Genomic DNA, 121,113 nt, shown 5'->3' with positions numbered 1-121,113 from the left:
CTCTCCCTGGCCTCAGTGAGTTTCCTCTCATGCATGTACAGATTAGTACTCAGCCAAAGACTTGAGGAGGTATCTCTGCAGACCTCTGGAGCTCTCTCTCAGTGAAGTTCCCTCCTCTCCAACACTCTTCCCACAAATTCTAGCTGACTAGACTTTCTTAAACTGATCTATCACTTCAATACAATAAGATCACCAGAGTCAGCTTTGGATACCCCTCCCTGTACCGTGACTTGGAAACTACCTCCAGGATGAAAATTGGTATAATCTTAAACCTTACCTCATTTATCTTCTCTAAGGGTTTATGGTCCTGCACTATCTTTTTTCCAGTATCTTTAAATAGTTGTTCCATATATTTTCTTTGATTTTCTAGTTATTTATGATGCAAAGGCAATTCCTGTAGCAGTTCATTCTTATGGGAGGGAGTAGAAGTCTTAATACACTTTGAAAACAAGTCAGCCTTGGGGCACCTGGGTGGTTCAGTCAGTCAAGCACGTGACCCTTGATCTCAGGGTTGTGAGTTTGAGACCCATGTTGGGTATGGAGATTACTTGAAAATAAAAATCATAGGGGCGCCTGGGTGGCGCAGTCGGTTAAGCGTCCGACTTCAGCCAGGTCACGATCTCGCGGTCCGTGAGTTCGAGCCCCGCGTCGGGCTCTGGGCTGATGGCTCAGAGCCTGGAGCCTGTTTCCGATTCTGTGTCTCCCTCTCTCTCTGCCCCTCCCCCGTTCATGCTCTGTCTCTCTCTGTCCCACAAATAAATAAACGTTGAAAAAAATTTAAAAAAAAAATAATAATAATAATTTAAAAAAATCATAAAAAAAAAAAGTCCGCCTTCACTTTCTGTGGTCTGCATTCATCTTAAGAGAAATCTGGTTGTCAAAGCTCTAGTTGATGATTTCATGTACTTTTCTTGACTCCTTCTTCAGTTCAGAGTCTATGTGCAATGCAAGAATCCAGAAGCTCTGATCCAGTTTGGTGTCCTTAGTTTTTTCCTCTCACCTTCAAAAACAGCCCCTCAATTCAGATAATTTCTCCCAGCTATACTCCTTCCTATCCAACATTCTAAACTCTCCTGACTTTATTTTAATGTCTCTAGTTCCCATCCCAGGCCATGTTCCTAGTCTCTACTTCTCAGATCAATTCTTTCAAACTGATACACTTTTGACCTATTTTCCTAGCCTAAGTTCTTTCCTTACTGCTTGTTTCAAATGCTACACATTACATTACAAGTGACGTAAAATCCAACTCAAATTAACTTTCATGAAACAAGGTGTTTATTGACTGGTTGAAGTCTGGTGGTGGGTCAGGATTCTGAGTCAGTTGATTCAGTGGTTAAAAGATGTCCCCACACTTTTATTTCCAACTTCACTGAGGTATAATTGACAAATAAAAATTGTATATATTTAATTGTATTAATTGTATATATAATTATATATAATTGTATATATGTATATATTGTGAAATGATTACCACACTCAAGCTAATTCACCCATCAGTCTCCTCATATAGTTACCATTTGTTTTTGGGTGTTGGTGTGGTGACAACATTTAAGATCTACTCTTGCTCTTTCTTTGTTTTCTCTTGCATGATATCAACTTTAATTCTAAGGCCAACCTCACTCATTGTAACAATATGGCTGCAGTACTTCCAGGCTTCTTATCTGAACAAAACAGCCCAGAAGATGAGAAAGATAAAGATTCTTTCTCAGATGTTACTAGAAAATATTTTTTCCAGTATCTTTGGCTCAAATCAGCCCGTGTCACTTCTGAACCTAAATCTTGACCAGGTGACAGAATAATGTTGCTGCATATGCAGCCCCTTCCCTAGAGATAGGAGTGAAGTCAAATTCCCACAAATACATGGGTTGGGTCAAAGAGTAGAGAGCCAAATGAAAATAAGGTGACCAAGAGGAGGAACAGATGTTGAAGACTACACCCTGAACTTTGCTCCTCAGAGCTCCCTTGGCTCCATGTTCTGAAATTCAATAACCATATTCAAGCCTCTCTCATACAACTTCAGAGCCTGACCCCAGCCCCAGGAAGCACTGATAGCCATCGCTTACTCGGCAGGGAAGTTTTAGAATAAATAATATCCTGGAAATAAATTTATTTTGTGACTTTATTTCTCTAATGAAACTATATATATCTTCAGTGTACTATATATCCTCACTGAGCTGAAGTAATTTCAAATACTTAAACCAGTACTTGAGTATCTTACTTACTCTAGCTCTGCCTCTTAATAGGTGTGTGACCCTAGGTAATTTACTGGTCTTCTATGTGACTCATTTATCTCATTTGTAAAATGGGAATAATAATTGTACTTACTTACAGAATTTCAGAATAAAATTAGCTTAAATGTATTAATACACATAAAACACTTGAAATGTGCCTCAATATAGGAAACATTCAATAAATCTTTATTATTTCTTTGTTATTTCATATTATTATTTTTAGTAGTAGTAATACTATTAGTATTGGTATTTCAATATGTGACAATATACAGGTCTATTCATGATGTGATTCAATTATAGACAATTAATCTTCCTATATTTATCCCGCAAGCATATCATCCCTTTATCATCTCAAAACATATACATAATACTGTCCCAAACCATCCAGGCCAATTTTGTCTCCCTAGAAACTTGTAAGTTAAAATAAATTATGTTGATGTGGACAACACATAATAGGGCTTTTTTGGTTAAACAAAATGATCTATAAGAATTATCAAAAATTAATTTTGATATTACAGAAAATGAATAATAAAATATATGAGTGGTACATTCCAAGCATGTCATGATGATGGGAAAACCTTCACACGCTTCTAGTATTTGAGGTAAATATTCCTGAAAAGGGGGGTTTCCAATAAACTGAGATGATAGAAAAAAGGCAGTTTGATGAGTAATCAGGGCAGTGAGATAAGCCAAACTGGGACAAAGATGGTAAGCCAAGGTAACAAATATTTAAACTGTTTGGTTTTTGGGGGCGCCTGGGTGGCTCAATCGGTTGGGCATCCGGCTTCGGCTCAGGTCATGTTCTCACAGTTCGTGGTTCAAGTCCCGAGTCAGGCTCTGTGCTGACAGCTCAGAGCCTGGAGCTTGCTTCCAATTCTGTGTCTCCCTCTCTCTGGCCCTCCCCCGCTCACACTCTGTCTCATTCTCTCAAAAATCAACATTAAAAAAAAATTTTTTTAACTGTTTGGTTGTTTTGGTGTTTTTTTTTTTAAGAAAGGAAAAAGGAAAGGGAAAGAAGGGAAAAGGGAGAGAAAGGCAATAAAAAAACATCTAGCGGGGAAAGATCTGGGTTTGTTTCCTGAAACTGCCACTTACCAGCTATACACTCTTAGGCAAATAACCATCCTGATTCAATTTATTCATCTTTAAAATAAGAGAAATAATAGTACCTACGTACTATTGTCTTTCATCATTCTAGCATTTTAACATGAAAAAGAGCACATTTTATAACCTATGGAATCTTAGAATCAATGAAATGTGGTAATACTATGATGATCATTAAATAAGATTATGCATGTAAAGCACCTAGCACAGTGTCAGGGCAATCTCCTTAACTTCTCTGGCTACACTTGTATTCATTTTCATAAATTAGAAAACCTAAAGTTATTCCACCTAAAAAAAGTGGTTTTCCCAGTGTATAAAATAAATTCTGAAGAATATAAAAATGTCTACTAATCATAAATAAAATTAAATCAACAAGAACTAAGGAACCAAACTCTAAAATTGACTGTCAAGAGAAAAAACAATCTAATTCCATTTGAAATAAATAATATAACCTCAAAAAGCAAAAAGAAAGAAACCAAAGAACTAGGACTATATGTCCTCAATCTAAAGACAAAATGTATTGAAAAAGAAAAAAAAAATAATCCAAGTAACTTCAGAATGAAGTAACTAATCTAGATCACTGGCCAAATCTAGATCACTGCCTGCTTTTTACACATAAAGTTTTATTGGAATACAGCCATGTCCTTTTGCTACTTATTTTTTATGGCTGAATCCCCACCACAGTGTCAGAGTTTAGTAGTTGTGGCAGAGATTATATGGCCCACAATGCCTAAAATGATTATTATCTGGCCCTCTACAGAAAAAGTTTGTTGACCCCTGTTTTAGAACACAATTGTGATGGTTAATTTTATATGTCAACTTGACTGACAAGGAGGTGCTCAGACTAAACTGTTTCTGGGCATGTCTGTAAGAGTATTTCTAGATGAGATTAGCATTTGAGTCCATGGACTCAGTAAAGTAGATTGCCCTTCTCATCATTCAAACTCTTGATGGCCTGAATAGAACAAAAGGCAAAGAAAAAGGAATTATCCCCTTTTTTCCTGCATCATTGTTTAGCTGGTACATCTCAGCTTCTCTGGCCTTTAGACTGGGATTTACACCACTGGCTCCCCTGGTTCTTGGTCCCTCAGACTTAAACTGAATTACACCACTGGCTTTCCTGGGTCTCCAGCTTGTATATGACAGACCATAGAACTATTCAGCTTCCATTACTGCATCAGATAATTCTTCATAATATATATGAACCTGTTTCTCTAGGAAACTCTGACTAATACAATACATAGACTGTATACTTAAGGATTAAGATAAAAAGATCAACAATCTTGAACTCTATTTAGTAGTTTTCATCATAGTGATACGAAGATAATAATTCTGAAACTATATTTTATGTATTATAGAAGTGACCAAGTGAGTAAATATTGAAGTTATTGGGAACCATAGTTCTCACTGTTGGAAAAGAACGATATAAATATGGAATGAGATAATGCTTAGATGAGCCATCAACCTAGCTGCCATCAACCTAGATCCATCTGCAGAGATCCAAAAAGTGATAAGTCCCTAATAGCAATTAACATACCACTGCCTAGATCTTGGTTTCTAAATATCATTCCCATATTAAATGAACCAGAACTCTTTAGAGAAATGGCAGATTCCTCAGCAGAGGCAAAAAAATAAGATGAGACTGGAACATCTCATTGTGCAATAAAGTTAAAATTGCTCAAAAATTGATGGGACATGTTAAAATAACCAAGAAGCCCGCTTAAAAAATGTTCTCACAGGAAAATCTTGGAAATTTTTTAAATCAAAAATAATATCTGGAGAAATAACTGATTCTAAGGGCTAGAGAGGGAAATTACAAAATTAGTCTGGACCATTTTTATTTGAGTATAGTTGACACACAATGTTACATTAGTTTCAGGTATACAACTTAGTGATTTGACAAGTTTATACATTACACTATGTTCACCACAAGTATAACTACCATCTGCCCCATTACATTACTATTACAGTATCATTGACTATATTCCTTATAGTCTGCTTTTTATTCCTGTGACTTACCTATTCCATAACTGGAGGCCTGTCTCCCACTCCCCTTCACCCATTTTGCCCAACCTCCCACTCCCCTCCCCTTTGGCAAGCATCAGTTTATTCTCTGTATTTATTAAGTCTGTTTTCTGTTTTTTATTCATTTTTTAGATTCAATTTATGAATGGAATCATATGGTATTTGTCCTTCTTAGTCTGACTTATTCCACTCAGCATAATACCCTCTAGGTCTCAATCTCATCCTTTTTTATGGCTGTTTAATATTCCATGGTGTGTGTGTATGTGTGTGTGTGTGTGTGTGTACACCACATTTTTCTTTTTTTAAAAATTTTTTTAATGTTTATTTTTGAGAAAGAGAGAGAGAGAGAGAGAGAGAGAGAGAGAGACAGAACACGAGCAGGGAAGGGGTAGAGAAAGAGGGAGACACAGAATCCGAAGCAGGCTCCAGGCTCCAAACCATCAGCACAGAGCCCGACGTGGGGCTTAAACTCACGAACTGTGAGATCACGGCCTGGGCCGAAGTCGGACGCTTAACCAACTGAGCCACCCAGGCACCCCAACACCACATTTTTCTTTTCTATTCATCTACTAATGGATACTTAGGTTGCTTCCATGTCTTGGCTATTATAAATAATGCTGCAATAAACATAGGAGTGCATATATCTTTTTTAGTTAGTGTTGTTGTTTTCCCTAGCTAAATACCCAATTATGTAATTATATGTATACTGGATCATATAGTATTTCTGTCTTTAATTTTTTGAGGAACCTCCTTACTGTTTTCCAAGTGGCTGCACCAATTTATATTCCCACCAACAGTGAATGAGAGTTCCTTTTCTCTACATGCTCACCAACACTTGTTTCTTGTGTTTTTGAGTTTAGCCATTCTAACAGGTGTGATGTGACAGCTCATTGTGGTTTTTATTTGCATTTCTCTGATGATGAATAGAGTTTGGGCATCTTTTCATGCATCTGTTGGCTATCTGTATGTGTTCTTTAGAAAAATGTCTATTCAGGTCCTCTATCCATTTTTTAATTGGATTGTTTGTTTTTGCAGTGTTGAGTTGTTTTTGTGATGCCCTGAAAGTAAGAAACTGCTGAGCCAGAAGGGAACATGTAAAAAAAGACTCAGAAGCCAAACTGAAAGAAGTATAAATGGCTGAAACAGGAATAATTTGAACTTCAAAATTAATAACATAGTATTGAATTATACCCCAAAGTATAAAATAAGTAGGCATGAGTTAATACTGATATAAATGATTTAATAAATAAATATATGGGAGCAAAGGAACAAATTTTCATTACACATGAACTCTAAACAATATATGTAGATATCCCCCACTTTAAGAAGTAGAACTTAATTTAAATCCCTTTGAGTGGGGTGGTGCCTGGATGGCTCAGTCAGTTAAATGTCTAACTCTTGATTTTGGCTCAGGTCATAATCTCATGATCTCGTGAGATCAAACCCCACCTCAGGCTCCACACTGACAGCACTGACCCTGCTTGGGATTCCCTCTCTCCCTCTCTCTCTGCTTCCTTCCTGCTCATACTCGTGCTCTCTTAAAATAAATAAACATTAAAAAATAAAAAATAAAAAAATAAATCCCTCTGAGTGTGGGATACCTTCAAAAGAATAGTGTCTGGCTTCCAAAAAATAAAGAAAGGGGAAAACAGAGATATCTGGCAGATACTATCTTAACCAAGTGATCAAAGTTAAAATCATCAGTGATAAGGCAAGTTAATATCATGTACCACCTAATATAATGCAATGAGAAGAATATCCCTGTGGTATTCTTCCCCAAAACCCATAACCCCAGTCTAATAATGAGAAAATATTAAACATACCCAAAGTGAGGTACATCTCACATCTACAAAGTACCTGACCAGTAATCTTCAAAACTGTCGAGGTTATGAAAACAATGAAAGACTGAGAAACTATCACAGATCCAAGGAAACTAAGGAACCATATAGGCTAAATGAACTGTGGTATTCCAGGATGAATTCTGGAACAGAAAAAGAATATTATTGAAAAAACTCATGAAAGGCAAATAAAGTCTCTAATCTAGCTAATAGCATATTCCAAAGTTAAGTTTTTTAATTTTGATAAATATATCATGTTCACATAAGATGTTAACATGAGGGGAAACTGTGAGAGGGGTATATAGGAATTCTCCCTATACTAACTTTTCTATTTTTCTATATACTTAAATTATTCCAAAATAAAAAGTTTATTTTAAAAAATGATAAACAATGATAACCCACTTAAGAAAATAAGAATGAAAGAGTACATACTGATAGTGAGTATAAGTGAATGAACAAATGAATAGGAAAAAAGAAAAAGCTCTTTATAACTGCAGAATATCAATTAATAAATGTAAAAAGAATGGCAAAGTTAAGAAATTCCATTTTACAATCATCATAAAAATAATAAATTCAGGCAAGAATCAGAAAAGGATGTTATAACTATTGAGAGAGACTTTAAGGAGAAAAAGATACACAATATCAGAGAAACGCATATCAGTTACTAATTTCAAAGGTAAAAATGATTAATATTACCAATAATAGGACAACTGACATCAGGTACCTCCTGATATGATGCACTAAGGTAGACACAATGTCGCTTATATAATTTTCCTATCAAAAATTCATAATCTAGATTTACTTATGAGGAAACAACAGTCAAACCCAACTGAGAGTCTGTAAAACAACTGGCAGGTAGGGGTGTCTGAGGGGCTCAGTTAGGTTAAGCATCTGAATCTTGATTTTGGCTCAGGTCATGATCTCATGGTTGTGGGATCAAGCCCAGCCTGGAATTCTCTCTCTCCCTCTCTCTCTGTCCCTTCCCTGCTCACATGTGCATGTGCTCTCACTCCCTCAAAATAAATAAATAAACTTAAAAACAAAATCAGCAGGTATGTTCCAAAAATAACAACATGAAAGAAAAAGAAGGATTAAGGAACTATTACAGGAAACTATAGAATTATAACAACAAGGTGTAGTGCATAATCATGGATTGGTTCCTGGGTTGTAAAGAAAAAAATGTTACACTGTCAGTGATTCAAGGCAATAAACCATTCAATCTACATCAATTTTTAATTGAATCAGTTCTACCATACATGATTCAGAAAACAGAACCAGACAATCATGCTGAAAAATTAGTATGACTTCTGCTTTTAGGAATTAACACTAAAGAAATAAAGATATTTCAAATAGTTAACAATGTGAGCATATTTATTATAGCATTATTTATAAGAGCCAATATTTTGAAAATAATCTAAATGCCCGTATTGTAACATGTTTTAGGTTGCAAATGACCAAGAACTCAACTTAAAAGGGTTTAAACAGAAAGAAACGTTATTTGTTGGCTCTTATAACTGAAAAATCTCCAAGAGAAGATTTTAGGGGTATCTTCAGGTTTCATTAATGTCACCAACACTCATCCTTTGATGCTGCTTCATTTTTTTTTTCTGAAGGTCAGTTTCATCTTCTAACTGGTCCACTTAATGGTTATTATTTGAATACACCAAACAGAGTATGAAAATCTTATTCCCAGAAGTTCTGACAAATGTCTTCTTAAATCATACTAGCTCTAACATGGCTACATGTCCACCCTGAACCTGATCATATGGCTTTGCTAGAGTAATCTCACCCATAACATATGGCTAAAAATTACATAGTGGGAGTTTACCAAAGAAATGCAGAATACAATTACTACTAAGAGGGAGAATTGATACTAGGCAACAGACACAGGTATCTCCCATGATGTCCAGGATTAAGCCACTGCTCAAATATAGTATGATACATCCATTAAAATTAGGTTGAAGAAGATTATTTTTTTTACATGGAAAGATTTCCACAATATATTGTTAAGATAGGAGAAAGCACTAACTAAAAGAATAAAATTATTTACAACATATTAATAGTGGAGTTTATAAATCCTCTGAACTTAGAAGCAAAATTCTGTGTGAATAAGCCATTTAGTATGGATATGCTTCATAGTAATTATCTGGTTCTCAAAGGGTTATAGTTCCCAAAAAAGGAAAGAATGAATGACGAGGGTGCCCTTGCAATTTTGAAGAGGTGGAAACTGAGGTTCAGAGGGATTAAATGCCTTCCTCAATGTCACAACAATCTGCTAATATCAGAACAAGGCAAGATTCCAGTCTTCTGATCCCTGAACAAATGCTCTTTCCATGTTGCCACGCTGCCTTAACTTAGCTCACTGGGCAGTATGGTCCAGGTTGCAACTTCTTTCAAATTAAAATTTTGTTAAAAGTTGAGAACTGGATAAGCTTTTCTATTTTCAAATGTATCACAGAAGTTCATAATGTGAAAGGAAGAAACTAAAAAAAGCAATTTTTCTCAAATATGGATCCACTGACCTCTTAGAAATGTGCACCATACGGGGCGCCTGGGTGGCGTAGTCGGTTAAGCGTCCGACTTCAGCCAGGTCACGATCTCGCGGTCCGTGAGTTCGAGCCCCGCCTCAGGCTCTGGGCTGATGGCTCAGAGCCTGGAGCCTGTTTCCGATTCTGTGTCTCCTTCTCTCTTTGACCCTCCCCTGCTCGTGCTCTGTCTCTCTCTGTCCCAAAAATAAATAAACGTTGAAAAAAAAAAATTAAAAAAAAAAAAAAAAAAAGAAATGTGCACCATAGACTTATTCCCAAAAGTCAACAAGTTCCTTATAGCAATATGTTTATGTCTGATTTATAATAATCTAAAATTAATATTTCAAATCTATATTGATACTCCTAGTAGAATACAAACTCTCTGAGGGCTGAGCTTTTTTTTTTCTTTTTTATTCACTATTTATCCCCAGTGCCTAAAACAGGGTCTGAAACATATAAGTATCTGACACGTGAATTACTAATGAACAAATCAACTCATAACTAATTTCTGCCACATAAATCCATTACACATGTTTGTGTCATGTTCACACTGGCACTAAGGTGTCCTGTTTCTATTGTTAAAAGCTAAAGACAGGCTCCTGGGTGGCTCAGTCAGTTGAGCATCTGACTTTGGCTCAGGTCATGATCTCACAGTTCGTGGGTTCGAGCCCAGTGTCGGGCTCTGTGCTGACAGCTCAGAGCCTGGAGCCTGCTTTGGATTCTTGTGTCTCCCTCTCTCTCTGCCCTTCCCCTGCTCACACTCTGTCTCTATCTCTGTCTCTCTCTCAAAAATAAAGATTAAAAAAAATTTTTTTAAAAAGCTAAAGAGAAAAAGAGAAAGGGAGATTAAGTAAGTAAATGATATGCTTGCACTTACTTGAGACCAAATAATATCTCAGTTTGCTGTACAAATGAATAAAAGAAATTGGTTAAACAGTTGAGTCATGACTGGGCACTATTAATTAGATATGCCAAATTAAAACAAACTTACCCCATAACAGACAGTATCAAACACAACTTTCAACAGATGATTTGGTTTCAGCAAACAACATCATCCAATGTATTAAATTAAAATTTTTGCTTGTTTATGCTTAATTTATTGATTCCCTTCAATTTTGTAGAAGCTACAAACATAAGAAATGCATGCCTAATTTTAGATTCTTAAACTTTTACATACTTCACAATTATTTAAGTCAGTATCATAAATCTAAAATACTTCTTCCTCTAAAAGTTGTCTTTATATTACTCAAGTTTTAAAACCTATAAAGTAGTATATGTGTGGATCAAAAATTAGGAATTAAAAAAGGTAGGAATTCAAATCCGTTTCATAAAAGCCTTATTATATAACCCTGAGTTCTAATACCACTGTGGCTCCGTTTTCATTCGTAAAGGTGAGAATAACTTGAAAAGTATTCAGCAGAATAATTTTATTAATCATAAATTTTAAGAATCTGAAATAATCTGGAAAAGTAATATCCAGTCCAACATTCATTTTACAAATGAGGAAGCTCAGAAGAATTAGAGTGACTTGTCCAACATCAACTAATAAGTCATGGTAGGAATGGGCTGAGAACCTAGATCTAATCATTACATCTACTGAAAAATGCCAAGCATTGTAAAAATACCTCTTAATCACAATGATGCTTTAACTCAACAGCCTATTGTTCTTAAATTGATTCCTGGGCACTGTTCTTGTTACATTCCTTAAGTACAAAGAAAAGCAGCATACTGTTCTGGATTTATACAATCAGATTTGAGGGCTGACATTATTGTAATTGCTTGGTCCTTGAGTCAACTGGCAGTGCATCAACCATTAAAATCAAAAGTATGTTAAAAAGCAGGAAGATCCTGGCAATGTATAAATGCACTTACAAAGAAAAGTCAAATTTGAACCTATCAACCTTGGCAGTTTTCCTTTAAGAGAGCCCAGAAAGCCACAGTGGCCATGGAAATTAAAACTGTGTCTTAAATGAATGAGATGCTGAAAATATGAGAAGCTAAGGAAAGAATAATAAGCACTTGAAGCCTCTATACACCAATCAGGGTTTTTAAGATACATTTGGGATTCCATGTAATAGATGAAGCATTGGAGTGAATAATAAGACCAAACTATAAGAATAATTCTGTACTCCTTATCCTAGACTCAGACCAATCAGTGTGATAGTGCACAATTTATATTTAAATGTAAATTTCAAAACTAATTATGATTTCCAAATAGCAGATGGTAATTCAGTTAGAAACACAATCAAAAGAAAGATTCATTTAGTTTGCTTAAAAGGTTTTAGCAAACAGGATGAAAAACAAAGTTCATACTGGTCATGGGTTTCAGAAAGTACACTGGAAGCTGTGGACATCCCATGGATATTATAATCAGTTCCATTTAATCAAGATCCTAACTGAACCAGAACCTTCTGATTTCTCGCTGAAGCTGTTCTGAAAACTTGCAGAAAACCCAGCACCAACCCATTCCCACAGGGGTTTCTCTTTAGGAACAATTCAGCCAGTAGATGCGCTGGTTTTCTTTGCCAGGCATCTTAGGCCTATCCTTATAGGCTACCACATACTATATCGTATATCCTAGATTTGCTGAAATGATCTCAATCCCAATTTTTGTATCCCATTATCAGAATCATGAGTCCCAATATTTGGCTAAAGAAATATGATCTCCATGACTTGGCATAAAAGTGAATCAACAAGGCCCCATTAAGGGGACTCTCAAATCTTTGAAGCAGGCCTAGAATTTAATATTAATTTTTTTTAAATGTTTATTTTTCAGAGAGAGAGATAGAGTGCAAGCAGGGAAGGGGCACAGAGAGAGGGAGACACAGAATCTGAGGCAGGCTCCAGACTCTGAGCTGTCAGCACAGAGCCGAACACAGGGCTGAAGTCAAACGCCTAACTGACTGAGTCACTCAGGTGTCCCTAGAATTTAATATTAAAATTTTTTTTTCAACGTTTTATTTATTTTTGGGACAGAGAGAGACAGAGCATGAACGGGGGAGGGGCAGAGAGAGAGGGAGACACAGAATCCGAAACAGGCTCCAGGCTCTGAGCCATCAGCCCAGAGCCCGACGCGGGGCTCGAACTCAGGGACCGCGAGATCGTGACCTGGCTGAAGTCGGACGCTTAACCGACTGCGCCACCCAGGCGCCCCTAGAATTTAATATTAAAGATGAGTTCCTGGTTACCATCATGTGAAAGCCAGTTTCTTACTGGCTTTTCTCTCTCTCAAACATTTTTTCAGATTTATAAATAAATAAATAAATAAATAAATAAATAAATAAATAAATAAATAATATAGACACTAAAAAACAATAGAACAGATCAATGAAAGCAGGAACTCGTTCTCAAAAAGATCAACAAAATTGATAAACTTCTAGCAAGACTCATGAAAACAAAAAAAGAAAGAGACAGGACTCGAATAAAATCAGAACTGTAAGAGGAGAAATAACAACCAATATCACAGAAATACAAAGGATTGTAAGAGAGTATCACAAAAAATCATATGCCAACAGATTGGGATACCCTGAAAGAAATGGATAAATTCCTAGAAACATATAACCTACCAAAACTAAAGCAGGAAGAAATAGAAAATTTGAACAGACTCATTACCAACAATAAAATTGAGTTAGTTGGATGCATGGGTGGCCAGTCAGTTAAGCATCCAACTTCAGCTCAGGTCGTGATTTCATGGTTTGTGAGTTCGAACCTGGATCAGGCTCTCTGCTGTCAGCACGGACCCTGCTTTGGATCCTATGTCCCCTTCTCTCTGCCCTTCCCCTGCACTCGCTCACGCTCTCTCTCCCTCTCTCTCAAAAATAAACAAACATTAAAAGATTGAATTAGTAATCAAAAAACTTCCCGGGGCGCCTGGGTGGCGCAGTCGGTTAAGCGTCCGACTTCAGCCAGGTCACGATCTCGCGGTCTGTGAGTTCGAGCCCCGCGTCAGGCTCTGGGCTGATGGCTCAGAGCCTGGAGCCTGTTTCCGATTCTGTGTCTCCTTCTCTCTCTGCCCCTCCCCCGTTCATGCTCTGTCTCTCTCTGTCCCAAAAATAAATAAACGTTGAAAAAAAAAAATTAAAAAAAAAAAAAAACTTCCCAAAAGCAAAAGTCCAGAACCTGATGGCCTCACAGGCAAATTCTACCAGACATTTAAAGAAGAGTTAGGGGCGCCTGGGTGGCGCAGTCGGTTAAGCGTCCGACTTCAGCCAGGTCACGATCTCGCGGTCCGTGAGTTCGAGCCCCGCGTCAGGCTCTGGGCTGATGGCTCGGAGCCTGGAGCCTGTTTCCGATTCTGTGTCTCCCTCTCTCTCTGCCCCTCCCCCGTTCATGCTCTGTCTCTGTCTGTCCCAAAAATAAATAAAAAACGTTGAAAAAAAAATTGAAAAAAGGAAAAAAAAAATAAAGAAGAGTTAAAACCTATTCTTCTCAAACCATTCAAAAAAAACAGAAGAGGAAGAAAAATTTCCAAATTCATTCTATGAGGCCAGCATGACCCTGATACCAAAATGTGATATAGACACCACAAAAAAAAGAGAACCACAGGCCAAGTATCTCTAATGAACATAGAGGCAAAAATCCTCAACAAAATACTAGCAAACCTGATTCAACAACATATTTTAAAGACATCTCACACAATCAAGTGGGATTTATTCCTAGGATTCAAGAGTGGCTCAGTATTCATAAATCAATCAATATGATACATCACATCAATAAGCAAAAGGATAAGAACTATATGATCTGTTCAAAAAATGCAGAAAAAGCATTTCACAAAGTACAACATATATTCACAATAAAAACCGTCAACAAGGTAGGTATAGAGGGTACATACCTCAACATAATAAAAGCCATGTATGAAAAACCCACAGCTAACCTCATACTTGATGAGGAAAAACAGAGCTTTTCCCCTAACATCAGGAACAAGACAAGGATGTCCACTCACACTCTCTGATTCAACATAGTACTGGAAGTCCTAGCCACAGCAATCAGAAAAGAGAAAGGAATAAAAGCCATCCAAATTTGTAAGGAAGAAGTAGAAGTTTCACTATTTGCAGACAACATGATAATATATATAGAAAACTTGAAAGATTCCACCCAGAAACTGCTAAACTAATAAATGAATTCAGTGAAGTCACAGGATACAAAATAAATGTCCATAAATATGTTACACTTATATACGAATATTGTAAGCACCAGAGAGAGAAATTAAGAAAACAATCCCATTTACAACCGCACCAAAAATAATAAAATACCTAGAAGAAAACTTAAAGAGGTAAAAGACCTGTACTCAGAAAACTATAAAACACTGATGAAAGAAATTGAATCAGACACAAACAAATGGAAAGACATTTCATGTTCACAGATTGAAAGAACGAATATTGTTAAAATGTCTATACTACCCAAAGCAATATACACATTTAATGCTATCCCTATCGAAATACCAACAGCATTTTTCACACAATAAGAACAAACAATCCTAAAATTTACATGGAACCACAAAAGAACCCAAACACTCGGAGAAATATTGAGGAAGAAAAATGAGGTATCACATTTCTTACATCAAGTTATATTACAAAGCTGTAGTAATCAAAATAGTATGGCAATGGCACAAAAAAAGACACACGGATCAATGGAATAGAATAGAAAACCCAAAAATAAACTCACAGTTATATGATCAATTAACCTTTAATAAAGGAAAGAGGAATATCCAATGAGAAAAAGACAGTCTCTTCAACAAATGGTGTTGGGAAAATTGGACAGCTATGTGCAAAAAAAGAATGAAATTGGACCACTCCTCACTATACACAAAAATGAACTCAAAATGGATTAAACACCTAAAGGTCACACCTGAAAACATAAAAATCCTAGAAGAGAATACAGGCAGTAATTTCTCTGACATCAGCCTTAGTAACTTCTTTCTAGATATGTCTTCTGAGGCAAGGGAAACAAAAGCAAAAATAAACTATTGGGACTATATCAAAAGAAAAGCTTCAGCAAAGTGAAGGAATCAACTAAACTAAAAGGCAACCTCAGGAATGGGAGAAGATATTTGCAAATAACATATCAGATAAAGCGTTAGTAAAAAAAATATAGAGAGAATTGATATAACTCAACACCCAAAAAACAAACAATCCAATTAAAAATGGGCAGAAGATTGGGGTGCCTTAGTGGCACAGTCGGTTAAGCGTCCGACTTGAGCCCAGGTCATGATCTCACACCTCGTAAGTTCAAGCCCCACACTGGGCTCTCTGCTGACAGCTCAGAGCCTGGAGCCTGCTTTGGGTTCTGTGTCTCCCTCTCTCTTTGCCCCTCCCCCACTTGCATTCTCTCTCTCTCTCAAAAATAAACACTTTTCAAAAATGGGCAGAAAACAATAGACATTTCTCCAAAGAAAACATACAGATAGCCAACAGACACATAAAAAGATCCTCAACATCACTCATCATCAGGAAATGTAAATCAAAACTACAATGAGATATCACTTCACACCTATCAGAATGGATAAAATCAACAACACAAGAAACAACAAGTGTTGATGAGGATGTGGAGAAAAAGGAACATTCATGCACTGTCAGTGGGAATGCAAAGTGGTGCAGCACTGTAGAAAACAGTATGTAGGTTCCTCCAAAATTTAGAAATACCTACCATCCACTACTAATACCATTACATTATTTACTCAAAAAAAATACAAGAACACTAATTCAAAGGGATACATGGACCCCTATGTTTATTGCAGCATTATTTGCAATAGTCAAATTATGGAAGCAGTCCAAGTGTCCATCAATAGATGAGTAAAGAAGATGTGGTATACATATGTGATGGAATATTATTTAGCCACAAAAAGAATGAAATCTTGGCATTTGCAATGACATGAATGGAGCTACAGAGTATAATGCTAAGTGAAATATCAGTCAGTAAAAGACAAATATCATGTGATTTCACTCATATGTGAATTTATGGAAAAAAACAAATGAACAAAAGAGAGAGAAAAAACAAAGAACAGACTCTTAACTACAGAGAACAAACTGATGGTTACCAGAGGGGAGATGGGTTGGGGGATGAGTGCAACAGATGAAAGAGATAAAGAGTACACTTATCATGATGAGTACTGAGTGATATACAGAATTGGTGAATCACTGTATTGTATACCTGAAACTAATATAACACTGTGTATTAACTAACTGGAGTGAGTGAATGAATGAATGAATGAATGAATAAATAAATAAATAAATAAAGACTTGTGATTAGTTGGAAATATTGAGATGATTGGTTCTGTAAGGGAAGCTTTTTCACTAGCAGGAAAGTAAAGGAATGCTCTGGTATTCAATTGTCACTCACCCATCCAGGAGTGGATAGTGACACCACAATTCAAGTATTCTCTTGGGAAGCTGATTTTGAATTTTTCTTTCTTTTTTATTTTTAAAGTTTACATGCCTTCCTCAGAGGAAAAGCACACCTCTCTTTGATCTCAGTGATATCATGAGACTAAGATGCTGCTATGGACTGAAATGTGTCCCTCCAAATTTATGTTGTCGTCCTAACCCTCACTATGACTGCATTTGGAGATAGGACCTTTAAAGAGGTAATTAAGGGGGCATCTGAGTAGTTTAGTCCAACTTTGGTTCAGGTTATGATCTCACAGTTCATAGGTTCAAGCCCCGTGTCAGGTTCTGTGCTGACAACTCAGAGCCTGGAGCCTGCTTTGGATTCTGTGACCCCTCTCTCTTTGTCTCCCCCTCCCTCCCTCTCTCTCTCTCTCTCTCTCTCTCTCTCTCTCACCGTCTCTCAAAATTAAATACATATTTTTTAAAATTTTAACAAAAAATAAAGAGGTAATTAAGGATAAATGAGGTCACACAGGTGGGGCCGTCATCCAATAAAACTGGCATCACTATAAAAAAAGGAGAAACATCAGGGGTCTCTATGCATACCCAGAGAAAAGGCCATGTGAGGATACACCAAAAAGGCGGCCATCTGCAACGAGGAGGAAAAATCAAACCTGCTGACACCCTGGTCTTGGACTTCCAGGTTTCCAAACAGTGAGAAATAAATTTCTGCTGTTTAAACTACCCATTCCAGGGTATTTTGTTATGGCATATCTAGAAGACTAATGTGGATACCAAATCCTTAATATAACTTCTCCTACTAGACGGTGCCTGAAACTTCACCTTAGGTACTCCTCTTAAATTATTTAAAGAGCACACAGCTAAGGACCAAGTACATGACATTTGGGACACTAAAAATTAGATAGAAACGTACAGTCTTATGAACTCAACACGTTAAGAAAGACTCCAAGATAATCACATCTGGGAAGAAAGGACATCCCAGAAAGAAGAGAGCCAGAAAAGAGTGTCCTAGATTCTGTCTATAATCTCTGCTCAAATCTCTGGCTAACTCTTGAACCATGTTTGCACAGGGCAAATTGCAATCAGCCTAGATAAGGCTAGAGGAGCTAAAATGAAACTTCAGCTATTGCTCTCTTATAGAAAAGACCAAATTTTCAGTTTGAGCTGAGCCAAACTGACAAAACAAATCAGTATCTTCAAAAAAAATAACAAGTGACATTACTGCAAATGGCAGAATGGAGAACCCCAAACCTTCATCCTTCTTAAAGCAATCAACAAGCTGACAAAAAAAAAAAAGTCAGAATCAACTTTTTCTGAACTCTGGATATAATAAAAGACTTAAAACATCCAGAAGAACACATAATAAAGAAAGAAACTACTGAGTTTTGGTAAGAGAGGACTGTAGCATTTATTTACCTAAAATCCCCACCCCACCCAGATCAGGTGGCAACCATGAAGATAGTGGCCCAGATTCCTGATTCAGCTTTCTGGTGACAAAGGTGAACAATATGAACCTTGTCCTTAAAGAACTGTAGTTGTGTTTTTGTTCTATCTGATAGCTCACTGAGGTGTCACCTCAGGGGCTTCTCTACTCCCTCTTTACACCCACATAATTTAGAGCTTTCTCAGGCCTGAAGAGTGGTGGGAATATAAAATTATGCAGTTCTTTTGGAGAAGAGGTTAGGATTTACTCAAAAATGTAAGCAGAGAATTAACATGTAACCCAATAATTCCAATCCTAGGTACATACCCAAAAGAATTGAAAATAGGTGTTCAAATAAAAACTTGTACATTAATGATTCTAGCAGTTCTATTCACAATAGCCATAAGATAGAAACAACCCAAATGTCCATCAACTGGTGAGTGGATAAACAAAATGTGGCATATCCATATAATGGAATATTATACAGCCATAAAAAGGAGTGAAATACTCATAGACATACTACAACATGGATTAACCATGAAAACATAATGCTAAGTGAAAGAAGCTAGACACAAAAGACTACATACTCATTATTTGACTTACATGAAAAACAGAGTCGGCAAATCCATAAGAAAGAATGCAGATTAGTGATTTCCAGAGGATGGGGGCAGGGGAGAATGAGAAGTGAGTAACCAACTGACACAGGTTCCCTTCTAGAAGATGAAAATGTTCTGAAACTAGATAGTGGTGACAGTTAATATTATGAATACACTAAATGCCAGTAAATTGTAAACTTTTAAATGGTTAAGGGCACCTGGGTGGTTCAGTCAGTTAAGCGGCCAACTCTTAGTTTTGGCTCAGGTCATGATCTCATGGTTTGTGAATTCAAGCCCCAAGTCAGGCTCCGTCCTGACAGCATGAAGCCTACTTAGGATTCTCTCTCCTACTTTCTCTCTGCTCCCCATCCCCACATCACATGCTTTCTCTCTCAAAACAAATAAACTTTAAAAATAAATAAACAAATAAATAAAATGGTTAAAATGTTGGGTTTTATGTTTTATGAATTTTATGAATTTATTAGAATAAATGAATTAAGTAATGTTGTAAGATACAAAACCATTACACAAAAATCTGTTGTATTTCTATACACTAATAACAGACTATCAGAAATGAGAAATTTGAAAAACAATCCATTTAGAATTGCATCAAAAAGAATAAAATACCTAGAAATAAATTTAAGTAAGGAAGTGAAAGACTTGTGTAGTGAAAACTATGAGACATTAATGTAAGAAATTGAAGATACAAAAAATGGAAAAATAATTTTTGATCATGGATTATAATAATAAATACTTTTTAAATGTCCATACTACCCAAAGCAATCCACAGACTCAACGCAATCCTTATCAACATTCCAATGGTATTTTTCACAGAAATAGAAAAAACAATCTTAAAATTTGTATGGAGCCACAAAAGGCCCCAAATTCCCAAAGCAATCTTGAGAAAAATGAACAAAGCTAGAGATGTCACACTCCCTGGTTTCAAACTCTATTACAGAGCTATAATAATTAAAACAGTATAATTACTGGCATAAAAGCAGACAGATTAATCAACAGAATAGTGAGCCCAGAAATAAACACATGTATATTTGGTCAATACAATTACAAGAAAGGATCCAAGAATATATAATGGAGAAAGGGCAGATCAATAAACAGTGCTGGGAAAACTAGACAGTCCCATGCAAAAGAATGAAACTGGACTTTCATATACCATACACAAAAATTAACTCAAATGGGTTAAAGATATGAATGTAACACCTGAAATTATAAAAGTTCTAGAAGAAAACATAGATGGTAAGCTTCTTTTTTTTAATAGTTTTTAAAGTTTATTTATTTATTTTGAGAGAGACAGTGAGTACATGAACAGGGAGGGGCAGAGAGAGAGAAAGAGAGAGAGGTAATCCCAAGCAGGTTCTGCAGGGACAGCACAAAGCCCAACAGGGTGCTCAAACTCACAAAACTGTGAGATGATGACCTGAACTGAAATCAAGATTTGGATGCTTAACCAACTGAGCCACCCAGGTACCCCAGGTGGTAAGCTTCTTAACATAAATTTTGGCAATGATTTTTTGAATCCGACACCAAAAATAAAAACAAAAGCAAAAATTAGCAAGTAGGACTATATCAAACTAAAAAGCTTCTGCACAACATAGGAAAATAATCAACAAGACAAAAAGGTAACCTACTGGATGGGAAAAGATATTTGCAAATCATATATCTTGTAAGGGGTTAATATTCAAAATATATAAAGAACGGTAACAACCCAATAGTGAAAACAAATAATTCTATTTAAAAATGGGGAGAAGATCTGAATAGACATTTTTCCAAAGACATACAAATGGCCAACAAGCACATGAAAAGATGCTCAACATCATTAATCTTCCAGAAAATGAAAATCAAAACCACAATGAGATATCACCTCACACCTGTCAGAATGGCTAGTATCAAAAAGATAAGAAATAACAAGTTTTGGTGAAGATATGGAGAAAAGAGAAAACTTGCGCACTCTTAGCGGGACTGAAAATTGATACAGCCACTGTGGAAAACAGTTTGGAGGTTTCTCACAAAATTAAAAATATAATTATCAGGGTACTTGGGTGGCTCAGTTGATTAAGCATCTGACTTTTGATTTCAACTCAGGTCATGATCTCACAGTTTGTGGATTCAAGCCCTGCATTGGGCTCTGCACTGACAGCACAGAGCCTGCTTGGGATTCTCTCCCTCTCCCTCTCTCTCTGCCCTTCCCCTGTTCATCCTCTCTCTCTCTCTCAAAATAAATAAGTAAACATTAAAAAAATAGAATTATCATACGATCCAGCAATTCCACTTCCAGGTATTTACAGGAATATATATGAAAAATGAAAACACCAATTTGAAAAGATAATAGGTATCCCTATGCCCACTGCAGCACTCTTTCCAACAGAAAAGATATGGAAACAATCTAAGTGTCCAATGATAGATGAATGGATAATAAAATTGTGGTATATATACCATGGAATATTATTCAGCCTTAACAAGGAATGAATCTTTTTCATTTGCAACAATATGGATGAACCTCAAGACTTGAGGATTTTATGCTAAGTGAAATAAGTTAGAGAAAACCAAATACTGCATAATCTTTTATTTGCCATCTTTAAAAAACAAAAAAAACAAGATCATAGATACAGAAAAACATATTAGTAGTTGCCAGAGGCAGAGAGAGGGTAAGAGAAAAGGGCGAAGAGGGTCATAAGTAAAAAAAAAAAAAAAAAGTTTTTAATTAAAAAATAATTTTGGGGCGCCTGGGTGGCGCAGTCGGTTAAGCGTCCGACTTCAGCCAGGTCACGATCTTGCGGTCCGTGAGTTCGAGCCCCGCGTCAGGCTCTGGGCTGATGGCTCAGAGCCTGGAGCCTGTTTCGGATTCTGTGTCTCCCTCTCTCTCTGCCCCTCCCCCGTTCATGCTCTGTCTCTCTCTGTCCCAAAAATAAATAAACGTTGAAAAAAATTTTTTTTAAATAAATAAATAAAAAATAATTTAAACAAAATTTTTTTAACATAATAAAATTCAGTCTCCATAGTCTCCAGTATTTTTCACAATGTCCAGGATACAATACAAAATCACTTAACATATCAAAAAATAGAATAAACATTATTTATACTCAAACAGAAGGACAGGAAAGTGTGACCTCAGGATACTCTGGACATTAAAATTAGCAGACAATGATTTTTCTTAAGTTTATTTCTTTATTTTGAGAGAGAGGGAGAGAACACCAGCAGGAAAACTTCTGCTCTGTGAAAGCCGCTGGTAAAAGAGTGAAAAGATAAGTCCAAGACTTAGAGAAAATATCAACAAAATATATATTGGAAAGAAGACTCTTATCTAACACATACCAAGAATTCTTAAAACTGAACAATAAAAAAAATAATAATAAAAATAGGGAGATTCATGAGATTCTTTGATGGACTATACCCCACTTACAGTGCCACCATTCTGTCACTGAAATTGTTCTCAAGAAACTGAATGATCCGTTGGAAAAAGCCAGGGCTGTTAATATGGGTGTTGCTGTGGGCTTGTCATATATGGGCTGTTTATTACATTAAGGTATATCTCCTCTATACCCAGTTTGAGTTTTTACCATGAAAGGATACTGAATTCTATCAAATGCTTTTCCTACATCTATGGAGATACTTATATGACTTTTATCCTTCATTCTGTTAATGTGTATCACACTTGATTTATAGATGTTGAACTATCCTTGCATCTCAGGGATAAATCCTTCATGAAGATGGGATATAATCCTTTTAATGTGCTGTTGAATTCAGTTTGCTAGTATTTTGTGGATGCTGCCCCATAATGATGTTTTCTCAATCTTAATATTCAGGGTCCTCCAACACAATGGATGGTCCTCACACAGAGTTCCCAGTCAATCTTCATTTTCCTTCATTTCCAAACCAAGAATAGGCAGATAAAAATCATCATATATTTAAGCAAAATCTACAGCATGGAAGAAAAAAATCATGGGAAGCAGAGAAAGAAACTGTCCTTTTAGGAAAAAGCAAGAATTAAGAGGAACAAAAAAAACCATTTTAAAAGTATGCCCTGATTGAAGTAGTCTTTGGAGAGCCACATATTTCAAACTTATCTCTTGTTTGATACACTGGGATTGTGAAACTTTGGAACAATAAACCAAGATTTGGAGTGGATAAAAGCTACGCTCTTCTTGCATTCTGATCAAAAGTTTATGGCCGGTAGACCCTTAGGAACATTGTCATATATCCTTAGAGATACAAGTACTCTAAAGATTGCTGTTATGTTCAAATCGAAACTAAGATATTAAAGGGGCACCTGGCTGGCTCAGTCAGTGCAGCATGTGTCTCTGGATCTGAGGGTCATGAACTCAAGCCCCACATTGGGCAGAGAGACTACAAAAACAAAACAAAAAAACCACTAAAATATTAAAAAATTTTGATGAGGGGAGGCTTGGTGGCTCAGTCAGTTAAGCATCCGACTTCAGCTCAGATCACAATCTCACTGCTCTTGGGTTCAAGCCCTGCGTCGGGCTCTGGGCTGACAGCTAGGAGCCTGGAGCCTGCTTCATATTCTGTGTCCATTTCTCTGCCCCTCCCCTGCTTGCGCTGTCTCTCTCTATATATATATATCCCTGTCTCTCTCTCTCAAATATAAAATAAAACATAACAAAAATTTTTCTCATTAAAAAATTTAGATGAAGTGTTTGATTGTTATAAAAGAAAAATTAACAGAGGAACCTGGGTGGCTCAGTCAGTTAAGCATCCAACTCTTGATTTCAGCTCATGTCATGATCTCATAGTTAGTGGGTTCAAGCCCTGCATCAGGCTCTGTGCTCTCAGGAGATTCTCTCTTCCCTCTCTTCCTCTCTCTGCCCCTGCTCCACTCACACACATGTGTGCGTGCTCTCTCTCTCTCTCAAAATAAATAAATGTTTTTGAAAAAACAAAAATTAACTCTTTAAAAAAGAGTCAATTAACAATTGACTCAAAATGAAGTAAACAAACTGAATGGAATAAACTGAAGTGGCAAAGTTCTACATCCCAGTTTTTACCAATGCATGAGAGGGAGAGAGAAGGAAAAAAGAAACCAGGCCCAAAGAGCTTTACTTGTTAATCTTCTATAAAGTCAACAGGTAACAATTATTAAGTTATTTAAATTTTACAGCCTTCATAAAAAGATAGAAAACTTCCAGGGCACCTGAGTGGCTCAGTTGGTAGAGCGTCCGACTTCAGCTCAGGTCATGATCTTGGGGTTTGTGAGTTCGAGCCCAGCACCCTGTGCTGACAGCTCAGAGCCTGGAGCCTGCTTTGGATTCTGTGTCTTAGTCTCTCTCTGCCCCTTCCCCACTTGTGCTCTGTCTCTCTCTGTCTGTCAAAAATAATAAATGTAAAAAAAAAAGAAAAGGAAAAAAAAATTCCCAAGCAAAAATAATATATTAGCAAGTTTGAATTCAAAATTTGATTAAGAAGATAATATGTCATGATTAAGTAAATATTACCCACAGATGTCAGCAAAACTGGCAGGATAAGAAACTCTGAAAGTTCAATCCTCCATAAAATCAATGAAAAAACTTGCAAAAATTGTCAGAATTTATTTAGTCAAGAAAAACTATTAGATATTGGTTAGAAGAGTGAGTTTTGTGGCATTTTAACTTACCCTACTCCCATCTCCTGCTTCCTAGCTATTCAGCAGCTTTGAAAAAACAACAATCCACATTTAGGTACTGGAGAGAGCAAAACAGACCTAGAGCTCTTTCAGAGGCTCAGTTCCAAAAAGGAGTCAGTATTTGATCTGTCTTGTTCCTATAAGGCCCTACTCAAAAGATCTGTCGTTATCAATAAGCAAGAAGGAAATGCCTCATCATATCCAAGGGATTTGCAATAACATTAATTGCTAATTCCCCATCAGAAACCATGGAGGCCAGAAGGAAGTGGGAAGACATATTCAAAGTGCTAAAAAAAATTTAAACTATCAACCAAGAATTCTATATCCAGCAAAATTAACCCCCAAAAATGAAGGAGAAATTAAGACATTCCCAGATAATAAAAAAAGTAAGATAGTTCTTCTCTAGCAGATCTGCCCTACAATTAATACCAAAGGAACTTTTTCAGACTGAAATAAAAGGATACTAGACAGTGACAAAATAAAGAGCACCAATAAATGTAACTACATAGGTAAATATAAAAAATGGTATAAATGTGTTTTTTGTTTTTATTTTCCATCAAATATAAATGACAGCTGCATAATTCAATAATTATAAATCTACTTTGGCAGGCAAATAAAATTATAAAGATGTAATTTGTGACATAACAGCATATGAGGGTGGGTGGAATGGATCTACAGAGGAGCAAAGTTTTGTACACTGCGAAATTAAGTTGGTGTTAACTGAAACCAGATTGTTATAAATTAAGAGGTTAATGGTAATCCCTAAAGCAATCTAAGATACATAGCAAAAGAACTGACAACTGATATTTTCTATAGTAGAAAACATCTGCTCTTTCCTTGTGGCCACCCAGTTGCGTGGAGGCAGAGGCTCAGGTGCAGTCAAGATTCAGCTCCACATGGGTGCCTGGGTGGCTCAGTCAGTTAAGTGTCCAAATTCAGCTCAGGTTGTGATCTCACAGTTTGTGAGTTTGAGCCTCGCATTGGGCTCCATGCTGACAGCTCAGAGCGTGGAGCCTGCTTTGGATTCTGTGTCTCCCTCTCTCTGCCCCTCCCCTGCTCATGCTCTGTCTCTCTCTCTCTCAAAAATAAGCATTAAAAAAAAAGTTGTTGTTGTTGTTTTTTTAAAGATTCAGCTCCACCCATAATCTGCCACCATGGCTGAGGAAGGCATTGCTGTTGGAGGTGTAAATACTGAGTTGCTGAAGACCACTCTCATCCATGATGAGAGTACATGGCCTAGTACCTGGAATTCGCAAAGCTGCCAAAAGCTTAGTAAGCACCAAGCCCATCTTTGTGTGCTTGCATCCAACTGTGATGAGCCTATGTATGCCAAGTTGGTGGAGGCCCTTTGTGCTGAACACCAAATCAACCTGATTAAGGCTGATGACAACAAGAAGCTAGGGGAATGGGTAGGCCTCAGTAAAATTGACAAAGAAGGAAAACCCTGTAAAGCAGTTGTGTAGTGGCTAAGGACTATGGTAAAGAGTTCAGGCCAAGGATGTCATTGAAGAATACTTCAAATGCAAGAAATGAACAAATAGAAAACTTGGTTCTTATTCCAAGAAAAGAAGGAAGGAAAGAAAGAAAGAAAGAAAGAAAGAAAGAAAGAAAGAAAGAAAGAAAAGAAAAAAGAAAAAGAGAGAAAGAAAAGATCTATTTAACACAAAAGAAAGGAGTAATGGAGAACTGGAGGATCAAAAAAAAAAAAAGACATAAGATATGTTAAAAACAGCAAAATATGTAATTCCTACCTTATTAGTAATTGTATTAAATGTAAACAGATTAAATTCTCCAGTTAAAAGGGAGATATTAATGAACAAAGAAACATGATGAAGCTATATGCTTTATACAATAGACACACTTCAAATTCGAAAACACAAATAGGTTAAAAGAAAATGGAAAAAGATATACCACGGAAAAGAAATGAAAAGAGCTAGAGTAGTGATATAAACATCAGACAAAACAGAATTTAAGACAAAAATTGTTACTAGAGGGGCACCTGGGTGGCTCAGTTGGTTAAGCATCCTACTCAGCTTCAGCCTAGGTCATGATCTTACAGTTCATGGCTTCAAGCCCCACATTGGGCTCTGGACTGACTCTGTGCCTGCCTCTCTTTCTGCCCCTCCCCCATTCACATGCACGTGCTCTCTCTCTCAAAAATAAAAAATTGTAATAATTTTGTATTATTATAATTTTTGTATATAATAATTTATTATTGTAAATAATAAAAAAATTCAAAAAATTGTAGTAGAGATAAAGAATGACATTTTATAATGATAAAAAATGTGAACCAAGAAGATATAACATTTATAAACATATATGCATCTAACAGAGCTTCAAAATGCGGGAATAAAAAACTGACAGAATTAAAGAAAGAAATAGTTAATTCAACAACACTAATTGGAAATTTCAATATCCTCATTTTCAATTATGGACAGAATAGCTAGACAGAAGATCAGTAAGGAAATAGAAGCTTTAAACAACACTATAAACCAACTACACCTAACAGACATCTACAGAATGCTCTGTAACAGAAAAATACATATGCCACTCAAGTGCACATGGAATATTCTCTAAAACAGATGATATTTTAGGACATAAAACAATTCTTATTAATTTGGGAACTGAAATCATGCAAAGTGTATTCTCTGATGACAATGGAGTGAAACTAGAAATCAATAACAGAAGGAAATTGGGGAAATTAAACAAAACATTCCAAAATAACCAATGGGTCAAAAGAAATCAGAAAGGAAATTAGAAAATACTGTGAGATTAATGAAAACAAAAATACAACTTCTAACAATGTGGAACTGAGTCAAAGCATGGCTGAGACGAAACTTTATAGCTGTAAATGCCTACTAATAGAAAGAAGCTAGGGGCATCTGGGTGGCTCCAGTTGAGCATCTGACTCTTGGTTCCTGCTCAGGTCATGGGTCCTGGAATTGAGCTCTGTGTTGAGCTCTGCACTGAGCCTGGAGCCTGCTTAAGATTCTCTGTCCCTCCCTCAGGCCCCTCTTCCCTGCTTGTATGGTCTCGGAGAAGGAGAAGGAGAAGGAGAAGGAGAAGGAGGAGGAGGAGAAGGAGGAGGAGAAGAAAATATTTTTTTAAATAAAATAAATAAAAATTAAAAAAGAAGTTTAATTCTGCATATCTCTACACCCTTCCCTTCAGTGACTACACTCGATAATTTAAAAATCGCATTTATAACATTTAAAAGCCTTCTCTAATACATGGCCCATTTCCTGGCTACTGTATTTCCGTGTAAACAGTAATATTTTCATCACTCACATATAAGACTGGAAACTCTGTCCCCTTCCTACCTTTGTCCCACCTGATCTTCACCAGAAGGGCGGAACAGGATTCTCTCTCTCATCCTACCCCATGCTCACACCAAATGAAAAGAAGATGATTTACCATAACAATAAATTAACTGCAACAGGAAAGGTTTGTTTGTTTGACAGGTCTCCAGTGTGGAGATGGTGAAGATCCAGGGCAAGCCAGAGCCTGGTAGGGGGAGGGGTAAATGGAAAGAAGACAGGAGAACAAGAGGGAAACAGACTTCCTAGTGCCCCAGGTAGTGAATTCTCAACTGTCTGAAAGGTGACCTGAGGAAAGAAGTTCACAGAAATCATTCAACTCCAAATTTATCCTTGATTCTGTCTAATGAATGCTGTCTGGTATTTGAGACTGAGCCCATATGTCTTTCTAACTATGGCAGTTAATTTATTACAAACTATATTTCAGTGTATGGAGAATGAATGATTCTGTTCTTAATTCCATTTTTCTTTTCATTTGCTTAACAGTCACTAAGCCCCTCCCCTACAAGCTAATCCTACTCTGCTGACAGATTCCTTTCAGTGATATCATTGCTTCACTATTCTTTTTTTCCTTTTATAAAACCCTTCAACTTTGAATGATCTAAGCATCTCAACTAAAGGATATGTCAAAAATAAAGAAATGCAAGCATAAATGAATTGTGTCATTAAAACAATAGAATTTGGGGAGCACCTGGCCGGCTCAGTGAGTGAAGCAAGTGACTCCCAACCTCAAGGTTGTGAGTTCAAGCCCCACATTGGGTGTAGAGATTACTTAAAAATAAAATCTTTAGGGGCATCTGGATGGCTCAGTCAGTTGAGCATCTAACTCTTGATTTTGGCTCAAGCCATGATCCCAGGGTCATGAGATCAACCCCCTCATCAGGCTCTGTGCTGAGCATGGAGCCTGCTTAAGATTCTCTCTCTCTCTCTCTCTCTCTCTCTCTCTCTCTCTCTCTCTCTGTCTCTCTCAGCAACCCCCCCCCCTCGGCTTGTACTCTCTCTAAAATAAAATCTTAAAAAATAGAACTTTTTATAATTTATATAGAATCACTATTTTTAACAATATCCTTGTTCTAAGGATATTGATCTCACCTCTAGGCTAATGACTGCCAAATTTGATTTTTCCATACCAAATTCTAACTCATACTCCATAATTCAGTTGCCTATTGAACTTTCATCAGATGTCTCATTGTCACAGCACCAAAATACTTAAATGGCACTTGATTCCCACAGAGTTCCCAGTAACAAATCCTCTCATGGTCCTTCTGTATCTCACTTGTTCCTGGCAATTAGGACAGCTTTGCTGGTGCCCTCATTTCAATAAGCCCATCATTAAGGCAACAACTTCAGCTTCTGCCTAAAGTTTCTCTCTCCACAAGGCTCAGGCTCAATCTAAAGTACCAAGGTCTCCTCCTCCCCATTTCCAGTCACATCTGATGAGGGAGCATAAAGCAAGCTGAGGACAAAACACAAGCTAGCAACCTCCCACCCCCAGGTGGGATTTTTGTGACATTCCCCAGGTACTCCTGGTAGCCCAAGAACAAAGGAAAGGACAGAAAACAAGTGGTTAAACTGACAGAGTCTCCATCAGTTTACAAATATCTTATCAACAGCCTTACCTCCAGGAACTCCCTACTATCTTAATGAGAATGCTTTGCTAGAGGTAAAACAACCCTAGCTTGACAATAGCTAGGCCTCCAGTAATCTGTGAGTCTTCTTTAGCATATGGAAATCCCTTAAGAAACTTCCTCTTAAAAATGAAAGACTGGGACTTCATCAAGATAAAAAGCTTCAGCACAGGGAAGGAAACAATCAGCAAAACTAAAAGGCACCAAAAGAATGGGAAAAGATATTTGCAAATGATGTATCAGATAGATAAAGGGTTAGTATCCAATATCTATAAAGAACTTCTCAAACTCAATACCTAACAACAAAAACAACAACAAAAATCCAGTGAAGAAATGGGCAAAAGACATGACTTTTCCAAGAAAGAAATCCAGATGGTTAACAGACACATGAAAAAAATGCACAACATCACTCATCATCAGGAAATACAAATCACAACCACCATGAGATACCACCTCACTGCCCTATGACCCAACAATTGCACTACTAGGTATTTATCCAAAGGATACATAAATGCTGATTTGAAGGGACACATGCAACCCAATGTTTATAGGAGCACTATCGACAATAGCCAAAGTATGGAAATAGCCCAAATGTCCATCAACTGATGAATGGATAAAAAAGATGTGGTATATACAATGGAAAATTACTCAGCACTCAAAAAGAATGAAATCTTGCCATTTGCAACAATGTCGATGAAACTAGAGTGTATTATGGTAAGCAAAATAAATCAGTCAAAAAATGACAAATATCATATGACTTCACTCATAAGATACAAAACAGATGAAAATAAGGGAAGGGAAGCAAAAATAATATAAAAACAGAGAGGGAGGCAAACCATAAGTGACTCCTAAATATAGAGAACAAACTGAGGGCTGCTGGTGGGGTGTTAAGCAGGGGGAAGGGCTAAAGGGTGAGGGGCATTAAGGAGGACACTAGTTGGGATGAGCACTGGGTGTTACATGTAAGTGATGAATTACTAAGTTCTATTCTTGAAAAATATATATATTTTTTTTTCTAAAAAAAAAAAAAAAAAGGAACTTCTCTTGACTTACTTCCCCCAACTCCACAGTATATAAGCAGTCACTCTTCACAACCATCCAGTGCAGATCTTACTGCCCATGGGTCCTGTCCCATGCTTTAATAAAATCACCTTTTTGCACCAAAGATATCTCAATAATTCTTTCTTGGACATTGGCTCTGGACCCCCAACACTCCAAAACCCCGACAACATCCAACCACAATCCTTATGCAATTAAACCCTGTGACAGTTTATCTCACAGGCCTACATATAAATCTGTTTTAGACTTATAGTAATATCACTGTAAACTAGTCTGTTCTCTCTTTTCTCTCTACTCCCTCCTCTCTCTCTTTCTCTCTTTTCCTCTTCTTTCCTCCCTCTTTCTCAACTAAATTCAAAATGTTACATCAGCTTGTCCATTCCATTTATAATCTATGTTATAAGAGCTCCCAAGGAAAATTAGATACATGAGACTATATGAAAACTATATGAAGAGATCTCTTCAACTATGTTCCTCTTCATTGGAAGTAAATGGAATAACCATGATTTGTGCTTTCAAGCAAGGTATGCAAGATTTTCTATGTCCATTCCCAGCAGATGAACAATATTTTTGCAACAAAGGAAAAAAATGCAATTTCTTCATATTCTTTGTTAAGATCCTTTATTTATTTATAGTCAGATCTTGCTAGTTTTTTTATATTGCTATAAAGAACAAGGAGTCTTTGGATTTCAGTGATGGTGGCCAAAGTAATTCAGATCATCCTCTGAAAAAAGGCAAACTGGAAAGAAGAGATAACATACATAAAACATTGACTTGGATAAGTCAGGACAGCTAACAAGATTAAAGAATAATTTATCTGAAATATTAGAGAAGTCAGAGATTCAGAGAGTTTAGCCAAACATTGGCATCTTTTGCCTTGACTGGTGGCATTTGCCAATTTTGGGTGAGGTGACTGAGATACTATAGAGCGTTTTTTGACAGGTTTATGCAGCAAGGATGACAAAATTGATTCCAGGCTTCCCAATGATAAGAGCTCCAGTAAACCATCCATCTTTGTATTAGCACTCCCAAAGAGTATTCTCTGTTGAGTCCAGAGAACCAGAATGAAACCCAGCTTCAAGTTAGTTATCTGAGTGGTTTAGAAAATATTAGTTGGATTAAAGTAATTACATAAGTAGGTGTTTGTAGACATTTGGAAAAGGGAGAAAAAAATCCCTTATGGAAAATGTAACATTTCTCAAGTTCCAACTAATTTCTACAAACAAGTTTTAAATGAAATATCTGGCAGAAAACGAAGTATAAGCAAATACAAAAGAAGTCAGGACAACAAACAAGAATAAGTATAAACAACAAACAGCTCTAGATTTGATCATACATGAACTTAAAATAGCTATGCTTTTTTTTTCATTGAAGAGATTAAAAATTTTGTCAGTGAGCTAAAACTATACCCAGTGACCAGAAAGTTTATAAAGAGCCAAACAGAAATTCTAAAATTGAAAAGGAACCAAAATTAGGAACCCATCTGCTGTGTTTAGCAGCATATTAAACTTAGCTAATGAGGGAATCTATAAACTGAAAGATCAGGAAAAAAAAAAACAAAACCTTTAATAAGGAAGCACAGAAATAGAAAAGGATGCACAAAACAGAATTCAGAGTTTGGTGGTTTTAAGAAATATCCATAATATATCTTATATATTCCATATATCCACAATATATCTTAAGATATATCCACAATATATATTTGACATTCGTCCTCTCAAAAGTTAAGTTTAATTCCTCTCCTCTAGACTGTGGGCTGGACTTAATAATTTACTTCTAACAAATGGAATATGGTGGAAGTAACAGTGTAGAACTTCCAAAATTAGGTCATAGAAGGCATTACAATCTCTTCCTTGCATTCTCTCTCATTTCACTTAATCTGGGGATAGCCAGATACCCTATCATGAGACATGCAACAGCCTTATGAAATATAGTATCCACGTGGTGAGGAAATGTGGCTTCCTTTCAAGAGCCATGTGAGCAAGCCATTTTGAAAGAGTTCCCTTTAGCCACATACAAACCTTTAGATGAGTATGGCTCTAACCAACATCTCAACTGCAACCTCATGAGAGAGCCTGAGCCAGAATGATGATTGCTCTATAATTCTTGATCTAAAGAAACTGCATTATAACTAATGTTTGTTGCTTTAAGCTATAAATTTTGGGGTGGTTTGTTATTCAGTCATGGATAACAAATTCACAGAATAAAAGAAAACAGATGCAGTAAGAATTTTTTACACGTTATCTAACTGAGGTTTCAGAAAAAGAGAAAACTGAAAACAGGGTAAAAATAATACCTGAGAAAATATGACTGAGAATTTTTCAAACCGAAAACAAAAATCCATAGGTTCGTGAAGAAGAACTATTCCCAAGAAATGTAAATTAAAAAAAAATCCACATCTGGGGCACCCGGGTGGCTCAGTCGGTTGAGCGTCCAACTTCGGCTCAGGTCATGATCTCGCAGTCTGTGAGTTCGAGCCCCACATCGGGCTCTGTGCTGACAGCTCAGAGCTTAGAGCCTGCTTCTGATTCTGTGTCTCCCTCTTTCTCTGCCCCTCCCCTACTCATGCTCTGTCTCTGTCTCAGAAATAAATAAACATTAAAAAAAAACCCACATGTAGGTGTATTATAATTAAATTGCTGAGGGAAAAAAAGATAAAGATAAAAACTTAAAAGCACACCCCTCCAAAAAATGATAGAGGTACAAAACTATACTGAGAGACCTTTCTTCTCACCAGAATACAATGGGAACCACAGCTAATGAAATGGCTTATTTAAAGTTATAAAAGAAATTAGCTATTAATCTACAGCTATATAGAGAATATACCCTTTAATAAACAAAACAAAGATATTTCTGAGTAAACAAAAATTGTAGGTCACCAACAGGCCTGCAATAAAGAACTACTGGAAGTATTTCTTCAGGTGGAGGGAATATGATCACAGACAGAGGCATGGAAATGAAGAAAAGAAAAACAAAAATAATAAAGAACAACAGAGATGATAACTACAGGGGTAAATCTTAGTGAATACTGACTGTATAAAATAAAAATAAGGTTTTCAGCATTTAAAATGCATGTATAATTAAAATATATGAAAATAACACAGAAGGCAGAAAGGGGAAAAAGTCTTAAGAAATCACAGAAGTATTAATGTATATTAGATTCTAGTAAGTCGAAAAGCCATGTTATACTATTAAGAGTAGCCACCACAATAACAGTAAAAGAGTGTGTAACTAACAAGTAATGGAAGAGCAGAAACAGAGTTCAAAAAACAAAACACTTGACTAATCCAAAAGAGGATAAGAAAGAAACACTGCAGTTAAATTCTCTGCTCAGGGTCTCACATGGCTGAAACCAAGTTGTCAACTCAGGCTGCAATCTCACCTGAGGCTTAGGGGCCTCTTCCCAACTCAGTGCAGTTATTGACAGAATTCAGTTCTTGCAGGTGTAAACTAAGGACTCATTTTCTTATTGGCTGTCAGCTCCTAGAAGTTGTTCTCAGCTCCCAGAAGCCACCTTCAGGTCCTAGCCACAGGCCTTTTGAAACATGACGGCTTACTTCTTCAAAGCAAGTGGGAGAATCTCCTTCCAGTCTGCTATGACAGTTTCTTACATAAAGTAATATAACCACAGGAATGACTATCAAATCACCTTTGCCATATTATGTAATCTAATCAAGAGCAATGAGTCCACCATGTCCACAGGTCCAGCCCACACCCACAGGGATAAATCATACTATGGATGAACACCAGTGCCTCGGAATCTTGGGAACTATCTTAGAATTTGACTTACCACAGTGTGGACTGTGGGGAGGGAGAGAATACAAAGGAATGGGAAAACCTTGAATGGGTAGAGAGTAACTGGAAAAGGGAATAAAACGGATTGAGGAGTGATGGCAAGGGGAAAAAGAGCTGAGCAAACAGCATTGAGGGGAACTGGGAGCGCTTAGAGCTTTGTCTGTCAATAGATTTTGTGTGAGGCAGACAGTAAGAAAGAGACAATAAGGACACAAGACCTTAAAGAAATTCTTCTATTACGTCTTAGTCCCTCTTAAAATATTTTCTTCAGAGACCGCCGAAAATATCTTAATTTCTTTCAACAAATTGTATGTGCAGTTATTTTTGTTTGTTTTTATGTTCTGCTTCACTGTTGCTCCTATCAGTGCAAATATGTGCTCAGAATGAACTTCAACATGAGCCAACGTTGTTTTGATTATCCTGGAAAGATCAGGCTTAGGATGCAAACAGACCTTAAATAAAATCTCTAGTCCTTCACGTACTGGCTAAGTTATGTTTTTAAACCAAGAGCCGCTTATTAAGCACTATGTGCCTATGCTAACTGATGTTGCTTACTTTAGCTGATGATCAAGATATTGCCTCTAGTGGACTGTTTTATCTCCTATAACCTGGTTAAGTGACAGCTGTGATCACCAGCTTATCCAGAGTGACAATGAAATAACTAAATGTTGTTAATTGCTTCATTAACTTCCTTACGGATAAATTGCTTACAGATAAATTCCCTAATGTCCTTATGGTTACATGCATTAAAAAGGGTATCTATAACTGTCTCAAGTACATAATAAATGTCAGCTTCTACTATGATAGTTTTTATTATTTCTTGCATCCTGGTAAACCAAATAGCATATATTATTATTAAGTCATGATCTGAAAAACAGAAGAGTGAAATTAAAACATGTCAGGAGGAAAGATCATACTAAGATCATGCTTCCCAGCCTAGACTGCAAAAGCACCACAGAGGCTGAGGTTTTCATCTGTCTCACCATAGATTTTTTCTCAGAGCTCTGCTCTGAGTGTTCAGTGAGTACAGTAAGTGCTCAATGAGTACAATATTTAATAAATGAAAACAATATTCAATGTCTGAATACCAGTTGTATTTGTGGTGCACAATGGCCTTATTGAGGGATCCAGGTTCGGATACAGGTTCAAAGTAGAGGTAGAAGACTTACCTGTCAGAAAGTGAAGGGCTTGGTAGGGCTTAGGAGAGTGGAAAATAAATTATGTTCTTGATAGAAGATACTGTAAGTAATAAGTTCATTCATTTTACAAATATCCTTTGAGCACTTTCTATATGATAATAGATATGATAATAGATCTTGTAAGGAGTAAAGTATATGAGACATGATTTCAACTCACAAGAATCTTCAATTCAATAGAGAAAATACTTGTATACCAATAATTTCTATACAAGGCTAGATGAGGTAAGCGGCATGTGTAAAACAAAATTGTACAGTTTAGAGAAAAGAGATCACTTTAGACCATGGACTAGCTCAGTGCCATGACCCAAATTCATCCTGTGGGTTGTTTTTGTCAAGGTCCACAAGCTAAAAAGGTAGTTTTCACATTTTGATAGAAGAATAAATAGATTACATATGGCCTGGACAGCCTAAATTTTACTATCTGTTACTTTACATAAAGTTTATGGACACCTGTTCACAATGAACAAAGAAGAATAAACAAAAGAAAGCTTCACCGCAGGCACACTGGATCTGGGCCTTTAACTGATGGACAGAGATATGGGATGGGGAAAGGGCACTTGGAACAGAGAGAATCGCTTGAATAAAAACCCAGGGGCAGTGGACTTGAGTGCACATCTGGAGAATAATGGTGACAAATCCTATTTGGCAGGACTATGAGGTTTATGAAGGGAGAAGTGGAAGAGTCTGGAATGATTGTGTGGTGGGTGGGCTAAAGAAGTTGACCATGCAGTCACCAAGGACATCACAGTTGCCAGGAAGAATTTCATGGGGTTTTTGCAATGGCTTCTCTTCAAGGACTCTAGAAGATGATTTGTTTCACAGTAGAGCACTATAGCAATGAGATGCTTATGACAATTAGCCAGGAACGAATCCCATGCTTCATTCTGGCCACCAAATAACTTACGAATGCAACACGTATCCCCTTAACTTCAGCCTACATCAAACTGAAACTCCCAAACGGGTGCCTAAAGACACCTTGTTTTATTACATCTCATCTCCTCCACCATCTACCTCCCTGAAAATGTGATTTAAAATGGGACTTCAGACAGACCCTCCAGTGTAGCTTTTGTTTCACATGACACTATGTTATTAATTCATGACACTATATTATTAATAATATTCACCAACAAGTCGCAGACCCACTATTTCACCCTCATTTAGTGGCAATCTCCTGCAATCAAATAATTGTGCTTGTCTGTCTGGCCCGGGCACAAGATGCACTTACACAGATCTGCTGGTCAGTTCCATTTGCTGACAGCTCAGCAGGGAGGGCTCAATTTACTCAATGCATAAAGCTACTACATACACGTGGAACCCTGGCTGGGGAAGGGGGAAAAAGAACTGAGAAACACAACAGAAAAAGACATGCAAAGATGGAATGAAATGGAGGGTTGATTGGGAAATCTCCATTTGGAAAAAGGCACCTAGGCTACCCCAATTTCCAAGTCCCCTGAAATTCTGAGTGCTTCAATTTTCCTTCCTCACAGACTGAGAGCAGAGTCTTTATCTACAAATACATGCCCCCTAAGGCTGTCACCCTGGTCAAATACATTTCATTTTTCTGACTGGCCCTCCACTCATGCTCTGGACCAAATAAGGAGAACAGTTCTGGTAATTAAAAAGTAAATCAGGAAGTCAGACTAAGATGCAGTAAGGAAAAAATGAAACAGCTTGAGAAAAGGGAAGCAAAAATCACAGGAGACATAGTTATAAATTATTTTATAATAGCCACAGGGCAGGGCAGGCTCAGCTGACTGAATGCAGATGAGGCTGACTGGAGTAAACAGTGTCTGGACCTTGGGCCCTCCTTTCTGGCTTCATAGCAACCCCTCCACTTCCCCATTACCCTAGGTCTTTGAATGGTTCCTACCTGGGCAGTCTTTGGTCCCACTTGTTCTAAATCTCTTCTTTCTTCCTTTCTTTCTGTACTCCAATTAAAGTATTCCTCTTACTAGTTATAACCCCAAAAGTATCTCTTAAAATACTTCACAGAGGAGCTGTTGATCACAGCTCAGTATTCATATCCAAACAGGGAACAACAAGATGAATTCCCAATGGTAGATTGTCAGGTCATGGCAGGATCAGTGGAGGAAAGGAGGGCAGGAATAGGATAAGTGGAGGTGGAATGAAGAAGGAAAGGAAGAAAATATATACTGAGCACCGTTTAGTTTTACATATAGCATTATGTGAGCAGCTGCCTACATAAGATTCCCTAGGCTAAATGGTTGTTAGTCAGGAACTTAAGACTCCATTAATCCAGATCTGAGATAATTCCTAAAAAATAGTGGTCAGGAAAGACAGGAAAAGGTAACTCTGTGACCCTCTCATTTCATGATCCTAACATTACATACACCTGGAGTGTGGACAATAAGGGTGGGCAGTTACTGAACTGTGTCAGCGCTTTAGAAGTCAGTCAACCATTCCGAGGCCCTGTATAAAGCAAAGCTGTTGGGGAAAAAATGGTCTCTACACTTTCTTCTCGTTCTTAAATTATATAATTTAATTTCATCAAAATTATTAGATTCAGTTAAAATAATTGAATTAAAATATTAATTAACTATATGGTTAAAATATGTAATTCAATGAATTTTGTCAAATTTCCCCCTCTATAAGGTCATTCCTACAGCAGATAAACATACTTTTATTTCTTCCATCTTAAAAAAACAAAAACCCCTCATTACACTACTTCTCCCTCTGGGAACTGTCCTCTTTCTCCAATTCCTTTCTCAGCAAAATTCTTTGAAAGAGATGTCTTATAATCCCTATCTCTATTCTTCTGTCCCCATCACAGCACAGAAGCTCTTCTCATATCACCAGTGATCTCTAGTAGTCAATTCTCAGTTGTTGTTTCATTTGACTATTAGCAGCATTTTACACACTTCTCCACTCAACACTTTCTTCATTTGACTTCCAGGACACCACACTCACCTGGTTTCTGGTCACCCTTTAGAGTCTAACTTTCCGGTTCTTCCTCATCTCCCTGAATTCCAAACATAGAGGATCCACAAAACAGCCCTTATTCCTCTTCTTTCTCTCTCCACTTAGGCAATCAATGATTTCATCTGTTCCTTGGCCTTGAAGACTATCTCTGGGCTGATGACTCCCAGACCTCTCTCTTGACATCAGACTTATACATCCAAAAGCCTATGTGAAAACATTCTTTATATACCTAATTGATATCTAAATTCAAATTTAACATGAAAAAAGTTCCCCAGCTTGTTCTTCCTGAAGTCTTTCTGGTCCCATCCAGTGGCAACTCAATCCTTCCAGCTGCTCAAGCCTACACTTTTGGAGTCACTGTTGACTCCTTTCTTTTTCTCACACACTACATTTCCTCCATCAGCAAAATCTATCAGTTCTTTCTTCAAAACATAAGCAGGAGTCCAGCCCTCCTTTCCATTTCCACTGCTACCATCATCTCCTACTTGAATTATTTCAGTAGCTTCTTAGAACAGTCACCACCCATGTTAGAGACAGACAGAAAGCATAGCCAAATGGAGTAACTGGGGAGAATTTAATAAAGGAACTATTTACAAAGGTATCAACAGGATTAAGAGAAACTCAAAATGATGGCCAAAGTGTCTGCATCTAATAAGGCCACTGGGGCCTTATTAGTAGTAGTAGTCACTACTACTCTTAGACTTGAAGGAGCAAGGAGTGGGAATAACACACATATGTTCACATGCAAACACACACATATGACAGAAACTGTATTCTTCAGTGAACAAACTCAGTTAGCCTGTGGCAACCACTAGGTATGAAGATGGAGAAATGAACATCATTAACTGACTGTCCTCCTACCCTCTCATCTTCTGATCATGGACATAAATGAACCCCAAGCCAGAATACAAGAGAGCTTCCTAACTTCGTGCATTCCTCTGGGATATAGAGCAGAATGGAAAATGACAGAGAAGGGATCTGTAGGGAAAAACAATATATCTGGCAAAATATCCTCATCTGCAAAACAGAAATAAGTATTATTGTCATGAAGTAAAGTGAAATAATCTACATAAAGAATATAGCACAATGTCTAGCACATAGGTTTTAGGGAAAAACAATCTTATTTGCCTGGTATCATATTTCCAAGTGTGGAATTTTATGGAGCTATGCTTTCCATACTTCCTATCATGACCAATTAATGGGCTGTAAACTTCATGGGTTTTCCAAGCATTTTTTTCTAAGAAACAGAAATGACCAGCATACATCTCATGAAGTAAGGATAAATATTGTCTCAAAAACATTCATTTCAATTAAATTCAATTTAAATACACATAAAATTCAAACTCAAAATAATACCTAGGACTCAGAATGTTTTTTCTCCTTCCATTTGGGAGCTACTGAAGCCTTGGCTATCTCACCCCTCACTTATCTCATGACCACTACTTCCTTGAACTGCTCTTTTGTAACCTAGGATTTTGCTAGCAAAACATCTTTGGCTCAGATGAAATTCAAAGAGGTATTGCCCTGGCTTGGGTACCCCAACTGGTAAGCTACACTGGAAGACATATTATTTTAGTATTTAAAGATGGAGTTGTTCAAATTCTTGAACTCTGCGATCCAAAAGGCCTCACAATTTTGCAGAAAGGAAGAAAATTTCAAATGAAGATATTCATTTGAAATGGTTTTTCAAATCCTATATTGCTTGTGTCACTGTTTTACCTTATGAACATGATGGAGAAATTCTAGCTACAGGGAATAAACAGCAAACTGTCTTCTTTGAGGTAGAAAAAGATTATAAGCTAATCGATTATGTTACTATTCTTGGACCTGTTTGCCAGTTAATATGGTCTTTGACCTCCCATCCTGAAAGTACTTTACTGATTATCTGTGAAACGGCTATGCTCTTGAAACTCTATTTCCAACCATTAAGGAGGAAGGGGAAGATAGTGATGTAGTTTCCTACGAAATCAAAGACATGTGCATAAAATGTTTCCATTCCTCAGGTGTCAAATCTAAGATTCTGTGATTAACAGAAACAGAAAAGAGAAATAAATAAAAGGAGCCAGAAGAGAAAGAAATGAAAGAGAGGAGGAAACAGACAGCAGCAGAGATGAGAGAAGATGGAGAAAAGGATTTCCAGGGCAAAAAGGAGGAAGAGAAACCATTACCTGAAATCTTTATTCCATCAATTCCCTGTCACATCCTCTATGGATTTTACTCTGAGCCAGGGAAGTTCTAGGCTTTTTTGGGAGGGTATGATTCTGGTTTTCTATATCATTGTGAGTTCCCCCCATATGACAAAAGTAGTGATATCACAGAAAAGAAAGATGAACTTGTTGATTTTCATCTTCTTGAAGATACAGAGGATAATACCATCCAAACTATCACTTTCAGCATTAACCAAGATATGATGTTTTTTGGAATGCAAATGCAATGCAAATTGCTCAAAACAGAGCAATTCAAGTCTATATCCTAAATCAGAAAAATCCTTCATTGACAACTATGGTGGACTACTGGCACTTCAATATGCATGACAATATGCATGGATGGATTAAAGGCATCTATCCTAGCTTGATGACCATTTCCTGGTGACTACTGGAATAGATAATAATATTTTTGCTTTCACCATTTTTTCTGAATTTGAGCTAAAGAAAGCCATCAAAGCCCAAGTGCTGTTGCTCAGGTTTGGAACTGAAGCAGAGCCAATTACAGAAGATATTGAAGATCCCAAAGCCTACGGTATTGAGAACACCGGAAGAAAAAGAGAACATGATAAGTTAATGAAAGAAGTGAAAGAAATAAAGGTGGGAAGAAAGAACAACTCAAAGCTTTGAGGAAAAAAATTTGGAAACTCCTAGAAATGAATGAATAATTACCAAAGCGAGGCATCTAAGTGGCTCAGTCATTTGAGCATCTGACTCTTGATTTTGGCCCAGGTCATGATCTTAGGGTCATGGGATTGAGCCCCGTGTCAGGCTCTGCACTAAGCACGGAGCCTGCCTAACATTCTTTCTCTCTCTCCTTCTCTCTCGCAAACAAACAAACAAAATTAAAAAAAAAATTACCAAAGCATACACAATTTAAATGAACAGATTTTGATCTAGATTCCAAAATTCATGCCAAGATTGACAGCTTATAAAATTCAACAAGTGGGAAAGGAATTTGCTTCGGAAGAAGAGAAACATCAACTTGGCTTCATGAAGCTACAGAACAGATTTCATGATTCATTGTAAAGTGATACTATTGGGGAGCCTGGGTGGCTCAGCTGATTAAGCATCCGACCTCAGCTCAGGTTGGGATCTTGCAGTTTGTGGGTTTAAGCCCCACATCGGGCTCTATGCTTACAACTCGAAGCCCGGAGCCTGCTTCAGATTCTGTCTCCTTTCTCTCTGCCCTTCCATGTTTGCACTCTGTCTCTCTCTCTCTCTCTCAAAAATGAATAAACATTAAAAAAAAAATTAAGAAAAAAAAGCAAGTGATACTATTGTGGTTCATGCCATACAAAGTGATCACAAGTATCTTCCTATAGGTTTGTGAAGCCCTCTAAGTACTCCAAGTCCAAATGAGTAAGTCAATCAAAGAGAAGAACAAGTAAATTGGAGAGGTTTGAAAAAGGGAGCTGGAAGAAAGGGTGGCCAGAAACATATAGGTGGGATTATTAGTGTGCTGGAAGAATCGATTACAGAAAAAAGGAAGAAATGTCGGCATAAAACCCTAAGTGAAATTATAGTGGAAGATCAAATTGAGAAAAGGAGGAAATATATAAAAACTGAAAGGGCCCAATTTAAGATTCAGCAGTGAAAAAAAGAATGGAAGAAACCATACAACAGTAAATCTTATGATGACTATGACGATCCCAAAGATGCTCAAACCATCAAAGAGGCCCAGTTGTAACACGGCAGACTTCAATCTGAAGACAGCCTCAGACTATAAGATACCTGAGCACATGAGAATAAACACTGTCAAGAAGAAAGAGAAACTGGGACACCCAGACTCCATGGCCCATTCAAAGAAAATGCACATGAACAAGTGCATCCTCTCTCTTCAAGACCTTAAAGTGGCTGTCATCAAAGAAATACAGTGCCTGGTACAAGAACTGAAGAGCATTCAGTCGATTCTTCCCCACATATCCCAGCATATTCCTAGTCCCCAAATGCCCCAGATACACCCAGGAGAAGTTCCAGAAAAGAGATTTCAATATGATGAGGAAATGTTCCTAGTTTTAAGCAACAGTAAATGAAGAGTCAAGATGAAAAGGCTCCCTGAAGTGGAACAGGCAGCATCTGCAGGCCCAGGTGGAGGATTCCAGGTACAGGAAAACTTAACAAAGAATGTTGGGAGAGGTATAAACAGCTTATCCAAAAAGAGAGAGATGGTAAAACTATAAGCAGAATAGAAGAAATAGTTTGTCAACTAACGATCGGAAAGTTTGGCGGTATGATATACCTAGAAGTCCTTCAGACGGTTTCTGTGAATACAACGCTTGGAGAGCTAAAGATCAAGAAACTTTGAAAGGAATTACTGAATGCAAAAGAAGATGTGGTAGGAAAAGCTTGCTCAAGTGTGATGGGAGCTGATGACAAAGACCAAGGAACACACTGAAAGGCTTCATCAGATGAATGATTTATGTATCGAAAAGAAGGAACTTGAATCTCGGTTGAATACCTAAAGAACCACCAGGGCACTGCCTTCCAGGGCCCTAGGAAAGCAGACATTGTGGCAAAAGAAAAGGTCACAGAACTGATCCAAGTCCAGGCAGAAAGGATTTGGGTCTTAAAGGAAGAGGTTTCTTTTACTTCAGAAAGGTGGTCTCATCCTCTCACCCATTCAGCCTCCACAAGAGAATAAGATGAAGCCCGTATGCATTGTCTCTAAGTATGCCTTTTTCTCAAATCCATCCAGGATTTCTGACATAGAACTGACCAGAAGTTGTTTCCTTGTCTCCTGCAACAATCCTATTATTTTAAAGTAAACTTATCTAAAAGTCTAAGACCAGATCCAGTCATACAGTTTTAATAATTTTTCTTCAACTTGGTTACCTTAGAACTGACTGAAGCACTTAACATCTATTTCCTATTGAACTGAATCATTTTTGATCCGTTTGGAACCCAGCGGATTGAATATGGAGTCTCAGAAGGCTGTACCTCAAAATTGCAAGAAAGCATCTGTAATACATCGTGTCTTAGTAAGTTTGTCTCTTGGTTATCGGAATTTTTAGCCATTGGCAAGACAAACTATCATTCAGCAATCTGTGAGAAAACTTGCTTTTTTCCAATGCTTGGAAAATAAACTCTGAAGTCAAGTGTTCTCTGAGAGGACAAAAAGTAAAAGCACAAACTATTCTGCCAACATTATCTTAGAATAAGAAATGCAAATTAGAATTCAGACATTGTTAACTTCACAGAGCAGTTATTTAAGGGTTCAGGATGCAGGAAACACAGAGCAGTTTGCTTTGGACTGGCAGAAATCAGGAGACTACCCAGTTTCCTGAATCACCTCTGGTTTCAGCAAATTACTCAGCTCTGAATGGAGTAGTGTGTTTTACAAAATGGTCAATAAGGAGGCTTTTCTCTGAAGATGTTTGCAGCTCTACCAGTATTCTAGGTATTTCCATAGTTTCTCATGTCCTATGCCATTTTCTTTCAGGTTCTAGTAGAGTCGTTTACTGTTTTTGATATAGATCCAGAAGAAATGGTAGGTTACATTGCCCTGAGAGATCATCTCTAACAATCACTTTTGATTGTGCATAACATTTTTTTTAAGTTTATTTATTTATTTTGAGAGACAGAGAGAGAGAGAGAGAGGGAGAGAGAGAAGGGGGGAGCATGAGTGAGCGAGCATGAGTGGGGGAGGGGCAGAAAGAGAGGGGGAGAGAGAATCCCAAGTAGCCTCCTCGCTGACAGAGCCAATGCAAAGCTCGATCTAAGAACCATAAGATCAAAAAAAAAAAAAAAAAAAGACAAAAAAACAAAAAAACAAAAAACAAAAACCATAAGATCATGACCTCAGCCAAAATCAAGAATCAGATGCTTAAGTGACTGAGTCACCCAGGCGCCCCATGATTGTGCATAACATTTTAACTAATTTGAAAGTGTCCTTTTTGTTTGGAGGTTAAGTGCTCATGGGAATTCATGGCTGTACCCACTTATGGTCCCACTGATATTTGGATTCCTATTAGTAATAGAACAGAGCAATTTAGATTCAGAGCTCTAATATTGGTCCATATTAATGAGCTACTCCACTGAGCTGTCCCAGAGTATAAACTGATTGCTGAGAAGGAAAGGTGAAGAAGCTAATATTGCATCAATGCAGAAAGTGACTCAGCAATGTCAAGTCTTCCTAACCTGATGAGGTTGCTGATCTATGCCCCAAATTAGATAGGACTTGTTTCTTCTCATAGATTTTTTTCATATTCCTAATTAAGAGGTCTGAATAGTTGAGACCTATTACCATAAGTCTCTGGTATAGGAGCTTCTATACTGGAGAACATCCTTTACCTGCTTTTTCTGTTGTATGCCCTAAACTATGTGTGCCTTTCAAGCATTTTAAAAAATGTGTCAGTCATTAAAATAAACAAATAAACAAATAAATAGATACATACATACACACACACATTAAATTCAGTGCGTATTTGTGTGTGCATGTGTGTGTGTGTTCAAGTATGTATTTGTATGTATTCTCTGTAATGTAAAATGTATCTCTTACTAAGAGATCATAGTCTCAAAGTATTTGAAAGGCACAATGCAAGAACACTTTATCCACTCTCATCTCTCACTTATTCTTCCCCAAGAAGTTACTTACCTGAATAGCAAATTTGGGAAAAAAAATTGACCAGAGTCCTTTCTCATTCTCTTGTCCCTACAAGCTCCCTCTTTTGTCTTCTCTTACTCTCTGTAGTAGACAAAATAATGGCCCCCAAGATATCAGGTCCTAAAATCAGGAACCTGTAAACAATACCTTATATGGCAACATCTCTGCAGCTATGAATAAGGATTTTGAGATGCAGATATTATCCTCGATTATAGGATTGGGCCCTAAATGCAACTGTTGCATCCTTTAAAAGGGAGGAAGAGGAGATTCTATACATAAAGTCAATCTGAAGACAGAGTAGAGAGAGATTTCAAGATACTGACCTTCCCTGAAGATCGAAGTGATGCAGTCACAAGTCAAGGAATGCTGGCGGTCATTAGAAGTTAGAAGAAGCAAGGAATGATTATCCATTCTTCAGTTGCTGGAAATTTCAAAAGATTAATTTTAAAGGTTCTTTCCATGCCCTTAGTGTGAAAAGATTACCAGACTTATATCTATGAGTGAGGTGAGATATCCTGAGAATTGGGAAGGCTCTGCACATCAACTTGTACTTCAACATGCCTCATAATAATAATGGCCAATACACTGAGTAATAATTACATGCAGAACATACCATGTACATAATTCGGTGAGGTGTGCATCATTACCCTTGTTTTACAAATGAGAAAACTCAGAGTCACAAATAACTTATCCAAAGTCCTACAACTAATGACAGAACTAGGTTGTACATCTACTTTGATTTGCCTCCAAAAACAGAGCCCTGTCCACTTCAACTTCAAGTGTCTCTCTAACACAGAGACCTATCCTTGGTTTCCTGAGACTGGGCTTCTGTATGTTAACCTGTTCCTCAAGCAAGCTGTATGCTGCAGTTTGTACATACAAAAATATACATAATAAGAAATTCTTTACATATTACATAACAAGAAATTTTGTTCACAAGAAATGACATTACAAAAATATCAGGGTTAGAAAAATGCTTAAAGATCCAAATAGCGAATCTTTTTACAGAAAGGGAAAACAAGGCCAACAAATTTGCATACATGTCTAATATGCAACCAGCTAATCAAAGCAAATTTCCTTGCAATGTAAGCAAATTTTTAATACTTTGTAAGTTCTAAGTGGAAAGTAACTCCAAACTTACTTGATCATCCAAACACTGTAAAACTTCGATTAATGTCTCCGTTACTTTTCTCTTCCCAAGCATATATGTAGGGCTATATGAAGCTGATGCCTTGTAATGGCAAAACCACCCCTACTTTTTGAGGGGTTGTGGGGGTTTGGGGATCCCATGATCAGAATACTAACTGTATTTAAAGTGGTAATCCCACTTCACAAAACAAACCCCAAATATTCCCACAAGGTCCCATCAAGTCACAAATTAAAATTCTTTTAAATATGAGAATGCTACCGAGCACCCCTGAAACACAGTGTGGTTTGTTATTTTAGTTTTCTGGGACATATTCTCGTTTGCTGTACTGGCTTGCTACATATTTATTTGGCTTCAGGTGGAACTGTTACTGCACATTTAAGAATATTCATTACCCTCGACAATCATAAACGAAATAAACGGTGAATGCATGTGCTGAGAAGGGAGGAAAAACGTTCTGAGTAAGGCTACACAGTATTTGTTCACGCCCTGTTGCACCAATACCTTTCCCCACAGGAATTTCCAAATACCTCCGGCCAGGTAGCAAAGGGCAAAACACAGAAAAGCCCCAGCTTTGAGCCCAGTAAGGAGGCCATCCGCCCACCCATCAGCCAATCTGAAGCCGTATTCCGCACCTGCCCACTGCTTGAGCGACCTTTCCCCTACGGCCCGCTGCGATCCCCTTTTACGACAGTTTTCCGGCCTAATTTGCGGCCGCTACTGCCGTATTTCTTGGGCACCTGTGTCTAAGCGGTTTGTGCCTGCTCGTGTCCGCGTCGCTCTCTGGTAGGGGCGTGAAATTTTGTGGCTGCGGCATTTGGTCTGGAATGAACCGCGCTCTCGGTGGAGGCCGGGGAGCCGAGCCAGAGCCATGGTGAGTGCGGTTTTCTGGTCCCCTGGGCGATCTCGGGCCCAGGCCACAATCTCAACTCGTGACCTGGGAGGAGGGGAGCCGAGGTTGTCTCCCCAGTGAGACTCTGAAGATGTAGGGCCCCGAAGAGTCGCACCCTCTAGGACACAGAGCTGCTGGCACAGCTCTCTAGGGCCTTTGTGTTCTACTATGGCCTTTGTGCAGGGTGCTGCAGTCCCTGGTCCATTGTCTCCGAGGCTGAGAGATTAGTGGAAACGCGTTTGATTAGATCTGCCCTTCCGCAAACATCCTAACAGTACCTTCTCTACTTTGCTCTTTTTCCTTGGCTCTTGCCGATACATCTCTTCTCGGTTCCTGAACACATTTGGGCGTCGGTTCTGTGGTCGAGAGACGCCCCAGTACCGAAGGCACTCTGAAAAGCGAGTCTAGTGAAGTCCACATTTGACGTTGAGATGCGTTATCAGAATTCTACAGTGACCTTAAACAGTTCTTTCTCTAGCAGAAATTTTATTTCCATTATTCTTGATTGAACTTGAATGTGGCCTCATTTGCCCGGAGATGCAAAAGACGTTTTCAAAGGGAGGGAAATCATTCTTTTCACTGCTGTAAAGGTAAATATGCAAGTCGGCTCGCCCTTCCCTTTCACAGTGAAAATCCAGTATCTCTACAATGAATTGGACATAAAAGTCCTTTTAAAGGGCCATTGGGTAGGATATTTTCATCCTAAAAGTTGTTTCTCCCTTTGAAATAAAACTTGTGATGAGGTGGAATGGGAGAATGGGTACCATAGGGAAGGGTGATAATTAAAAGAAGTAAATATTTACTCTGCTTCCCCTTACCAGGCCAGTACAGTGGTAGCAGTTGGACTGACCATTGCTGCTGCAGGATTTGCAGGTTTGTTTATGGTTTGGAAGTGGAAATGAAGCAGGGAAAGTTGGAGACTTTTTAATTATTTTGTTGCTTTTGTTTTTAGGCCGTTATGTTTTGCAAGCCATGAAACATATGGAGCCTCAAGTAAAACAAGTTTTTCAAAGTCTACCAAAATCTGTAAGACTTACTAAACATTTTTGCTAATTCTTTGCTGTGTTATGAAGCCCAGAGTCACATTTGAAGAGGGTAAATTTCCAAACATCCATGAAGCTCTTAAGAGATTACTTTGGGCCCCTTCTCTTGCTTCCCGCAAGAAGGGTTCTGAGCTTTGTAATGTTACCCTGAAAAAAATCAAAATGTTTTGTGTGACAGAATTGGGGCTGAGGGATTAACACAATTCTGGTACCATGAAAATCAGTTCTACTTCATTGTGTAGATACTATTAACTCCAGCATCATTTGTCCACAAATTCTTGCCTTCCCTCATCTGCTCTACATCACAAAAACACAGGAATCTAGGAATCTGAAGTGATCCATTCTTAACTGTGTGGCCCTGGCATTCTCTAATAGATACTTGGATATCACTGGAATTAAGTAGGCTATAGAGTATGACTGGATATGAATGTCACACCTTCCATGGTCACAGTTCAGAATGAAATTGGCTGTGGCAGCCTGTTGAGTATTTATTTTTATTGTGATTGAATGTGAGAGAATAGAGTGATGGTAGGCTTTACCAATATGATCTCTGACATAACAAGGTCAGAAGAGCTGGTAGCATAATTTTCTCGATACTTAGTCTTGTTTTAGTAGTTGCCTTGACCCTCAAAATACCCTTGACTCACTCATCTGAAAACATCTCCAAATCCTTTTCTTGAGGCACTTGTTTTTCTAAAACATATAATCATATTCTTACATCAAATTTTTATCTGTAACACAGCTAACTTGGAATAATCTTCCTGTTATTCCCAGAACTGGCTTTGAGGCACTGTTGTTTTGTCTTACATTTTTAAGACAGTTTTTCTGGGGGAAAAAAAAAAATACGGATGTTTAACAATCATTAAAGTATTTGCTGCTACTTACAAAGCTAAAATACCATAGGAGTTGCAGTTAAAATTCTCTGAAAAGTCTTAATTTTTCTGCTGTTTCTAGGAACAGTTATCAAAATTAAACTTTCAGTTTTTCAGTTATCAACTTTAATAAACATTGAGTTTATTCTAATAACCCATTTTTACTAATGCATTTCCTCTTTCAGGCTTTCAGTGGTGGCTATTATAGAGGTGGGTTTGAACCTAAAATGACAAAACGAGAAGCAGCATTAATACTAGGCGTAAGGTAAATAATTTCTAATATTTGTAATATTTTTCTACAATTCTAGAGCTATGAGCAAACAAAAAGATCTTTTGTTAAGAGTTATAATAGTTGTATACATTTTTAAGATCTAAACACTCCCTACAAGTCCATTGAGAAGGCACTCTGGTACATAAGCACTCAATTCATTGAAAGGCTTTTAAACAGATAATTGCAGTGCTCAGTGTTGTTCTCTAGAACACATTTTTTTTTTTTTTTTGTGGTGAAATTCTGCCTTCATTTCCAGATACTTAAACATGTTTTACCTTTCAGTAAAAGGGTTTTTAGGATTATCAAGTTCAACTAATTTTTTAAGAATGTCTTATTTTTCTAAGGAGCAGTTTAGTTCCTTGATTCAGAATATTCATCTTCCTTATGTGATATGAAAGAGGTTCCTAAACCAGTTCTCATATTGTTTTGATGACTTGACTCCAGTTTCACAGCATCTTTAATTGGCTTTTATATACAATTTTTTGATGTGATCCAGACATAGTCTGAAGTAAACTATACCTTTTCCTTTTTAAATTAGCCCTACTGCCAATAAAGGAAAAATAAGAGATGCCCATAGACGAATTATGCTTTTAAATCACCCAGACAAGGGTAAGTACCTGTTAAATTCTTACACGTTTTAAAGTGACTAGTTGTTACTAGTGGAATAATTTCATATTTAATTCTTGGCTATTACAAGGGAAATGCTTAAATCTGTGTGTAAGCACTGTTGCCCAGGCTGGATCCGTTTTCCGGTGTCTTAAAAGAATAAATCCTGAGTGAAAAAATTTATGGAATAATGACCATGTCATTTGAAAGTAGGGGTAAGCATTAACAATGTTTTCAGATCTTAAGTAGTGATAAAATGTGACTTCTAAATACTATTAATACTACTGGTTTTTTTTTGGGGGGGGGACATATTCTTAAAGGAAATGTTAAGTTTCAGTTAAACTAAAAATTTAATTTTTTCTATCCATTTAGACCTTTGAACTATAGGTTTCCTAGTTAGAAACCTATAGGATATATTTCTCTCTGATACATGTCTAAGCAGCCTTGGCTGTGTTCAAAGAAAGCAAATAATTATTTAGGAATACCAAAATAGAGACCACAAAATACATGTTCCAGTGCACAAATCTTTTTACTTTCGTAGGATAGGCCTTTCATTAAGAGTGTTTTGAGTTTAAACTTGGTTGTGATTGTTTTTATCTGACTGTAGTAGCCTCCTTTAACGAAATTTAGCTTGCATTAACTGGGGGGGCTTCTGATTCATTAAGTATAGTATGGTGCCTGTAACATTGCATTTCTACCAAGCTTCTTACTGGGATGCTGATGCTTGCTGGTCTGAGAATCACACTTTGAGAATCATTGCTCCAGCAGAGTAGTAGGAAAGCACCTGCAGATAACATCATGAAGGCACAATTAGTAACATGAAAAGAGAAAAACTGTGAAGGATAGAAAAGGAGTGCAAATCCTAGTGGGGTCTTTCCAACAAAGCTCAGAAACCTCTGAGAACATCATGTTTTCAAAATAACATAGTACAATAAATTCATGTTCATTTACAACTTATAATCATCATAAATAGGTAACATACACCATTTCAAGGTCACATGTGGAGGTGTTTTCAATCCTATTTGTCAAGTTTAAGTTTTTAAAGGTGCCATTTTTGTGGAAATATTCCTCATGTGATTTCGTTTACTGTTGATCATACATATTACCATACATTTGGTGATCTGGTTGCAGTGTCCTCATTATTTCTGCTAATTCCACCTATCAGATGAGCATAGGGATCCTTGAAGAGAATAGGTTTTCACCAAGCAGAAATTAAGAAGCCATATTATAACTATTCCTTTTGGGGCGCCTGGGTAGCTCAGTCGATTAAGCAGCTGACTTCAGCTCAGGTCATGATTTTGCGATTCGTGGGTTTGAGCCCCGCGTTGGGCTCTGTGCTGACACCTCAGAGCCTGGAGCCTGCTTCTGATTCTGTGTCTCCCTCTCTCTCTCCCCCTCCCCCACTCCGGCTGTGTTTCTCTCTCTCAAAAATATTAAAAAAAACATTTTTTTTAATAAAATAACTATTCCTTTTTTCTTTCTTCCTATAGGAGGATCTCCTTATATAGCAGCCAAAATCAATGAAGCTAAAGATTTACTAGAAGGTCAAGCTAAAAAATGAAGTAAATGTGTGAATTTTAAGTTCTTGTTAGTTTATGTGTATGCGTGCTAGCTTTTTATAATAAAAGGCCTCAAAGCTACAAATTTTAAAATGATTTAGCACAAGCTAAACCAAAGCTTGGGTATAAGTTTCTTTGAATTTGAGAATTTTAAATCAGATGATAAAATATTTGGAGATTTAACACTCAGTAATTATGGATAAATGCATACCATCTGAATAGAAATATTTTTCATTATTCATTTAGCAAGTAATTTCTTACCCACTTCAAGGCAAAATGAATGTGACAGTCTGACTTTGAAAGGGCTCCCAATCTATGGGATGCTGATAAACTGGTAATTAAAATACAGCGGGGATAGGGGCACATGGATGGCTCAGTCTGTTAAGCATCTGACTTCAGCTCAGGTCATATCTCACAGCTGTGAGATCAAGCCCCACATAGGACTCTGCACTGGGCATGAAGTCTGCTTAAGATTCTCTCTCTCCCTCCCTCTCCCAGGCTCACACATGTGCACACACGCATTCTCAAAAAACAAAAACAGAAACAGTGGGGTATTAGGATGGCATGAATTCACACAGGTTTGTTATAGGAGGGATTCATCTTATTGTGAGAAAAGTCTGTTCACAGTTCAGAAAACTGACCCCACTGCTTGTAACCTTAAATTTTAAAAATGAATTTAGGTACATCTTTGACCTAAGAAATATATCTAACTATATTATTGGCAATTTAGATTTCATACATTAAAAACTACACCACTGTAAGATGTTAGAGTATAGGTCTTGTTTTTAATCAAGAAAATAATTACATTGTATTCAACTAGCCACTTAAAGAAATGGAAGAAATATATATATATATATATATATATATATATATATATATTTGCATAATAAAGTTTTGCATTTGCTATAACCAAGGTTAACCATAATTAGTAAAACTGAAATGAAATGCTCTCAGTTATCAAAATACTCAGCTTGGACTACTGGAGAATTTATACTCCTATTTAAGTGATATTTGAGGGTAAAATGGCTATTGGCCTAAACCTCAAACCTAGGGATCTTAACCACAAGACCTGTATAAAACATATGAAGTAAATAAGTAGTCTGTGGCCACCACTGGAAATACTGTCTTTAGCTCTAAAATGGTAATTTATACTACCTATCATCTAAACCTTTAAGTCATCTTAAAGTTCCTAATTGTCAGTGGAGAACACAAGACCTTCAAGGTCAAAATGGTGGAAGGCAATCATATTTAGTGTTGGAATGTGTTTACCTGCGCTTCAGAGTTGGGTTAGACCTGCTCTAGGTTTATTTCCCATCCTGTTTCCTTGTTTAAAATCTGATCGAGTCCACTTGTTAAGATTTAGAGTATGAGGAAGCACCAGTTTACAGCAGCCATGGGTGTTACATATGAGAAGTCTTTTTTAGTAAAGAGGTATGAAGGTAGTTTGTGATTCAAAGTAGTTATGTTCTAGAAGTTACTGAAACACTGAATTTAACAAACACCGAACCATTTGTTCATACCTCTGAACTTCTGGGTCCCATTTTTATCAACCAGTCAATATATAACCTTGTTTTATGTGTGCTTCTATTTAAAGACATCTTATTCATGTTGTTGATTCATTAACATTAAACTTGTAGTCAACAATATGGCTCCTGTCAGCATATCGCAGCCTTGTGTTTAGGAATGCTAGGCAGCACTTCACTAGGCTTGAGGACAGTTAAACAGGAAAGCCATCAGTAAGGACAAAAATGTGAAGAACTTGGCATTAAATGGACCACAGAAGGCATACTTGTTTACAGTATAAATGAAACAAGGCAAGCTTCACTTTGGGCACTGGGTGATTAAATTTTCACTACTCTTTATGGCCACGAATGACTAGGAAAAGTACCTACACATGTTGATTTTGGGGTTACAAATTTTACCAAGTAGGTGAATTTGCAAATAAGGAATCTAATGAAGAAGACCAACTGTATTTTGGCTTACTAACCTTTTATTTCAGTCTTTTCGACTAATCAAGTTTCTTGAACAAGAGCTTTAAGAGATATTATCAATTAAAACTAAAAACAAATTTTTGAAAGACAAATAGAGTGTTAATATGCCCACAGGCAGTCAAGCATGAACCTTGAAAGGGAAAACGTCATGTAGTAGGTATATTTTTAGGTGTGTAATACAAATAGCACACCTGTTTAAAGGCAAATATTAAGACAATGAAAAATGCTTTAAAATAACACTGAGCACAACAAAGCATGTTTTTCTTTCACAGTAATCAGTTTTATTTCCTCTAGGCTTACCTTAAATGGAAGAATCCACATTTCATTGTAGGCTATTAAGCACTCCTACCATTTTTCTTGGGGAAAGGTCACTTGCGAGAGGGCTTCCAGATCATAGTGGGTAATTGATTCAAGTATGATCTGTGTAAAAGAGCCTTCCTCTTCTAATGTTTTTTTTTTTAAATGAAATACTTGATGTGTAATGTTAACGTTGACCACTTAACAGTGTGCTAGACAAGTAAGCATTTAAGCGTTTCACAAGGAAACAATAGTGAGATTAAGTAATTTACCCAAAACAGCATTCTGAATGAGAAGGCTGATCTTTCTCAAACCTCAAGTTCCATGCTTTGTTAACCTCTGCACTGTGGTACCCTTCACATATCTGAAAACCCAGGGATATTTGCCTTAGTGGTAAGGAAATTTGAGTCTGGGACTTTGTCCTTACACTTTCAGCTTGGGGCCTTTTTATCAGTAGGTACTCAAATGGTTTTTTAAGGGTGGGGTGGGGGGAAGTGGAGGTATGAACACAACACTGGGACATAGGAATATCTGGCATACCAGAGATTTAGTTCCCCTAATTTTGCCTTGACTGCCTCAGAGTTGACATTATGAGTCCTATGCTGCTTTATAAAAAATGCTTTGTTGGTGAGGAAAGTAGGGTATAATAAGTGGTTCTCAAAGTTAAACCTTTTCCCTCTCTTATTTTCCAAATGATGGAAATACCTATGGGGGGAAAAAATTGGGATGCTTGTGTGGCGCAGTTGGTTAAGCATCCAAGTCTTGATCTCAACTGAGGTCATGGTTTCACCATTTTTGAGTTCAAGCCCCGCATCAGGCTCTGCACTGATACTGCAAAGTCTTGCTTGGGATTCTGGTTCTACTTCTCTCTGACCCTCCCCCACTTGTGCTCTCTTTCTCAAAATAAACTGAAAGAAAATTCCAGTTCTACAAAATCAGTATCCCAGAACACCCAAACCATTCAAGAACTTGTGTGAAAATAGGTGGAATATTCATACATATGTATTCTAATTCTAGAAGACTGATTATATGGTTTTCTCTGCTACCCTTACTCTAGAATCGAAGCAAAAAAGGGCATAAGGCAGGTAGAAGTAAAAAGTAGGTAACTAGCATCTTTAATACAGGGGTAAAACCCTAAGCATGTTAACTGTGCCACACTAGTTATATTCAGCGTACTGAAAATGTACACCTTACCTTAAACCCTGCGTCAGAAATGATTATTTAAAAAATTCACTCAGGCAGAATGCTTCAAAGAGTTGACAAGTCACGTTTAAGTTTCAACACTCAGGCTAGAATTGAAACAGTTGTTTCAATGGGAGAACAGGATAGAAAAAATATCTAAATTTGAGATAAAGTACAAAAACACTGTTTAAAATGTTAGAGTGGGTTTTTGGTTATAAAAAAGAATCTTGGACTGAAAGTAACCTTGAGTACCAGGAAACATCAATGACCTAAGCTCCTTTTGCTCTTGGCACTGTTGAGTACTGTGTATCTCTGCTTTACAGCCAAAGCCAAGTGTTGCCTTAGCAACAGAATATAGAAGGAGCTTCTATCCAGTGTTACTAGTTTTTCCTGACCAAAAGACAATGTCTACAATCCAGTGTTAAGGTCTAATATGAATATGTTAACACTTGCTGTTACCTTAGTACAAGTGCAATTAATGGCATGTCAAAAGTAATGTTTACATTCTTCTTTACAACCTGAAAATGGGCAGGTTGAAAATGAAGCTCAAACAGGTTGACACAAGCTCCAAGGCAATATAAATTGGTTTATCCACAAAAACTGTGGGAAATCTTTTGCAATACTCTCTAAATTAAAAAATGAGCAACTACTTTTGACAATGCAAGTAAAAAAGTTACAAAATTATTCACAGAATACCCCTGTAATTTCACCCCAAGAAAAATTTACCAATCACTGAAACAAATTTGGCAAGTTATTAACTAGTATACTAGGGAATAGTGGGGCTTTAGGACTGAGATCAGTGAAAAATAATCTTGCCCTTGCTTTTTTGCTATCTTTAGACTGCACATGGCATAGTTGGAAATGTCTGGTTTAAGTACACAGAAACTCCCAATTCTATAAACCTACACCCGCAATTTTCAAATTACCAAAGAAGTAATACGCAAACCAAATGTATTGGTGGAGATCCTCTTAAAGAGAAAGCTACATCATAGTCTACACCTTATTTCAGTACTTGAAGTAATAATATAGAAGGTACAGATGATTCTTTATAACATGATCTGCTGATAACCTTTTAAAAAACAACATATTTCTGAGTGTATGTACATCTCTCACCAATAAGGGGTCTTCAGGATGATTAGACTCTTGGTTGATTTCTAGAGTAAAATGATCATACTTAAAAAATCATACATAAGAAAATGCCACGTTTGTAGGTCAAAAATGGTCAACTGTGGCAATCTCCTATATTTCAACATATTGGACTTTCAACGAGTGCAACTTCAAATTACTATCACTTGCCAAAATTTAACTATACATAGCAGACTGTTGCTTTGAGTTTCTGAAATAAAACCCAAATGCTATCAAAGGTTGTGACTACTATCCATTCAAGAAAGCTTTCTAATAAAACAAAGTTTAAAAAAGGGAGTCCCCAAATTCACTATACCAGATGTCCTTATAAAAAACATAGGGGATCCTGGGAGGGGCCCCTGAGTGGCTCGGTCCATTGAGAGTCCCTTGATTTTCAATTCAGCTCAGGTCATGATCCCAAGAGCAGAGCCTGCTTGGGATTCTCGCTCTCTGCCCCTCCCCTGCCTGCGTGTGCACTCTCTCAAAAGAAAAAAGGTATAGGGGATCCAAACCATAATAGCAAAGGTAGGAAACTCAGTGAGGATTCACACCATCCTTCTATCTTTTGGAATAATGCCAAACACAGAGATCCAGTTCAATCCAAATTCTTTAAAGCCGTCTAGAAAATCCAAGTGTAAAAGTAATTTACCTTTACTCTCCAATAATCACCAGTACAGGGCTTAATGCATTACAATCAGGTTTTCCATTCATCTGTCCTTCCTTAGATTGAAAGCTTTATTGTAGGCATAGCCTATGAGAAAACTAGGTTGATTTCAACCTCAAGAAAATGCAAATCTGTGTGAAGTTGTATCTGGTACTATTATCCAGTCTAAGTGCAACATTGTTAATATGCCATCTCTGCAGACCTCTCTCAAATTACAAATCAGATTTCTAGCAAATAACAGCTACAAAAATACCCGATGTTAGCATTGAGGTGATGGATCTGAGCTACTAAAGAATGGCTGACATGGAGATCCAGAAAACAATAAAATACCAGCTACTTTTGCCTCTTCCTCAGTAACTTATTAGTGTTTCTGTTCTTAGATATTTTACTTCCCTACGTGTACCTGTATTTGTTTTGCACAACTATTTAGGCAACTTCCCTCAGTCTTGTTCTAAGGAATGTCTGAGGTTTTCACAAACAGTTCGATGTCCTGCTTCTCTTAACTCCACATTAAAATACACAAAACGACTTAAAAATTGGTGTATTCTTAGTACAATTTTACCAAAGGTGACTGTTTTACCAAAGGTGACTGATCTATCAACAAAGACCCATACACACCATTTTGCAAGTTTTAGGCCCACTGAAGGCTTTAAAAAGGTGATTCCATGGGCGCTTGGCTCACTGAGTTGGTAGAGTATGCAACTCCATCTCAGGATTGTGAATTTGAGCCACACGTCCGATGTAGACATTACTTAAAATCTTTAAAAAATAATGAAATGAAAAGGTAATGCCAAACCCAAGATCCTAGACTTGCCAAAGTTTCAGGAAAAGATTTTTATCCCCACATAATCTTAATAAGCTTCCAGATGTGATCTAAGTATAATGAAATATGGGGGTTGCACAAGACATTTGGGCTTTTCTGCTGAGTGTCTTTTAGCATGGCCTAACTTAGTAAGTTTTCCCAGAGCAACATCTCACTTAACTGGTGTAGTAGCCAAAAAAAACATACATCCCTCTCAAATAATCTGGTGGGCTACCTAATCACCAATAGCTACCGCCTTTGGGGAATAGGCTTTTTTGAATCAGAGTATACGGTATTTACCCAAGAAAAGACTCATGGTTCTGCAGTACAGAAGATGCTGGGTTTAGTCACTTGTAAATAATGAAATCTTGATACTAATTTCCTAGAATGTGGTTATTCTGAACAACTGCTTGTACAATACCCACTTTCTAAGATGGTTTTAGGTTACTTTCTCAGTGAAACAATCTTTATGGCAGAAGAATCTTAGTGATAAGATGGAAGAAAATGAAAAATCATTTTTTTCTTTACACCGTATTTACCACTTTGGGGATTAATGAAAATTCTCTTAACTTGTAATTAATCTGTAACCCTGTTACTCTAGACAAGAATTAAAAGGCCAACAGTTTTACTTCTTTCTTTTGATGGTTAAAAAAGACATCTGTGGGTTAAGTTTTTTTTAAAACTCAGGATATGATTTGATACTGTTATTCAAAATCCAAGGATTGCACTATTCATACCACACCTTACTTATAAATTCTATTATTAGGATTTTAGGGAAATGCAGTTAATGCCATCACATGTTAACCTCAGTGATAATAAACGTGAGGTCTAGGGTTATATGTACACTGACCTGACAATTATTACATTTTTACCAATATCTTGAAATGTCTTTCAGCCATTATAAATTAACTAAAACCACTTAACAGTTTTATGCACATAACAAATTAACACAAATTATGCACATAAAAAACACTTTCAAACATCAAGTGACAGAAAGGGCTGTCTTTCTTGCTCAGTGGTCTATATATACCACTATAGAAAAAAATCCTCCAGTAAATCCACAATTATCTGATATGACCTCACAATTATCTGCATAATTATATCATTATTACTCTTTGAAACACTTTATGTGAAGTCTTCATCTTCCTAAAATTAAGTAATGTGGCTAAAATATATACAAAAAATACAATCATTAGTTTGACAATCTTCAAAATTACTTCCTTGAGAATCAAAAACCAAGTTCATGGTCTACTTCTTACTTAAAAATTGCTCACCATTCTGATTTATAAAAATATTTTTTAGTAAATTATCAAAGGCCAAAGTAAAATTATGCATTTTATCCCACTGCCTTCCAAAAGTTGCCTTTGAGTAGATTATAAAACTTTTCCTAATTATTAAATGTATGACCAATTCCCTAAGCCAATCTATTCTAACAGACTAAATTTTAAGCTTTCAGAGTTTCATTACAAAATAATTAACTCATCAATTAATATTTTTATACTATTTATGAGCAAGTAATGCTTTTTTAAAAGCAATTAGGATAACTATTCTAGGCCTATTACTAGTTCCAACTACTATGCTATAAAAAGTATACTGGTATAAAAAGTAGAAAGTTAAAAATCAGCAAATGGAAGATCAAAGTTTATTTACTACCTGCATACAAAAACATATTGCACATCAAACAACCAAAATCAAAAAAAAAAAAAAAAAAAGAAAAAAGAAAAAAAGGAAAAGAAAAAGAAAAAAAGGAAAAGATACTCTACTGAAGACTAACATGTACTTTTATACAGAATAAACCTGGAAATTGATCTTTTCAGTAGTTCAGGTTATCTCTGAAATGGACATGACTAATTCAGCTTAGTGTTTTAACTAAAGCTATGTTTGATTTTTAAATACTGTACACTTTAATAAATAAACCAAACAAAGCCTCAATGTAGAACAGTCACTGCCAATATCACCCAGTGTCCCTGCAGATGAGAGTTTAACAAATGTATTCCAGTGGTCTGCAGATTTTCCTCAACATACAGCATTTAAAAAACACATTAAAACAGACCAGTTTCCAGACTAAACTAATGAAGAATTACAATTCAGTGCAAAATATTTTAGACTGCATTTCATTCTAGTTTTCCTCAGGTGAAGAAGTGGTTGCATATTATTAAAAATGTAACAAAAGCAGCTAATGCTTTCATAAAGAATATTACGTTAGGGATCCCACCCCACCCTCCTCCCCCCATCTCTGCCATATTTTGAAAACAAAATAACATTTCCTATAGCCAGCAACTTTTTTTAATGTTACATATACTATTCTCAAGGCACATCTGATGATATATTTTATAACACAGTAGGTGTCAAAGTATGTTTAACATATGATTTCTTCAGGATCCCTCCCCTTTCTGAATTCCAAATGGAGGAACTGAAAGTGCGATGTAAAGACTGGCGATCCATATTCTATCTTTGGCAAGCTTGTACAAGCACTATTGTAAAATGTAATGTAAAAGAACTGTAAACTAGGAACTTCTTCAGTTTATGAAACACCATTCAGGACTGCTGCTTCTTGAGTGTTTTCTTCTTTTAAGGTATTAATCTTTTCTTCTCCTGGAGTACGCTGTAGCTTAGAAATTTCATCGCCAGAAGCACTAGTTGGGCCATTTATTGCCTTTTCTGAAGGACCATGCTCTTCAATCACATCTTTTGCCTGCCAAAGGGAGACAACTTTTTCAACTTCTTTATAAATGAAATCTATAGCTGAGGAGGAAAACAGCTATATAAACATTAGCTAATAAATCATTTCAGTTTCACATATGACATTGGATCAAAGAATTAAAATGTTCTTAAAAGTTTCAAAGCATATACCAATGTATTCCACCTCTACTGGTCTTTCAACTCTATCTCTAGTACCTAGCAGTCCTTAACAACAGGAAGAATCTGGACTTGTTTACTGAAAACTTGAACCTAATTTAATTTTAACCACTGGAAAGCTCACCATGTAAAAGATATAAGGTTAATACCCTAAGCAAATAATGCCTATTTTACTCACCTTTACATTTCACATCTGTTAAAGCATTTAAAAGACTTGACACTTAAAGAGGTCTATAGCTATCACTGAGAAGAGATACATATAGCCTACTGCTCCCCAAATTAAGCCAATAGTCTCTGTCCAATATCTTTGGATAGACTGAATTTTACAAATGTTATTTGGAATTCTAAATGAAAAGTATTCCAGGCTCAAGCATGCATATCTTCAGTTACCTGGGGCCAAGAACAAAACAAAGAGTAGTCTTTAAAATATTATTTGTCTAGTTGGGGAAACAAGTGATCATACAATAAGATAAGAAGTAAACATAAAGCTAAACCATACCAAAAAAAATAATAAAAAAATAAAATAATAAAAAACAAAAACAAAAACAAAAAACAGAAACGAAAACCAAACCAACAAAACCTACAGGTTAAATTCTCCTTACCATTTCTTTCTTGTTTTTAGCCAAAGTTTCCCTTGGGATGTTTCTTTGTCTGCTCTGAGACTCAGCTCTAGAAATATAATCTGCAACTGTGACTGTTGAAGATGAGAAAAAAATTACAGGTGTTGAAAAAATATTTCTAAAGTTTATTTATGGATAAAGAGTAATTTTACTTTTAAAATAAACTGACGGTGGGTAACCCAATTTCAAAATTTTAAGCTGGGTACCACCTCCAACCAAAAACAAAGCTTGAAAAATGTGCCTGTGATTTAGTGCTGACAATAGAAAATTCCAAGCTGGAGATCAAGGAAGCCTAGATTTAAGTCAGCTTTCTTAAGAATCCAGCCATTGCTTCTGGTTGACTCCACGGTTGGGATAAAGTTTGATATAGAAATCCACAACCAAGAATAGGAAATGCAGCATTCTCAGCCCAGTGTTTGCAATTCTCAGTGGGGAAAAAATGGGGCACATTTGGTGCAAATCACGGTGTGCTATACTTCACCAGAGATATAAAAGATGTACTCATATATTAGTTGTTTTTGTTTTTTTTTAAGTACAAGATATCCAAGTGTGGTATTTTACAGTCCTTCTTTTAACATTTCACACTAGAAACCATTGTGAGTGATCTAAAATAAAAAACTACAAGCAAACTAAAGATGGCAGACCATCACCCTAAAAACGTGGACATTAATTCTGGTGGGGAAAAGGGCCGCCATTAATTCTGTAACAATCCCTTCCCTGCTTCAATAATCTTTCAAGGGACTAACTGAAGTGTTATGTGTGTTTGCAAGGAAGTGGATGGCAATAGTGACATAAGAAAAAGACTAACACAAGCTAACACCCTTCTGCCAACCCAAGTGGAAAAAAATGATCTCTGTTCTACAGGTACTCTGGCCTCACTTTACACCTCAATCCTTTCTCTTTAGGACTTTATAGCTTAGAATTTACTGATTTGAAGAAATGTCAAAATGATTGCTCTCTTTCAAAGAATTATTTTCTCCCAGAAACTGGTGAAGAAAATAAAATCTCTGATTATGTGAAATACAAGGTATTTTAAATTACAGGATGAGAGCAGGTTTATGTAAAGAATGAAAACTTCAAGTAAATTTTAAATTATTTATTTAAAGTCACTAGGGGAGAAATGGTCAGTCCATTAGTTTCAAATTATATGAAAATAAATCATTTTGATAAAATAAGAAAGCTGGATGGTATTTACAATTCACTTTTTTGTGATCACAAATTAACATAATCCTTTTATAAGATCCAAGAACGTTCTGAAACTACTAATCTTTTTAAATCTCAAAAAACCACTTAATTCAGAATGCAAATCATTTATTAGAAACAGCACTAAATAAAAGATGTTTCCTGTCTAAAACTGCCTCTTGTCTTCCAAATTGTAAGAAACTCACCGTGCTCATTTTGAAGCTTTTAAAATCAATTTAAATCCACTGTTAATTTATAAAAACATTTATTAATAGTTTCCACAATTAAGAAGAGGAATACTATCAAGTCCATTTCATTATTATGTACACATATATGGTGGCAAAAACATTCTAGAAATGATTCTAGTTTGTGTAACACCTTCATGAATTCATTCTGTTTCCATAGTTCAACCCTTAGTGACACCCGGAAGAACTCAGCTACTTGGAAACCCTTCTGCATAGACAGACATATTGCTAACTTTGAGTATGTGACAATTGTTAGAACCCTTCATCCACTATGCACACACACAGAATAATATACTTTTTTGATATGGGTATCAACATTAGAGGCACATAGCTGGAAAGGTAAAAACTTACCAGTGCCCCTCCCCCATAAATGGAGGTACAACTAAAAACAAACTCAATTGACTCAAAACCTGTTTATAGCTAGTCCTTACAATACTAGCCACTTAAAAGGTCAATGAAGATTAATTAATAATTAGAAAAAAAGATAGGCAATTTGTGCAGCATAATTTGGACTGTAGAATTTCCTAAGTGGTCTAAGTAAACCAACTTGACACAAGTGCTATAATCACATTCTTATTAGTAAGGAATATTCCCTGCTTAATTTATACTAAAAACAAGAAATCTTGGGCAAATGAGAATAAAATAAATTATATAAGGGAATGTTGACATTTTAGGAGGCTACTTTCCAGGAAGCACTGCCAGGGGCAAGGAGAAAATGATGTGCCTGTTCCATTAATCCTATCTTGGGGGGCTGGAGGGGGGGGCTTTTAACAGGTTTTTAGGGGGAGGCGGCGGAAAGGCAGGCTAGGGAACAAGAATTTCTAGGAAAAGTGGCAATCCAAAGAACAGAGTAAAATAGGAATAAATGCACTATAGAACACAAACCATATTACTGGACACCCCAAACTACTCAATTTTCAATTAATATCATACAGAAAAATCTGCCTCTTCTTTAACACCACTATGTTTTTGATGTCCACTGACTTAATAAACCACCATCCAGTTAAAAAATTATGTTACATGTTAAACCCACAATGTAGCTTGAATTTTCTTATTTATAAACTATGGCCAGAAAGTACTGTATTCACCACTGTGCCAACTTTAAAGAACAAAATAAATATGATCGCTTGATCTAAAGAATATTTCTAACACTATAGAGAGAAGAAGAGAAAGGAAAACAATAAAAAAACTTGGTGGAAACTTTCTATTTTTGACAATATTAAATTCCTTTTAAATTTACAACTACCTTTAAAACACGGACTTTTCTTCAAGAATGGAACTAACACCTTTAAAACCAGTTTTCCCAAATGTCTCTGCAACCACTAAACCTAAAATATTAAAGATACTTGAATTTACATTCTGTATTTGGGGAATACACACCCAAAAATTTGCTTTTGTAAAGAATGCAGAAAATGATTAGTTCAAAAGGGGTTTATTTTTGGTGCACACATTTTCTTCATTGTGAATATACACGTGATTCTCTGTACACAGGAAACGGAATTATGTTCAAAATAATATAGACACAGCAAACAAGTTTCTTTGAAGTTACTAAAAATTATGTCTACTTAAATTAACATTCTAAAACTAAGTAAGTACTATTAATTTGAATAGTTAGTAGGTGTAAGGGAAAAGGCATCACACTACAGTAAACAAAACATAACATGCATTCCTCTTATTAGAAAAAAGACACTTTCAAGTATTTTTCTCATTTATGCTTTTTTTTTAACTGTGGGTATTTACAATTCCCACAAAAATGAGGTGCTGAATCCAGATATAGTGAGCAGCACCATGCAAAAGTTCCCCAGTTTTGCCAATCAACCTCAACCACAATCTACAACATAGTCCCTGGGATGGCAGGCCCCAATTCAAGTATGAAGAATCTGCCAAGTGGACAAAATAATGGTCTTCTCAATAGTATTTCCATGTAAAAAAATTAAAACACAACATTAGTTCAATTAGACAGGTTACTAAACATTTACGAAGTGAAGGAAGAATGCATTTTAGTAGTCTTATTAGTTGAGAAAACAATTTATGTAATGCACATCTTGAATGTATATGCACACATGTGTACATGTAAGTATAATATATTTAGAAAGCAGACACATGACATTTTTTTCATGCTTGTGACCTGGTGTTGTCAACAGGTCCACTCAGAAGTTACCTGGCTGTCTATCTTCTGCCTGACCCCTGAAACGACGCCTGCGGCTACGATTGCGTCGCTGGGGTTTTTTTTCACTATCATCTGTAATTGCAAAGTTTACCATGAACTATTCTGACAAAAACAAAAAACAAAATAAAAAAAAACTTCTTTCCTTCAAAGATTTAAGAAAAGCGAGAGAGAACCTTTTAATTAAACAGGGAAGATAAAACGACATACATTACTGACAGGAAAATAATTTTGTAGTTTTAACCATTTCAAATAGATTAAAAATGGAATTACCATCTGGAAAGTAAGAGGGTTTTAACTCTTAATTGAACAAACTGAAAGACTTAATTTAAATTACCATGATTCAGGAATAAAGTCTTCCTTTCCAATACAATTTAGTTTTTAGCAAAGTTAATAACATTTTAGCCCTTTGAAAGTTAATGCCTACTCAATATACATACCTTCACTAATGTCATCATAATAATTTCTAAAGAAGCAAGCGGAAAGCCCAATTTTGGTTTATGAACAGTAAGAGTATTAAGTGCCTTGCAGTTTGAATATTTATATTGATTTAATGGCATCAAAGGGCACTTTTAATAAACACTTTCAAGTTTCAAATAATTTGGCTATATAAATCTGAAAACCAGACATTTCAGACAGATACAAAGCTATCTACCTTGTTTGAATTGAAGTAAACACTAAGAAAACTTCAGTATGTGAATTGCATTAAGTTTGGGTTTTGTTTTGTTTTTGTCTTTTGAAAAAAGCATCATACATTAACAATACACAATAATATATCTTTTCCCTAAGTGCTTACATACCTAGCCCATTTTCGTTAACTGAAGCTGTATCAGATTCAGTCATCCCATCCATCAGAACAGCATCTTCATCAGTCCTTCGTCTACGAGACCGCCTACGACGGTTAGTACTGTGATGAGATTCGCTGGCATCAGTGTCTGCAGTCTGATCAGATTCTGTATTATCAAGTAAGCTGTATGGATTGCTGTCTGGATCTTTGAGCACTATATGCATGTCAGAGGCAAGAAATATTCGTTTAAGAGAGCTGCAGTCATTAGAAATGCTTTGATCTATATTGAACTACATCTACAATTCTCCCCCTATATTCCATATTCAAAAAAAATGTTTCCTGTATGACTATTTTTCCTGGAAAGTAATATGAAGAACTTTAAATGGCAATGAAAAATTAAAGCAGAAGATGAGCAAACACCGTCACCTTCCTACCACTTCTCTTTGACTTGTTTTGAACATGTATTAGAAAATAGTATATTATTACTTGCTATTTTTGACATTCACATCCTTAGCTAGTCCTACCCAGAAGCTAGAGAAATGAAAAGTGGAGAGACATAAATACACAATTTTGTCCCCTTTACCAAGTTCAAGGTGTCAGCTGCTTCTTTGTGCTAATGTTAATGTGCTATACCCAAGTAAATCACAACACCTGCATTCCATGGCATAATAGAAATGTTACTAAACTGAAGCAATCAAAACAAGTCTATACAAAAAAAATCAAACTAAGAAGGTTCAAATTCTAACTGGTTATAGGAAAATATAAAGTTGACTAGTACTCCCATCTCCAGAAACAAAGAATGAAGGTGGGGTAAAGTAGGGTGAGGGTGAGAAAGGAAAAGTTTTAAGATATAATCATAAGGAAAAAAATACCCATCTTACCTATGTGCATTTATTGCCTCCACCAATCAAATTATAGAAGAAATTCACCTAATCACGATTTTTCCTTTCTAAGTTTCCGTAACAGCTAGCAAGCTAGCATCTTTGCAAAAGACACTAAGTTTATCCATTAATCATAAGCACTAGGTAAAGTACATTTATTGTGCAATTCAGCATACTACAATTTTACAAACCTTGGTAATAGTGAGCAATGTAGTAAAATATAAAAGTATTTCCCTAAAAGCCTGTAAAATAAACTTAGGGCTCAAAGAAGATCACTGGAACCAGAGTACCTTTTAAAAATTGTGTGATTTGTTCCAGTTTTTTGTAGTTTGTAAGCAAGTCTGGTATATGTTTAATTATATATACGTATGTTCTATAACATTTAAAATACCATATAAACTTTCACGAGGTATATATATACATTAAGAAAACATGGTTTTCTTAAAGTGGTATACAATAAAGATATGTTAAGGCTGTATCTATGACATAATCTAGTTCACACATCTCTAATGATTCTGTCCCCCAGCCCATTAAACTAAGCAAAAACATTCTCACAACTCCTACCAAAAAAAAAAAAAAAGGGGGGGGGGGGAGGAAGAAAAAGACAAAGTTGCTCATGCATCTCAGTTCTCAGTCTTCTATACAGCTCAATTCCTCAAACAACACAAAAATTTTTAAATTTCACAATTCTTCCCTGTTCCCAAAATCGTACATAGTGCAGCAAAAGTTCTCAGTTGATTTTCAACATTAAGAATATTTAGTATTACATAACTTAGATCTCTCTTTGCATTAGAATTTTCTGGGTCTGGCAAACAGAAATATAGAACCCAAAAATTCTAGCGGGAAAAAAAAAACATTCTAATTAATTATGTAATCCCCCCAAAACTAGAGAAATCTTTGACCACTGAAACAGAATCAGCCAACCAAAATTTCTGACTGGAAAATTCTAGCTAAACCTTCACTGAGAAACACTCTCCAAGGTTTCTCCTTATCATATGCTCCACTACCTTCCTCAGCGAGAAGACACTTGGGGAATGAATTAACTTGTACAAGGTTATACTGTTTACAAAATAAGGATGCTGACATAGTATATAAAAGACTACCAGAACTGATGGAGGATTTGCCACCACGTGGTCCACCACGACCTCGACCCCCTGAAACACTTCTCCCTCTTCCTCCTGGGCGTCTCCTACTGTCACGCTGATGTCGGCTCTCTCGATCATCTTCTCCTGCCAATGACCAATCACTCAGCTCGTCTTTACGCTCAGATTCTGTTTCAGAGGGGTTAGACAGCTCAGAGTTTGTACCTTGGGAAAGAGAACATAAGCCAGTTAGATTCTTGATTTTTTTAAAAAAGGGAAAATAAGGAGTGAAACTTTCCAAAATTATTTCCTACAAATTATTTTAATCACCCTATTAATTGGCTGATTCAAAGGAAGCTAAATTAAAATTAATGTGAAATTTACTAAGTAATAATCAAATATAATATACTAATAATATAGGATCTACTAGTGGGAGATTAAAAATTGGTTTAGATATACTATAACTTGGTAATTATACTTAGCAGAGATTTGTTTCCATGAATACAGAAAATAAATATTAAAACAAGCAAAAAAAAAAAAAACTGGTTTAGATGTGCAGAAATACAGCCAATATAGTATTACAGCAAAGACACAAAACATTACATAGATAATGCAAATGCAGTTAGTATCTGGAAATAGTCAAAAAAAAAAAAAAAAAAAAACACTTGCCCACTTTTAGGTTTTAGTATAATGAAATAACCACTATTATATTTTAAGCAAATTTAATCATATTCAGAAAAACAAATAGTTTAATTGTACAGTGTATTCTACCATTATTTTATTGATTCTAGGAAGCACACTATTTCACACTTTAACATCTCTGAAATCACAGTGTTTCTCATAATTGATAGTGTCTTATAAATTGTGAGTGTATCTTTAGTGGTTGTACATAAAACAATTACATTTTACAAACAGTGACTTAAATTAGAATACACTATTTGAAATTACAGAATAAATTTTAAGAATGTTACTGAGAAGACGACTTTAACCTGACAGAAAAATTTATCATAACTCTAAGAGTTTACAGACCATTTCTAAGGTTCCAGTGACCTATTTTAATAGTGATCTTTTAAAAATTTAAACATTGCAAAGATTCTATAAAAGCCTACAATATCATTATCCTTATATCACAATTATGTGTTAGATTTAGATGACTCAATCACTACAATACTCATTTCCACTTCTATTCTTTGTTAATTCTGGGATGCCACTTCCATCCCTCCCTTTTATATCAAATATCCAAATAGATCTCTCCTTGAGAGCCCAGGTCAATTTGTAGTTTCAGACCAATTTAACTGAAAAGACTCCTCCCCTCCTCTTATTTCCTTAAAAGTAACATGTATCTATCATGCAATGCTGTCATGTGTAGTTTTCTATTTTTTTCCCTTTGGATTTACATCTCCCTTGGCCTATGGTAGAGCTTTCTTCTACCTCTAAATGCCCCCCCACACCTAACAATGTGCACAATTCTCTGTTAAAGCAATCTGCTGCATGACTTTGATATTCATTTACTCATCTCCCAAATAAAAGTGATTCCATGATAAACCACAAGTTCCCTAGAGTTAAACCCCAGTCATTTGATGATGGAAGTAAAACGTAAGAATTCTTCAGATGCACAACAGTAAGGTACCCACAATAAAACTTAACAAATGAAGAGGCCTAACAATTTCCTTTCTCCTTTAAAGAAAATTCTTCAACATTCATCTTTTTTTTTCTCCACTTGACATTAAATATGGATGTAACCAGTCAATGATATAAGAATGACTTGGTTGGAACTTTTATAAAAAATACAGCAAGTTTCTAGTATTTACACTCAAGTGTGTTTATTAGGAACGAGAATCTCACAAAAGAGAATGTCTCTCCCAAACACTTATTTATCCAAATGACAAAAAAGAATTTATTAACTGATGTCACGGTTTTGTTGGAGTAAGGGCAATTTATCATTTCTTGAGTAGTGAAAACATCCTTTGGAATGTATCTGAATTTACTGACAAACCTATGCACTGCCTGAAAACATTACCAAAATCTGAAGATAAGTAATCTCATTTTTTAAATTTTTACAAAGTCCCTATTGAATTCTCTCTAGAAATACAGTGTATTTAACTCAATGTCACAAGCAAGGGAATTCCTACTAAACTTTAACCTAAATCTAATATTCACAGGAGTGCTGATACATAGGGGCACATGTACCCCAATGTTTACAGCAGCACTTTCAACAACAGCTAAATTATGGAAGGAGCCTAAATGTCCATCAACTGATGAATGGATAAAGAAGATGTAGTTTATATATACAATGCAATACTACATGGAAATGAGAAAGAATGAAATCTGGCCATTTGCAGCAACATGGATAGAACTGGAGGGTATTATGCTAAGTGAAACAAGTCAGAGAAGGACAGATACATGTTTTCACTTATATGCGGATCTTGAGAAACTTAACAGAAGTCCATGGGGAGAGGGAAGGGGGAAAAAATAGTTACAGAGAGGGAGGGCGGCAAACCACAAGAGACTCTTAAATACAGAGAACAAACTGAAGGTGGATTGGGGTGGGGGGGTGGGGAAGAGGGGAAAAAGAGTGCTGGGCACTGAGGAGGGCACTTGTTAGGATGAGCACTGGGTGTTAGGATGAGCACTGGGTGTTGTATAAAAGCCAATTTGACAATAAATTATATTAATAAAAAAATATAGTATTCAAAAGACTTAAGGGGGAGTGGTCTAAATCATAAATACATTTCAGTAGATAAGACAGATACTGAAGTCAAAAACAAAAATGACTAATGAATTGGCTAGTGCTTTTGCTTTATTCATATTAAATAAAGCTTAAACGTTTCTGGGATGGCAAAAAGAACTTTGCAGATGTGATAAGGTTAAGGATACTGAGGTGGGGAGATTATCCAGGTGAGGCCAAACTAATCGAGTGGATCTCAGCTACAGAGAACCAGAGACAGAGCAGCAGAACTCTACAATCACTGGCTTTACAAAACAGACAAAGAGGGGGTCAGAAGCTGGAAATATCAAGGGAACAGATTCTAACCTGGAGCCTCAAGAAAGGACGAACATACAGTCCTGCTGACAATTTTAGCCCACTGAGACTCATGTCTGACTTCTGACCTAGAAAACTCTTAATACATCAGTGTTAAAGCCTTTAAATTTGAAATGTGTTAAAGCATCAACAGAAAACTGTGTTGAAATCACTGCAACCATTCTTTTAATTTTGTAAAATAGAAGCTAATGAATCAAAAAAAAATGATTTACACTGGGCTTTAAAAATGATTCAAAGTAATCCATTTTTTCATGACTCCAAATACTTATTTTTAACAGAACTTTACATCATATTTTCCCCTCTCCAAAACTTCTAAAAGCTCTTATGAAGATGCTTTACATCCTTTGCAATGATCATGACTGCTTAACAGCAAAAGTACCATGTTTTATCAACTCCAATATGCCATCCATTCACTGAAAGACATATTTTGTGTGCCACTAAAGAAAATGTTGCCAATTGCAGTTTTAAAACATCATCCATTCTAAGGTATATACCAACTTCAGTGCTACTAGAAAAAGTTTCTTACGTGACTGACACACACACACACACACACACACGTATATGTGTGTGTGTATATATATATTATCACCTAAAAATCCTGGTATTAAGTAGAAAAGAGAACATCTATAACCAAATTCAAATGGTTTTCTCTCAAGCCCACTAAAATTCAATAGCTATTTCAACAAACGCAATGATACTACTAGTCTGCAAAGTCTCAGAGGTAAGAGTGCCATCTACTGAACAACTTGCATAACTTTCTTCAATCCAGAGGATATTCCCTCTACCACTCATAAAAACTTATTATCATAAAAACTTATTATCACTTTCAACAAAGGTATTTTGCAAAAGACTGGCCTCAGTAAGTTGACTTCCCAAAGGCTTATAAAAGTCTTCAATGAATTCACCATCCTCATCATCCAAAAAAAATCCAAATCTAATTATCTGTACTAGCAATTTGTGGCTCTAGAATCATTCAATATACTTATTTTCTCTTTAATCACTCATTATCTGTCTTCTGTATTAAATGTATTTTCAAGAATACAGTAGTACTTCACAATGCTCAGATCTTCACATGCTAAAACATGTTCCTGGAATTTTGCTTTTCAGCTCTCAATACAGAGTTAACTTTAAATAATAAAAAATATCAAGAAATTAGAACATGGAAATATAAGAAAAGAAGGGGATAATTAACCTTTCAAGTCTACAACAAATCAAAGTACAGATTTAATATAATGTTGGCATTAGATGAGTCTTCAAACATGAAATCAGATGTGGAATCTGCACACTGTAAGCTTTTATGTATTCCCACTTTCTCTAAATGCCTTCTATTTTGGAAAAGGCTTATGAAATATTTTCCTAAAGCAGTTAGGATGAACAGAGGAATGGAGAAAAGAGAAGGAAAAGAGAAAGGGAAGAAAACAAGGGAAGACAAATCAGGTCACTGCTAAGATCCAAGTCCAAATGCAGAAAAATGGAACTCCGAAGCTGAAGAAGAATAAGTGAAAATTTAGGATTAGAAAATTGTTGACCACCACCATCCACTGGCCCCTTCATACATCGGTTAGGGCCCCATCCTCACAATGAAATACATTTTAGAAAAATGTTCATCTATAAAATATTGATTTGGTTCTGGCTTTTAAAAAGCCCTCATTTTAGTGAAATGTTCTTTGGACAAAATATCGGCAGATGTGAGAGATTTATATTCAAAACTGCCAACAGAGCTATTAAGTATATTTTAAAAAGCTAGTACAGATGTACTACATACAACCTTAGCACACTAATTAGCATAGTATTTCATTTTTACTTCTCCTGGAGGGTAGGCAAAAGAGGATTAAAAAAAAAAAAAATGATTCCTAGCAGTATCATCACCCTTAGTAGGTTTGGTATGTTTACATTCTATATATAAATATGTGTACAATTCCATATATATTTAGAATAAACATGATCATGAACTGCCAACCTAACAAAAAACATGTTTGATCTCATTACATAGCTCCTTGAACATCATATACCTTTTACAGTCATTACTATAAAGACATATGACTTGGAACACTCTCCTGCCCTCCATGCCAAAACAGAGTGAAGAACTAACTAAATCAAAAAGTTTAAAAAAAAAAAAAAATTGTTTTTTTTACCATAACCGGAGGTGTAATTAGGGCCCCGACGACCTCTGCCTCTTCCACTATAAGACCTAGAACCTTGTACAGAAGAGACGGTACTTTCATCAGTGGCATATCCTTTTTCCTTTTCAGGCCCTCTGGTGGAAGAAGGTCTGAAACCCATACCAATCTGTCGTAGCTGTTCATCAATCTGTAGGCGTTCCATTCTTAGCTGTTCTACTTCCTATGAGTAAAACAAAAAAGGTAAATATTCTTCTATGTTGTATCATTTTTACCATCTTAAAAAAAAAAAAAATGAAGCTATACTACTCCCTACCAATGAAAGAAACTATGATCGTGACCAATTATTTGGTAAAATACAACTGTGTACTTAATAAATACAATTCACAAGGTCATTTGCTGACTCAATTCATTGAACGTTTATTAAATACCTTACTGAGCACCAACTACGCTAAGTATTACAGGCATACAATATTAAAAAAGACAAGGACTCTCCATGTTCAAGGGTATGTTTAATGGACAAGCATTAAACTATTTGTTGGTGGTTACAAGGCAGAATAAATGTTTCTTATGCTAGGGCAGTATTCTCACTGGGAGTTTTAGTTCCTGTATGTAATAATGTATGTATGCATAAACTGTTAAATAGCTAATAATTACACAATATTACCAGACTCACCCCTCAAGAAATTAAAACTCTGCTAAGTGGGATATAGGTGCCATGTATAAGAGGGACTATTAACCTACTTTTCCATCAAAACAGTGACACCCAAGTTGTGGCCTAGAGGTACCAGGAGACTTGGTCATTCAGAAACTAAGGTCATTACAAGATGTGAAGGTAAGGTAACTTGACAAAGCTCTTGACTAAAAGGTAGTAGAGTACTAGAAGATAAAGCATGAACATAAAATGCCAGACTGAACTAAGATTTCTAGAGATGAGTTTCAAAAGAATGGTATCAGATGTGCTTTCAAAATATTAACATAGAAGCAATGATATGAGTGACTAAAAGAAAAACCCACTACTAGAGACAGAGCTGTTGAAGGTTTTACAAGAGAAACTTAGTAATAAAAGTAAAAAAATAACAATTGTAACTTTTAGTAACTTATGGGGCATTTTCCTAAAACCCTTGCTCTTTATTTATCAACTCAAATAGATTATATTAGAAACAATGGTTAAGATCAAATGAGGTCTACAGGGTAGTGCATCTGATTCAGAGAACACCAAAGTTACCAAGAAAGCACACTTTCACTCCCAGTTCTCTGCCCTATTTGCACCTAAAACATCAAGGTAAAATAAAATGGTTTCAGTGTAGCACAGGTAGATACATAAAGTGATGACAGTCACATTATAGGAACACAAGCATGATCATTTCCTAAAGAGTAAGGAAAGAAATGTAACAGTTCAGAAAAAAGAGAAACAACGTGCATAAAGCCCATCATTTTATTATGGGACTTCAAATTTTTAAAATTTTTAAAGGACTTTTTACTTTTAAATTCTCATGTAGAAAAACAGGGTAAATCTGAAGCTTGATTAAATTAAATTATTTTAAAATAAAGAATTGAAATTTAACATGAATATAAAATTGATGTAACCTTTAGTTTAACATGTGAAGCAACAATGACATGAATGTGGAACAGCATACAAACCTTTAGATAAGCAATATGGTACTCTAAAAGAACTTGCACATTTCCGATGCTTTCTTTAGTGCCAACAAATACAAATGGAACCATACCCTGTAAGAAAACACAATGTCTTCAGTATTTAATATTTTAACAAAGTTCTAGTATAAATGTGACATACCAATGTATAATTTGGAAAACTTTTCTAAAACAGCGATTTAAAATTTTAAATTTTTACTTTTAAAATACCAGTTTATATCAGATTTTCTAATTTCTAATTCAATCTTTCTCTGTATACAAACCACCTTTTAAAGACATTTTCCTTGAACTGGTATGAATTTACAGACTAGATTATCTCACCTTGGTGGTGATGGCTTTAAAATGGTAAAGTACATCACCTAGATTATCCCTGACAAGGGCACATAACAAAACCGTTAACGTCTGTGTATTGGAGGGAGTGCTTCCTGACCATTAACACAAGTGTCACCTAAGGAATACAAACATTTACACAATATAAAGGAATTACTAATATGAGCAAATATTTAGTCACCACTATTAAAGCAAATCACAGGATTAACTTTGCTGAATTTATGAAGTAGTACACTCCCAGCTTCTTAATGGCTAAGGAAAATAAGTAAAGCCTAAATACACTCACCCAATCAGTTTCAGTGCCTTGCCTTATTTTGATTCTACAAATTAGTTCCTAACAGCTATTTAAACAGATTGGCTAAGAGAGCCTGAAAAAAGGGAATATAACAAGCTTAGGAAGTACGGAAGTCTTGACCCTGTCCTCTGGAATTCACAAGCAGATATAAGAGAGTGCAAAGTGAATTAATAAGGGGGGGGGCGGGGGGAGGGGTGGAATCTAAAACATTTTAAGCACATACTATATTTCTGGGAGTATATTATTTATTCTACATCTGTATCTTAATATTCATTAAAAAGTAACTTTAATACTCCAATTAAAAAAAATAGTCCACTTTTACAGTTGAGAAAGCAATTTGCCCAAAGTCATATAATTAGCAAATCAGTCAGCCAATTTCATATCCGGTCACCTAACTCCAAATAACAACTACATGTTACTTGCCAGAATCTACACTAAGGAAAATGGACAAATAAAACAAAGTCCCTATTCTAAAGGCAATCACAATCTCAGGAAAGATACTAAACATTTCTGCAATAATCTTATTATGTAATATTAGTGATATCAATAAAAAACACAAGAATATTAAAGTAGAATATGGACTATGCCACCACCCCAGATATGGAAACTTTGGGAATTCCTAAGAATATTATTAAAGTAAATGTTAAAAACAAATAGAATTTACCAAGTAAGTAAAGAAGAGAAAGTCATTCCAGACAGATGATCTGGAAGGAATTAAGAGAAATACAATGCCTTGACCCTGAAGATGAGATGCTATCACCAGTTAGCTACCTCCAAAGGACAGGCAGAAACACAACCTTAAAGGCACATATACTACAAAATATTTTAATGACTACTATAAAGCCACAATAAAAAATCTGAAGAGTAAATGATTATTACTAAATATACAGATTTCTAAGAGTTTTTTCAGTGAAATTTCTTGATTTTTTAAAAATACTAGTAACTGATCACTTATATGTAATAGATGGCACTGAGACTACCAACTAGCACATGGGAAAAATAAAGCAGGATCCCTGTTCCTAATACACACACACACACACACACACACACACACACACACACACACACAAACCCACTGGAGTGAAAAATTTACATACTTAAAAAACCCCGCAAATGAAATACAAATGAATTTCTGAATTACCTACATGTAGGAAAGACCTTGCCAAGCATGGCAAAATCAAATGTCTTAAAGTCATAAAACAAAAGTCTTAAAAAATCCCAACAGCATAAAAAATTTACGGGGGGGGGGGGGGGGGAGGGGGGCGTATCAAGGAGAAAGAAAGAATATTTACTACAAATATGAAAAGACAAAAGACTAGCTTCCTTAAAACACAAAAGCTCTAGGGGTGCCTGGGTGTCTCAGCGGACTCTTGGGCTCCACGCTGAGCTTGGAGACCACATTTATAAAACAAACAAACAAACAAACTGGTGGCAAGTATGTGGAAAATAGACATAATTCCTACACTGGTAGAAGGAATGTGTGGTGTGTGGGAAACTAAGAAGATCTAAAAATTTAAATATCTTTTACCCTTTGATCTAAGAAATCCACTTCCAGGAATTTCCAGTTGTAAAGGATGTTTGCTGCAGCACTGTTTTTAGTAGCAAAACAAAGACATAAAAAAGGCAACCAACAACCATCTAAAATCTATTAGACACAATGGAGAGAGGAGAGATATGGACAGAACATAGACACTCATTTGTTTTTCACACTATACGCTTCTGTACTAGTCTAACTTGTATATAAATATTATTTATTTTTCAGTGAAAAACTCAAATCCACCAACATGGGGCTTCAACTCAGGACCCTGAGATCAAGAGTCACATGCTCTACTGACTGAGCCAGCCAGGCACCCCTCAAACCCAATGTTAAAAATTGATATAAAATATTTATCAAGCACCTAACCCTATACAATTCATTGGGCTAGAGTAGAGAATATGAGAATTCAGATTTCATTTCTTGATTCAGAGTCCATAATGTGGCTTGGTGAGGTTAAGATAATAAACAGAAGATTGAGAGAAAAACCATTAAATACTCAATTATACAGATAATAATTGCTATGATAGAGATAGAAAAAGACCCTCTCAGGCTAAAGGTGGGTCACCAAGGACTTCAGGGTAAACAAGCTATAAACAGAGTTGGCCACAGGATTTAGCTTATGAAATGGTAACCCCAAGTAAGTGAATGCCAACCTTCAGATTTGACTTAAAATGAGATGTTTTGAAAATTTTTAAATTTTACACATTATTATAGGTTTCTAGCTTCTCTTAATACCAAAGATACAGCAACACATAACACATACATTCCCACATGGCAACCAGATAAAAGCTAAGCAGCATCTGTTTCTTTTATAGAAATGGACCGTGTACTCCCCTATCCCTGGTCTTGTATAACCCAACCTGCTTCATCATTTAATAATCTGCTTGGTTTCTGTAAGCATATAAGTTTCTTAACCCTGGCACAGAAATAGGGGTGACACTGACCAAAACTACAAACAGTATATAGTACGGTGAAGTTCTTATTTATGAAGAAAGACCTAAAAGAGTCAGCCTGCAACAAGATTTTTCTTTTTTTTTTTTTTTAAGTAGGCTCCACACCCAACATGCGGCTTGGACTCTTGACCCTGAGATTAAGAGTTGCTTGATGTATCAACTGAGCCAGTCAGGTGCCCCACAAGAAAATGTTAAATACTAGAAAGCAACTAGAGGTAAGTCAAGCTAAGAGAAGAACAGGTAAGTAGATAAAACTAAGAAATTTACACTGGAGTCCTATAATGGCCCTAACCAATACACATCTTGATAGTCAAACCAATTTTTAGGCAGTGGTTGTATGCCAAATGGATTATTTTATACATTAAATATAAAGGGGAAAAGTGCAAATTCCAATACTATGACACCTTGATTTTAATCCCCCTCTCAAAGGCAATGGGAGGTAGGGTTGCTTAAAAAGTAAAATTTACTTGAAATTTAAAGCAACTTTGGAAGCAGTGTAGGCATGAAACCAATTTGAGCCACCAACTACTCATTTCTCTAAGTTATGTGTTTTTCTTTCTTTTTTTTTTTTTTGCCTCTACATTCTAATTAAAGGGAATAAAGGAAATGGGTCTTCAGTAGGCATCTTTACAACATCCAACACATAAGGACTCCTTTGACTACAGTTGTTTTTGTTTTTTTAAAGAGGTGGTTTTTCCCAACAGGCTAACAAACTCTTCAAGCAATAATCTATTCTGCAAAACTAAAGCTGCTTTTTAGGAGATAATTTGGAAGAAAATGCTTGCCTTATATTCACAAGCATACAAAGTTTAAGACACTGGAGCCACCCAGTTAAGAGATCCTTAAAGGGATGGAAGAGAAGTAAGGAAGTGCAGTATAGACAAAACATTAACATGTGAGAAGGGACTGAACAAGAAATTTCAGAAAGTTGTTGTCAGAATAGCAACACAGGGGCGCCTGGGTGGCTCAATTGATTGAGCATCTGACTTCAGCTCAGGTCATGATCTCAGGGTTCGTGGATTTGAGCCCCATGTCAGGCTCTTTGCTAACAGCTCAGAGCCTGAAGCCTGCTTCAGAGTCTGTTTCTCCCTCTCTCTCTCTGCCCCTCCCCCACTCATACTCTGTCTCAAAAATAAACATTAAAAAATAAAAAAAATTTTTTTGAAAAGAATAGCAACATAAAACCTTAAAGATTTCAATTAAGAAATAATCACAGCTTTCAGATTCCAAAAAGGGTCAAGTACATAGTTATTTACTAAGAATTCCTTTAAAACAAACTTTTGTCAGAGTATCAAATTTTACAGCTCTATCCTCTTGTTAAGTACAAAAAATAACTGTTGAAATTATCAAATTGAAGTCTTTTTATCAAAAATGGGGTTTTTTACTGAAGTACTAAGAAACCAAATGAGACCCCAAAGCCCACGTTGAAAGATGACTTATTTTCTAAGTATGTAAAGCAATACAGTAAGGGACAAAAATTTTTTAAAAGAAAAAAACCCACTGTTATCAGAGTGGAAGTACATCACTACATACAACTCACCAAAATGATTTCCAAAATATAAAATAACATCGTAAGTCAGCCAAGAACAGAACATGGTGAAAGAAAGAAGAAAGGAAAGAAGGGGGGGGGGGGGAGGGAGGGAGAGAGAAAGAAAAGAAAGGAAAGAAAGAAAGAAAAACAGGCAAAGCTTAAACCAAATTACGTTTTGAATACTTACATCTTCTCTAGGTAGTTTATTTTCATTGTCTCCTTCAATTCTCACCCGAACCACACCAGATTTGTCCACTATTTCCTGAATAACTTTGCCATTTTTTCCAATTACTTTTCCTTTAATAAGAGAAAAAAGATAGCAATAAGTTAAAAATCAGTACTGCTATCCTTCCAACACTATCTCCCAAATAATTTGACTTGCTATCAAATTTTTAAAAACCAAGCATAGTTCCATCTTCTTAATCTCAATATATTCATCGTGAAAACTACTGAGAAATTTTTATCCTTGGTCTGAAACTTCCCTTCTCTTTAGAATTCCTGAGGCTATAGTTAACTAGGATTGACAATACTGCTCACATGTTAAGATTTTTTCAAAGACTAAACATGTTCTATGTCATTTTTCAATATTTTTAAAATATCAATGCAACCCATTCCAAAAGCTTAGATATACAAATAAAGGCAAAAGAAACACTTTTATTTTGGCATTAATCATAACAATTTGTTTATTATATATTATTTTTAAGTTAACAAATTCAATCTTGCTTTCATATTCAAGTTGCTACTCATCCAAAACACGCCTATAATTTGAACATACTTTTAAAATGAATATTCTCTTCAATGAAATGTCTGTAACATTTTTCACCAAGTTTTTAAGTATTTCACAGCTATACAAATACACATAGCATGTACATGGTATGCTATCTTCCTAGGTATGAAATACTGTATACAGACACAAATTCCAAATTATTTACCTTCTCCACACTTAACATGTAATGTGTCAAACAGCAGTTATTGAGTATCCAATAATGAAAACAGAAACTAAAAGGGGGGAAGGAAGATTCTCTTCCCCTTGGGAAATTGCTAGTTACAAAGACAGCGAAGTCAAAATACCAAAGCAATACTGGACAGTGTTACCTGGTAACAGAAGTAAATATTCAGGTAACCTTCCCTGTATGAAACAGATGTGTACACTCCTTATAAAAGTTACTAAGTCCAAATCCCCCCAGTTTTGTGTTTTTTTTTTAACTAAATCAAGCAATCTATTTCTACAATAAATTCATTTTGGTTGAAAAGAGTTAAAATAGAAAATTTTCCTATTATATGCTTGAGAACAGTTTCCATTAAAGAATAAATGGGAACAGCAACAGTAAGTGGGTCAATACAGCAAAGACACCATTACAGGATTTTTCTATCCCTATTCTCAACCCTCCTTCCCCATTAATAACCCTAAATTTAAAAGCAGCAGCAACTGAACAGGTAAAAAAGAAAAAAATACAGTAGGACAAGGGATTCACATGATGTAGATCTTCTCTGAGCAGCCCTAGCAGCAGTATATAAAAGCAACCTTCATTGTTAACACAGTGAAGCTCAAGCAGCAACTCCATCCTTGACCCTGCTAAAAATAAGCAAATGTCTTTTCGAAAAAACAAAAATCAGATTGATATATCATAATCCCTCCCCCAGAATCATTCATTGCCCCTTCCTTCTATGAACTATACCACTGGTGAGTGTACATCCATCACCCTTCTGGGGTCTGTGGCAGGGACCTACCTGCAAGTTTTATTTAGTCCCACCAGAGACCGTCAATATTTTAACTGATCATTTCCATAGTTTAAATTCCAAAGCATATTGACAAACTGAAGCAGACCTGTAGTATAAATTGAGCACTGAGCATAAATGCTGAAGGGACAGAGTAAAGAAGTGATTAAGGAAGGCTTCCAGGAGGCGAAAGGTTTCAATTCACTTTAAATCAATGACCACATAGTATTTTTCTTTTTGACTTAGGAGGGGTGGGAATGATCAGGGTCTAGAATTCTTGGAACCTGAATGTATAAGGAAATTCTCTTGAACTTACCCACCAAGAAGTCCTCATTCCCTTCTACTCCTCAGTCCACTTTTTCTTTTTCACTTTGACTAAGAATTTACTATTTTTCAAAAGACTGCTTCACCCATAAAACATTTTGAAGCAAAACGTAGCATTATTATACACAACAACCAAGAAATCTTTACACTATCTGAGTATTTCACTAATGTAACAGTTCACTAATGTAACAGTTGCTGCTAATATATATTTTCTGAAGAGTCCCAAATAATCCAAATCACCAAAGCCAACCAAGACAGAGTAAAAAGAGACATGACACATACTCATATCATTGCACAGATAAATGAATAAACAAAAGAACCAGAGAACTACAAATATATCCAATTTTGTTATTTCTGAAATATCAGGAATTTTTACTCAAAATTAACACTACCACAAATTCTAGAAGACCAAGGCTATCTTCTACATACTTGTTGGGTTGGAAAAAACCCTGATTCCCATGCACACACTCATAGCCAAATCATTTTTACAAGTGAAGAAACCAAAGTTAAATTATGTTCTGTGAAGCAACCACAATGTTAGTGCTGATGGATGTCAATAATTGTGATTTAAACAAAACAGGGAATCATTTTCAAAAGCAGCTTTTTGAAGGTGATTTCATTTGACAATAAACATCTGATTATATTTTGTGTATTGTTTATTAGAATTATACAAAACCCTTCAAGCTTAGACTCAATTTTAACATCTAAACTCATCTTTTCAGTTCAATCTACAGTGAATAAAAACAAATAAAATGGAATTAACTTAATCAGCAGTATGTCATACCTATCCAAATGCTTAGGCAGAGCTAGAAGCAAACATAGTTGAAAACAAAGAAAACTGCCCAAGTTATTGTGCTGTAGACTTTTGTCCCAGGGTATATTAACTTGTTACTGGTCAAAACAAACATCTTTTTAAATATTTTCTCCAGCTAATTTTTTTTTTTAACAGTATTTGAAAAATAGAACACCTATAGCAAAACATCATTTCCTAAAGGCATAACAGGCCTAACTAAATATAAATGAAGCCCAAGGGGCTCTGTTTCAGTAACGTCAAGAAACCACAACAGTGGACAAAAACTCAAGCCCCTCCTCTAAACATCTCTGCTTTCTGTGAATGCTTATTTTTCTATTAAACATTTAGGATAATCATTATTTAATACAGGACAAAAATTTCCCCATTTGTTCTAAATAGCATTTAAAAAGGACAGTTAGCACAGATGTAGAGGATTTAATACCAAAGCTATTAAACAACTCATCCCAAACTATAAAGCTCCTTTACAGCTTCAAACTCAAAATTTGGGGGCAAGGGAGGAATCTCAAAGTTTTGTCACTATCTTAATAAGCCATGGGTACAATAATTTTCATTAATGGTGTCAGAAACTTAGTAGTGAAAACTCCCCTCCTATCACAATCACCATCCTTTTCTCCTGCCCATGACTTCTTACCTTATTCTATCCCTTTGCAACAACCAATTATTATCTATTCAGGGCCTACTGTGTAGAAGTTTATTACCCTATTGTTAGTCCACTCTTACTTTTTCTTCTGCACTAAACAAAAGAAATATCACAAACACCTTCTCAAAAATTACGATGACAACTTTGATGGACATATGAATGATAAAAAGGCATTAAGTAAATAAGATAAAGCCCAAGGGATGAAACGGCTTTTAAAAAACTTAATGACAAACTGTTATAAAAATCATGGATCTTATCAGTGAGTCACTCTGTACAGAAGAAAACTCCTTTACTTTTTTAATAGGATAATGAGATACAAGACACACACAATGTTACTAAAAAATGAAAAGTACCCCTATCAAATGTTCCCGTAACTATAAAATATGGTTATCAGAAACATTAAATCTCCATTAAATCACTGTATATAATTACTAACATTTAACTTATTTAATAGTTAGTAGAAGTACCTACCAACAAGATTCCTAGGAACCTGAATAAAATCCTCCACAAATTCCAAGAAACCTCTAGCCTTTTTTACAGCATCAGCACTCTGCAGAACGAGGAAAAAATAAACATAAAAAAGAATCCTGAAGAAAACCCCAACCCAAAATAAAAACAAAGAAATGAGAAGTTCTGAATTATTATGCTCTAGTACAAGATTCTGCTCAGCCCATCAATGTGACATTTTAAGTCAAGAAATTCATGAAGTACTTAAGAAAAAAAAAGAATTATAAAAAGCCTAGAAAAAAGTATACTATTAGAACATCTCTTTAAAAAAAAAAAATCTCTTCTAAGCCCTTTTAAACTCCTAATAAAACAGCAAGAGTTAAACTTACTTATCATGTTAGCCAAATTTTAACCTTATCCTAAATGTATTTGTTCTACACTCGCATATTCAATTTCTTCAGGTGAATGCTAAAAACAAATTGTTCATGGGGCAGCACCTGGGTGCCTCAGTGGGTTAAGCATCCAACTCCTGATTTCAGCTCAGGTCATCATCTCATACTTCGTGAGATCGAGTCCATTACTGGGCTCTGCACTGATAGCATGGAGACTGCCAGGGATTCTCTCAACCTCTCTCTCTGCTCCCCCACCCGTCTCACACTCATACGCTCTCATAACAAATGAAGTTTAAAATAACCAAATTGTTCACACTGTCTATACTGTCTGTGCAGTTTTTTTCATTCTCAACATAAATTATTTAGAAAGCTATTTTTGTGCAGACATATTTTTTAAAAAGCACCTACTGATTATGATCATTAAAATTCCTGGGGCACCTGGGTGGCTCAGTCAGTTAAGCATCTGACTTGGGCTCAGGTCATGATCTTGCAGTTTGTGGGTTCAAGCACTGCATCGGGCTCTGTGCTGACAGCTCAGAGCCTGGAGCCTGCTTCAGATTCTGTCTCTCCCTCTCTCTCTGCCCCTCCCTCGTTTGCACTCTCTCTCTCCCAAAAATAAACGCTAAAAAAATTTAAAAAAAAAGAAAAAGAAAAAGGCTCCTCTACTACATGCTATTTATAAATACCAGCGCCTGACATGTAGGAAGCCCTCAAAACAAAGTGCATTATTTATAATGCACATAAATCAGGAGTTAAAATCAGAAGCAGTTGGGATAAGAAACTTCAGAAAACAGTACATATTAAATACTCAGTAAATCTCTCATTGCCCCATATAATACAATATCCTCTTTAACCCACCTCCATGCATGTAATGATTACTTGGGCTGACTGATTTTTAAGTATTTTATCACTGGGAAACTGAAATTCCAGAGAAAATACAAACAATAGTTATGCTCTAAGTTACCCAAGGTGGGGTCAGACAATAGCTTACCTCTCCATAGATTCTGAATGTGCCAGTATCTTCATCTAGCTCAATAGCTGTAACTCCAGGAACCTTCCTAGCTTGCTGTATGTTACTACCATGTGTTCCTATTGCCAGGCCCATTAGATCTTCTCTCACAACAAATTCCTCATGAAAAGCTGCCGCAAGTTGTTTTGTGCACTAGTAAAAGAGGTATGTTAGAAATTATTACAAAAGATTAAAAATAAAGTTTTTTACACATCGGTTTGCAGCATTACTCATAACAGTCAAGAAGAAGTAAACCAAATGTCAACTGAATGAACAGATAAACAAAATGATATATGCATACAAAATGATTCAGTCTTCAAATGGAAATTCTAGGAGTGCCTGGGTGGTTCAGTTGGTTAAGCATCCCAACTTCGGCTAAGGTCATGATCTCACAATTTGTGAGTTCAAGCCCCACATCAGGCTCTGTGCTGACAGCTCAGAGCCTGGAGCCTGCTTCAGATTCTCTGTCTCCCTCTCTCTGCCCCTCCCCTGCTCATGCTGTCTCTCAAAGAAAAAAAAGAAAAAAAAAAAAAAGGAAATTCTAACACATGCTACAATGTGCACTGAGAACATTGTGCTAAATGACATGAGCCAGTTAACAAAAAAACTAATACTGTGTGATTCCAGTTACATGGTTTCTAGAGTAGTTAAATTTACAGCAACAAAAAGTAGAATGGTGGTTGCCTGAGGTTGGGAGGAAGGGGATACGGAAGTTGTTTAACAGGTATGGTTTCAGTTCTGCAAAATGAAAAGTTCTGGAAACTGGTTGATTAACAATGTGAACATACTTCACACTCCTGAACTACACACTTAAAAATGGTTAAAATGAGGGGTGCCTGGGTGGCTCAGTCAGTTGGTTGAGCATCCAACTCTTGATTTCAGCTCAGGTCATGATCTCATGGTTTGTGGGTTCAAGCTCCTAGGGATTCTCTCTCTCCCTCTGTTGCTACCCCTCCTCCACTCAGGCTCTCTCTCAAAATAAATAAACTAAAAAAAAATAAAAATGGCTAAGATGGTAAATTTTATGTTGGATCTTACCATAATTAAAAAAAAGAACTAAGAAAAAATATATAAAGGATACTCATTTGGCATCATGTAATAGGGGGAAAAAGAGTTTGATCAGCCTATTTAGTCATGATCACAGAAAATAGTAATTCTAAAACAATGTTCTGGAATTACTGATACAACGAGTTCCCCAATTCAGAGGATTCATTTTTCACAACACAGTCACATATCCCTTATTTGGAACTTTTAAATTAATAAGGGTATGCACAAATTTGTCCTAAACAAACGTCAATTTCTAAAAGATTTGAATGTATGTTGGGTTCTCCTAACAGTGGGCCAGTGAAGAGTAGGTGAAAAGAGAGGAGTACCTTAGGATAGGATAGAAAAGCCAACAACAGGCTCTTTTTAAAACTACATGCTATGTGTCCTCCTCTCCTCTTACGTAAGAGTTATTAAACTGAACTACTTACTAATGGAAGTGTGTTATGACTGACAGCTGACAGGTCACTAAAAAACGGTAAGGACAGAATAAAGAAAAACTAGCAATACAGTTTTCTACTGGACATCCCTAATGTGTTTCTAAGTTCTTTTAGCACCTGTTATTTCAGTCGTAACAAAAAACTCAACAGGCATTTAGCAAACAGAAGGCTATATTTGGGGAAAGTAACAAAAAACAATTGTTCTATAGACACAATGACTCCTGGTATTAGCCACAGAACAGGTCCCAAGTTGCCTTACCTAATAGTCAAGTAGTTTGAGCCAGGGAACTCAATATACTTATGAATAATATACTTATGAAACTAAGTGGGACACACAAAAAATCTTTTAAGTAAACCCACTTACTTCTAAATGCTTAGTGGCCTCTTCATTTCTGGACATAAGCATCAACTTCGTACGAATACTTCGCAAATGCATGTCACTTAAAATGTTTACTCTCTTCACAGTTGCTTCACTGGCAGACTATTAACAAACAAATTAATCACTCAAAAAATCTTATTTTTCAAGATAATACAAAGGGGTTCCACATAAAGCCTTCCTTGATTCTCAACTACTACACTTCTCTCCTCACCCACCATACCCTCTTCCACGAGTAATCTTACTCTTTTCTGAATTCCCATATTATTTAGTTCTGCTATTCAAATTATGATTGGTGGAGACAGAAGGATCCAGGATCCCACACGTTAATAATTTCATGTTGTTAAGAATGTCATATTTTTTCTTCCTAATTCCACAAAAGAATTTAACATTTTATAGCTGTAAAAATTTTTCTCCCACATGGATTAATAAATTCACTATTGTACCAAGTTAGCTTTTATCTTTTGAAATACTTAATTATAAAATCCAGAAAATATCCATTGACTACCTTAAAATATGGAATTATCTTACCAGTATCATTAGCTGTGTGGTTTCTGGATGGTAAAAAATTCTGCATGCTCCTACTGCTTTCTTAAAATCTTTATGTGCATTTTCATTAGCACACCTAGAGAGGAATTCATATTTAAGACTTAAATAATAGATTAAATTCAGAAGGCAATTATAACACAAACTAAGTTTTTCATTTCGACACTACCCATTAAAACTTTTGTTTATTAAAAAGATTTTCTATCAGAAGTTTCTGATTGGGTATTTGGGAAAAAAAGATTTTTGTAGCACTAAAAAATCCTCTTAATTCACAAAGCAATTCAGTAGTAAACAAAACTACTCACGCCTCTCTCAAATCCTCAGGAACATCCACTGTGCATTTAAAGAAGGTATTTTTTTTGACAGTTTTATTTTGATTGACAGGCCGAAGTCGTTCAAATGTGACTATTTCATTGTAAGTGGCATCACAAGCAGCATATTCAATGACATAAAACTAAAAGACATCAAAATACTTTTAAAATCCCATCTGAACAAAAATAATGAGCTTTAAATGAAATTCTAATTGCCTTGCTCAGCTTAACCAGTAGACCCTCCCCCTTGTGGCACAAATACTAAGTACAGCTTAGTTACGTCAATCTGATTTGCCTTAAAACTAGATTATATGTTCTTACAAGCATGAACCTTGGTGTCCTCACATGTTTGAAGTGCACCCCTGGAGAGCAGCTTTGATGTTTGCAAGTTCAGAAAACAAATAAAAATTAATGGTCTGATGAACTTTTTAAATGTATGATGAACTATTTATAAAGTAGGCATTTAGAAACAAAACTAAGAGTTGAAGTAGCATTTACAGAAACCAAGAGTTGAGGTTATTTCCCTAGAAACCAGTCACAATGCAAGCGTTAACATTACTTACCTCTCCTTTCATCATTCGAACTTTAGCCAACCACCATCCACATGGTTCTTGGTCATTTGCTCTTGAATACACCTAAGAAGAGGGGGGAAAAAAGGTCCTTATCTTTTTTGAATGAAGAATCCTTCATTCTGAAAGACTTCAACATTATAAACAATGACTTATTTTAAATGCGAAATCCCATGAAACTCCAGAATCAAAAATGTCACTGTACTGAAACTAGTGTGCTACAAATAATTTAATAAAAGAGTCATGTACAGTTAAATTTTACTACTGAAAAACAAAAATGAACCCTTTTTTTGGCCATTTGGCTCCTTGGAAATCTAATTCCAAATTTATGAGTTTCCTAAACATAAGTATTTTAAAGAATTCTTCTTACAAGACAGTTTAACACAGTGTGAAAGAAACAGAGTTCTTTCAGTTTCTGTCAATACTGTTCATCTGTAAGCACTGTGTTGTGGTGATACAAAGTATCAGACACAAGGATAAGCTAGAACTTATTAAAGATGTATTTGAAATCTGATAACTACTTTTAAAATGTTGAAATCGGGCGCCTGGGTGTCTCAGTCGGTTAGGCGTCTGACTTCAGCTCAGGTCATGATCTCACAGTCTGTGAGTTTGAGCCCTGCGTCAGGCTCTGTGCTCACAGCTCAGAGCCTGGAGGCTGCTTTGGATTCTGTGTCTCCCTCTCTCTCTGCCCCTCCCTCACTCACACTCTATCTCAAAAATAAATAAAAACATTTAAAAAAAAATTTAATGTTGAAATCAAGAGCTGTTTTCAAAAAGAAACCCAATTTTAAAATTCCTTCAAGGAGGGGCGCCTGGGTGGCGCAGTCGGTTAAGCGTCCGACTTCAGCCAGGTCACGATCTCGCGGTCCGGGAGTTCGAGCCCCGCGTCGGGCTCTGGGCTGATGGCTCAGAGCCTGGAGCCTGTTTCCGATTCTGTGTCTCCCTCTCTCTCTGCCCCTCCCCCGTTCATGCTCTGTCTCTCTCTGTCCCAAAAAAAAAATTAAAAAAAATAAATAAATAAAATAAAATAAAATAAAATAAAATTCCTTCAAGGATACGGTATTTAGATTCCTTGCTGAAGAACCTGAATCAAATGCACAAATGGTTCACCTGAACAATAAATAAATTCTAAATTTAGTACCTCTAGCAGGGTACATAAGTATCTTACAAGCATCCTATGCAACAACAACAACAAAATCACCTTATATGCTCTGTATTTGTAATTATCAAGTAGTTTGTTAACATAACACATTAGAGAAGTTTCCATTAGGGATTAGAGTTATTATGATACAGCATCTTGTTTGATATATCATTTTCAATACGTGGAAATCAGGGGGTGGAGGGGGGAGGCTGGAGGAACAGATGACCAAGAAGTACCCCACAAAAGTCTTGATTATATGAACTAAGGATGCCTCTGCAGAGAAAACCTACCAATGATAACACCCATATGTGGGTTAAATGCAAACTATTAAACATGTAAATACTGTTGGAAAGCCTGAAGCTTCACTGAGGTGATCTGAGAGTAATCTTGAAGTGGGGGAATACTGGGAATGTAAATAAGTCAAAACCTCATGATCAACCTCACAGTGCACCATGATCAGAAAAAAGGAAGACTTATATACCAATCAGGCTCCAGTGGACTTAACTTTACCTGTACATTTTTTATGAGCAAATCTACTTCGTCACAACTTTTATCCTTTCTTATAGGTCTCCAAAAAATAAATTTTACTTTCTTTAGAGTAAAACAAAACTCATTCTATCTTGCAATTATTGTATGTATCCAATGGAACCTCTCTGGGGAAATCTAGTGATCCTGTTTCTTCTGGATCTTGAAACACTTTACTACTTCACCATCATTCATCAGTTATTTCCAATTGTGCTTTAAAAAAGTCTAAAGAAAAGAATGATGGTATCACCTGAAAGAACACAACAGTGAAATATAGTGTTACTACTGCATCACCCTGTAGTTTTACTGCATAGTCTTTCAAGAATAAAGTATAAAAAGACTGGAGACACCATTCTTGCAGTCTGCCTTTGGTTTTCACTGAACAGTTAAGAATTCAGAATTTTTAATTTCCCTCCCATAACTGTAAAGACAAAATTTCCAGAGGAAGAACTTTCATAACTTCAGAGGAATCAGGACTGATGCAGATAGCACCCTAGATTCAAATGATGAATGTGAAATTACAAGCAGAATCTCCCCAATATGAAGCCCTTAGATGACAACAACCTAGATGAATTTCTCAAACAATACACTTCTAAGGAGAAAAAGGAAATTTAGTATTCTCATCCAGTTAATCATTCAAATTGGACTTCATCATACAAAATCCTGAGACAAGACTGGGGACCATTCTGTTTTTCTAAAAGGACATGTAAACATATTCCATATTCTTTCATCTTTTGTTTGCACACCAAAATGTACACCATACAATTCATAAATGGACAAATGCCAAAACAGCTGTGCATGCAAAGATAACTAGAAAGAAACAGATGATGAAGACATGAAAAAATTCAATGGATTAGTCAATGCAATCAGTTAAATATGAAAATGGTATAACTGTAGCACAAAGATGACTATGGTCTGTTCAATAAAATTAGAAGCTACTAAAAGTTCCAAAATGTTCTTAGAGTATTGGATTCTGATAATTACAATTATATAATTATAATTATAATTCAAGTATAAGATGAACTAGAATGAAATGATAAACCAGAACTTACTAGATGTGTTTTAAATTTGACATTAGTATCTATAAGATGAATTTATTCTGGGTTTATATGCATGAGCTGATGAGCAATAGGGACCTGTTCTCACTTTAGGTAGATGTATTATCAAAACAAAAAAATATGAAATAAAAAGCTGAATTTGCTGGGGTGCGTGGATGGCTCAGTTGGATGAGTGTCTGACTTCAGCTCAGGGCATGATCTCACCACTCCTGAATTCAAGCCCTGCATCGGGTTCTGTGCTGACTGCTCAGAGCCTGGAGACTCCTTCAGATTCTGTGTCTCTATAGTTCTCTCTGCCTCTCCCCTGCGCGCTCTCTCATGCTCTCTCTCTCAAGTAAATAAACATCAAAAAAAAGTTGAATTTGCTATCTTTTAAATGCTCATTAAAATCCTTAATGTTGACTTTCAGCATCCTTTTATTATTAACTTCTGTGAAATTATATGTGAAATGACTTAAAAAAAAATTGTTTTAATGGCCCACTGGACCCAAATGGAAGTGATGACCATTTTCCCCAAAACGCTGCAGATTACAAGAAAACCCTAAGAACCAGAGGGAAAGTGTCCATGCCAAGTACTATCTCGGAAAGGCAGTTCAGCTAAGCAGACTGGAGTATCTCTTGGTGATCTAGTGAATGGGTGCCTCAAAAGTTTGCTGACAAAAATAGGTCTTTAATCTACCTAATCCCCTTGTTCTAATTCTGTTTTCACCAAAACACAATCTTCTAGGAATCTGGCTTCCTATTTGAGTTTACCTCCAAAAGAGAGAATAAACCATTCTGAACTGCCTTGAGGCTTTATCTCTCATGAACATTAAAATGCTGGATTCCATTCTATACTTAACATCTACCTCTATAAGCTTCATTAGTAAGTTTACCGCTGAAAGACAAAGCCACTCAACTCACATAAAGCCAACTAAATCCAAGTCCCTGAAGCTTGAATCAAACAGTATGAATTTGGCTCCACCTGAGTGCAGTGGGTCAAATCACATTCTTTATAAAATGAAGAGTGTATTCCATACAATAAAAAAAAATCACTTTATTGACCCAGCATTGTTATTGTGACCTACTATACTATGTCTCAGATGTTGACTACTATATTTATGACTACATCATTGGAGTAGAAGCACCTCATAGAAATTTCCTTTATTCAGACTTTAAATTTCCAAACTATTCCAAGGGAGCAAATCACACTCTCAAGCGATGGCCCTCATTGTTTTTAATATTCTCTTTCTTCAAATCCAAGGAAGATCTTTAAAAAAAAAAAAAGGCAGATCAAAAAGCACCTGTGACAGACCTAAACACACAACAGTACTCAAGCTGAAAAAGTCCAGTTTCATGTAGTGGAGGACAGAATATGAAGACTCAAATTCCAAAAATCTATTTCAGGGTTCTTGCTACCAAACAACTCCAAGTCAAATCTTATTACAAAATGGTCTCCAAATTCTAGCACACTACCAAACTATTACTTAAATGGAATTCAGTCTGGATCCTAATGTAATCAACTGTTCATGCAAGATAATAACGTTCAACTATCCCTTTCAAAGTCACAACCAAATAAAGATAATATGAACACCAGAAATAAAGAATGTTTATTAATTTCACCGAATTATAAGGAAAATTTCTAAATAATATTAACCATTAAACTGAATATTTAATCACAGCAGCTGGTTTTATAACTGAGATGTATCTGTTGAGTACTATTCCTCTGTATCTGCTATCTCATTACAATCATAATCTATTATGAAAAAATGGAATATGTACATTAGAAAAACAAGCTTAACATCTAGAACACACTAATGTGACTTATCTACCTATACAATAGTATTTTCTCATCTGTGTATGTTGCTGTTACTTTTAACAAATGAGTTTCTTAAGTCTTGGAAAATATCCATTTCCCACATAATAAAGATGAGTATGTTCACCTCTTCTTTAAGAAGCACATTTAAGGGGCGCCTGGGTGGCGCAGTCGGTTAAGCGTCCGACTTCAGCCAGGTCACGATCTCGCGGTCCGTGGGTTCGAGCCCCGCGTCAGGCTCTGGGCTGATGGCTCAGAGCCTGGAGCCTGTTTCCGATTCTGTGTCTCCCTCTCTCTCTGCCCCTCCCCCGTTCATGCTCTGTCTCTCTCTGTCCCAAAAATAAATACACGTTGAAAAAAAAAATTAAAAAAAAAAAGAAGCACATTTAAGAACACTTCCCAAGCACTAAGACTAACAACAGACTTGGTATTATAAGAAAGACTACAAATAGGTAAAATTTTCAGACTGGTTCCAAGAATCAAACGGAGACATTTTTTAAAGGTACAACGGAGGGGTGCCTGGATGGCTCAGTCAGTTAACCTTCCGTTAAGTCAGTCCAACTTCGGCTCAGGTCATGATCTCACTGTTCATGGGATCAAGCCCCACGCTGGGCTCTGTGCTGACAGCTCAGAGCCTGGAGCCTGCTTCAGATTCTGTGTCTGTCTGTCTGTCTGTCTCTCTCTCTGTCCCTCCCTGGCTCTTGCTCTCTCTCTCCCAAAAATAAACATTAAAAAAATATTGTTTTAAATAAAGGTACAATGGAAACTACACATATCTTGCATCTTTTGTATAAGTCAAATACTTATTTTTTTGAATTGTTTTACATTTTTATTTATCTTTGAGAGGGAGAGAGAGAACGTGCACACATGCAAGAAAGGGGGAGGGGCAGAGAGAGAGGCAGAATCTGGAGCACGCTCCACACTGTCAGAACAGAGCTTGATATAGGGCTTAAGCTCACAAACTGTGAGATCATGGCCTGAGCTGAAATCAAGAGTCAGATGCTTAACCAACTGAGACACATAGGCACCCCTAAAATACTGAATTTAAAAAATTTTAAGGTAAGGGAGTGTCCTATCTCAAAGTATTCTTATTACCTTTACCTACTTTCTCTCAAGGCCTCTATCCCAACATTTATTAAAGTATTAACAAAGCCTGACAATCTGCCATAAAATGAGAGTAAAGTCCTATGCTGCAAGAATAAAAATGTGCGAATTCTTATCTCAAACAAAAAGCATCACAATTCAGGAGGGAGGGAGGGAGGGAGGGAGGGAGGGAGGGAGGGAGGAAGGAAGGAAGGAAGACAAAGGTTTTTTTAATCAAATATGTTAAACCCAAGAAGAAAACTTTAAAAACCTTGTAAAATGATACACTAGCCTCAGATGTCAGACTTTCTATGTAATGTGTTTGTGTGAGCTCATGTATTAACTTACTGAACAAGGCAGGTATCTATAATAAAGACAAAACTTCACATGTAAAATCACCAGGGGAAAAACATTTTCTACTGCACTTCCAATATCTCACATTATATAGCCATCTTAAGAAATTCTAAAAAAAAAAATCTTTGTTTTCTCATTACCTCCAATTTCACAAGCTGAGCATTTTCTTAGCAATCTTAAGTTAGCAAAATCAAACAAGCAAACAATCACTTAATGAAAAATTTAATTGTATTAAATGCTGTAAGGATTTTAAAACCTATGTCACCGCTTCTTAAAAGTCAAAAAAGAAAGTGACAAAGAGGGCTTAAAAATAAAGCTTGGAATTGTAGACCTCTCAAAATCATCTTTCTATTATAAATCATATAGTGTTTTCTTGACAACACTGGACCAATGACATTAATTTACGTTCTCTAATTCCACGTCAGCCTCAGGTTGACTGGAAAGGTAAATCCTCAAGTAGCCTAACATTTTTATAACAGAAATATTTTAGAGTAAATCATATGAAATTGTCAATATTCAGCCATTCCTGACTGACAAGAATGAAAATTTCAGATGGCTAAACTTTAAACAAATGCCTGAAAAGCTCCACAAAAAGCTCTCTCCTGGATCATTTTTGTTCTAATTCATTACTGACAGTCAAATCAAAATGATCTTTCCCTTCTGCAAAAAGGAAAGGTTCCCAAAGGTGCAAAAGAACAGGAGTTGCAAGTCTGGCACACAACTGACAACACCCTGTGAACACAGCATAATTAATATATTAGAGAATAACACTTAAGACAAAAACTGAAACTGGTTCTCAGCTTCCCAACCTTCAGGCTATACGACCCAGGAAAGATTTAATAAAGTATTCACAGCATTTAGAAGAAGCCCTAAAGAGACTGTTATGTCAAACTGAGATAATCTGTTTAAAAAACCAATTATTCATATATTACACATGTTAGTGCTATACAAGCATCAGCTATTATTACTGCTTTATGATATGTGACTAGCAGAAACAGTGGCTGATGATTTAAATATATCAATATACTAAAATATACTGTGTACTAAGTTAGAGAAGTTAGATTAAAAACCTAAACACTCCTTAATAAAAAAAAAAAGAACAGACCATACCTGTAGAAATACTAAAAAATACTAAAAGCATCTTGAAGGCCACACCAAAAAAAATTGGCAGACTGGAATAAATTATAACTCTATGGCAAAAGGCATTAAATACACTTTTTAACTGACTGGGAGAAAGTACAATATATAACACAAAAATGGGGGTATAGCTCAGGGGTAGAGCATTTGACTGCACATATACCACAAAAACCTACATAAAATACAAAAATGTTCTATTATCAAAATCTACATGGACAAAAAAACTCACACAATTCATAGAACAAAGGGCTAAAAGCCAATAAACTAATTTAAAAGAAGCTCCATATCACTAGTGATCAAAGAAATGAACACTCAAAAGACATCCCCTTCCTGTTATCAGGTTTATAAAACTTTACAATTAATAACAACCCAGCTGGCCAATCTATGAGGAAACAAACACCTTTATGTGTTAGGCAATGTGTAAGTGGTAAATCAAAAATGCATTTTGATTTTTTTTCGTTTATTTATTTTTGGGAGAGAGAGAGACAGAGCATGAACGGGGGAGGGGCAGAGAGAGAGGGAGACACAGAATCGGAAACAGGTGCCAGCCTCTGAGCCATTAGCCCAGAGCCCGACGCGGGGCTTGAACTCACGGACCGCGAGATCGTGACCTAGCTGAAGTCGGACGCTTAACCGACTGCTCCACCCAGGCGCCCCCAAAAATGCATTTTGGAAGACAAAATTGGTACATTTTGGTACCATCAAAATTTGAAATATACATGCCTCCAATTTAGCAATTTCAGTGTCTTCTAATTATGATACACCTATCTTAATAAATATGATGGGGTGCTTAGAAAGAATGAGGTAAATCTGTATATGCAGACATGAAAAGGTCCAATTATATCCTAACTGAACACAGAAATCACAAATATAATGTATTCCCAATTTCTGTAACTTAAAAGAAAACATTATTTATAAATGCAAATAAAAAACCTGAAGAGAAACACAACTCTGGTAAATGATAATTAAGATATGGTGAACAGACAAGCACACCCACACTAAGAGGGAAGGTCTGCTTTTCACTTTATATAATTCTGTATCATTTCATTTCTTATATTACACTTTACTTAAATTTAAATTAAAAATAGAACTATCTTACAACCTACTAATCACACCACTGGGTATTTACCTAAAAAATACAAAAACACCAATTTGAAGGGATACATGCACCCTTATGTTGACTGCAGCATTATTTACAATAGTCAAACTATGGAAGCATCAAAATGTACATCAAACCAAATGTGCATCAACTGATGAATAAAGAAGATGTAGTACACACACACAGAACATATACAATGGAATACAATTCAGCCACAAAAAGAATGAAATCTTGCCATTTACAGTGACATGGACGAAGGTAAAAGGTATAACATTAAGCAAAATAAGCCAGTCAGAGAAAGACAAATGCCATATCATTTCACTCATATGTGGAATAAAACAAAAGAAAGGAAAAAAAAGGAGGATAAACCAAAATACAAATTCTTATAGAGAACAGATGGTTACCAGAGGGGATGGGTGAAATAGGTGAAAGGAATAAAGAGTACACTCATCTTGATGAGCACCAAGTAATACATGCAACTATTCAATCACTATACTGTACACCTAAACTAATGTAACACTGTATGTTAACTACACTAAAATTAAATTTTTTCTAATTAAAAATTAAAAAAAAAACAGTGGAGTTTTCAAAAAATTGGTTCAAAATATAAAGCACCAATAACCACAATTCCTAAACATTCCAGGTCGTGTAGACAGATTCCTAACTAATGATAGCAAAAAAAAAAAAAGGGGGGGGGGGGAGCCAACAAATCCATGGGTAGAACATCAATTTTAACTTTACATAAATTTTCGAATTTTTCAAAAGTGGAAAAAATGACAAGAACATCTTAATTTCAGATGAGTCTCACAATTTAAGGAGCAAATTTCACCAAATGAACCATAAAACACAATGTGAAATAAAATACTCTGCAATCATCAATTTCCAATTCATTCCATCTCTCACACCAGTATTTTGTATACTGCTGGGGAGGCAAGCCAAAAAGACGTCCAGGAACTGGATAGGAACTTTTAAGTCTGAGGGGAAAGCGCAATGTAACAACACTGTGAGCACACCACCAAGTTTTTCCTTAAATCTGAGCCTTTCCACTATCAATGAGTATCTGACCAACAATTGAAAACGTATGAAAAGCACTAATCTCAGAATCAACCACCACACATTCCTAATTCTAGAACATTTCGAAAAATGAAGTCATTCCTTGCTTTTCCTAATTACCAGAATTCCAGAAGGAAGAACTTCTAAAACAGAAATAAAATTTGAAAACTGAAAATAAATCAAGCTCTTTAACCATCCCTAATTAGGGATGGATAATTAGGAAAGGATACAGTATTGAGAAAAACATTTTTTCACTGAAGTCCAAGCGAACAGGTACAGTAGTAATTAGCAGCATCACCACTACCAGTTCATAGTACTACCCGCCAGTAACCTACTTCACATTCCTTAATTTTTAGCAATCACTTTGCCACTTTGTTTCCCTGTGTCTTCCCATACCATCTATGACATTTCCCTAAAGGACACAAATACACACACCAAGACTACAGTTACAGATCTCCTTATAAAAAAGTTCTTAGTACCCACTTTTGGTGGAAGTGAACTATAAAAGAAAAAAGTGAGTAAAGTGAAACCTATATCATTATACCATTAGGGAGCAGGCTCATGTTGCCCAGACACAATTAAGTTACAACATGCCTTGATTTACCAAAAACAAGAGTGCCCCCACAAACTTAGAGCAAGTAATTAAAATCTAGGCTGAATATTAGAATGGAAATGCTTTCAGGCTGTCAGGAGTGCCATAATTCTTTGGTTTCCTGGTATATAACACCTACAGTTAATGGGAACTCAAAATTTACCATTAAAAATTACAGGAAAAAAAGGCAAATAACTAAATGAATTCATGTGCAAAGTGCTCAGACCATTGTCTGGCACAGAGTAGGTACTGGTAAGTGCTTATAAAAACATTTAGACAGCTATTTCATCTGTATAGGTTCTCCTATACCTCTGGTTTCCCTACCCCCGCCCTACATAAACTAGGTACAAAGGAAACCTGAAAATTCTTTCAGTATTATCAAACCAACTCCCTGTGAGAAATATATTCAGCGTATTAGAGCACTTGAAGGAATTATGTCAATTTCTTGAAAATCACAAATTTCTATCTCCAACAAACTCATAACACCTCTATTTGACAAGTATTTCCAAGTTTCATTTTACATAACATCAGGCATATTAACCAACACCAACATACTTAAGACAGACATCTAAAATCTACTAAGTGTAAAAAAAAAAAAAGCTATATACAAAGAAGCAATACTATATGATCCCACTTTTATTTTTAAGAATAGGCGAGAGCGAGCCTGGGAATGACAAAAATGGTTAACGGCAGTTTTGTTCTCTCAGCAGCAATTCCTGTTTAGTCCTTTGTGTTTTTCTGTACTTTTAAAATTTTCTGGACACTTCTAAAATATTCAACAAGGCAATATGCTAAATACAAAATTTCACAGTTACGTATCAACGATATTAACGTTCACCATATTAAAGGATACCTATTACAAAGACACTAAAAAAAAGCACAGGAGAATTTTCAAGTAATTAGCAAAAAGAAGGAAAACAGCAACCAACACCACACAGTTGTGTCAGATTTTATACAAACCAATACAAATGTACTGCCATGTTTAATTCCCAAATTATTTTCATTTTAGTGGTAAAAAAAAATTAGTCAAAGCCACAAAGGTAAAAATGGTAAAGCTGAAACAATGAATCCCTGTTCTGGTTCCAAAACTCAAGCACTACTATATTACACAGCCAATTAACAATACAAAGAATAGAGAAGAGGAATTATATTTATTCTCTATCAGCTAAAGAGACTTTCCTACAAGGATATTTAAAACAAAACAAAAAAAAAGCACAAGAAAATAAAACTTAAAATACGTACCTCTACTTCGTCTCCTTCACTAATTTCTTTTTTTATATCAGGCGGCGGTGGTAATCTAACTTCATTAAATGGAACCTGGCGTTCTGGCTGCCAGCTGAAGGATCAGAAAAATAATTAACAATTTTAGAATAGATTATTCTATAAGCCCCTAATATGGAAACTATACAGTCTATGCTTAGAGGTGTATATTTTTCAAGTTAATCATTTAGCTTTCCCTAAGGAAAAACAAGCTTCGTTCATATTATTTTTCCAAGTAATGAATTTGTTGAGGTAAAACAGACTTTGCAAGACTGTTGATGAAGTTTCTAAATTAACATTAATAGTAATTATGTATCACCATCCAAATTACTCATCCTAAGGGAATACATACGTTATCCTAAAAATGAAATAGGCTAAGTTCATAGTAGTAATTTAGACTCAAAATAATGTCACATCTACACTGCTGCCAATAAACGGCAGTGCAATCAACTTCTCTCAATTTTACAAGTAAATGATCTATCAAGGAACAGAATTTCAGAGATTATAAAATATTAGCTGCATAATGTGTACATATTCACAGAAACACAGAAAATTACTCCATTATTTGTCATGCCTGAATTATAAAAGATTTTCTTTTTTTTTTTTTTTAATTTTTTTTTTTCAACGTTTATTTATTTTTGGGACAGAGAGAGACAGAGCATGAACGGGGGAGGGGCAGAGAGAGAGGGAGACACAGAATTGGAAACAGGCTCCAGACTCTGAGCCATCAGGCCACAGCCTGACGCGGGGCTCGAACTCACGGACCGCGAGATCGTGACCTGGCTGAAGTCGGACGCTTAACCGACTGCGCCACCCAGGCGCCCCATAAAAGATTTTCTTACACAGAATTTATGTTTTCTGCAATGAATTCATACAACAATCTTAAAACCTGGGAAAAGTTTACTTTCAATCTTTGTAGCAAATACTGTTATTAGAACAAATTTAGGAGGTGCCTGGGTGGCTCAATCCGTTAAGTGTCTGAGTCTTGATTTGGGCTCAGGTCATGATCTCACAGTTCATTAGATCAACCCCCAGGCTGAGGGAGTGGAGCCTGCTTGGGATTCTCGCTTTCCCCCCCTCTCTCTGCCCCTCTGACTTGCACACACCCACGTGTGCTCTCTCAAACTAAAAATTTAGCTGTTGCTTAACTCACATTTTTTTGTGTGGATATTCCTACTCTAAGTTCTAATAGGTCATTCATATGCCTGGGAGGTACATCAGCACATGAATTCCTATAGCTTCCAGGTGCAAATGCTGTGCAAAACATCAGGAGATAAGGAATATTTTTGAGTGCTTTCTTTTCACCATTACAGTCTAAATGGCAGCTGCTAAAGGCAGAAATCATTCCAACACTTGTTTCTACATGACAACAGCTGCTGGGCAGCTACCTTTTAAAAAGTGGAAGTTGAAGGTTTCTTTTCTGACCTTTAATTATACAATGCTCCTTTATAGCTCTTCCTAACCAAGTTTTAAAACTACATGACCTAGATCTTACAACAGTTATAAAACTGATTATTACTCCTTATTAATATCCAGCTTAAATTAAAAGCAGCCCAATACTCAACTCTGACTACCAGTAGCCATGTGAAAGGCCTTCTACATCATTTCAACATTCTTGGATTTTAAGAATTAAGCATTGCATAATCCCATTTGTGCCACCTATTTTTACAAAAAATACGGATTCCTGTTCACCTGTTTTGGAAAAAAAAAGAAAGTCATGAAAAAGTGACAAGTACACTGTGGGCAGAAAAATGGTGAAAAGTCACCAAAACTAGAATTACTTGAACTGATAAGATGATCAAACAACCAAAGATCCCCACCCAAGAGCAAAATCACTTTCACTGGCAACAGGAATATTCAAAAGCAAACACCAGTTTAGCACAACCAATCGTTAAAATCAAGGTCTGTATCGATTTAAAAAAAATAACTTACTTGTTCTCAAAAACAACTGTGAGGGAGTCTTCATGAACATCTTTGATAAATCCCTGTGAAAAACAAAAACATTATCAAAAGCATATCAATATTCCATCAAAGGTTATACTGGGGTGCCTTGCTGGCTCTGTCAGTAGAGCATGTGACTCTTGATCTCAGGGTCATGAGTTCAAGCCCCATTTGGGGCACAGAATGGAATTATGAGAATTTAAAACATTTAATAGTCACCATAGTACTTGGTGAAATTATGACTATAAATATTAAATTATAATCAACTGTTAGTAAAAAGCATGACTTCATTCTGAATACTAATCTCCCATTAATTTAATCTCATTTTTTCCTAACTTCCCATCTTCCTTCACTTAAAAAAAAAAAACGGGGGGCTACAGTAAATACATTGTCGCAAAACCATTTTGGGATGAATATAACGATTCTCAATAAAAATCAGGGGTCATTTTCTAGTTGAGTATTTTTAATCTATCGTCATCTGACTGATGCAACTGAAAGAAACTGTCCGAGGACATTCAAGAAAGCAAAGGACTTAGGTGTAGAATAATGGTTCAAGCTCTTGCTCCACGACTGTACACCTTGGGAAAGCAGTCCTTGGCACTTGTATGATTACAACTGACATTAAATGATACTTTATATTACTGTCACACAGAACTGCAAAGTTCTCAGCCTTAGTCAAATGCTTACACACACACTTTGAACCACAAGATATTCAGTAAATAATTTTCTAAAACATTTTTATCACACTAAACTCCGTAATGTCCACTAAAAACTAGCTAAATAAAGAACACACTTGCAGTACCTGCTTAAAACAAAGCAGGAATGAACATATCCTGTTGACCTCATCTTCCTCCCAAAGTCCATTAAATAGTACTAAAGGAATTTTAAGGCGTAAACTGACACAAGAATAAAGACAATAAAGAGAAAACATTACAACAAAACTTTATAGAAATTTACAAAACAGAAGAGGAAATGCCAGTTATTTAAAATCAAACCAACAATTACTAACATTGAATACTTACTACATCAGACATAATTCTAAGCAAATTAGCAAACCCAACACTGAAACAAACTGGCAGTGGAAAAAACCGAAAAGCAAGAAGATCAGTACTACAGAAAACTTTTGGAACTACAGACAGAAATTCTTAAAAAAGGAGAGAGTAACAAATGTGGCTTAATACAAAAACATTTTCCTTAATAATGCAGACTCACCAATCACAGAATGTAGGTAACTAATAAATCTAAGGTCAGTGCACTCTTCTCACGTTTGCTACTCAATTAACTGCATCATTTTGTATTTGGCCCCGATTCTCACTCCAGCTTCAAACGTCTATTACCTGCTTTGTTTGTGTACTTTGGGACATTTCAATGCAAATATCCTCATATGAGGCCTAAAATTCAGAATACATTCCTTTTAAGAGTGTTATAGAAGCTCCAGCCATGCAATTCTGGAGATCTTTTTATTCCTTTCTTCCTCAAAGTTAAAAATTAAGAGCTAGGGGCGCCTGGGTGGCTCAGTCAGTTAAGCGTCGACTTTGGCTCAGGTCACGATCTCACAGTCTGAGTTCAAGCCCCACATCGGGATCTGTGATGACAACTCAGAGCCTGGAGCCTGCTTCAGATTCTGTCTCCCTCTCTCTGCCCCTCCCCTGCTCACGCTCTGTCTCTCTCTCTCAAAAATAAACATACATACATACATACATAAATAAATAAATATTAAGAGCTAACATTCCACTTCTGATTATCTGACCATGCTATAATGACAGCCTAGTCAGTTTCTTTATTTCTAGTAGGTTCAGCCACACATCCACTTTCAGCAATAATTTTGGTCATCACTTTCATAGTTACATCACCAACAAATCTCTTTATTAATACCCATAACATCTGTAAGGAATACTTCAGAAACTGAAAATTTCCAAGTTCACGAATATGACAATAAAACACATCTTGCCATCAGAAATGAGTCATATTTCCAACTTTCACTAGTTTTCTAGTCCTTCACAAACCACTTTCAGAGTCTAGAATGTTTCACTAAGTAACCCTTAAGATTTCTGTATAGTTTACACAGTGAATTCGTTCAAATAAGAACTCCAAGCCACTGGGGAAATTCTACCCTTCGTTACAGTAAAAATCTTTTTTTATCCTATCTAAAATTCAATGCTTATCTCTTTCCAGCCCCATCCCCTTTACTTCCATCACCAACACCAGCTTTATTTGGATGCACATTTTCCACAAACTTTAAGAGAAAATACAACTCTAGACACCTATTCTAATTACTTAATACCCCTCAATCATGAGATTAAGCAGATTAAGAATTGGACACCCAGGAGGTACCTGGGTGGCTCAGTCAGTTACATCCTACTCTGGATTTCAGTTCAGGTCACTGATCGGCTCAGGTCACTGATCTCCTGTTTATGAGATTGAGCCCCGAGTCTGGCAAGGAGCCTGCTTGGGATTCTCTCTCTCCCTCTTTCTGTCCCTCCCCTACTGGCTCTCTTTCACTCAAAATAAACCGGTTAAAAAAATAATAATAATAATTTAAAACCCGGTTCTTAAAATGTATTTGGGGTGTGATGAACAGTTAGGAAACATGTTCTAATCCCCAAACTCTAGATTCTAAGGATAAGGTACCTCTAATGGCCAGATCTCTATGAAACTTTGTCCATTTAATTCAGGACTCAGTCCACACTCCTGAAATTATTTCTGTACATTCAAAGTCACCAGAATGATGATGCTAGGTCCCTATACACTCAAGACCCAAAATGGCAGGGTTGGGTCTTTGCCAAAATCTTGGGAGTCAGGGGACACTGAATTACAAAGGTCACATTTCTCTGCACAAAGCAGTAGGGGGCTTTATGACTAAGTCTTCACAACTTCTGTCCACCTTGTATTCTAGTCCAACCTTTGGGGATTTGTTTCTCTCTTCCTATTCACTATTCATCTGGCCCAGGACCCATATTTCTCAGAACAAAACCTTTGAGATTTCTTTCTTTTCTTCCCATAGATATGCAAACATGGAAGATTCATCATTACAAAATGGTCTCTTTATATGATTATATGTAACACTATTAACTGTAATTTAAAATAGCATTAATAAGCAACAAGGCAGTATACCACATCTAAAATGTGATGAAATATCTTTAGGGGCACTTGGGTGGCTCAGTCGGTTAACCATCCAACTCTTGATTTCAGCTCAGGTCATGATCTGTTTTTGAATTCGAAGCCTATTTCAGGACACTGTCAGCGCAGAGCCTGCCTGGGATTCTCTCTCTCTGCCCTTCCCTTGTTCATGCTTGCTCACTCTCTCACTCTCAAAATAAACTTAAAAAAAAAAAAAAAAAGAAACTTAAAAAAAATTAAAAACATATATGTATCTTTAAAATGCTATCCCCAACAAAACCACAAATAGAACATTACATAGTAAAAACCTAAGAATGTCATGAACCATGTATAAAATTGAGATAAGGGACACGAACAGCAAGAATCCCTGAGCTATAGAACTGCCTGAAGTGATTTTTCAAAAGTATTTTCAAAAGTATTTTTCAAAAACAAATTTTTCTTTAATTTCAACAATTCAAGCATTAAAGCAAAAAGCAGCTGGAAAATAAAACAGACAAAAAAAATTCTAATAGCAGTAGCAATGAAAAAATATAATCTTAGGTATGCCTCCATAGTTAAAACAACATAAATGTACAGGACCTATGTACAGAAATTTGAAATTCAACTAATGAACATAACTAGAATACTCAGGAAAATGTAAATCTTATCACATTCTTTGATAGGAGATCTTGATATTGTAAAATTTTCAATATGCCCTTCTATGAGACCCCACTAAAATACTGAGAGTGATGATTCCATTGGGGGAAAAGGGGCTAATATTAATAAAATTACACCAAAGTCTGTTTAAAAAAAAGAAAGAAAGGAAACACTCAAAAAGGAAACTTAAGTGGGAGTAGGAAGTAAAGATAACACACTATCCCAATCAAATATTTTAAGTTTTAAGTAATCACTACACCCAACGTGGGGCTCAAACTCACGACCAAGATCAAAAGTCAGATGTTCTGTGGACTCAGCCAGCCAGGCACCCCTATGCCTACCAAATAGTAAAGCTTATTTTAAAGCTACAATAACCAAGACAAAAGAAAACACATTTTAAAGGAAAACAGATTCCAGAAACAGGTCCAAGTCACTTAGGAAATTACAAATAGAGGGAGGAATGGATTGTTTTTAAATGGTACTGGGACACCTGGATAATTATTGGAAAAAAAATGAAATTGATGTTTTCACCAAAAATAGAATTAATGGATGAAAGACTCCAAGTGTTTTAAATCAATAAAGATCCCAAACCACAAGTTACTTTTAACTTCAGAGTAAGGAAGGCCTTTCTAACCAAATAAACAAAACCCAAAAGCCACAAAAAGTTTGACAAGTTTACAATACCTAAAAGCTAAAATAGGTAAACAATCATCACATGAAAAGAGTAGAAGAGGATGGAACACAGCAGAGTTAAATTCCCAATTTATAAGTGTCAAGTGAGCTAAAAGCTGAACAAAGCTAATAAGCAAAAGTAACAATGGGTATGAACTATACGAAGGGGTAATCACAGAAAAAGTTGTAATTTCAATAATATACAAATCCTCTTTAAAATCTTATGTTTACTGTCAATTCCTATGAACTTCCCTTTTCTCCTTTCTATCTTGCAGATCCTTCCTTATCAGAATATAAACAGTAACCTCATTTTTTTTAATATTTACATAATGTATTTAGCAATTTTGAGGTGAGAGCTTAAATTGTCTGTGGAAAGAACAAGGTGCACAGAATTATCTACCTAAAAGGCAGAAAACACTACAGCTGAAAAACAGTTTTCAACTTGATGAAGGTAGTCATGGGAGGGTGTAGGGGGTGAATCCTACTGATTAAACAGAAAAAAACATGGTATGAATTACTTCAGGAATGGGAAGAATGAGATTATAAATATAGTCAAATATCAGGACAGATGAATCAGGGACCCTGTCTGTGGAAAAGTTAACTAATAATCCTGAAGATAAAATTTCTACCAGGGCGCCTAACTGGCTCAGTAGTAGAGCACACCTGGACCTTGGAACCTTGAGTTCAAGCCACACGTTGGGCTTAAAGTTTACCTAAAAAAAAAAATGTATTTTTCTTTTATAGCCCTTCCAGATCTTTCATTTTTGCAAAAGGGAAGCTGAAACCACATGCACACAGCCCCCAAATTCACTCCATAGGAGGCTGTAAATGCTGAATTTAAAAACTCATCTTCTAGGGGCGCCTGGGTGGCGCAGTCGGTTAAGCGTCCGACTTCAGCCAGGTCACGATCTCGCGGTCCGGGAGTTCGAGCCCCGCGTCGGACTCTGGGCTGATGGCTCAGAGCCTGGAGCCTGTTTCTGATTCTGTGTCTCCCTCTCTCTCTGCCCCTCCCCCGTTCATGCTCTGTCTCTCTCTGTCCCAAAAATAAATAAACGTTGAAAAAAAAAAAAAAAACTCATCTTCTAGGGGCAACTGGATGGCTCCACATCAGGTTCATTACTGTCAGCCTGTTAGCACAGAGCCCGCTTTAGATCCTCTGGCTCCTGTCTCTGTGCCCCACGCCCCCCCATGGGGCTCTCCCAAAATTAAAAAAAATTTTTTTTAATTCTATATTTCTGGATGCCTTTTCCAATGTGTTAAAACATCACAGCTGATGGCTTAATTATAAGCAAATTTGTGACAAAATACTGTATTTCTAAAAATTAAGTGGATTAAAAAATTATATATTAAAGGCACTGGGCTCAGTTTCTTAGATCCTTTGTTTCCTCTGTGCTAACTCTCCATTTCCCCAGCTACATCAGTAAAAGTTACTGCTGTGCATAAACAGGATTATGAAAACAAAACCCATGAGAAAGGAAAAGTTGACAGCATAAAAAAATTCACCTCAGGTCTTCCTCTGCCACTACCACCCCCAAAAACTACCCCCATGGATTTGATGATCACTTGTTATCCCTCGATCAATTACCTACTTATTTGCTGATTGTCTGGCCCCAGTCTACCTTCCTAGCTCTTCACTTCTAATTTAATCTCTCTGAAATCAGGATACATCTTAAAATTGATGGCATCTTAAGAGAACAGCAGATAGACACATGGAAGCCAGGATATAAAAGTCACTGAACACCCTCAAACTCGGTTTGCCTGCAATTTTCTGTGGCACTTGACTACAACCTCTTGGCATTTCATTCAGCAAACCAACAAAAGGATAAAGGTTTCTTACCAGAAGGTAGTTCTGTTGACACCTTCTGATAAAATCAAGAAAACACCAGCACCAAAACTTACAGAGTGGACGAAAATTCTTGCAAGAAAATCCTGGAGTTAATACAGGAGAGTTCTTTTTAAAGTATGCTTGCAACATCAATGCTCTCTTTGGCACTGAGGAAGATACTGCAAGTAGAAACACAACCACCTGAATGTGAAGATACTTTAACCAATTTAATTTGCTTACTCCTTCCATTTTATGCATTCAAATGTTGAAGAAACCCTTCAGGAGCCCCTGGCCCACTCAGTCTTGAGCATGCAACTCTTTCAGGGTTGGAAGTTTGAGCTCCACGTTGAGTGCAGAGATTACTTAAAAAATAAAATACTGAAAAATAAATAAAGGGGTGCCTGGTGGCTCAGTTAAGTGTCCAACTCTTGATTTCGGCTCAGTTCATGATCTCACACTTCATGAGTTCAAGCCATACACGGGGCTCTACACTGACAGCGCAGAGCATGCTTGGAATTCTCTGCCTCTCCCCCACTCTCTCAAAATAAATAAACTTTAATAAATAATCTTTCAATAAACATCAACATCCACTAAGATTAACTGGCAATATTTCTTAATGCCACTTAGAACTGATACCACTTTAGATATAATGAAATTGTACATATCTCCCACGAACTTACCAAATCTGTGTACAGAAAAGTAACCTATTCCTTGGACTCTAAACCCCAATTTCAACTGTACAGGTCATCTCTGCTGCTAGCTCACTCTCCTACCTCAAACCAACATGTCAACAATCAGAATCATCTCTTGTCCTGCTCTGCACTCTACATGTTATGATCCATTTTACAAGGGTAAAAATAAGGCAACTGAATATAGCACACAGTATTTCTCAACCAGGGTATTAAGAGAATACATACAATCCATTCACTAAGCATTACCATGTGTGATGAACTTCTCTCCCATGCATCTAGAATGGTACAAGCTATGCACTAACCTCGGAAAAATTAAAGAAAATAGTGCTTCTATATAATTCAGATGAGAAACTCTATCAGATTATAACTGACTTAGATAATAGGTTCCCAAATACAGGTCATCATCATTGCCTAAGTAATTTTTTATGTCTCAATTTGTAAGCTGAAGGAATCAAAGCTTCTTAAATCAAGGTATTCCCACGCACTCAAAGGTGTGCCAGAAGTACTTAAAACTACTCCTCTCCCTAAAAAAATACCATCTAAAAACCTTCCTCCCAGTGCTTTTATGTCAAGTAATATAATAGTTCACATTTAAACATTTTATGTTTCTGGACTATATATTCAGGTAACAGATATAAAAAGACCTCATTAAGGAAGGGGGAAAACATTCTTGCTAAAAAGACTAGAGTGCAATGGTTTCACTGTTTTGGGTTTGTTTTTTTAAGATTTTTTTATTTCTAAGTAATCTCTACACCCAACATGGGACTTGAACTCACGACCCTGAGACCAAGAGTCCTATGCTCTTCCAACTGAGCCAGCCAGGTGCCCCCAGTGCTTTCGCTGTTAAAGACTGGGTCGCAGATACACTACTTACTATGTGATTGGTAAAACAAGAGGGCCCAGGGCAGTAAGGTAAGGATAAGACTCCTAGGTGGCTGCATTTTTGCCAAAAACATGTCACACATCCTCCTTCAAGGACTCTTTACGGTCTTCCCAGAGCACTCCAGAAGACTTTCTGCAGCAATTCTCAGGATGTTCTATCAACCCTGAATGAGACCCAGCTCTCCTGGATGCTGGACATCCTCCTCATAATTCCCACACATGCAAAAACAAAACAAAAAACCTTTAAAACAACAGATGATTTTTTAATACATGATACTAACACATTTGCCTATGAATATTCAAACATAAGTCTTATAATTAAGATAAAATAAATGAAAACACCACAAAAGAACTTAGGAAATTATATGTATAAACATGACACAGGCTGTGTTTAGCCAGGACTAGTAACTCTGGTTTCTGTCGAGGAAAAAAATAGTTCAGTATGTAAAACATAATACTTCTCTACAACCCAGAGATACCAAAAAGTCAACAAGAATTAAATGAGAAGGGGACACTCTTAACAATAAATGAATCCTAAGAGATCTCAAAAAGTGACAAAAGGCACAACAGGAATATGGGCAAACATCGAACAATTTACAGAAAAGCAGATCCAAATGGCCAACAAAACATTAAAATTCTCACATAGAAATCTGCAAATCAAAGTTCCGATATGATAATCCTTTAGGTCCAACAGAGACTGGCCAAAATTAAAGATTATAGAACCAATTTTCTGGCAAGGATGTAATGAAAAGCATTTACATTTACTGACAGAGGAAATACAAAGGGTCAAGCCCTGTGGCAAGTAATGTTAACATTTATTAAAGTTAAAAAAGCTCTCTTCCACCAAGCTATCCCATTCTTTGAAACTTATCCAATGGAAACATGTGGAGTAGCAAAAATGTGAGAACAAAGTGAGTGTCTATTAACTGGGAAATGGCTGGATTTCATAATTCTTGCCATGGAACATTATATGACCATTTAAAAATAAATTACACTCCAAGTGAAAACAGCCAAAATAGATTATCATACTTACATAGAGCAATACTAAAAAAAAAAAGAAAAAACTACATTCGTGTATGGATATTTATCTATGCACCATTATAGGAGTAGAGAAAAATCTAGTACGATATGCTCCGGTTATGCTACCTAAAATGGAGTGTGAATGAGAGGAGATTAAGTGGCAAATGGAACCAAGGAAAAAAACTTAAAGCAAGTTCATGAATACTTAATGCATGGGTGTATAATTATACATATGTATATGTATACATATGTATAAATATTCTTTAAAGAGTTGAAACATATCTTAAAACACTTTGTCAACCAGCACTTTTTCCATACAGCACATTTATACACCTTTTTAATTTTTCCATCTCTAGAGATCTCAATTCTGCATTCTAATTAACAAACTAGTTTGATGCTTACAACACCTAAAAGATCTGAATTGTAATTTGATTCCAGTCTCAGGCACAACCATTCAAGACTGATACTGCAATCAAATTTAACTTCAAACAGTATTTTTTTGAAGGGGCGCCAGGGTGACTCATTTGGTTAAGTGCCCGACTTCAGCTCAGGTCATAACCTCACAGTTCGAGGGTTCAAGCCCCACATCAGGCTCTGTGCTGACAGCTGAGAGCCTGGAGCCTGCTTCAGATTCTGTGTCTCCCTCTCTCTCTGCCCCTCCCCGGCTCTCTCTCACTCTCTCTCTCTCAAAATTAAACATAAAAAAAATGTTGTTTTTTTTTTTAAACCTACATAACTAAATCTAGAAATGGACATCATTTCAAATCAATGGACACATGTTCCACAGATAAAAGTCTGCAAATTTACTAAACACGTTATACATTAAATTATTGGATAATGGGGTAAATTTTACCATGGAAAAAATTATTTCAGGTAAACCTCCAGCATTCCTTAGTATTGAGCACTTAAGAGTTCTGAATAAAAAAAAAAAAAAAGAAAATGACAATGAGGCACCTGGGTGGCTCAATGACTTTGGCTCAGGTTGAAATCTCGTGGTTTCTGAGTTCGAGCCCCGTGTTGGGTTCTGTGCTGACAGCTTGGAGCCTGGAGCCTGCTTTGGATTCTGTGTCTCCCTCTCTATCTGCCCATCCTCTATTCATGCTCTGTCTCCCTCTCTCAAAAATAAACATTAAAAAATAAATAAAAATAAAAAAAATCTTAAATAAAAATAAATTTTAAAAAATGACAACATGAGAATTTCCTAAGGATGCATAAATACCTACTAATGCTTACATACCACAATGTTCTTGGATTGTTAATTTCACAAATTTATAATACCCAACAGTTCTCCTTGAAAATGGAATTACTTGAGGCACCTGGGTGGCTCAGTTAAGCATCCGACTTCGGCTCAGGTCACGATCTCATGATTTGTGAGTTCGAGTCCAGCACCGGGCTCTGTGCTGACAGCTCAGAGCCTGCAGCCTGCATCGGATTCTGTGTCTCCTCTCTCTGCCCCTCCCCAACTTGGGCTCTGTCTCTCTAGGTCTCTCAAAAAATAAATAAATGAAAAAAAAATTAAAAAAAGAAAAGAAAATGGAATCACTTACTGGTTCCACATGGCCACCCAAAACTATTGTGACCTTTCCAGTTGCAAAGAGTTGAAGTTCCCTATAGTTCTATGTATCCATAAAATTCAGTGATAACATCAGAACTCAACAAGGATCAATATGTAAGCCTTAAAAAAGTTTAATATTCGGGGCGCCTGGATGGCTCAGTCGGTTGAGCGTCCGACTTCGGCCCGGGTCACGATCTTGCAGTCCGTGAGTTCGAGCCCCGCGTCGGGCTCTGGGCTGATGGCTCAGAGCCTGGAGCCTGCTTCCGATTCTGTCTCCCTCTCTCTCTGCCCCTCCCCCGTTCATGCTCTGTCTCTCTCTGTCTCAAAAATAAATAAATGTTAAAAAAAAAAAAGTTTAATATTCAAGTAATCTCTACACCCAACATGGGGCTTTAAACTCAAGACCCTGATATCAAGAATTGCATGCTCTTCAAAGCTAACCAGATGCCTCCCCCCAAAAAAATTTTAAGTTGAATGAATCAAAATCAGAAATGATGAAGTCAATTTTGTGTATATGCTATTATATTGCCTAAGTTTCAAAACAAATCAAAGAATGTCTTGAAGCCAAGAATGACTGAATCACTTGTTCATTCAACAAACACATAAGGAAGGTCTACTATGTACTAAATACACATTCTCAAGTCACTGGAAAATTTAAGACTTGAAAATATCCTACCACCTGAAAAACTATAAAAGCAAAAGGTTACAAAACGGGAAAGAAAGAAGAAAAGTTTTACTATTATTAATTAGCTAATGTTAAGAAAGGTGGAGATACAGAAGCCTGAGAGAAATTCTTGACCCTGAAGAGATCACAAGGAATGCATGTGCTTCTGCCAACAATAACTACAAACTTCATAAATTATTACTGGGGGAGACTGCTACTCATTCTCCCAAAAAGGCTAAGCAAAAAATGCTGGGGCTTAAAGGAGACAAGTTAAAACAACTGATAATTAACTGAGATTTAATGTTGGCCGAATTTTGCCACAGCTTTCAGCATCTTTTAATATAAGGACAAATAAAATAATTCTACATTTTTAAATTTTTTTTAATGTTTATTTATTTTTGAGACAGAGAGAGAGAGTGCAAGCAGGGGAGGGACAGAGAAGGAGGGAGACAAAGAATCTGAAGCAGGCTCCAGGTGCTGAGCTATCAGCACAGAGCCAGAGGTGGGGCTTGAACCCACGAACCATGAGTTCATGACCTGAGCTGAAGTTGGAGGCTTAACCTACTGAGCCACCCAGGCGCCCCAAAGAATTGTACATTTAAATATACACATTCAGACCCCTAAGAACTGTACATTTAAATATACACATTCAGATCAACAAAGCAACCCTTTGTGTTGCTTCATTTTGTTTTGCTCAAGGTATTTAAGACTTGGTACTAGGAAATTTAACAGGGCTATCAAAAATCTCTTATTATTGCCTAAACATACACCAAAGAATGTTCTAAAGCCTTTTAATATTCAACACTATGTGGCCAGATTACCCAGAGGTGCCACGTCATAAGAAAATTTGAATGTGAATAAGAAAATGTGAATAGTAAGTTTCATGCAGTTGGCCCTTGAACAACCAAGAGACAGGGGTACCCACCATGTGTATTATCTGATTCCCCCAAACTTAATACTAATAGACTACTATTGACCAGAAGCCTTACCAATTAGTCTATTAACACGTTTTATATGTTATATATACTCTTGTTACAGTAAAGCTAGAGAAAAATGTTAAGAAAATCACAACAAAAATATTTACATATGTAAGTGGACACACATAGTTCAAACCCATGTTGTTAAAAGGTCAACTTTATATGCATATAGGAAGCATTTCAAATATTTCCCAAGATACTTCATACAAGGAATAATGTAAAGCCAGGAGAGGAAAGTATATTTAAATCATAACTGTCTAGCATAAATTATAATCTGAGGCAAATATCTAAAGATTCTAGTAACCATACTAAAGTTAAAAAAAAAAACAGGCAAAATTAACTTCAAATTTACCCCAATATATCCAAAATACTATTTTAACATGTAATCAAGATTCTAAAATTGTGATGTCCTACCTTCTTTTTTTCATACTAACTCTTTGAAATTCAATATAGATTTTACAATTAAAGCACATCTCAATTCGCACTAACATACTTCAGCCCTGTGGCTTATGGCTATCATATTGGAAAGAAATTTTTGTAATGTGAAGGCATAGATCAAATCATTTCTCCAGGAATCCTCTCAATTAGTTCCAGACTCCAACTGTATTAATAGCTTGTTAGTAACTGTATCTAATTAATGATAGTTTTTTAAGCTATATAGTTGTACTTTTAAAAAAATCACACTTTGAGGCAGAAAAGAAAGGCCCGGGCAGGCCAACAGGCTCAAAGAAGACGAAGAGGAAGAAAATGAAGATGAAGAGGGAAAAAAAAGAAGAATAACTGGCTATCCTGTAATGATGTGTGTAGAGTGGGTGTGTACTCAGCCGACTGTTCTAAGAATGTGAACTCAAGTGCAGCTTAATAAAAGCTGTACAGATTGTTATACAGCTGATAACATTCTTTGTAGAGAAAATATTTTTTAAAATGCAGGTTGTAGCTTTTTGAAGGGCTACTACAGTTAGATTTTTAAAGCTCCTGATGGTGAATGTTTCTAATTTATTAACTTGTGTACTGTAGCACAACAAACTTGTAGAAATTAGCATCCATAGTAAATTCTGGGGTTTTTTTTAATGTTACATTTTGGGTTTTTTTAATGTGTGATAAAATTATGTGTATTTTTAAAAATCACACTTTAATGAAGTCTGAAAGACCAGTGGGAACCATGAATCAGTCTATTTATTTTATGGACCTGGATTCACTTGGTCTCATTTCCTCAGGTGTTGATAACATTATCTCCCCTTCACTGTGATTGAGAAGACTAAATGAAATAAGTTCATGAAAAGTACCTGTGCAGTCTGATGGATAGCCTGAGTGCCAATAAACAGTAGCTTTGTTAGGAGCTAAATGAGACCTAAATGAAGCTAGCAGAGACCACTTGATAAACTGTTAAATCTAACTGCCTAATACTGCAGATGAAAGAAAGAAAAAAGGTCTTACAACCACCTAGTACAAGAAGTGGAGTCACTCATGGAACAAATATTGCTCTTCTCACTATTTAAAAAAAGAGGGCAGCTCCTGGGTGGCTCAGTAGGTTAAGCATCCAACTCTTGATTTAGGCTCAGGTCATAAGCTCACGGTTGGTGAAGAGATCTAGCCCCACACTGAGCTCTGCACTGGCAGTGTGGAGGCTGCTTGAGGTTCTTTCTACCCCCCCCCCCCCCGCCCTTCCCCCACTGGAGTTCTTTCTCTCAAAATAAACATACATTTAAAAAATGGGGGGGGGCACACCTGGGTGGTCTCTGACTTCAGCCCAGGTCACTATCTCAAGGTTTGTGAGTTCAAGCTCATCAGGCTCCACACTGACAGTGTGGAGCCTACTTGGGATTCTCTCTCAACCCCCCTGCCCCTCCCTCACTCGTGCGCTAGCACACTCTGAGATCTCAAGATAAACTTAAAAAAAAAAAAAAAAAGCTAGTTTGGGACACCTGGCTGGCTCCATCAGAAGAGCATGGTGATCTCAGGGTCAGGAGTTTGAGCCCAACAATAGGTGTAAAGATTGCTTAAAAAAAAATAGTAAAATTTTTTTAAAATGAGCCACATGGGTGGCTCAGTTGGTTGAATATCTGACTCTTGATTTGGGCTCAGATCTTATGTCCTGGGGTCGTGGGATCAAACTCCACGTGGGGCTCCAAGCTGAGCATGGAGCCTGCTTGGGATGTTCTCTCTCCCTTTCTGCCCCCTCCCCCCCCCACCCATGCACACACACTCTAAAATAAAAAACGTAAAAATTTTAAAAAGCTAGTTTGCTACATCCTTAACACTGTGGTAAAACCTCACTTCTCGAATTATCAAGTGTCTGCCTTGTCTAATTAAAATACATTATAAGCTCACTACCCTGAGATTTCCTTTGAAGATCCTCTAATATCACACTAAACTAGGCACCGGAAGTGAGAAGCCCTAGATTTAAATCTCTTTTCGGCTACAGTGTAGTCTTGGACAAAGTTATGGGTTATTGTCAGTTTCCTAATATATAAAATGGGAATAAAAACACATGCCTCATGGAGCCTATGAGACAAAAAAAAAAAAAAAAATCAGAAAATACATATAAGCTTCATAGACTATCCAGCAATTAACAGGCACTTATAGTAAACTATTATTTAAAATAACCCACACAAGAATCTGATGTTACAGAAAATGTACAGGTGCATGAAAACATGGAAAAGAATATGTTTTCTCTTAATACATAAAGCCAAGGCCTTGATGATTTATCTCTAGGTAGATAAAATTTTTTTCATTTTTTGCTTTTCTGTTTTCAGGTTTTTTATACTTACATGCTACTTTTTTTATGTTTATTTTTGAGAGAGAGAGAGGGAGGGAGGGAGAGACACACAGGAAGAGAGAGAAAGGGAAAGAATCCCAAGCCGACTCTGCGCTGTCCAAGCAGAGCTCCACTCAGGGTTCAAACTCACAACAGGGAGATCATGACCTGAGCTGAAATCAAGAGTCAGCCACTTAACCAGCTGAGCCACCAAGGCACCCCTACATACTGCTTTTATCAAAACTTTACAGACAGCATTTAAGTTTAATTTCTAAAAATTAAGTGGCCTTTCCAGTTAAATCTTAGTTCTTTTACGTTTTAATAAAAAGACATTTTTTTTTTTTAACATTTATCTATGAGACAGGGAGAGACAGAGCATGAATGGGGGAGGGTCAGAGAGAGAGGGAGACACAGAATCTGAAACAGGCTCCAGGCTCTGAGCTGTCAGTACAGAGCCCGATGCGGGGCTCGAACCCACAGACCATAAGATCATGACCTGAGCCGAAGTCGGACACTTAAACCGACTGAGCCACCCAGGCACCCCTAAAAAGACATTTTAAAACATTGAAAACAACTAGGACAATCTTTGGAATTTCCACATCTGTGTAGATACCCCATTTGTACATGTATTAAATTTAATAATAAAAAAAAGGTACAACTAAAAATCTTTAAAATATCTGGAAATGTAGGGTTTTAATTTAACACAGTTTCCCTAATATTAATCAGCCACCAGGAAGCCTGAGTGGCTCAGTGGGTTAGCATGTGACTCTTGATTGATTTCAACTCAAGTCATGATCTCAGTTTGTGAGACTGAGCCCCAAACTGGGCTCTGTGCTGTCAGCACAGAGCTTGCTTGGGATGCGCTCTCTCCCCGTCTCCCTCAAATATAAATGAACTTCAAAAAAAAAAAAAAAAGAAAAAAAGAAAAAAAAAGTAGCCACCATCTTTTCCCAAATTATTAATCTGCACAAAGAAATCAATATGCTAAACTAACTTTGAAAGATCAGTACACTCCCGGAAAACTCCTTTACTAAAGTTCTATAGGTTTTACAACAATTATTGTTAATAAACCTATTGCCTAATTTACTCTCTCAAACTTCATTTTAATATTAAAGTAATGGGTAATTTTGGAAACACTGCATTGCTTTGAAATTTGTAGTCAAGGAATCCCTGGGTGGCTCAGTCCGTTGAGCGACTGACTCTTGGTTTTGGCTCAGGTCATATCTCGAGGTTCAGGAGTTCAGGCCCTGCATCAGGCTCAGTGCTGACAGTGGGGAGCCTGCTTGGGATTCTCTCTCTCCCTCTCTTCTGCCCCTCCCCACCGCTCTCAAAATAAATAAACTTACAATTAAAAAACAAAATGAAATTTGGAGTCAATTAGTAAAGGCAGAAATCGTAGAGCTCTGAAAGTAATTCTTTTACAAAGAAGGCCTGAAATTTCATTCAGCCATTTTAGAGATTACATATTTGCTTGGAACACCATGGAAACTTTCCTTTACATCAGCTAGGAATTGAGGGGTTACTTTCAACTTCCATTTAAATGATATTCTGCCCATGGCTATGCAAGTTGCAATGCAATTACAAAGCCCATTTATATAATAAATCAGTTAAAAAGCATTTTAATGACTCCAAATGGGCATAAGGTTTTTTTTTGGGATGGTAATGGAAATGTTCTAAAGTAAGGTTGTGATAAGGTTTAGACAACTCTATAAATACGCTAACAATCATAAAATGTAAATTCTATCTTAAGTATTTTTTTAGAAAAGCTCCTTAAATGGCCAGTAGTATAAACCCTAAGATGTCTCACTCTAGGTAGAAAAGGCTATAAACACAAATTTTTATATAAAATTATATCCCCTATCAGGTACTTAATTAACATATCTCCCATTAACGTATCAAGATTTTTATCTCTTTAACAACTATAGATCCACTTGTTTAAAAAAAAAAAAAGGCAAGATGCAAAACATATTACGTGTTTTGTTTTTTGGGGTTTTTACCGAAGAAAAAAACGATCCTAATTTTAGGTCACATCTTCAGCTTTTCACTGATTCCAATTAACTTGTAAAATGCAGTTTCAGTTCCACCAGAAAATTTTTAATAAAGGTCTACAGAACACTGCCTCAAGGAATGGTGACACTGGCTACTAAACCCAGGACTCTGAAATTCTTCTACTGAGATTTACAACATTTACAGCTGTGTGTGTATATGGGGGCAAGGGAAAAAAAGGAGGAAAATCAGAATCACCTGCACATTGAAAAAGAAAAAAAAACAACACTACGAAACAATAAACTAAAATGTTAACAGTTGTTATCCCAAGGCAACTTTTGTTTTCAAAATGCCCTCACTGACCACTATTATTGTTTAAATTAAGAAATTTTACTTAAAATTAAACTGCTGCTATGCTAAATATAAGAAACCAGACTCAAAATACTAATCAGCATAGTGTATGAATCTATTTATAGGACATTCTGGAAAAGGCAAAACTATGAGGACAGGAAAACCCCCTTGGATCTGAGGGTGAGAAGACAGGATGATTACAAAGAGGCATAAGGAAGACTGGGGGGCACAGTGGAACTCTTCTTTCTCTTCAATGTTGATGGTGGTTACACAACATTTTACCAAAGCTCATGTAATTGTGTACCAGAATAGGTGAATTTTACCACATGCAAATTAACCTAAAAACTCATATACTTAAAAATACTAAATTGCCTGTGCCATAAATCAATTTTTCCCCAAGTAGGCAATTCTGTGGATTAAAAAAATTGGGAATCTGAACTACTTCAGACCCTTCATTTTACACAAAAGAAAACGGACTCAAGATTTATTCAAGAGTCCACTGGCAGATAATGGTAAACTGAAGTAGAGACCTAGAATTCCCATCTATTTAACTTCAAATCCAGGGCTCCTTCCACTTCACCATTCCCACTCTTTTCAGAGTTCTAAAGATCTCAGTTTCCACAAAGTACAAGTGGATTATGACAGGACATAAAATTCTGTATGTTCAAGTGCAATTATTTTGGTACAATGTGGCTAGGATCTTTCCCAACCTCTGCAAAAGAACCACCTTTATTTATGAAATAAAAATAAGTAATGGACTCAAAGTCTAAGTAGAGTCAAGTAGATTTGTAGAGTATGAGTAAGAATCCACAATACTTTAGAGTTCCAAAATGGGAATATTGTGAATTTAATTTTTAAAAAAACTATGAAAAACTCAAGACTGTAAAAAACAATCTTTAAAGTTTTAGTAAACTGATGACCTTACATAATGAATCTTACAAAATAAAAATAAGAAATGAAAAACAGCTTATTTAGCCACCAACACAATACTTTGGCTAAACAAGAAATGTTCTACCATCTACATGCTGCGAAATGATTTAAGACAAAAAATCTTTTTTCTATTTTTCAGTTTGCCAAGAGGAAAGAAAAGTATACCTCCATTACACAATTGTATCACCAAAGAGTAGGTATCTGAAACTTTTCGGGGGGGGGGGGGCAAAAAACGATGAACCTTACCTACCCTTAACAGAAGTATGGCAAGCCCATTCTTTGTGCACTGTGTCACAACTGTACTGTATCTAGGGTCTGAGAAGGCAACCACTAGATTTCAATAACAGAAGTCAATGAAAGATCTACTCAAATTTCACTTGGGTCTTGTGTGACACCAAGTTTTAAATCTTAACTGCTAACACATCTAGTCAAGCAGAAAGACTCCTTTCCACCAGGCAGTCAGTTTTCACTTCATGTTGACCACCTAAGGCTACTTAAACTTGTAAAAAGCTTAGGGAGATCCTTTAGACGCCAACTGCGATTCCCCACCATGCTATTACCACGTGACAGTTAAACCAAATCCACACAGCTTATCAGTAAACTACAAAAGGAAAACAACGCTGAAATAGGAAATTACGACCATCAAGTAAAACATAATCCTGTGGGATGAAAGGTACGCCGAAATGAAACCCTGGGAGAATGCATTCTGCGTACGCACAATACTCCTGTTTTAGGAGAAGGCCCTTCATAAAAATAGCCAGGACTCTCAAACATTTGAGATCCTGGCTTAGTGAGATTGACTGACAGACAACAGCTGGGGAGATTTTGTATTGATCTCGAAACATTGTGGTGGTATACTTTTGGAGAAAGAATCGGGACAAGGGACCTTTATATTGGCAAAACTAAATTGTAAGGATTTCATTTTCAGTTATGTGACCCCTGCACTGGAAGCCCCCACTAAATTCCTCTACTCTCGAATTCCTCTTCTGTTTTCCAGCCCGATCCCGTAATAATGCATCTCCCAGTGCAAACAAACAAAAAACCTCGTGGGGAAGAAAAAAAATCAACACTTCTTTCCAAAAACACTGGGCAATACAAAGAAACTAGTCACCTCCCCACCCGTCTCCCTTATCGATTTCATTTTTTAAATCTTGCGTTAAAGCCTATAACTCTAACCTTTTCTTCCGTAATAGAGGGGCTAAGGCGCCGCCCAAATTCCCAGGCCGCAAAAAATATTTCAACCCGCCACATTAAAAGGTTTTCCTGTTTTCCCTTCGATCCTAACCCTCAATTCGGTACCCGCTTCCCAATCAGACACTAAAGTTTATTAGCCCAAAACCCTAAAACAAAGGTGAATTCTTAAGATTCCGCGACGCACCCCCCCCCTCAAAGGGGTGGGGAGGGGTCGGAGCAGCGGGCCGACGCGCTCCCGCTCGGCTCAGTCCGAGGGGCGGGGGAGCTGCTGTGACCACACAATCCCACCACCTCCTTTCACGACTCCCCAACCTCCCGGCGCTCAGGCCTACTCCCGGGAAGCTCCCCGCCGCCGAGCAGCGACTGGGCTTCTCTTCACCGGCCCGCCAAGGACTGCACTAGCATCCAAGAAGAAGGTCCATAAGTAGAAAAACACAAGAAGTGTCCGACGTGTTGTTTCAAAACATAACGGAGCCCGGGCCCCCGAGACCGTTAAACCGCGGGTGGAGGGGGGAGAAGCGAGGAAACCAGGAGCCTCGGGCTTCGGCCTGGCCGTCCTTTTCGACCCCAAAGCTCACTCTCCAGGACCACCAGCATTCTCCCAAACCTGACTTAACCCCCACAACACCCGACAAAGCGGCAAAAGGGTCAGTACCTTGTAGAAAGCCCCGTTGGAGCCACGAACCTCCACCGTCAGCTCCGCCATGTTGGAACCGCAAAGGCCGCTGGGAAGAGATTCTAGAAACTTTCCAACCAGAGGGGAGGAGGGGGGAGGGGCGTAAAGGAGGCGGGGGGAGGGGCGGGGAAAACACGGCGGGGACTGGGATCCCCCGCCCCACACCCCTGGGGTCTCACAGCAACGACCCCGACTCTCCCAGTGAGATCCCTCGCTTTCTTACATCACTAGTCCTGGGCTCCGCCCGCCGCCGCCCACGCCCCCGTTCGCCTCCCGACACAATCGCCCGACCTT

General features: G+C 36.5%; 2 protein-coding genes and 2 pseudogenes across 8 annotated transcripts; 3 read left to right on the top strand and 1 right to left on the bottom strand.

The window, feature by feature from the left end:
- Positions 1–25,880: 25,880 nt before the first annotated feature.
- Positions 25,881–26,259, top strand: LOC124525904 (40S ribosomal protein S12-like; annotated as a pseudogene).
- A 10,090-nt stretch (positions 26,260–36,349) lies between these two features.
- On the top strand, positions 36,350–41,752 carry LOC124527199 (cilia- and flagella-associated protein 44-like; annotated as a pseudogene).
- Positions 41,753–47,354: 5,602 nt separating this feature from the next.
- On the top strand, positions 47,355–51,945 carry DNAJC19 (DnaJ heat shock protein family (Hsp40) member C19). Of its 4 annotated transcripts, none has more exons than XM_047098777.1 (8): positions 47,355–47,495; positions 47,995–48,103; positions 48,335–48,386; positions 48,466–48,539; positions 49,614–49,693; positions 50,238–50,308; positions 50,397–50,520; positions 51,796–51,945. In XM_047098777.1, exons 2-7 carry the CDS (start codon positions 48,029–48,031, stop codon positions 50,477–50,479), a joined length of 435 nt encoding a protein of 144 aa, XP_046954733.1. In that variant the 5' UTR covers positions 47,355–47,495; positions 47,995–48,028; the 3' UTR covers positions 50,480–50,520; positions 51,796–51,945. The 4 variants fall into 4 exon arrangements, with proteins under 4 accessions (XP_046954733.1, XP_046954734.1, XP_046954736.1 ...); XM_047098778.1 differs by having other exon boundaries at positions 47,992–48,103; XM_047098780.1 differs by lacking the exon at positions 47,995–48,103.
- An 8,248-nt stretch (positions 51,946–60,193) lies between these two features.
- Positions 60,194–120,901, bottom strand: FXR1 (FMR1 autosomal homolog 1). 4 transcript variants are annotated; one of them, XM_047098776.1, is made up of 18 exons: positions 120,799–120,900; positions 100,873–100,925; positions 98,923–99,016; positions 87,839–87,910; positions 87,270–87,418; positions 86,950–87,043; positions 86,407–86,523; positions 84,541–84,711; positions 83,182–83,260; positions 79,401–79,510; positions 74,556–74,642; positions 73,077–73,134; positions 72,927–72,989; positions 67,770–67,973; positions 65,799–65,999; positions 64,993–65,073; positions 61,387–61,478; positions 60,194–60,620 (listed from the first exon to the last, which is right to left on the bottom strand). In XM_047098776.1, exons 1-18 carry the CDS (start codon positions 120,847–120,849, stop codon positions 60,450–60,452), a joined length of 1,947 nt encoding a protein of 648 aa, XP_046954732.1. In that variant the 5' UTR covers positions 120,850–120,900; the 3' UTR covers positions 60,194–60,449. The 4 variants fall into 4 exon arrangements, with proteins under 4 accessions (XP_046954732.1, XP_046954730.1, XP_046954728.1 ...); XM_047098774.1 differs by lacking the exon at positions 64,993–65,073 and having other exon boundaries at positions 120,799–120,898; XM_047098772.1 differs by lacking the exon at positions 64,993–65,073 and having other exon boundaries at positions 72,927–73,134.
- Positions 120,902–121,113: the final 212 nt, after the last annotated feature.

Source organism: Lynx rufus, unplaced genomic scaffold (assembly GCF_022079265.1).
Source record: "Lynx rufus isolate CCGP_SWC_20201006 ecotype Redwood Valley unplaced genomic scaffold, mLynRuf1.p SCAF_5, whole genome shotgun sequence".
In the NCBI taxonomy this organism is placed as follows: domain Eukaryota; kingdom Metazoa; phylum Chordata; class Mammalia; order Carnivora; family Felidae; genus Lynx; species Lynx rufus.
The sequence above is the reverse complement of the archived record's forward strand: the minus strand, read 5'-3'. Positions and strand labels throughout refer to the sequence as shown.

Excerpts from the sequence above, each read along its gene's own strand:
- FXR1 (XM_047098772.1), bottom strand. The coding sequence starts at position 120,849 with ATGGCGGAGCTGACGGTGGAGGTTCGTGGCTCCAACGGGGCTTTCTAC. Across the intron at positions 100,926-120,798 it reads CCAACGGGGCTTTCTACAAG|GGATTTATCAAAGATGTTCA; the intron begins GTACTGACCCTT and ends TGTTTTTCACAG. Across the intron at positions 87,419-87,838 it reads TTCGAATGATGAAAGGAGAG|TTTTATGTCATTGAATATGC; the intron begins GTAAGTAATGTT and ends GATGTCTTTTAG.
- DNAJC19 (XM_047098777.1), top strand. The coding sequence starts at position 48,029 with ATGTGGCCTCATTTGCCCGGAGATGCAAAAGACGTTTTCAAAGGGAGG. Across the intron at positions 48,540-49,613 it reads TTCAAAGTCTACCAAAATCT|GCTTTCAGTGGTGGCTATTA; the intron begins GTAAGACTTACT and ends TTCCTCTTTCAG. Across the intron at positions 49,694-50,237 it reads GCATTAATACTAGGCGTAAG|CCCTACTGCCAATAAAGGAA; the intron begins GTAAATAATTTC and ends TTTTTAAATTAG.